The sequence below is a fragment of the Salvelinus fontinalis genome, chromosome 6 (assembly GCF_029448725.1).
Source record: "Salvelinus fontinalis isolate EN_2023a chromosome 6, ASM2944872v1, whole genome shotgun sequence".
Lineage (NCBI taxonomy): Eukaryota > Metazoa > Chordata > Actinopteri > Salmoniformes > Salmonidae > Salvelinus > Salvelinus fontinalis.
The window spans coordinates 28,700,477-28,822,626 of NC_074670.1; the positions used below are offsets into that span (position 1 = coordinate 28,700,477).

At 44.8% G+C, this 122,150-nt stretch overlaps 4 protein-coding genes across 8 annotated transcripts in view; 3 read left to right on the forward strand and 1 right to left on the reverse strand.

The window, feature by feature from the left end:
- Window positions 1-2,344, forward strand: part of LOC129857561 (guanine nucleotide-binding protein-like 1) — a 9,149-nt gene extending 6,805 nt beyond the window's left edge. Inside the window, exon 12 of the mRNA XM_055925956.1 lies at window positions 500-2,344. Within this exon, the coding sequence (XP_055781931.1) occupies window positions 500-765 (266 nt within the window). The 3' untranslated portion in view covers window positions 766-2,344. The remainder of the gene's footprint in view (window positions 1-499) is intronic.
- Window positions 2,345-15,686: 13,342 nt separating this feature from the next.
- Window positions 15,687-79,896, forward strand: LOC129857564 (epithelial discoidin domain-containing receptor 1-like). Of its 5 annotated transcripts, none has more exons than XM_055925964.1 (21): window positions 15,687-16,086; window positions 42,148-42,305; window positions 45,393-45,495; window positions 49,807-49,882; window positions 50,130-50,282; window positions 50,575-50,722; window positions 52,398-52,500; window positions 53,348-53,534; window positions 60,810-61,059; window positions 61,270-61,425; window positions 64,188-64,241; window positions 66,684-66,844; window positions 67,045-67,300; window positions 72,134-72,280; window positions 74,657-74,810; window positions 74,987-75,119; window positions 75,405-75,532; window positions 75,750-75,947; window positions 76,161-76,428; window positions 76,598-76,747; window positions 76,910-79,896. In XM_055925964.1, the coding sequence occupies exons 2-21, from the start codon at window positions 42,206-42,208 to the stop codon at window positions 77,048-77,050; spliced, it is 3,066 nt and encodes a 1,021-aa protein (XP_055781939.1). In that variant the 5' UTR covers window positions 15,687-16,086; window positions 42,148-42,205; the 3' UTR covers window positions 77,051-79,896. The 5 variants fall into 5 exon arrangements, with proteins under 5 accessions (XP_055781939.1, XP_055781937.1, XP_055781936.1 ...); XM_055925962.1 differs by lacking the exon at window positions 15,687-16,086 and adding an exon at window positions 18,970-19,233 and having other exon boundaries at window positions 72,176-72,280; XM_055925961.1 differs by lacking the exon at window positions 15,687-16,086 and adding an exon at window positions 18,971-19,233.
- Window positions 79,897-79,960: 64 nt separating this feature from the next.
- On the reverse strand, window positions 79,961-97,885 carry LOC129857565 (flotillin-1-like). Its single transcript, XM_055925967.1, has 12 exons — window positions 97,742-97,885; window positions 96,533-96,594; window positions 95,661-95,736; window positions 95,218-95,308; window positions 94,922-95,065; window positions 91,466-91,585; window positions 90,834-91,082; window positions 90,422-90,603; window positions 86,249-86,294; window positions 84,754-84,891; window positions 83,834-83,998; window positions 79,961-83,709 (listed from the first exon to the last, which is right to left on the reverse strand). The coding sequence occupies exons 2-12, from the start codon at window positions 96,573-96,575 to the stop codon at window positions 83,683-83,685; spliced, it is 1,281 nt and encodes a 426-aa protein (XP_055781942.1). The 5' UTR covers window positions 96,576-96,594; window positions 97,742-97,885; the 3' UTR covers window positions 79,961-83,682.
- Window positions 97,886-105,966: 8,081 nt separating this feature from the next.
- Window positions 105,967-121,474, forward strand: LOC129857567 (tubulin beta-4B chain-like). The gene is made up of 5 exons (XM_055925970.1): window positions 105,967-106,157; window positions 118,293-118,401; window positions 118,570-118,680; window positions 118,920-119,164; window positions 120,449-121,474. The coding sequence occupies exons 1-5, from the start codon at window positions 106,059-106,061 to the stop codon at window positions 121,262-121,264; spliced, it is 1,380 nt and encodes a 459-aa protein (XP_055781945.1). The 5' UTR covers window positions 105,967-106,058; the 3' UTR covers window positions 121,265-121,474.
- The last annotated feature ends 676 nt before the right edge of the window (window positions 121,475-122,150 follow it).

Below are 122,150 nucleotides of genomic sequence, written 5' to 3' on the forward strand. Positions count from 1 at the left end.
AGTACACAGGTCATACAACTATCAGAGAGGTCAGTCCACAGGTCATACAACTATCAGAGAGGTCAGTCCACAGGTCATACAACTATCAGAGAGGTCAGTCCACAGGTCATACAACTATCAGAGAGGTCAGTACACAGGTCATACAACTATCAGAGAGGTCAGTACACAGGTCATACAATTATCAGAGAGGTCATAGACCGGTCATGACAACCAGTGAGGCATCAGGCATATCACTTCATCACTACTGTACAGACAACAGAGACTCATATTTAAAAGGGAAGATAGACCGACACGAATGTCGGCCGTGAACAGTGGGCACGCAGGGGAAGGTCAAATCCCAGCAGGTGATCTACTGTGCACGGCTGATGTTCATGTTGATCTGGTTTCCGACCTTTAAACTGATGACTTGGTCTTTGTACAAAAAAACATGAAGAAAAATGTTTATTTGATTGCTTGATTTATTGATTAATTATTCAACCAATGGATTTGTGCTATACAGAGCAGTGGGAGTCCCACCCAGACCTGGCAGAGATCATCGCTCTACAGGGACGTAAGGAAGAGGGGGCAGGAGAGAGGGATGAGGAGGAAGAGGGGGAGTCCAGCTCTGAGCCGGAGGAGGAGAGGGATAGGGATGCGGATGATGATGATGAGGATGGTGATGATGAAGATGAAGGGTTTGGACACCCAGCAGTGAAAGAGAGGAAGGGGCCAACCAGCCTCACAGTCAATATGTTCGATGTCCTCCGGGAAAACGAGTGCGAGTGAGGGAGAAAGAATACATTTTAAAAAACAAAGTGCTTGATCTCACCCTACACTCACTGCACCTTCATTCCATTTTCCTTTCCTTGACTTGTATTCCTTTTACATTCTGACTCTTCTTTCCTCTATTCTCTCTCCCTGCCCCTTCCCCCTCCCAGAGGTTACTAAAAGCACTCTGATATTGTATAAAACATTTTCATTTTTCCATGCTGTGCCTCTGCTCTGCTTGTACACCCATGCAGCTGTACTTAGACAGGTAGCCCAATTCTGATCTTTTTTCCACTAATTGTTCTTTTGACTAATCACATCCTATCTTTTCACATTCAATCTTTATCACAGCTGATTGGTCAAAAGGCCAATTAGTGAAGGAAAGATCAGAATTGGGCTGCCTGTCTAAACTATTGTAGGATTACATTTTGTTTTGTTTTTATCATTTTCCTGCATGTAGGATTTTACTTTTATTATTTCCCTTAAAGCTGGTAGGGGCATTGTGGTGTATTAATCGTTGTTTGATTTGTGGCCTCACAGCTGAGATGCCAAAGGTCATTAGACCCTAGAAATGTAATGGCTTGAACTGACAGGGTTATGGATTCCACCTCATGTTGAAGGTCACACAGTCTAAATGGGGATTAGACATTGATGATGATGTTATCCACATGGGACTTCCATTTGGCTGCCAGTGCAGATTTATGACATCACTGTCTAATCCTGGTTGATTTCACTGTGTACAACAGTATGATCGTACTTCGGTAGAGTCGGGATGTGGTGGATGTGTGGAATTCGGCATTCCATGCTGCTTTCAGTGGTAATAATCATTGTCAAACCCATTTATATGATTCTACCCAATTCAGTGTTCTATTTTAGGGTCCACTAGGGGCAGTGTTTGTCAATCCTGGTGCAGCCACTCAGGTGCAGCACTGTATCATGCAAAGCTGACTGACTGACTTGAAAAAGAGAGTGTTTGGCAACTGCGGTTTCAACCAAAAAGCACTCTGATGTTCTGAGATGCTATCACATGGTTCCATAGCAGCCAATATTGACCAATACAATAACGGTCCTGTTATTGATCCTAAATTATACCAGCTACGCAAACCAGCTGAGTAGCTAGAATTTAGAACAAGAGTCTAAATACTGGAAGAATGTAACGACATTAATGTTGGTCAAACTTCCATCTCTATCTCTCTATGGCTCTGTTCTAATGTTACAATCTGTCAGGGCTGGATTATAGTGTGCTGTTGCCTACTGTTATACCTCATTGTTCCTGTTCAACTGTATTACATGTCACTCTGAGGGAACTACAGCACAGTGCTGCGTTACCATGTAACAACATGCACTGTTCTGGTACCAATGGCACACTTAGAAATATACACACTAGGGCCATAGGTTTTTCCTGTCTGTGTGACTGATCAGGAAAAACTCCGGGCCGTAGTGTGTCTAAGCAACAAGTAGGGACCCAGCAGAGTTTTTCCTACCCACGTGACCAGGAAAAACTCCTGTCCCTAATACACACCACTCTGGTTTCCGATATGGAGATAGATGTGTTAATGCTCTTTGTTTGAATGATTAAAACAGACTTGTGAGTGTTTGGATTGTGTATTTGCTGCATTCTTTATTTCATTCCTGGTATGCTCAAATGACAATGACCTGGACTGCTCTCTGCAATAAAGATAATCCATGGAACAAGGTCTGTCTTTTTATGACAGTCTCTTTCTTCACACAGGATTTACTTTAGCAATCATATAAGGGGCAATTTGGGATTGGTATATACATTTTTGAACTTTTAAATAAATTATTTATAGTCATTGATTCTTGATAAATATAATGTATAAATGCCTAATGAGCTTATTTGAACTGTTTTACCCCATCCCTCAGCTGTCAATCAAAAAAGTGGCGGGATGCTGTGTTGTTTGAATCTCAGATTGCCCATTTACACTGGCACACAAAATAAGTACACTAGGATACCACCTTTTCAACAATTCAGTTCGTATAATTTCTGCCCTGCTAGCACTGCCCCAGTCAACTGTAAGTGCTGTTGTTATGAAGTGGAAACCTCTAGAAGCAACAACGGCTCAGCTGCGAAGTGGTAGGCCACAAGCTCACAGAATGGGAATGCAGAGTGCTGAAGCGTGTAGCGAGTAAAAAGTCTTCTGTCCTCTGTAGCAACACTCACTACCGAGTTCTAAACTGCCTCTGGAAGCAACATTAGCACAATAACTGTTCGTCAGGAGCTTCATGAAATGGGTTTCCATGGCCGAGCAGCCGCACACAAGCCTAAGATTACCATGTGTAATGCCAAACGTCGGCTGGAGTGGTTTAAAGCTTAATCACATTGGTCTCCAGAGCAGTGGAAACGCGATCTCTGGAGTGATGAAACACACCTCACCATCTGGAAGTTCGATGGACGAATCTGGGTTTGGCAGATGCCAGGAGAACGCTACCTGCCCCAATGCATAGTACCAACTGTAAAGTTTGATGGAGGAGGAATAATGGTCTGGGGCTGATTTGAATTAGAAATCAATGCTACAGTATACAATGACATTCTAGACCATTCTGTGCTTCCAACTTTGTGGTAACAGTTTTGGGAAGGCCCTTTCCTGTTACAGCATAACAATGCCCCTGTGCACAAAGCGAGGTCCATACAGAAATGGATTGTCGAGATCGGTGTAGAAGAACTTGACTGGCCTGCACAGAGCCCTGACCTCAACTCCATCGAATACCTTTGGGATGAATTGGAATGCCGACTGCGAGCCAGGCCTAATCGCCCAACATCAGTGCCCAACCTCACTAATGATCTTGTGGCTGAATGGAAGCAAGTCCCCGCAGCAAGATTCCCACATCTAGTAGAAAGCCTTCCCAGAAGAGTGGAGGCTTTTATAGCAGCAAAGGGGAGACCAACTCCATATTAATGCCCATGATATTGGTATAAGATGTTTGACAAGCAGGTGTCCACATACTTTTGGCCATGTAGTGTAGTAGTGGCCATGATATTACACCATCAACGTCAACAGTGAAGAGGCGACTCCGGGATGCTGGCCTTCTAGGCAGAGTTGTAAAGAAAAAGCCATATCTTAGACTGGCCAATAAAAGAAAAGATACAGTTGGGCAAAAGAACACAGACACTGGACAGAGGAACTCTGCCTAGAAGGCCAGCATCACGGAGTCGCCTCTTCACTGTTGACGTTGAGACTAGTGTTTTGCAGGTACTATTTAATGTAGCTGCCAGTTGAGGACTTGTGAGGCGTATGTTTCTCAAATTAGACACTAATGTACTTGTCCTCTTGCTCAGTTGTGCACCCGGGCCTCCCACTCCTCTTTCTATTCTGGTTAGAGCCAATTTGCTCTCTTCTGTGAAGGGAGTAGTACACGGCGTTGTATGAGATCTTCAGTTTCTTGGCAATTTCTTGCATGGAATAGCCTTCATTTCTCCGAACAAGAATAGACTGACGAGTTTCAGAAGAAAGTTCTTTGTTTCTGGCCATTTTGAGCCTGTAATCGAACCCCCAAATGCTGATGCCTTAGATACTCAACTAGTCTAAAGAAGGTTAGTTTTCTTGCTTCTTTAATTGCAAAAGGGTTTTCTAATAATCAATTAGCCTTTTAAAAGGATTAACTTGGATTAGCTAACACAACATGCCATTGGAACACAGGAGTGATGGTTGCTGATAATGGGCCTCTGTACGCCTATGTAGATATTCCGTAAAAAATCTGTTATTTCCAGCTACAATAGTCATTTACAACATTAACAATGTCTACACTGTATTTCTGATCAATTTGATGTTATTTTAATGGACAAAAAAATTGCTTTTCTTTCAAAACAAGGACATTTCTAAGTTACCCCAAACTTTTGAACCGTAGTGTATATTTGACTAAAACATAATTTCAAACCTTGCTTACATTTATTTGTCCATGATCACATGTGTATCTCTATTATGCGTGGGAATACTGGGGAACAGACTCCCCAAAAAATGTAGCACTTGAATCTGATTTCCTGGTGTTTTTACAATCCTTTATGTTCAACGATAAAAATAATAATACTCAGAAAACTTGGGGGGCCAAATAAGCCACCCCCAGGCCAAGTTTGACTGCCGTTGGGGAACCCTATGTAGGCTATCATGTTGAAGCAGAAAGTCATCTTCTGAATCATCATCCACACTCTCATTATAGACGCAGTGGCGGTTCTAGACCATTTCAACTGGGGGGGCCAAGCTGGGGCCAGCTGTACTGTTAGAGGGGCCAGTTACATTAGACGTTATTGTTGTCATCGTTTTCTTCACTGCATTGCAGGCAAAAGACCATGTTCATAATCATCATCGTTGCCACTGTCTAATAACGGATGTAAAAAAAGAACGATAGCAAAAATTTGTTATGTAAAAATGATTTCATACTCCCCCCTGCCCCCCCCCCCAGGACCGCCACTGCATAGACGTCCATACCGTCTCTCTTGGCAGTGATTACATCCCAAATGGCACCCTATTCCCTATATAGCATACCACCCTGCATACCACTGCTGGCTTGCTTCTGAAGCTAAGCAGGGTTGGTCCTGGTCAGTCCCTGGATGGGAGACCAGATGCTGCTGGAAGTGGTGTTGGAGGGCCAGTAGGAGGCACTCTTTCCTCTGGTCTAAAAAATATCCCAATGCCCCAGGGCAGTGATTGGGGACACTGTCCTGTATAGGGTGCCGTCTTTCGGATGGGACGTTAAACGGGTGTCCTGACTCTCTGAGGTCATTAAAGATCCCATGGCACTTATCGTAAGAGTAGGGGTGTTAACCCCGGTGTCCTGGCTAAATTCCCAATCTGGCCTTCAAACCATCATGGTCACCTAATAATCCCCAGTTTACAATTGGCTCATTCATCCCCCTCCTCTCCCCTGTAACTATTCCCCAGGTCGTTGCTGCAAATGAGAACGTGTTCTCAGTCAACTTACCTGGTAAAATAACGGTAAAATAAAATAAATAAAATAAATAAATAGTAGTGCACTATACAGTGTGTGTATTTGAGTGCATTGGTTATCTATTTCATCCAGTGTGTTAATACCACAGATGATCTGGAATGGTTTCTGTCCATCTGATCGACACCCCAAACTATTCACTGCCTGATTTCCAGGGATCAACCTGTATGGTAGCAATTATACCGTCACATAGAAAGCAGCCTTGAGATTTACTAGTGCATGACACCATAAATATAAAAACTGTTAATTAAATTCTGGTGTGTCAAAAGAATTTACTGCCAGCAGTATGTGTTGGTCGCGCCAGAAATGCCCATGTGGTTTGAGTTAGAGTTCAGCTTTTCAGGGAGGCTCACTGTGGAACTCTTTTCTCATGATGTAATCAGTGCCTGAACCCCCTTCCCCTTCCTATCCTGACACAAACAATTACAGACATAGACACACACATGCACATTTCCTACCCTGGCACAAACTCCCTCTCCATGTGCCCCCTCAACTAGCCAATGCCTAATATGTGTGAGACCAGATGGTAATGAATAGGTTTCGAATGAGAGGCAGAAAATTAACAAACAACAGAAACATTGTTAAGCCTGGTAGACACTGTCCCCTGAGTGGACACACACACATGTGGGAAGCTGAGAGTACAGGTGTTATAATGGGCCCTTATTATGGCTACTTACTGGGGAAACAGAATAGAGAGGACCCCATAAGCCCAAACTCAACACCCAGGGTTAACCTCATTACTACAGCACTTACTTGTTCCCCAGGCTAGCATAGGGTGGAAGCATCTTGTGAACAAGATTTCCACAACACCAACTGTGGGACCAAAATACCCAGCTGGCATGTACACCTGTATGGTCACTAGAGGGCTTTCAAGCCTTGCAGCACCATTGATGTCTGGAGTTGTTACTGGTCAGGTTCTGCTGGCCTATTGTGCACAGGGTTCTCATTGGTGGTGTTAATAGTATGTACGTGCAGTATGTGCTACATGATATCACACACATGACTGGTTTTTACCTTTACATAGGTGTGTCATGGACTATTGAGTATCTCGCTCTCTCTCTCACACATACACACATACAGTTGTACACACACAGAGGCGCACACTCACCCTCTACTTTCTCACAGACACACACATACTGTATTTTCTCAGACTGTAATGCTGTATTTTCTCACACACACACACATACCTCCCTTATATGATTTAATACCAGGCGGTTGTCTCCAGCCTGCTTCCGTGTGGTGCGTCATTGTGGGGGACAGGGCAGCCTCAGCCGGCAGATTGGGTGTCCTGATCTCCCTGTCTCAGGCTTGTTTTAACTAGGGCAACACACGAGGCCATAACAGAGCACCCGGGGAGATGAGAGAAGACTAGGAAGCCACCTTACCACTGGGTCTACTGGGTTGGGCCCATCGTCACTGCTGTTCTGGTTGACCTGGTGCTCAGGTAGGTCTCTTGCTGTGCATCATGATATTATTTATCCTCATTGTCATCTTAATTAATGATGTTATTCCTGTCTTGTGTTTGTTTATCCCCTGAAACATTCTGCAAAAGCTCAATCTGTGAGTAAAAATAGCAATCGATCATACCCAACAGGCTGGTGCAAAACATTTCTTATGGTCTCTGGATATGGTTTGCTAAGGGACAGAGCACTCCCAGAAAATAACTAAGAGGACTTGAGATGAAGGAGAGGAGACGAGGAAAGAAAGCCACTTTAGACTAGACTGTGCTATAATGTAATGCTGAATCTTATAGATGGGTGTCCTCTACTCATCTTCTCTTCTTCACTTTTACTAATCTGAAAACACAAAGTAAGGGGAAGCAATATGGTGGAGGTCTACAGGGAGTGTCCAGTTCTTTCATGAAGGAGAGGCCATGGCAATGAAGCCTGTTACTATGCTCTACTATTGACTTACAGCCTCTTTGAGAGAGAAAGCATATTGTGTTACAAACTTGGCTGCTCAGTAAGTCAGTCTCTATTGTCCTGGAGGGACTCATAACCAGGTAAACACACCCAGCCCCAGTTCCTCTGCGAGGAAAAAACAAGAGTCATGATGAAGTACTACCACACCCTAATCTGTTTCACCTGTCCTTGTGATTGTCTCCACCCCCCTCCAGGTGTCGCCCATCTTCCCCTGTGTATTTATACCTGTGTTCTCTGTTTGTCCGTTGCCAGTTGGTCTTGTTTGTCGAGTCAACCTGCGTTTTTGTTCTCAGCTCCTGATTGTCCCAGTCTCTCTTTTTCTCGCCCTCCTGGTTTTGACCCTTGCCTGTCCTGACTCTGAGCCCGCCTGCCTGACCACTCTGGCTCACCCTGAGCCTGCCTGCGGATCTGTACCTTTGCCCGAACTCTGTGCTTATTGACCTCTGCCTACCCTGACCCAGAGCCTGCCTGCTGTCCGGTACCGTTGCCCCACCTTTGGTTTACTGACTCCTGCCTGCCTTGACCTGTCTATTGCCTGCCCCTGTTGGATTATTAAACCATTGTCAATTCGATCTTGATTCCTGATAAGTAGCAACTCTTTACTAGTCTGCTTGGACTACTTTACTGTACAACAGACTATCAACAGTTGGCGGACTGATCTAGTATCATTACGACAACATTAGGTAAACTAGTCCATACATGTCCCATCTGTCATGTTTTATGAAGTTACACAGAAATAACACTTTCCCTACATATTTCTTTCACAATACGTCAGCTGAGCTGTTTGCCTTAAGGACCTGCGCTTGCGTGTGAAAACTGTTGGCACTGCTTTTAGCTTGGGTGAGCAGCATCACTCTAGGAATACAAACTCATTGTCATTAAAGGGGCTGAGATGTAGATGATGCTGAACTAATCATACATAGTTATGTCTGTCTGGCCGCATGAAGCCTACTGTTATTTGTGTGTAATTCCTCTTGTTTTCAGCCTGAGGTTCTGTATACTGTATGTGTCTCTGAGTGAATGAGTCCCCTTCAGTCATCGACCGCAGGCGGTGTGTGTGTTTGTCTGTGCCCCTGTTTGTGAGTTGGAGCCCATGTGTCAATAGGTATTTTTAGTGCCGCCTCTCACTGCATTGCAATGGCACTCCTTCGCACCCCTTTGGACCTCCCCCACCCACCCTGTCTACCCTCCACCTCCACCACTCCAATCCCTCTGCCATAACATTCCCTCTCACTGGGAGAGACTATAGAGCTAGCCAGCAACAGTCAGTGTGTAACTTTAAAAAGGAGAGTGATAGTTTAGAAACGAGAGGAGCAGAGACAGACGATGGGGGATTGGACGACTCCAGTAACCATGGTGATAGTAGAACCCGCAGGCAAGAGTGCGCATGTTTAGGTTTTTGCCCTAGCACTACACAGCTGATTCACTTTGATTGTTTGTTCATTTATAAATATGTGCTTCTAGATTGTTGAGTCTAACCATGTTTGCACACAGAGAGACAAGACTGTAGGTGTCTGTGTTTGAGAGACTACAGTGCATTCAAAGTATTCAGACCCCTTGACTTTTTCCACATTTTGTTACGTTACAGCCTTATTCTAAAATGGATTAAATTGTTTTCTTCCCCTCAAACTCAAACTTTCTCCCCCCCATAATGACAAAGCAAAAAAAAATAATGTTTATGTTGCTAATTTGAAATATCACATTTACATAAGTATTCAGACCCTTTATTCAGTACTTTGTTGATGTACTTTTGGCAGTGATTACAGCCTGGAGTCTCCTTGGGTATGACGCTACAAGCTTGGCACACCTGTATTTGGGGAGTTTCTCCCATTCGTCTCTGCAGATCCTCTCAAGCTCTGTCATGTTGGATGGGGAGCGTCGCTGCACAGCTATTTTCAGGTCTCTCCAGAGATGTTCAATCGGGTTCAATTCCGGGCTCTGGCTGGGCCACTCAAGGACATTCAGAGACTTGTCCCGAAGCCACTCCTACGTTGTCTTAGCTGTGAGCTTAGGGTCGTTGTCCTGTTGGAAGGAGAAGTCTTGGTGGTTCCAAACTTCTTCCATTTAAGAATGATGGTTGTTCTTGGGGACCTTCAATGCTGTAGAGGTACCCTATCCCCAGATCTGTGCCTCAACACAATCGTGTCTTGAAGCTCTACGGACAATTCCTTCGACCTCATGGCTTGGTTTTTGCTCTGACATGCACTGTCAACTGGAGGACCTTATATAGACAGGTGTGTGCCTTTCCAAATCATGTTCAATCAATTGAAATACCCACAGGTGAACTCCAATCAAGTTGTAGAAACATCTGAAGGATGATCAATGGAAACAGGATGCACCTGAGCTTAATTTCGAGACTCATAGCGAAGGGTCTGAATACTTATATAAATAAGGTATTTCTGTTTTTTATGTTTAATACATTTGCAAAAATGTCTAAGAAACTGTTTTTGCTTTGCCATTATGAGGTATTGTGTGTAGATTGCTGTGGATTTTTTATTTATTTTTATCCATTTTATCCATTTAAGACTAACGTAACAAAATGTGGAAGAAGTCAAGGGGTCTGAATACTTTCCGAAGGCACTGTATGTGGTTGAGAGATTTCCCTGAGCTACTGTTAGTGTTGGAGAGAGGAGTGGTAGTAGGATGGTAATGCCTCGACTGACAGAGTGAATGAAAGAAGGTGTAATTGGACAAGACAATGGTTCCGTCACTAGACAAAGGGAATTAGGGCACATCCAATGGGGGCTATAAGAGGAAGTCCCTAAGCACTATAGTTAGACACTTTAGAGAGAGGAGAAGAAAGGGGGAACATTTTCATTCACAGGCTGAGCAGGACAGGAGTGGAGAGAGAAGGGAGGGAGGGAGAGATTAGGGGGGGGGACTAAGCGTAACCCTAGAGGGGTTGGAGTGATAGTTTGAACAGGGGGCGATAGTTGTGGGAGAGCCGCGCAAATGCCATAGCGACTGCAGCAGTCCCCCTCTGCTGCAGGGTGTGTATGTGTCGTGTTTGTGTGTACTACTAGTCGGTGTGTGTGCGTTGGTTTGTGTGTGAGTGCTACTAGTCGGTGTGTGTGTGGTGGATGAAGGATTGCGGGGGATTTCTCAGAGGAGTAAAGGAACCCAACACCCAAAAGAAGTCTTCCCCCCCAAACACCACTCCCCACCCAGCCCTCGAGGAGGAAGAGAGGACACAAGGGCAGGCCATGGAAGGGTACAGCTGAGAGGGTCCCCAGAGACCTCCTGACTGTGTGAGGGGTCATCTGGAACACCCGCCTCAAAGCCTACCCCCAACCCCCCCACCCCTTCTCCTCTGACCCCACCACCACTATGATCCCACCAACCAACATCACATCCACCTTCTAGCACACAACAGTGTAGCAACCCACCACACAACCCTCTGGCCTCCACAGCACAAACCTTCGAGTGGGATCACTTTCAACGACGACAAACACAGATGAAATAACTGAGACAGTTGTTAAATACACACTGATCAATCCATGTATCCGTTATTGAGTAGAGCATTTCACATAATGGCTGTCGCACCTCTTCGGAGACAGAAACTTTGATTTGCTCGCTGTTAGACAGTATGCTGCTAAAATGCTCTTTTATTACACTACACGAGCTATCAATCACCTCTATAACCACTAGGATTCAAAATGTCCATTTAACGCTATCCTCTAAAGCCACAGAGTTTTCTGGCTCTCTTGGCTCTCTTTTGTTTGCTTGTAAAACAAAGCTCCCCCCAACACACACTGAGACACTGACACACACACTGACTGAATGATTGACTGGGTGTAAAACTGAGTTGGGTAGGGGAATGTGCCAGGTCACAGAAAGAACTGTGAGGAGAGTGAGAGGAGCTGACCACCGCAGATTTTTTTACACTGAGCATTCAGAGGAGAACTCCTCAGGGGCTGTGCCGCACACCCTGACCCACACCCAGGAACCTTCCCCTGGGGTAGACAATGACCCAATGACCCCTGAAGCCTCCCGACTCCTAAGACACTCCAGGGACCAATTATAAACAACCCACCCCGAGGCCTAGGATATTGATAGTGACAAACACAGACAACTCACACTAAACAGACAAATGTGCATGCATAATGCATACCCACACACACATGTATGCACACACATACACACACACACACACACACACACACACACACACACTGACTGAATGATTGACTGGGTGTAAAACTGAGTTGGGTAGGGGAATGTGCCAGGTCACAGAAAGAACTGTGAGGAGAGTGAGAGGAGCTGACCACCGCAGATTTTTTTACACTGAGCATTCAGAGGAGAACTCCTCAGGGGCTGTGCCGCACACCCTGACCCACACCCAGGAACCTTCCCCTGGGGTAGACAATGACCCAATGACCCCTGAAGCCTCCCGACTCCTAAGACACTCCAGGGACCAATTATAAACAACCCACCCCGAGGCCTAGGATATTGATAGTGACAAACACAGACAACTCACACTAAACAGACAAATGTGCATGCATAATGCATACCCACACACACATGTATGCACACACATACACACACACACACACACACACACACACACACACACACACACACACACACACACACACACACACAAACGCACAGTCAATAAACACGCTGCATATTGAAATAAGTGCTGTGTTCTCCGTCCATTTCAGAGGTGACATTGAAGAACAGAGTGGAAAGCCCATGAAAGAGGGAGAGAGAGATGGGAAGAGGGAGAGAGAGAGGGGAAGAGGGAGAGAGAGGGGGAAGAGGGAGATAGAGAGAGGGGGGGTAGTGTCACTGTACAGTCTGTGCTTTCAACAGCAATTGAGATTTTGAGAAATTCTAGGGATTCTGAAAGGCATTGAGAAAGAGAGACACATAGATTAGAATGTTTTAGAGGGTAGAATGCTCAGCATTGTGGAACTGATCTGTGTTGTCAGAATCCTGCACTCCTCCACAGCTGTCATATCAGAACAGGGGCTGGGACAGAGGATGTGTGTGTGTGTCTTGCCTCTTGAATTCCTTTGAGAGAGCCACTTTCATTTTTTATTTACATTTTTCAGCTGAAGTCAAAGAGGTGATAAATTCATAGCATAAATTTGGAATGAGTCGAATAACAGGAGATGCATCACTGTCAACACAGAAGAACTAGACTGAATACTTAAAGAAACTTGGGATGGAAGGTTAAATTACAGAGACAGATTAATTTCTCATAATCAACTTCTTCTCTAAAATCTCAAGGCTATCTTTCAACTAACAAAGAGTTAGGCGCGTTAATGAAGAGTAAAGAAAATCTCCCCTTTAAAACCCTTTTTCTATGCTCTCTCTTGATAATGACTGACTTGATGTTTATGTTTTCTGGGCATCCTCCTCTCTCTCTCTCTGTCTGCACTTCTTTCTCTACTCAACCTTCTTACCTTTTTTCTCTCTCCTATCTGACTCTTCATCCATTCTACAACTTGATCTCTCTCTCTCTCTCTTTCTTTCTTTCTTTCTTTCTTTCTTTCTTTCTTTCTATCTCTCTTTCTATCTTTCTCTTGATCTCTCTCTCTCTCTCTCGCGCTCTCTCTTAGTGAATTCCTCACAGGATCAGACCTGCTTTTTATGCTTCACTAACTTTCACTCAAAGTAGCGAGAGAGGAGGGAGAAAGTGAGGAGAGAAGAAGAGGGGTGGAGAGTGACACCACACCAAAATGGCTGGGGCAGCATGTGTAAGTTTTAAACAACAGCAAATGGACAAAAAATACATTTTGTAAAATGGAGAGAATTAATGTCAGAAAGCCGGGGCAACCAACAAAGCCTTGCCAGTCAGGGGAAGAGCCCAGAAAAGAGTTGAAAGCGAGAGGGAGAGGCAATGGCCTGCACAAAGGATAGCAGCTGAAGTATTTCTCAGTAAGAATGAAAAAGAGCTTCTGATAGAAATGGGAGAATATTATTTTAATATTTTTTACTTTATTATCCCCATGGTGAACTATGAATATGCTTGAGGAACGGATAGCATGAGTGAAAGATGCTTTGTTGCGAAAAAGGAAGCCGATTCTAGATTTAATTTTGGATAGGAGATGCTTAATGTGAGTCTGGAAGGAGAGATTACAGTCTAACCAGACACCTAGGTATTTGTAATTGTCCACATATTCTAAGTCAGAACCGTTCATAGTAGTGATGCTGGATGGGCGGGCAGGTGCGGGCAGCGATCGGTTGAAGAGCATGCATTTGGTTTTGCTTGCATTTAAGAGCAGTTGGAGACCATGGAAGGAGAGTTGTATGGCATTGAAGCTCGTCTGGAGGTTAGTTAACACTGTGTCCAAAGAAGGGCCAGAAGTATACAGAATGGTGTCGTCTGCTTAGAGGTGGATCAGAGAATCAGAGAGGTTCGGCAGTTAGAAGTGGTTTATATGAGAGAGAGAGAGAGAGAGAGAGAGAGAGAGAGAGAGAGAGAGAGAGAGAGAGAGAGAGAGAGAGAGAGAGAGAGAGAGAGAGAGAGAGAGAGAGAGAGAGAGAGAGGAGAGAGAGAGAGAGAGAGAGAGAGAGAGAGAGAGAGAGAGAGAGAGAGAGAGAGAGAGAGAGAGAGAGAGAGAGAGAGAGAGAGAGAGGAGAGAGAGAGAGAGAGAGAGAGAGAGAGAGAGAGAGAGAGAGAGAGAGAGAGAGAGAGAGAGGAGAGAGAGAGGAGAGAGAGAGAGAGAGAGAGAGAGAGGAGAGAGAGAGAGAGAGAGAGAGAGAGAGAGAGAGAAAAAAAATATGAGGGCATGCATGTAAAACTATTTGTGTCCATACATTATATGGGTTTATGGGTGTTTGGAATATAGCGTTTATGTCTCTTTGTCCTCTGACATAAACCACACCATGCCTTCATGTTGACGTACTGAGATAAGGTAACATGCTGACCAATATACTGTACACACAAACAGTCTATCAGTGGTTCAGAGCCCCTGTTTATCCAAAGTGGGTCTGGATCATGCAGTGTTTGCTAATGACCTTTATTGTCCCACGCTGCTGATAGAGTGCCAGATAAAGTTAGCTTTTTCTCCTCGTGGCACCACACTGCGAGAGACGGGCAAGTACTGACACATAGCTGCCTAATACTCTTCCTCTCTATCTCGCTCTTCTTGCCTTCTACTCATTTTCCTTCTACTCATTTTCCTTCAGCATACCCAACTCCTAGGCTACTACACTGTCTGTCTATCATTGGATTGATTTTAAAATAACCAATTGTTTTCATTAGAGTTTGTGTAGTGTGTTACTGTTTGTGTTTGCTTGTTTCACTCACCTTACAAACTCTACTCTTTCACGTTTATACTGAACAACACTTTTATCTCACTTCTTAGGTTGAGTCTTTTTGTATGCGCTTTGGTCTCCTCTCCAAGCCCCATTTTCACAACTCTTATGATGCAAAGTACTGTGCTTTAGTGTAAAACCTTCAATCACACTAATTATAGCCCAGGGGTGTAATAGTATACAGTTAAAGTGGCAAACTCTGTAATAATGTTTACTTTTGGGGTAAATCCAGAGAAAGAACCCTAGATAGATGTAGGCTATTGGCAAAAGCTATGATGAGTGGATGAAAGAAGTGATAACAGATGAAGGTGTGCATCCCAAATGGCACCCTTTTCCCTACAGTGCACTACTTTTGACCAGGGCCCATAGTCAAAAGTAGTACACTGTATAGGGAATTTGGTGTCATTTGGGAGGCAACCTAAGTGTTGTTTTTGATATCTCACATAAAGTAAGGATGTTGATGCTGAAACCAGGATACAGTTACCCAGACAGAAAGGTCGATTTTGTTAGGTGTAGATGCAAGGGATTAAAAAGGTAAAATACCTCTGTTTTTTTCCTATGTATTATATTTCATATATCATAAATCTCTCAATTCCTTTAACAAATAAAAATCACTTTATACCCAGGGGTTTACTCATATTTACAGTGCTGTTGTCGGGCCATGGGTCCCACCCAGGGGGACTACTGATTGGCTGTTTGCTGGTAGAATATTCAACAAGCACCTGGCTAGCTGTTATGATTGGACACAGCCAGTGCCGTTATGTAAATGAGCACCTGGTGGCGTTTTCTGGCCTCTGGGTGAGTTGAGGTTTGAGCAGGGCTCTCGTGTGCGCAGCTGAAGCTAGGTTTCCGCGGTGAAGTAGACGAATAGAGAGCGACGAACAAACGGAACGGAGATATGAACGGTTTTCTCGTCCAGTTCTCACTTTAATCTTGGCAAATGTGAGCTAGACAACTTGACATTTTCATCTACGTTTTTGGACGTAACGTGTCGCCTATTTTGGAGTGCTTTGTTGTTTTCAGAGTTTAAGAAAGGTCGAACGCGCCGCGCAACAACTGCAGGTAGCGTTGGATTATTCCCGTGGCGGAATATTTTGGTGGACAGTCACAGTCCGACACATTGCGCACGGGATATTCAAAACATTTAGAAGTTGCGATTGGTGTCTCATATCTCCGTGACTTTTAGGTAAGTGGTAAAAACGACATCACGTGTATGCATTGATAAAGAGGTTACATATCTGTACGCACTGTCAATAAACGCAAAATGCTAAATCGCTTTACTCATGCCAGTTAAGGAGCTGCTGTGGGTGGGCTATCTTAGACGGTAACATGAGGTATTTATGTCCGTTTGTCTGTGCATGGGTGTTTGTGTGTTCATGTCAGTCTGTCTGCCTGCCTCGCTGTGTCGATTGGCGTCAAACAGTCTCGGTGTAAGGCGGGGAAGGCTGGTTTGGACTCCGGCCACGGCACTCTGGAAGCGCATAGTGAGGTGTAACGTTGCAGCCACATTGCTTGTTTGCCTGGCCTGGTGATTTGATAAATTCTATCTTCCAAGAGTCAACGAACTAACTACTTAGTTATTACATTGCATCATTCACGTCTTCATCGGTGATATACAAAGTAGCTAGTTAAGGTTATTGTACTTAGGCTACAGTGTATCCCTGCAGTATAAAAAGTAGCCAAATGTATAGATAGCATAGTTACAGTACATTGTATCTCTCTAAGGGACAACAGAACTGATAACCCAAAACATCGGCTTCTTATTAGACCACATAGGCCTAAGTGCTCTTCACGTCATTCTATTCTATTATTTGAAAGATGACCACTGTAATACCAGTGTATAAACAGTGTATTACCTAAACGCACTATGTTGTTCAATCGTTTTTTGTTCTTAGTAGGCCACCTATATGAATTAGCTGGCCTGCATTAGGCCAAGGTCTATGCCACATTTAGCTTTTTCATGCATATCCTTATTTAGGCTACATTTTCCATTAGATCTCTTAGGTGCTTATCTGATTTACTGCCCACAATTGACCCCCCTAAATTGCAAATGGGCTTGAGTTGTTTCAAGTCATTCCCCCTGCCGCATTCCATACTAAATAACCTTTCAGTGACATGGTTCGCTTTGAATTATCCAGAGTGTGTAAACTATAGAGGTAATGGGCCGATTCTATTGGTATGGGGGTCCTCATACCCAGTTGGTGTGAAACACAATTCTACGGATGCAGAATACTAAAACTGTAAAAAGGCAAAGGGTCAACGGTCCTGGATGTAAGAAAAACGGGGTCAATAAAACGTTGAATGTTTACCATGATGACCTCATAGCATCCAGGTGGCCATTGTCACACCAAGATGGAACATGGCGCGGTTACTGACCTTGCGACCTCGCGCGGCAAGCAGGTGACCCCAAACAAGGCAGAGCCGCTTGAATTTCGTCCCTGTGGGATACACCAGTGTAGCGAATGGGGAGTTCTCCTCTGGGAAGCAATCAGTCACTGGAACAAACCCCCCAAACTAGTCTAAAGTACTGCCAGAGAAAATAAACATGTTTTTAGAGAATCCAGTCTCAACCTATGGAACACAATCGGACACCACCAAAAACGGAAGGGTTTTTAGAAGGAACACGTGTGGAAGAAAGGGAAGGAAGAAGGAGAAACATGTCCATTATGTCTCAAGCATCATCACCCACAGTGTTAATGAATCCATCATGGAAAATGAGTGGATCAATTATCCTCTGACAGAGACATTGAGATGAATTACAGTGAGTGAGAATATGCTTTCTCGTAGAACCAAGTGTGTGTATGTGCGACGTGTGTGTGTTTTTGGGACACAGAGTAAACGATAGGGTTAGGGGGGGGGGGGGTAATTGTGCAGAGAGAGCAGGGGTCTGGTTTCTCTTCCCTGGGATGAAAAGGCTACCTTTAGGGGGTATATATGCCTTTTATTGTGGGTAGATAGTTGTCCTGGCCAGGGGGCTGGTCCTGCTGCTGTGTAGGGAGGATGGTGTTGTTGGGGTGGGGGGTAATTGCTGCCTGGCTGGGGGGGGGGGGGGGGGGGGGGGGTTAGCTGCCTGTGGTTTTGTTAATAGATAAGAAGACAATAAAACCCTTTTCTCCCCCTATTCTCTCTCTTTCTCCCTCTCAGTTCAATTCAAGGGGTTTTATTGACATGGGAAACGTGTTTACATTGCCAAAGCAAGTGAAATGGATAAACAGTAAATATTACTCACACAAGTTCCAAAATAATTAAATCATTTAAAATGTCATATTATGTCTATATACACTCTTGTAATGAGGGGAAATAGTTCAAGTAAAAAAAAAGTAAAATAAATAAACATAAATATGGGTTGTGTTTACAATGGTGTTTGTTCTTCACTGGCTGCCCTTTTCTTGTGGCAACAGGTCACACATCTTGCTGCTGTGATGCACACTGTGGTATTTCACCCAATAGATATGGGAGTTTATTAAAGTTTGATTTGTTTTTTTTCCGAGTTCTTTGTGGGTCTGTGTAATCTGAGGGAAATATGGCAACCTTTCTCAATAGCAAGGCTGTGCTCACTTAGTCTGTACATAGTCAAAGGCTTTCCTTAGTTTTGGTTCAGTCACAGTGGTCAGGTATTCTTCCACTGTGTACTCTGTTTTGGGCCAAATAGCGTTCTAGTTTGCTCATTTTTTCAGTTTATTACTTGATACATTGGAAATAATTATCTTTTTGTGTTCTCATGATTTAGTTGTGTCTTATTGTGTTGCTGTCCTGGGGCTCTGTGGGGTATTTGGTATTTTTGGTCATTTTATTAGGATCCCCATTAGCTGTTGCAAAAGCAGCAGCTACTCTTCCTGGGGTCCACACAAAACTTGAAACATGACATAATACAGAACATTAATAGACTGTGTTTGTGAACAGAGCCACAGGACCAGCTTGCTTAGGGGACTCTTCGCCAGGTTAAACTCTGTAGGGGATGGCTTTCTCTCGTGCTCTCTCCCTCTCTCTCTCTGTCTCGCTCTCTCTCTTTTTCTCTTTCTCTCTCCCCTATTTTCTCTCTCTCTCTCTATGCCTCCTCTCTGTCCCCTACACACTCACTCTCCCCTTCTCCCCTCTCCTGTTCTAGTAGTACCAGTGAAGAATGAGGACATAGAGGAGGAGCATTGTGTTGATAGATAGACCCCAAGGGATCTGTTCTATCCCTGTCTAATGGGCATTTGGATGCTAATTCTTCCATGTCGTCCAAAGAGGATGGTTGTCATTTCATAGTCTGGTTCTATCAGCTGTAGAGAAGAGACGAGAAGAGATTGACATATTATAGCCTACAGTATTTAGATCAAACTTCCAGAATGTGAGTATACCGCTGCATACAAATTGGGTTCTTGTGAATTCTTTGGAGTTTTGTACAGGAAAGATGAATTTACAGAGTCAGAATGATTTTCTTTGTAAGTGCTCTATGCAAGTTGTCTGTTCAGTCTATCAGTAAGAGGTATCTGTTGGAAGCATTTTATATCTGTTGGAGGCACAAATATTGTACAATCCAGGTGTGCAAGGCTCTTAGAGACTCACCCAGAAAGACTCACAGCTGTAATCACTGACTAAGGGGATGCTAACATGTATTGAGTCAGGGGGTTGAATACTTATAATCAAGCTATATTTAGTGTTTCATTTTTTTAATTATTTTTTATTATACAGTTGTTAGATTCTTTTTTTCACTTTGACATTGCAGAGTATTTTGTGTAGATCATTAACAACAAATGTATCAATTTTAATCACAATTTGTTAACATAGCAAAATGTGGAAAAAGTCAAGGGGTGTGAATACTTTCTGAATACACTGTAGATGCATGTAGTGACACAAAGGCATGCATACCACATACCATGTAACTACACATTATCAATAAAATGTAATAAACGTGACAAAATGGATGATGGGATATAAGTGGTATAACATACAGCAGTATGTTAAAGATGAATAATGTAACTGGGTTTAGGTGATTGTGAAGCATTCAGGTTTAGTCTCCGCCAGTATACAGTCACACAGGTTAATCATTGACCTCGTGGCTGATGACACTATTGTCCTCTTTTTCAGGTCATTGTGTTTATGAGATACATTTATTAGATGTAGTGTTAGCAGAGAGACTGTAACGTTACATGACATCAATCTTCAAAAGGAATGCGCTCACATGTAAAACAATATATATTTATATTACTGGTTCATTAAACGTGAATCAAAATAATAAATGAACCACACGCTGCCTGCTTGCAAAACCTCACCTCTTTATTGCAATCTACTCTATTTCAATAGTCAATGCTTCCATCTATCATTGAGGTCTGTTGAACTAAACATTGGCTATTGAAATAATAAAGAGCTGAAACTTTGCAAGCATACACAGTGTACAGGATTTTGTTATATAATCTGTAATCTGATAATAGCATCCTTTTATGGAGTGTATGGCTTGTATGGAAGCAGTTATCTAGTCGTCCATATCACTGGGGTTTGTTTTGGACTAATTGGCTCCCAACAGGCTGACCGACCTTACGTTCAGGAATAATTAAATTACCAAGGATGAGCAGGTTCCATCCACACGCTCAGACAAAGTAGGCTTTTACGGAAGACACACCCAAAAAGAAACCATTGGCTAAATTGTTTATCTCTTGTCCTAAACCAATTTCCCCTTGGTCTAGACAGCTAGCTAGACTTTTCAATCCAAATTCTTTCCCATACTTTTCTCTTGTGAGCATTTGAATGGCTGTCAAAGAGAGAGGAAGAAGAGAGAGAGAAACTCTAAATTGTATAATGGGCGGTGACACTTAAAAGTGGGATGTGAAGTCGTTTTTCGGTTTGTTTCAAATCTAAAAGGAAACAATTTCTGAGACCCATTTGATCTCCCCCTCTCCATCCGTCTCTCCCTCTGCCCCATCCAACATACCTTTGATGCGGTAAGTGATCATTCTGGCAATCTGTCTCTCTCCAAATCTCTCTGAACATCTCCTCTTTCAGTTCATCTTCCACCACACCCCTCTCTCTCTCTCTCTCTCTCTCCCCCTCCGGCTGAAGCAGCACTAGATCATTTATCCCTCTATTCCTTTCCCTCATCCTCCCATCTCTTTATCATTAACCCTGATAGTGTTGGTATGGGGCTGGGTAAACAGTTTGTGTCTATTGACTGTGGCTGGACTGTTTGAATGAGTGAATCTGTCAGTGTATCTTATCTGGGGATCTCACATACCCTCAGCATATCATGGCAGCATAAGAGTTGACTGGAATTCCTCTGTCTGCATGCAGTGTAATGAGGACTCATCTTCAGGGTTGTTCATTTCAGTGATACAGTCAGGGAGTATTTGAATAGTGAAGTGTGTGCCCCCAAACAACCTAAAAGGCATTTCAGATCATTATATTGTAAAGATTTTACTGAATAAATTAATTGTGTTTGTTTTTTTATGAGTCAGAGTCAGACTCACTGGGCTCTAACAAGTGTCTCTCCACATTCTATATGACAGCTATCATATTTCCCTACGATAAGTATGGAAACGAACAAACTTCAGTTGACTTAAATCCAAAGTAATGAGCTCTTTTTCTTTCATCTCTCTCTCTGTTGACTCACGTGGTACAGTATCCCACCCCCGCAGTCATTACTCAGGTCTTCCAGACGCCTCTAGAAAACTTTTAAAAAGCTTCAGGAAAAAAATGCCACGATGCCATGCTGAACATCAAAGAATTGCTTATTTTATCATGTTGACCAGGGCCTAGGAGAGCTTGACCAGGGCCTAGGAGAGCTCTGGTCAAAAGTAGTGCACTATATATAGGGAATAGGGTGCCATTTGGGACTGAGCCGATGTCTCTTTATCACCTCAGTGTTCTGAGTAACACCATCCCTGTTGAGGTTCTGACTATGACATCAGCCTTCCCCTTCCAGGCATTAGGACCAGGATACTGCCGTGTGAAGTGTCAGTGAGCTCTTTTTAGAAGCAGAGAGAAATTAGCTGGTAGAGGAATCAACCGATGCCTGAGGGGTGTAAAAATGATATTGGGTGTGTTCGTGTGTGTGTCAGTGTGAGTTACATCTAGTACCAGACTCCACGTTAATCAGGTTATCAGGAACTACTCCAGAGCCGACATTAAACAGCTCTGAGGGTGTCTTCAGCCTTCCCCTGTGTGACCATTTATTTGTCTTGATGAAGAAGTCGGTTAGTGAAGTAGAGTCTGTTTTTCTCACTGCAGTTCTAAATGCTGAGCCTCGCACAACACATTCTGGTTTGACCTGCTCTCTCTCTTTTCTCTCTGTCTCCAAACTATTCCTCCCTCCCCCCTTTTCCCTCCTGTCCTCCTTTCCATTTCAATGCTAACTCACTGGGTGAATCATTCTCACCCTCCTGCTGCCAAGGTCCCGTCTTTGTCTAACGCTGTCTAATGCTTACTCTATATTTCTGAGTCAGGCTTCTGAGTCAGGCTGAGCCTCGCACAACACATTCTGGTTTGACCTGCTCTCTCTCTTTTCTCTCTGTCTCCAAACTATTCCTCCCTCCCCCCTTTTCCCTCCTGTCCTCCTTTCCATTTCAATGCTAACTCACTGGGTGAATCATTCTCACCCTCCTGCTGCCAAGGTCCCGTCTTTGTCTAACGCTGTCTAATGCTTACTCTATATTTCTGAGTCAGGCTTCTAAATATGGAAGCCCCCCCCCCCCCCCCCCCTCTCTCTGCTCCTCTACTCCTCTCTACCACTTTCTCCTCCTGTACCCATTTCTCGTTTCTTCTCCTCTCCCCCTTTTCTCTCCTCTCTCTCCACCATGGTGGACCGGGCGGCAGTCCGTTTTCTCTCTCCCCATTGTGAGAGTAGCACGGTGCCGTCACGTACTTCTGCTTTCTCTCCTCCCCCTCATCCCCTCTTTCTCTCCTCCCCCTCACCCCTCTTTCTCTCCTCCCCCTCATCCCCCTTTCTTTTCCCTCTCCGCAGACAGGTGGTAGTGAGACAGTGTAAATTGAATTCAGGGAATTGGTCTGAGGCCTTGTCACACTAGAACTGTAACAAACCCTCAGAGGTCCAGTATAGCTAGAGTCACTGTAACAAACCCGCAGAGGTCCAGTATAGCTAGTCAGTCTAGCATCACAGATTGATATTCACTCTATCGCCAGTATGTCATTAGGATGCCAATGCTACTACAGATATATTACATACTTGTTATTGTATAGGTCTCATATGGAAAACTGTTATTCCTATGCCTAGGGCTCAATTCAGTTAAAACATAATTTTTTCAGTGCTAAAATTTGATCTCCAAGACCATGTTTATAGCTTGAGACTTAAAGAGTTTTGACGGGTTCTTAATTCAGATTCAGTGGCAGTACACCTCCCTGGATTTTCGTGACTGCACTTCTCTCCCATCTAGGGCGGCAGGTAGCCTAGCGGTTAGAGCATTGGGTCAGTAACCGAAAGGTTGCTGGTTCGAAAACCCGAGCTGGTCAGGTGAAAAATCTATTGACGTGCCATTGAGCAAGGCACTTAACCCTAATTTTCTCCAGGGGCGCCATACTACTGTGGCTGACCCTGTAAAGCACCTATCTGGTGTATGTGATATAAAACATATACTGAACCACAATATAAATGCAAGATGCAACCATTTCAAAGATTTTACTGAGTTCCAATTCATATGAGAAAATCAGTCAATTGAAATTAATTAATTCAGCCCTAATCTATGGATTTCACATGAGTTGGTCATAGATACCTTAAAATAAATGGGCCTCACATTTATGTATTTCTGTGTATTTCTGTGCATTCAAATTGCGAACGATAAAATGCAATTGTGTTCGTTTATAGCTTATGCCTGCCATACCACAACCCAACCACCAAAATGGGGCACTCTGTTCACAACGTTGACATCAGCAATCCGCTCGCCCACATGATGCCATACACGTGGTCTGCGGTTGTGAGGCCCGGTTGAACGTATTGACAAATTCTCTAAAACGATTTTGGAGGAGGCTTATGGTAGAGAAATTAACATTCAATTCTCTGGCAACAGCTCTGGTGGACATTCCTGCAGTCAGCATGCCAATTGCACGCTCCCTCAAAGCTTGAGACATCTGTGGCATTGTGTTGTGTGACAAAACTGCACATTTTAGAGTGGTGCACCTGTGTAATGATCATGCTGTTTAATCGGCTTTTTGATATGCCACACCTGTTAGGTGGATAGATTATCTTGGCAAAGGACAAATGCTCACTAACAGTGATGTAAACAAATTTGGCCACAACATTTTTGAGAAATAAGCTTTTTGTGCGTCTGGAACATTTCTGGGATCTTTTTTTTCAGCTCATGAAACATGGGACCAACACTTTACGTGTTGCGTTTACATTTTTTTGTTCAGTGTATATATACAGAACACCTTCCTTATATTGAGTTGCACACCCCTTTGTCTTAATTTGTTGGCCCATGTTTACCACAATGCAGTTGTATCAAGTTGGCTGGATGTCCTTTGGGTGATGAACCATTCTTGATACACATAGGAAACTGTTGAGCATGAAAAATCCAGCAGCATTGCAGTTTTTGACACACTCAAACCGGTGAACCTGGCACCTACTATCATTCCCTGTTCAAAAGCACTTAAATGTTTTGTCTTGCCCATTCACCCTCTGAATGGCACACATACAGAATCCATGTCGCAATTGTCTCAAGGCTTAAAAATCCTTTAACCCGTTTCCTCCCCTTCATCTACACTGATTGAAATGGATTTAACAAATTAAATCGATAAAGGATCATAGCTTTTACCTGGATTCACCTGGTTAGTCTATGTTATGGAAAGAGCTGGTGTTCCTAATGTTTTGTACACTCAGTGTATATATCCAGGATAGGGATTATGGAGAGAGGGAGTGTAGCTCCACTAGGCCAGGTGTAATCATCCGTTTGAGGCCCAGAGCAGTTCCCTGGACGTGCACCGACAAGTACGGAGATCTTAGTCCTGTCTGAGAACCAAAACAAAATCGTTGGAGTAGCAGACAGTGAGAGTGAAACAAAATTCTTGTCCCATGGGAACCTATTGGAGTCCAAAATGGCACCCTATTCCCTACGCAGTGCTTTACTTTTGAACAGAGCCTTTTTTTTCTCAATATTTAAAAAATATTAATATTGTAGATAGATTGTGGCTTATATCAATGTATTGTCTGCATCATTTCCATACATACATATATACATACATTTTTGTAAATATATATGTGATGAGTAACCTTGCCGGAGACTTGAAAGCGTTGTCAACCTCTAGATCTGATGCCTAGGCTTTAGCTCAGTGTGCTAACGTGGTCTAGATCTCATTCCTAGGCTTTAGCTCAGTGTGCTAACGTGGTCTAGATCTGATGCCTAGGCTTTAGCTCAGTGTGCTAACGTGGTCTAGATCTAATGCCTAGGCTTTAGCTCAGTGTGCTAACGTGGTCTAGATCTAATGCCTAGGCTTTAGCTCAGTGTGCTAACGTGGTCTAGATCTAATGCCTAGGCTTTAGCTCAGTGTGCTAACGTGGTCTAGATCTGACGCCTAGGCTTTAGCTCAGTGTGCTAACGTGGTCTAGATCTAATGCCTAGGCTTTAGCTCAGTGTGCTAACGTGGTCTAGATCTAATGCCTAGGCTTTAGCTCAGTGTGCTAACGTGGTCTAGATCTAATGCCTAGGCTTTAGCTCAGTGTGCTAACGTGGTCTAGATCTAATGCCTAGGCTTTAGCTCAGCAGTTTAAGTTGGTCACGTACACAGTTTAGCAGATGTTAAAGCTGGTGCAGCGAAATACTTATTTTACTAGCTCCTACCAATGCAGTAAAATGTCAAACAAGTAAAATAGCATGTCAAGAATCCAGTATATAAATACATATGTGGTGTGTGTATAAAGTGTAACTGAAATGTCATGTACAGTAGTAGAAATATTAGAATGAGCTACACTACGTGAACAAAAGTATGTGGACACCTGCTCGTTGAACATCTCAATCCAAAATCATGGACATTAATATGGAGTTGGTCCCCCCTTTGCTGCTATACGAGCCTCCACTCTTCTGGGAAGGCTTTCCACTAGATGTTGGAATATTGCTGAGGGGACTTGCTTACATTCAGCCAGAGCATTAGTGAGGTCGGGCACTGATGTTGGGCGATTAGCCCTGGCTCACAGTCGGTGTTCCAATTCATCCCAAAGGTGTTCGATGGAGTTGAGGTCAGGGCTCTGTGCAGGCCAGTCAAGTTCTTCCACACTGATCTCGACAAACCATTTCTGCATGGACCTCGCATTGTGCACAGGGTCATTGTCATGCTGAAACAGGAAAGGGCCTTCCCCAAACTGTTGCCACAAAGTTGGAAGCACAGAATGGTCTAGACTGTCTTTGTACGCTGTAGCGTTTAAGATTTCCCTTCACTGGAACTGAGGGGCCAACTTTACAATTGGCACTATACATTGGGGCAGGTAGCGTTCTCCTGGCATCCGCCAAACCCAGATTAGTCCGTCGGACTGCCAGATTCATCACTCCAGAGAACGCGTTTCCACTGCTCCAGAGGGAAAGGGGGAAGGAACATAATGGAGTAACTGGAAGTTTTACTCCCTTAATGATTGACTTCTACTTGGCCCAAGCTGCATATAATGAATCAGAGTTTATTACAATACTTTTTTACTCCTGTCTCACTTCCCTAAAGAGTTGATTCATTGGTTTTTGTTGCATAAATATTTTCTGTCTGTCAGTTCCTCGTCGCTTAGATTGGTTCAGAGCAATGTTATTGTGCATGGCGTAAGTTTATGGTGTTGGCAGTTAGGTGAAGGGAAAGTTTGTGTGTGTGTGAGTTGTGGAAACTGTGTTTCGGAAAGCAGCGAGCCGTCGTAATGAGTCAAGCCACACTTCCCAAGGCCAAACTATTCCTGGAAATGAGTTTCCTTTCTTTCTTTCACTCTCTCTCACTCTTTTTCTATCGCCGCCGCTTTTAAAAATGACTTTTATTACTATTCTCTTTCCGCCCACTTTTATAATCCCCCCCCCTCTCCTTCCTCACTCTCAAGCATGTTCTTAGTTTCTCTCTCCATCTATCTTTCACCTCTCTCATCACTTTTTGTTCTTTTTAAAGGACTCACTTTTCCTCTTCCTGCTCCATCCTCTCAAAATCAGTTCAGATTCCAAACTTCTGACTGGCTGTACTTCCTGCTGACTGGTACTTCCTGGTATTGATGAAGTGTCAGCTGACACATACTAGTGAATCACTGGATTACTGAATGACTGGACCGCTGACTGACTGACCAACCAATAGCGCTGTACATACAGCCTCATCACAGAGGATATCCACCACAGCCATTTTTTCCAGACAGATGGCTTCATTCCATCTGTGTGTTTATTGTTCTTGGAATCCAGTGAGAGGATCCATATGTGCCGTTGAAGGACAACGCACCACACTTCTCTCAGACACACTTCTCTCAGACCATCAATAAGAGACAATACTGTGCAGCTGTATTCATCGACCTGGCCAAGGCTTTCGACTCTGTCAATCACCACATTCTTATCGGCGGACTCAACAGCCTTGGTTTCTCAAATGACTGGCTCGCCTGGTTCACCAACTACTTCTCAGACAGAGTTCAGTGTGTCGAATCGGAGGGCCTGTTGTCCAGACCTCTGGCAGTCTCTATGGGGGTGACACAGGGTTAAATTCTCAGGCCGACTCTTTTCTCCGTATACATCAATGATGTCGCTCTTGCTGCTGGTGGTTCTCTGATCCACCTCTACGCAGACGACACCATTCTGTATACATCTGGCCCTTCTTTGGACACTGTTAACTAACCTCCAGACGAGCTTCAATGCCATACAACACTCCTTCCGTGGCCTCCAACTGCTCTTAAATGCAAGCAAAACTAAATGCATGCTCTTCAACCGACCGCTGCCCGCACCTGCCCGCCCATCCAGCATCACTACTCTGGACGGTTCTGACTTAGAATATGTGGACAACTACAAATACCTAGATGTCTGGTTAGATTGTAAACTCTCCTTCCAGACTCACATTAAGCATCTCCAAACCAAAATGAAAACTAGAATCGGCTTCCTATGTCGCAACAAAGCATCCTTCACTCATGCTGCCAAACATACCCTCGTAAAACTGACTATCCTACCGATCCTTGACTTCAGCAATGTCATTTACAAAATAGCTTCCAACACTCAGACTGCATCCAATTTGCTGAGTAATCACAGTGACATCCGTTTTGTCACCAAAGCCCCATTATACTACCCACCACTGTGACCTGTATGTTCTCGTTGGCTGGCCCTCGCTTCATATTCGTTGCCAAACCCACTGGCTCCAGGTCATCTATAAGTCTTTGCTAGGTAAAGCCCCACCTTATCTCAGCTCACTGGCCACCATAACACCATAACCCGTAGCACGTGCTCCAGCAGGTACAGTGGGGCAAAAAGGGTATTTAGTCAGCCACCAATTGTGCAAGTTCTCCCACTTAAAAATATGAGAGAGGCCTGTAATTTTCATCATAGGTACACTTCAACTATGACAGACAAAATGAGAAAAAAAAATCCAGAAAATCACATTGTAAGATTTTTTATTTATTTGCAAATTATGGTGGAAAATAAGTATTTGGTCACCTGTATATAGATTTTTCTATTGTGTTATTGACTGTATGTTTGTTTATTCCATGTGTAACTCTGTGTTGTTGTTTGTGTCGCACTACTTTGCTTTATCTTGGCCAGGTCGCAGTTGTAAATGAGAACTTGTTCTCAACTGGCCTACCTGGTTAAATAAAGGTGAAATTAAAAAATAAAATAAATAAAAATGTCAATATCCCGATCGATCGGAGAGAGGGTCAAAACTTTCTGTTGGGCTACTGTCTAAGAGGGCAGCCATCTTCCCTCAGCTTCAGTGACCAATGGTGTTCTGAGAACAATAACCAATGACATGGAGGAGAAATTCATTGAGTCAGATAGTTTAATAATTCTTCAAGGGAAGGCGACAGCTTCAGGGAAAGGGTATCAGAACTTCTTGCAGGTTTAGTAAAAATGCCTGCTGGATGGTAGCACAGCACTCTAGCTGCCACTATTGTTCTTCTGGCCAGGTCTTCAAAGATTCTCAGAGAATAGCCCCTCAGAACCAGTAGTGGTGTTACCAGGCTAACAACAACCATGACCTAGCCTGGTCTCTGATCTGTTTCTGCTGTATTGTCAACTACAGCATAAATAAACAAAGGGCTATTCTACAAAGCAGGATAAATGAGTTAGCCAGCTAACTTGCCTAACTATTCTGAAATAACGTTGTTGTTTTGAGAAAGATAAGCTTGAAATGGGCATGGTCTAATTGACTCAGCAACCAATAACACATATCTAAGTAGGTATGTGTACCGAAACCCGGTATTAAACTGGCCCCGGGGCTAAATTAAGAAAGACCTTAGTATCGATAAACTCAGACGTTATCGGTTCTGCTTTCAGTACTGGAGAAATTAAGAAAATACATTTCCTATTTATTATTGCTACATGAACGTTATCTTGCACATTTTATCTCACCAACCGTTTCCAATTTGCAATAAGATTAAGAGATTTGTCTATGATGCATTTTCGTTATTCCCAATCCAGAAGAGATCTCTGTCGCGCGGAGCCTGTCTCTCTCACACGGTACAGCACGCACGCACACACACACACAAGAAAGACTTAATTAGTTTCGATGGCAGAGAGAACTAAACGTTCAGAATTGTGGTTACACTTCACCAGAGTCGATGCTGATAATGCTCGTTGCCACAAGTGCAACAAGACTTTTGCTCGTGTTTGTAATTTGTAAGTCGCTCTGGATAAGAGCGTCTGCTAAATGACTTAAATGTAAATGTAAATGTGTTTCCGCCCTTACAAGCAATCTGTCCAAACATCTATGGAAAGTGCATCATGTACAGGCAGAGAAATGCACAGTTTTCGACTGCCTAGCTCGTAGTTCATCTCTCGTCGCCCGATCTCCGTTAGGTATGTATGCTAGCAGCCTAGAGCCCACACACGGAGTTAACTAGATTATGAGAACATGGGTTCCTGAGAACATGGGTTCCTGATCAAAAGGAACCATTAGCCAGGTGATTGTTTAGCTGTGGGTGCGTTCAAAAATTAAATCACCCATTTAAAGATTTTGCAACTTTTTTGTTAAATTTGCAGCTACAATGAACCAACCCGCTGCTCCCTTTAATACCGCTGGTCCAAGAGAAAGACAAGCCCAAAGCCCCTTCACGTTGGCAGCTAGTGGGAGGATGACTGATGAGAATGAGTGCCACCTAGCCGAGACCAAGTTCATAGTGAAAGGCCTACACCCCTTTGCAACAGTGGAGTCCAAGGGTTTTAGGTAACAGTCTGTCAGTATATATATTGAGTTGTATTCATGTTTAGGATATAGTAGTATAAAAGGGTTGTATGTTAGTCCCATCACTCCACAATACACAACACAATAATTCAATAATGATAATTAAACACATGAACATTCTATTTACTGTAGGGAGATGAGCAAGGCACTCAACCATAAATACATCCCTCCCTCCAGGAGTTACCTCAGTGACACATTCATTCCTACCTGGTATGGTGAAGAAAAGGCCAATGTGATCACTGAGCTGAAGGACGTGCCAAAGCTAGCCATCACATCAGACGAGTGGACCAGCCTCTGCCAGGACCACTATCTCACTGTTACAGTGCACTACACAAGCCAGGGCAGTGTAAAACAGAAGGTCCTCCACACCAGGGCAGTGTAAAACAGAAGGTCTTCCACATCAGGGCAGTGTAAAACAGAAGGTCCTCCACACCAGGGCAGTGTAAAACAGAAGGTCCTCCACACCAGGGCAGTGTAAAACAGAAGGTCCTCCACACCAGGGCAGTGTAAAACAGAAGGTCCTCCACACCAGGGCAGTGTAAAACAGAAGGTCCTCCACACCAGGGCAGTGTAAAACAGAAGGTCCTCCACACCAGGGCAGTGTAAAACAGAAGGTCCTCCACACCAGGGCAGTGTAAAACAGAAGGTCCTCCACACCAGGGCAGTGTAAAACAGAAGGTCCTCCACACCAGGGCAGTGTAAAACAGAAGGTCCTCCACACCAGGGCAGTGTAAAACAGAAGGTCCTCCACACCAGGGCAGTGTAAAACAGAAGGTCCTCCACACCAGGGCAGTGTAAAACAGAAGGTCCTCCACACCAGGGCAGTGTAAAACAGAAGGTCTTCCACACCAGGGCAGTGTAAAACAGAAGGTCTTCCACACCAGGGCAGTGTAAAACAGAAGGTCTTCCACACCAGGGCAGTGTAAAACAGAAGGTCTTCCACACCAGGGCAGTGTAAAACAGAAGGTCCTCCACACCAGGGCAGTGTAAAACAGAAGGTCCTCCACACCAGGGCAGTGTAAAACAGAAGGTCTTCCACACCAGGGCAGTGTAAAACAGAAGGTCTTCCACACCAGGGGCAGTGTAAAACAGAAGGTCCTCCACACCAGGGGCAGTGTAAAACAGAAGGTCCTCCACACCAGGGCAGTGTAAAACAGAAGGTCTTCCACACCAGGGCAGTGTAAAACAGAAGGTCTTCCACACCAGGGCAGTGTAAAACAGAAGGTCTTCCACACCAGGGCAGTGTAAAACAGAAGGTCTTCCACACCAGGGTAGTGTAAAACAGAAGGTCCTCCACACCAGGGCAGTGTAAAACAGAAGGTCTTCCACACCAGGGCAGTGTAAAACAGAAGGTCTTCCACACCAGGGCAGTGTAAAACAGAAGGTCTTCCACACCAGGGCAGTGTAAAACAGAAGGTCTTCCACACCAGGGCAGTGTAAAACAGAAGGTCTTCCACACCAGGGCAGTGTAAAACAGAAGGTCTTCCACACCAGGGCAGTGTAAAACAGAAGGTCTTCCACACCAGGGCAGTGTAAAACAGAAGGTCTTCCACACCAGGGCAGTGTAAAACAGAAGGTCCTCCACACCAGGGCAGTGTAAAACAGAAGGTCCTCCACACCAGGGCAGTGTACAAATGGCGAAGTAGTGTCAGAGGAGATCTCAGACATTCTGGAAGAGTTTGAGACAGAGCCGAGCAAGATTGTAGCTGTGGCTGTTGATAATGCTGGCAATATGGATGTTGCCATCAAGAGGCTACACATCCTAAAAATAGGATGATTTGCAAACACCTTGAATCTGGCAGCGCAGAAAATCTACAAAATGACTTCCATTGATAAATGTCCAGCCGAATCAGAGCAGTGGCCGTGTGGTTCAAGAGGTCCTCGATGTCCAAAAGCAGCAGCTCCTTGGTAAGAAGCCAGTTCAATTTATTAAAGTATTATTTTGAAATTCCCACATTTAACTATGTAATTCAATATTCAAGTGTGCGGTAATTAAATGTATGTTGTTTTTTGTTGTTTCAGGCCTTCCGCAACACTCACTCATCCCTGATGTCAAGACCAGATGGAACGCTATCTAATGAGAGAGAGATTCATGGAGCAGTTTCCAGCGATCCAAGCAGCAGCCTTGGACCCACGACTGTGAAAAGCAATGACCAAGGACAACCTGGACAGTCTGAAGGACGAGGAGTTTGTCCAGCTCATGAGAATATTTTATACATCCACACTGTGTGTATCGTGTGAATAGAATGCCACCTGTGGACAGATCATATCCATCCTCCACAAACTGGAAGAGCACTTCACTGTGAAGCATGAAGATACAACGTTGGTGGCAACCATCAAAGAGAAGGTGTGGGAGAACCTCTCTGAGCGCTATCAGGATGAGGACATCCCAGCCTTCCTGCATGAGGCCACAGCAATAGACCCCAGATTTAAAGGGAGCCCGGTGAGTGATGTCATCTGCGACAGGCGGAGGGAGGCAAGTGCTGAGGCCAATGTGACAGGAGCAACACCAGGGCTGTCAGAGGAGCCGGAGCAGACAGACACAGAGCCAGACAGGCAACAGGAGGAGGAGTCTGAAGGAGAAGGAGAGGAAATGGAGGAGACAGTCCCTCCATTGTACAAAACAAGGAGTGCCTTGGAGGAGCTGTTCTCAGAGGAGGACAGGGAGTTGAGGTTGACGATCCAACAGGACACTTCGTCCCTCACCCTCAGCGAGTGTGTTGACCTAGAGGTCGAGCTCTACAAAGGCCTGCCTCCCATCCCCATAGCTGAAGATCCTGTGATGTGGGAGAAGAGAGCTTCTCTGCCCCTCCTCACAAACATTGCAACAAGCTACCTCTGTGCTCAAGCCTCCTCCACCCCCGGCGAGAGGGTATTTTCTACTGCAGGGAACACAATAAGCCAGGAGAGGTCCCGACTTCTGCCAGAGAAGGCAAATATGTTGATCTGTCTCCAGAAGAACTGCTAAGAACTGTTAGTCCTTTTGTAGCCTACCTGCATGCCCCACCCGTGTTGCTCTATACCACTGTATTTTCTTTTGCAGGAAAATATTGTTTATTTCATTTGTTTTACATTTCCATCATCACAACATTAGTCTATAATAGCAATGTTTTGAACAAATCACTGTTTCTTTTGCTGTAAATAATTGTTTATTTTATTTATTTGACATTTCAGAAAATAAAGCAGTGTTAATTCTGTTCTTAATTTGTTTCGTTTTTTTTTCTCGTCACAAATAACAAAAATAACCGATAAGAATACCGTTAAAGTACCGGATCGATAAGCAGTATCGGTAAGAGTAGTAATACATTAAAATCTTAACGATACCCATCCCTATACCTAAGTTTGGCTTTTTAATGAAACAAAAAATCAACAGTTATTTCTGCTTGTTAAAGTTAGCCTGCTAACTCATTGATCCTACGTTGTAGTATACCCCTCTGATGTGTCAAGACCTCACAAACAGATCTGGGACCAGGCTATCACTGACTCACAGACAAAACAACAAAACCATCTGCTCTCGTTCAGGAAAGCCTTCGACTGCCGCCTTGTTTCCCCGGCTGACGCCACTGAACACTGTAAGTGCTTGGAAGGTTAAAAGGTGTTTCCATCTATCCAGGACTCACCGGATGGTTGTGCCTCAGTGACTCCCTCTACTTCCTCTACTGGGTCCGACGGAAACCCAGAACAAAGACCTCTCTACTCTCTAACCTCCCCAGTGGAAGGGTTACTATTACTCCTGTCTGACTGACTGGCTGACTGGGGAGAGAAACGGTCTGTCTGTCTTACTGACTGGCTGGGGAGAGAAAAAGTCAGTCTAACTGACTGGCTGACTGGGGAGAGAAACGCTCTGTCTGTCTTACTGACTGGCTGGGGAGAGAAACAGTCAGTCTAACTGACTGGCTGACTGCGGAGAGAAACGGTCTGTCGGTCTTACTAACTGACTGACTGGCTGGGGAGAGAAACGGTCTGTCTGTCTTACTGACTGGCTGGGGAGAGAAACAGTCAGTCTAACTGACTGGCTGACTGCGGAGAGAAACGGTCTGTCGGTCTTACTAACTGACTGACTGGCTGGGGAGAGAAACGGTCTGTCTGTCTTACTGACTGGCTGGGGAGAGAAACAGTCAGTCTAACTGACTGGCTGACTGCGGAGAGAAACGGTCTGTCGGTCTTACTAACTGACTGACTGGCTGGGGAGAGAAACAGTCTCTGTGGCTGTTGTGTTCATGGACTCCACACAGAGAAAACAGAACACAGAGAATATAATAGATTTAGAATCAGCTCCTTGTTCTACCCCAGGCCCAAACTCAACCCCTTAGAATTAGACTGAGTGGAACGAACATTCCAACTCAAAGTTGGGCTTGATACCATCAACTCATATAGTATGGCAAACTCTCATAGTATGGCCCAACTTGAATGGGTGTTTTACTGGGCACTATTGATCTTAGCAGTTACCAGACAATCACATTATACACTGAACAAAAATATAAATTCAACATGTAACAATTTCAAAGATTTTACTGAGTTACAGTTCATATAAGGAAATCAGTCAATTGAAATGTATAAATTAGGCCCTATCTATGGATTTCAAAAGGTAGGGGCGTGGATCAGAAAACCAGTACGTTTCTGGTGTGACCACCATTTGCCTCATGCAGTGCGACACATCTTCTTCGCATAGAGTTGATCAGGCTGTGGATTGTGGCCTGTGGAATGTTGTCCCACTCCTCTTCAATGGCTGTGCGAAGTTGCTGGATATTGGCAGAAACTTGAACACGCTGTTGTACAAGTCGATCCAGAGCATCACAAACATGCTCAATGGGTGAAATGTATGAGTATACAGGCCTTGGAAGAACTGGGACATTTTCAGCTTCCAGGAATTGTGTACAGATCCTTGCGACATGGGGGTTCATCCATGAAGAGCACACTTCTCCAGCGTGCCAGTGGCCATCAAAGGTGAGCATTTGCACACTGAAGTCGATTACGACGGAAAACTGCAGTCAGGTCAAGACCCTGGTGAAGATGACGAGTATGGAGGGGAGCTTCCCTGAGACGGTTTCTGACAGTTTGTGCTGAAATTCTTTGGTTTGCAAACTCAGTTTCATCAGTCCAGGTGGCTCGACACAGATTTTATTTAATACATTTTATTTAACTAGACAAGTCAGTTAAAAACAAATATTTATTTACAATGACGGCCTACACCGGCCAAACCGGGACAACTCTGGGCAAATTGTGTGCCGCCCTATGGGCCTCCCAATCACGGCCGATTGTGATACAGCCTGGATTCGAACCAGGGAATCTGTAGTGACGCCTCAAGCACTGAGATGCAGTGCCTTAGACCGCTGCGCCACTCGGGAGCCCTGGGTTGGATGATCCCGCAAGTGAAGGAGCCAGATGTGGAGGTACTTGGTATGCGTGGTTACACGTGGTCTGCGGTTGTGAGGCTGATTGGATGTACTGCCAAATTCTCTAAAACAACATTGGAAGTGGCTTATGGTAGAGAAATTAACATGAAATTCTCTTGCAACAGCTCTGATGGACATTCCTGCAGTCAGCATGCCAAATGCACGCTCCCTTAAAACGTGAGACATCTGTGGCATTGTGTTGTGTGACAAAACTGCACATTTTAGAGAGGCCTTATATTGTCCCCAGCACAAGGTGCCCTGTGTAATGATCATGCTGCTTAATCAGCTTCTTGATATGCCACACCTGTCAGGTGGATGGATTATTGTGGCAAAGGAGAAATGCTCACTAACAGGGATGTAAACAAATTTGTGCACAAAATCTAAGAGATACGCTTTTTGTGCGTATAGAAAAGGTCTGGGATCTTTTATTTAAGCTCGTTAAACATGGGATAAACACTTTACATGTTGCGTTTATATATTTTTTCAGTATAGTTTGGAATGCAAATTACAATGTGATTGTCATGAGACATTGCAGTGCCAAAAGGAATCCAAACTCTTTTGTCAAACTTTTTCTGAAGCATACTTTTTTCTAAGAGCCTTTCTTCTCCCTCACTCATTCCCTCCTTCCTTCACTCTCTCTGTCTGTTTTATTGTTGTGTGGTGGGACAGCTGTTCATAACCATTCATTAGCAGTGGATTAGTCTGCATAAATCCTGTGAGTGGAGGGAGATGGCAGTGGGATAGGGAGATGGATGGTTAGCTAAACACTATGTGCTCCGCCTCGCTTCCCTCGCTAGCTTCTCCTTAAACACTGCGGCTTGTTTTTCCACTTCCTCAAAAACACTTGACTGTCTATGCTAAACATAATCTTGGTTTTGGTTAGTGGGGATTTCATTTGGTTGTATTTTCTTCAGAACCTAAGGTTTGTGTTTCCATCCAGTTTTGTGGTCGCTGGTCAGTAAAAGTATTTTATCTGTTGTAACATTTGTCAAGTACATTGTTATTGATTGTGACAGGGATCATTTTCGTTTACGATGTGGAGTGGTTACCGTGGTGACTGTGTAGGATTGTTGACATAGTGGACAGGCCACTGGAGGAAGATTCTCAGCTCTGGTTCTGCATGCTTAGAGTTACTGGAATCCTGTAAGAGACATATTTCAACATGGTGTCATCTGGCAAAGCAGACACACACTGCTTCACTCGTTTGGAAGGCTTGGGTGTTTTCACAAAACAAGCTGTCTACTCTCTCGCCCTCTCTGAACACTTGCACCCTGTATCTGTTGCCTAGCGCCTGTCTCTTGTTCTGGACAGCTGCACTGGCTGGCTATCCCTGAAATCTCCTCTGTGCCACACACACACACACACACACACTCTCTTTCTACTATGTCATCCATGTCATCTGGACCGCTCCTTCGTTCCATCCTTCTTTTCCATTCTCTATGCCTACAATTCCACTTTTCACTTGTCTTCATACCTCCCTTCATTCCCTCCCTCTGTCCATCACACTGTCGCTCCCCTTCCTCTGTGTCCCTACAGCTGTGTGTCAGCTGTCGGTCTGTGCCAGTGAAGTCAGAGCTGAAGCCGAAACACAGAGGGCCCACAGGAACCCCAGGCCACCCCTCTACACCCCCTCCCCTACCAGCTGTCTCCCCCTCCCTGCCCCCGTCACCCCCAATCATTAACCATCCACCAGTAAAACTACTGGACAAGCCCTTTTGTGTTTCATAGATGGGTAACTACAGCACCCTATCCATCCTATCAGGCCCCAGTCTAACTACTACAGCACCCTATCAGGCCCCAGTCTAACTACTACAGCACCCTATAGCACCCTATTCACCCTATCTGGCCCCAGTCTAACTACCACAGAACCATATCTGGCCCCAGTCTAACTACTACAGCACCCTATCAGGCCCCAGTCTAACTACTACAACACCCTATCAGGCCCCAGTCTAACTACTACAGCACCCTATCAGGCCCCAGTCTAACTACTACAGCACCCTATCAGGCCCCAGTCTAACTACTACAGCACCCTATCAGGCCCCAGTCTAACTACTACCCTATCAGGCCCCAGTCTAACTACTACAACACCCTATCAGGCCCCAATCTAACTACTACAGCACCCTATCAGACCCCAGTCTAACTACTACAGCACCCTATCAGGCCCCAGTCTAACTACTACAGCACCCTATTAGGCCCCAGTCTAACTACTACAGCACCCTATTAGGCCCCAGTCTAACTACTACAACACCCTATCAGGCCCCAGTCTAACTACTACAGCACCCTATCAGGCCCCAGTCTAACTACTACAGCACCCTATCAGGCCCCAGTCTAACTACTACAACACCCTATCAGGCCCCAGTCTAACTATTACAGCCCCCTATCAGGCCCCAGTCTAACTACTACAGCACCCTATCAGGCCCCAGTCTAACTACTACAGCACCCTATCAGGCCCCAGTCTAAATACTACCGCATCCTATCAGGCCCCAGTCTTACTACTACAACACCCTATCAGGCCACAGTCTAACTACTACAGAACCCTATCAGGCCCCAGGCTAACTACTACAGCACCCTATCAGGCCCTAGTCTAACTACTACCGCATCCTATCAGGCCCCAGTCTTACTACTACAACACCCTATCAGGCCACAGTCTAACTACTACAGCACCCTATCAGGCCCCAGGCTAACTACTACAGCACCCTATCAGGCCCTAGTCTAACTACTACAACACCCTATCAGGCCCCAGTCTAACTACTACAACACCCTATCAGGCCCCAGTCTAACTACTACAACACCCTATCAGGCCCCAGTCTAACTACTACAGCACCCTATCAGGCCCCAGTCTAACTACTACAGCACCCTATCAGGCCCCAGTCTAACTACTACAACACCCTATCCATCCTATCAGGCCCCAGTCTAACTACTACCGCATCCTATCAGGCCCCAGTCTAACGACTACAACACCCTATCAGGCCCCAGTCTAACTACTACAGCACCCTATCAGGCCCCAGTCTAACTACTACAGCACCCTATCAGGTCCCAGTCTAACTACTACAACACCCTATCAGGCCCCAGTCTAACTACTATAACACCCTATCCATCCTATCAGGCCCCAGTCTAACTACTACAGCACCCTATCAGGCCCCAGTCTAACTACTACAGCACCCTATCAGGCCCCAGTCTAACTACCACAGAACCATATCTGGCCCCAGTCTAACTACTACAGCACCCTATCCAACATATCAGGCCCCAGTCTAACTACTACAGCACCCTATCAGGCCCAGTCTAACTACTACAGCACCCTACAGCACCCTATCCACCATGTCAGGCCCCAGTCTAACTACTACAGCACCCTATCAGGCCCAGTCTAACTACTACAGCACCCTATCAGGCCCAGTCTAACTACTACAGCATCCTATCAGGCCCAGTCTAACTACTACAGCACCCTACAGCACCCTATCCACCATATCAGGCCACAGTCTAACTACTACAGCACCCTATCCACCCTATCAGGTCCCAGTCTAACTACTACAACACCCTATCCATCCTATCAGGCCCCAGTCTAACTACTACAGCACCCTATCAGGCCCCAGTCTAACTGCTACAGCACCCTATCAGGCCACAGTCTAACTACTACAACACCCTATCAGGCCCCAGTCTAACTACTACAGCACCCTATCAGGCCCCAGTGTAACTACTACAACACCCTATCAGGCCCCAGTCTAACTACTACAACACCCTATCAGGCCCCAGTCTTACTACTACCGCATCCTATCAGGCCCCAGTCTTACTACTACAGCACCCTATCCACCCTATCATGCCCCAGTCTAACTACTACAGCACCCTATCCATCCTATCAGGCCCCAGTCTAAGTACTACAACACCCTATCAGGCCCCAGTCTAACTACTACAGCACCCTATCAGACCCCAGTCTTACTACTACCGCACCCTATCAGGCCCCAGTCTTACTACTACAGCACCCTATCAGGCCCCAGTCTTACTACTACAGCACCCTATCAGACCCCAGTCTTACTACAACCGCACCCTATCAGACCTATCAGGCCCCAGTGTAACTACTACAACACCCTATCCATCCTATCAGGCCCCAGTGTAACTACTACAGCACCCTATCAGGCCCAATCTAACTTCTACAGCACCCTATAGCACCCTATTCACCCTATCTGGCCCCAGTCTAACTACCACAGAACCATATCTGGCCCCAGTCTAACTACTACAGCACCCTATCCAACATATCAGGCCCCAGTCTAACTACTACAGCACCCTATCAGGCCCAGTCTAACTACTACAGCACCCTACAGCACCCTATCCACCATATCAGGCCCCAGTCTAACTACTACAGCACCCTATCAGGCCCAGTCTAACTACTACAGCACCCTATCAGGCCCAGTCTAACTACTACAGCATCCTATCAGGCCCAGTCTAACTACTACAGCACCCTACAGCACCCTATCCACCATATCAGGCCACAGTCTAACTACTACAGCACCCTATCCACCCTATCAGGTCCCAGTCTAACTACTACAGCACCCTATTCACCATATCAGGCCCCTGTCTTACAGCTACAGCACCCAGAGAAACAGTGTTTAGAAAGGAGCTCTGAAATCCACTTTTTCATGCTTGGGCTACTGCCTTCTGTGTCTGATACATGCCTAACTACAACCATAGAAGTAGAATGAATTAGAACTTGAATTCATTATATTTCTATGACTACACCACCCATAGAAATCGTGTTTAGAATGAGGCTCTGAAATCCACTTTTTAATGTTCCACCATTTGTAGGACCAAGGATTGATTGTCTGTCTGTCTGTCTGTCTGTCTGTCTGTCTGTCTGTCGCTTAGCCCATCTACTTGTAGTGTTGATACACAGACTGAACTGTCAATCATCTCAAATATATCTGTTACCTTCCTCTATTTCTCTCTCTATCTGTCCTTTTCTGGCTGTGTTCTGATGAATAATCTACATGTATTTACTACTGTCTTTCTCAATCTCGAAACATCCCTGCTGTTATGTTTAAGCCAATTAGGGCTTGAGGAGGAGTTTGCAATAAGGGAGTTGGAAATGACATTATTTACAGTTCGAACGCTGAAGGACTAAGTAATGCTGGCTAGGCTAATTATACCACCTTCGATTGGTTCATTGTGCAACAACAACAGATCTAAACCAAGCCAATGGTGTCTGTGTTGTGGTGCCACTAGTCAATCAATCAATCAAATGTATTTATAAAGCCCTTTTTACATCAGCCGATGTCACAAAGTGCTATACAGAAACCCAGCCTAAAACCCCAAACAGCAAGAAATGCAGATGTAGAAGCACGGTGGCTAGGAAAAACTCCCTAGAAAGGCAGGAACTTAGGAAGAAACCTAGAGAGGAACCCGGCTCTGAGGGGTGGAGATTATAACAGAACATGTCGAAGATCTTCAAACGTTCATAGATGACCAGCATGGTCAAATAATAATAATCACAGTGGTTGTAGAGGGTGCAACAGGTCAGCACCTCAGGAGTAAATGTCAGTTGGCTTTTCATAGCCGATCATTCAGAGTTAGACAGCAGGTGCAGTAGAGAGAGAGTCGAAAACAGCAGGTCCGGGACAAGCTAGCACATCCGGTGAACAGGTCAGGTTTCCATAGCCGCAAGTAGAACAGTTAAAACCGGAGCAGCAGCACGACCAGGTGGACTGGGGACAGCAAGGAGTCATCAGGCCAGGTAGTCTTGAGGCATGGTCCTAGGGCTCAGGTCCTCCGAGAGAAGAGAGAGAGAATTAGAGGGAGCATGCTTACATTCACACAGGACACTGGATAAGACAGGAGAAATACTCCAGATATAACAGACTGACCCTAGCACCACGACACAAACTATTGCAGCATAAATACTGGAGGCTGAGACAGGAGGGGTCGGGAGACACTGGCCCCGTCCGACGATACCCCCGGACAGGGCCAACCAGGCAGGATATAACCCCACCCACTGGTCTGTTGAGTTGAATTGAGTTATTTGTATCTACTAGACACACAGTGTGGATGTGTAGAGAATCTACTACTGTATCTACTAGACACACAGTGTGGATGTGTAGAGGATCTACTACTGTATCTACTAGACACACAGTGTGGATGTGTAGAGGATCTACTACTGTATCTACTAGACACACAGTGTGGATGTGTAGAGGATCTACTACTGTATCTACTAGACACACAGTGTGGATGTGTAGAGGATCTACTACTGTATCTACTAGACACACAGTGTGGATGTGTAGAGGATCTACTACTGGATCTACTAGACACACAGTGTGGATGTGTAGAGGATCTACTACTGGATCTACTAGACACACAGTGTGGATGTGTAGAGGATCTACTACTGGATCTACTAGACTGGACCTGACATTTAGACAGAAACCCATCCACACGGATTATCACCTCTCTCATTCTTCCTACTATCTCGTATTCTGTCTTTCATGATACAAAATAAATGATTCATGCATTCTGAAATCTTCTAATCCTTCCTCTCTCTCTCGCTCTCTCTCTCTCAGGTATGCCTGTGGTTGTCAGCGTGTCTCCGGACAGGTAACCGGGTGTGTTGCTGGTGCCATGGCAACTCCAGAGCTGCGTCTGTTGCCTGTCATCGTGGTTACCATCGTCCTGGTGGCGTTGTCGGCTGCGGATGACCATGAGTGGCACTTTAAACCAGGTAAGAGGTCAAAGGTCAGATGTTAGACAGGAAGTGGCTATTTAAGGGCAAGGTCAAATCAGATCCCTAGAATATGATTGGTCGTTATTGTTGAAGAGAATGGGTTCTCAATAACCTACCTAGTTAAAGCCAAGGTAGATAGTAGAGGGACTAGGGATTGATGATCGTTGACCAATCGGCCAGGTTTAATACAATTTGAGTCACAACAAGGGAAAAAACTATAATCAGAACAGTGTTTTACCTTCCATTCAAGATCTCACAGGCACCCCCTCAGAAATGTCAGACAATTCCATCTCGGCCTCACCTATTGCCCTATCCTCCTCCTCCTCCATCCCTCGCCCTCTCTGCCCCTCTCTTGTCTACATTCTCCTCACATTCTTGGATGTGTGCCTTAAGTCTGTCCATCAGCTATCAGCAGCCAATCCTGTTTCAGGTCCATGTCTCCTAGGCAGCCTTGTTTAACAGGAGAGAGATGGTAGCAGGGCGATAGAGCCTCGGGTATTCAACCTCACTAATGCACAGGCTGCTCATCAATCTGTCAATCATACAAAGAGAGAGAGAGGGGAGTGAGGGAAGAAAGGAGAGAGGGGAGGAGAGGGATAGAGAGAGAGTAGAGAAAATTAAACTCCACAAGGTGAAACCAGAGCTGCCGTTTTCTGTCACCTCCAGGGTATCAGCAGACAATGAATTATCTGTCTCACGCACATGCACACACACAGTTGTCATCTGATTTGATCCATATCGTTATTATTTCCACACCGTTGCTGTGGGGATACAACAACAAGTCTTTTATAGGAGGAAATACCCGGGATATTAGTAGCGGGATATGAACTGATATAAAGAGTGAATAAAGGCAGGGAAACACCCACCGTGTGTGAGAAAGAGAGGGAGAGAGTGGGAAGAAAGCCAATGGAGAAAGAGAGGGAGAGAGTGGGAAGAAAGCCAATGGAGACAGAGGGCAATAACAGAGAGGGGAGTAAAAAGAGAGATGGAGAGGCCTGGAGAGAGAGAGTTTTATTGGCAGCTTGGTAATGATGTAATGAAACAGGCCTGTCCGTGTGGGGGGGGGGGGTGTCTCAGAGGGTTTATCTTCCAACCCCACATTCCTATCCACTGACTCACCGACAGCAACTGAGTTAGAACTTCCCCCCTTATCACCCCCCCACACCCTCATATCACTGACAGCATCATTATCACCCTCATATCACTGACAGCATCATTATCACCCCCACACCCTCATATCACTGACAGCATCATTATCACCCCCACACCCTCATATCACTGACAGCATCATTATCACCCCCACACCCTCATATCACTGACAGCATCATTATCACCCCCCACGTCCTCATATCACTGACAGCATCATTATCAACCCCCCACGTCCTCATATCACTGACAGCATCATTATCAGCCCCCACGTCCTCATATCACTGACAGCATAATTATCCCCCCCCACGTCCTCATATCACTGACAGCATCATTATCATCCCCCACGCCCTCATATCACTGACAGCATCATTATCCATGCCTCCATATCACTGACAGCATCAGTTATCCACGCCCCAATATCACTGACAGCATCATTATCACCCTCATATCACTGACAGCATCATTATCACCCCCACACCCTCATATCACTGACAGCATCATTATCACCCCCACACCCTCATATCACTGACAGCATCATTATCACCCCCACACCCTCATATCACTGAGAGCATCATTATCACCCCCCACGTCCTCATATCACTGACAGCATCATTATCAGCCCCCCACGTCCTCATATCACTGACAGCATCATTATCAGCCCCCACGTCCTCATATCACTGACAGCATCATTATCACCCCCCACGTCCTCATATCACTGACAGCATCATTATCACCCCCCACGCCCTCATATCACTGACAGCATCATTATCCATGCCTCCATATCACTGACAGCATCAGTTATCCACGCCCCAATATTACTGACAGCATCAGTTATCCACCCAAAGCAAAGTCTCCGTATCAATAACAATAACTGAGTTCGATTTCCCTCCCCCCCACTAGCACAACCCCATTATCCCCTATCATTTTCCATCACCATCACCACCCCTCCCCCACTCCAGTTAGTAGCACCATCCTGTCTCCCCCACACCCCCTTCCTTTCATATCATCTGGCCCACCACCACCACTCACTGTGACTGGTTCTCTGCCCCCCATTTGGTCATGTCTCACCCTGCAGTGAAGTCATGGCAGATAGCTAAGTCGTTGGATAGTGCCTGGTTGATATATGCCTGTGGGACTGTTGTCTGGGCTGATATTTGAACCGGTTAGAGCAGAGCTGTCCATTTCATCTGTTAACTGTCTGTCCTATGTCCACCTCTTCCCCTCTTTCACTCCACTTCCACCTTGTCCTCTTCTTTCTCCTCCTTTCTCCTTCTTTCTCCTCCTCTAGTCCTGTGCTCACCTCATCTGCCTGTTAAAGTAAAAAGAAATGGAGAATGATACCTCTTCAGGGTTATAAGCTAATAGAAGAATATCTGTTTGTAATGAACTTGGCAGCTCCTATTCTTCAATATTCATCCTATTAGAAGATGAATTAACATTGACAGTACTTGTTTCTTCCTGAGTGACTAGAAGAGAAATAAGATGTGACAAGGACATTATTGGATGAGCTCCGCTACGCGGTCTGAGGATGTGTCCCAAATGGCACCCTATTCCCTATAGAAGGCATTGCTTTTGACCAGACCCTGGATTAGGGTGCCATGTGGGAAAGATAGAGAAGGAAAAATATGAATTATAATCCACATAATAATTCATATTTCCTGTTGCTGCAGGATTATTTTCCTTCTGTGAGAAACTGGTCAAATTAAGATCCTACATCTGTACATGTAGCTATCATGTTACTCCTGATGTATGATAGTAGAATGTATGATAGTAGAATGCTCTATTCTGTCCTCTAGTCTCTGTATGACAGGCATGATTAATTATATTATGTAGTCTCTATCTCATTCTTGCCCCCCCCCCCCCCCCCTCTGTCTATGTCTCCCTTTCTCACACAAACATGAACACACATACACACACACGGCCACATCCATGCAGCTCAGTGTCGTTATGCCCTGGGGATGGAGGATGGCACCATCCCTGACTCTGACATCACGGCTTCCAGTGCCTGGTCAGACTCTACTGAGGCCAAACACGGCAGGTACGTATGTCAGTGTGTGTGTGTGTGTGTTATTCCCTTTTCCAAAGGGGAAAAGCCCAGCAGCTGTCCTGTATAGCTCTGTGTCAGCTGTTATAGTAGCTGATAGCTGATCTCTGTGGAGGAGAAGTGTTTCTGGTTTCCATGATTCTAAGACTCTGCGACCTTTGACATATTTGGGTCCTTTGTATCTCAATGCTTGACTGTGGAGAGTGCAAATAGAGAATTCAAAATGTGTGTGAGTGAGTGCCTGTGTGTGTGAGTGAGTGCCTGTGTGTGTGAGTGAGTGCCTGTGTGTGTGAGTGAGTGCCTGTGTGTGTGAGTGAGTGCCTGTGTGTGTGTGAGTGAGTGCCTGTGTGTGTGTGAGTGAGTGCCTGTGTGTGTGTGTGTGTGAGTGCCTGTGTGTGTGTGTGTGTGAGTGCCTGTGTGTGTTTGTGTGAGTGCCTGTGTGTGTTTGTGTGAGTGCCTGTGTGTGTTTGTGTGAGTGCCTGTGTGTGTTTGTGTGAGTGCCTGTGTGTGTTTGTGTGAGTGCCTGTGTGTGTTTGTGTGAGTGCCTGTGTGTGAGTGAGTGCCTGTGTGTGTGAGTGAGTGCCTGTGTGTGTGAGTGAGTGCCTGTGTGTGTGAGTGAGTGCCTGTGTGTGTGAGTGAGTGCCTGTGTGTGTGAGTGAGTGCCTGTGTGTGTGAGTGAGTGCCTGTGTGTGTGAGTGAGTGCCTGTGTGTGTGAGTGAGTGCCTGTGTGTGTGAGTGAGTGCCTGTGTGTGTGAGTGAGTGCCTGTGTGTGTGAGTGAGTGCCTGTGTGTGTGAGTGAGTGCCTGTGTGTGTGAGTGAGTGCCTGTGTGTGTGTGAGTGCCTGTGTGTGTGTGTGTGTGTGTGTGAGTGCCTGTGTGTGTGAGTGCCTGTGTGTGTGAGTACCTGTGTGTGTGAGTACCTGTGTGTGTGTGAGTGCCTGTGAGTGTGTAGTGTGAGTGCCTGTGAGTGTGTAGTGTGAGTGTGTAGTGTGAGTGCCTGTGTGTGTGTGAGTGCCTGTGTGTGTGAGTACCTGTGTGTGTGTGTGTGTGAGTACCTGTGTGTGTGTGTGTGAGTACCTGTGTGTGTGTGTGTGTAGTGTGTGTGTGTGTGTGTGTGTGTGTGTGTGTGTGTGTGTGTGTGTGTGTGTGTGTGTGTGTGTGTGTGTGTGCAATTACATGATCTCTATTCATGTCTGGTTCTGGGTCTGTATCTCTCTACTGTTGACTATGTCTGTCATCTGTTGTCACCATGTTTAAATCACACAGGAGAAGACTATTAGATTACAATACAAGGCTGTGGCCAGCGTGTCTCTTTATAGCACATTAGGTCATGATATTACATTACCAGCCTATTTGTTGAACAAGGCAGATTGACATGGTCTATTACTAGACATCCACAGTGTGTGTGTGTGTGTGTGTATGTGAGTGTGCCTCAGTTTCCATGTCTCTCTTAGCCTGCCGTGTCTGGGCTGGGTCTGCTGGCTGACTCTCAGTTCATGTGGAGGTGATAAGCCCCAAGCCCTTAAAGAGACATCACAGACAGACGGACGGACGGACGGACGGACGGGGAAGAGAGAGAAGAGACGGACGGGGAAGAGAGAGAAGAGAGACGGACGGGGAAGAGAGAGAAGAGAGAGGGACGGGAAGAGAGAGAAGAGAGAGGGACGGGGAAGAGAGAGAGAGAGGGAGGGATCGGGGAGAGAGAGAGGAGGGAGAAGTAGGGAAAATGGGCGCCACTGTGATGGAGGGGGAGATTGAAAGAGGGATGGAACGAGGGAGGGAGGGAGGGAGGGAGGAAGCCTGGTGTGTGATCTTAGGGAGATGCTCATTGATATTGTCTGAAAGCAGCTGGATGACAGCATGTTAGATGGAGGGAAGAAGAGAGGGAGGAAGGGAATTTAGAGAGAAGGAGGAAGGGATAGAGTACTTGGCTGGTCTGAGAGTGAGAAAGAGAGAGCGGGAATAGAGAGTGATCAAATCAAATTTTATTTGTCACATACACAGTTAGCAGATGTTAATGCAAGTGTAGCGAAATGCTTGTGCTTGTAGTTCCGACAATGCAGTAATAACCAACGAGTAATCTAACCTAACAGTTCCACAACAACTACCTTATACACACAAGTGTAAAGGGATGAAGAATATGTACATAAAGATATATGAATGAGTGATGGTACAGAACGGCATAGACAAGATGCAGTAGATGGTATAGAGTACAGTATATACATATGAGATGAGTAATGTATATATATATAAATAATATATATATATAAACATATATAAATATATATATAAACATTATATGAAGTGGCATTGTTTAAAGTGGCTAGTGATACATTCCATACATTTTTACATTGTTAAAGTGGCTGGAGTTGAGTCAGTATGTTGGCAGCAGCCACTCAATGTTAGTGGTTGCTGTTTAACAGTCTGATGGCCTTGAGATAGAAGCTGTTTTTCAGTCTCTCGGCCCCTGCTTTGATGCAGGGGGGATAGAGGGGAATAGAGGACTTGGCTGGTCTGAGAGTGAGAAAGAGAGAGAGGGAATAGAGAGTGATGCAGGAGGGGGATAGAGGACTTGGCTGGTCTGAGAGTGAGAAAGAGAGAGAGGGAATAGAGAGTGATGGAGGGGGGATAGAGGGGGGAATAGAGGACTTGGCTGGTCTGAGAGTGAGAAAGAGAGAGAGAGAATAGAGAGTGATGGAGGGGAATAGAGGGGGAATAGAGGACTTGGCTGGTCTGAGAGTGAGAAAGAGAGAGAGGGAATAGAGTGATGGAGGGGGAATAGAGGACTTGGCTGGTCTGAGAGTTAGAAAGAGAGAGAGGGAATAGAGAGTGATGCAGGAGGGGGATAGAGGACTTGGCTGGTCTGAGAGTGAGAAAGAGAGAGAGGGAATAGAGTGATGGAGGGGGAATAGAGGACTTGGCTGGTCTGAGAGTTAGAAAGAGAGAGAGGGAATAGAGAGTGATGCAGGAGGGGGATAGAGGACTTGGCTGGTCTGAGAGTGAGAAAGAGAGAGAGGGAATAGAGAGTGATTGAGGGGGGAATAGAGAGGGGAATAGAGGACTTGGCTGGTCTGAGAGTTAGAAAGAGAGAGATGGAATAGAGAGTGATGGAGGGGGGAATAGAGAGGGGAATAGAGGACTTGGCTGGTCTGAGAGTGAGAAAGAGAGAGAGGGAATAGAGAGTGATTGAGGGGGGATAGAGGGGGGAATAGAGGACTTGGCTGGTCTGAAAGTGAGAAAGAGAGAGAGGGAATAGAGAGTGATGCAGGGGGGATGGAGGGGGATAGAGGACTTGGCTGGTCTGAGAGTGAGAAAGAGAGAGAGGGAATAGAGTGATAGAGGGAATAGAGGGTGAATAGAGGACTTGGCTGGTCTGAGAGTGAGAAAGAGAGAGAGGGAATAGAGAGTGATGGAGGGGGGAATAGAGAGGGGAATAGAGGACTTGGCTGGTCTGAGAGGGAATAGAGAGTGATGGAGGGGGGAATAGAGGGGGATATAGGACTTGGCTGGTCTGAGAGTGAGAAAGAGAGATAGGGAATAGAGAGTGATGGAGGGGAATATAGGGGGAATAGAGGACTTGGCTGGTCTGAGAGTGAGAAAGAGACAGAGGGAATAGAGTGATGGAGGGGGGATAGAGTGGGGAATAGAGGACTTGGCTGGTCTGAGAGGGAATAGAGTGATTGAGGGGGAATAGAGGACTTGGCTGGTCTGAGAGGGAATAGAGTGATTGAGGGGGGATAGAGGACTTGGCTGGTCTGAGAGGGAATAGAGTGATTGAGGGGGGATAGAGGACTTGGCTGGTCTGAGAGGGAATAGAGTGATTGAGGGGGAATAGAGGACATGGCTGGTCTGAGAGGGAATAGAGTGATTGAGGGGGAATAGAGGTGGGGATAGAGGACTTGGCTGGTCTGAGAGGGAATAGAGTGATTGAGGGGGAATAGAGGACTTGGCTGGTCTGAGAGGGAATAGAGTGATTGAGGGGGGATAGAGGACTTGGCTGGTCTGAGAGGGAATAGAGTGATTGAGGGGGGATAGAGGACTTGGCTGGTCTGAGAGGGAATAGAGTGATTGAGGGGGAATAGAGGACATGGCTGGTCTGAGAGGGAATAGAGTGATTGAGGGGGAATAGAGGGGGAGATAGATCCTAATGCCAGCGACTAAGTGGTTGTACTGTGGTCTGTTTGTTGTGATGGATATTGTGGTCTCTGTAAGAAGTATTTGTGGTTGGGAAAGTTATATTCTATCCAGAATGATCTCATTATGGAATCCATGAATGTATAATTCAATAATCCCCCCCCCCCCCCAGGTTGAGTACAGGAGAGGGAGACGGTGCGTGGTGTCCTGCAGGAGCAGTGTTCCCCAGTGCTTCAGAGTACCTCCAGGTCAGACATGGGCTACAGCCACATACTATATGTGAAGGATTCTCTGTTTCCATTGGCTAGAGGTGCATTCATTCCGCCAATATTCACATTTCATTGGGTTGTAGTTTGTGTTTAATTTAATCAAGGTAGAAGTTCCCTAGTTTCCCTGTGTTGGAGGTAGAGGGTCAGGATGGGCTGAGGTTCAGAGCACTACATTACAACTGACCTTAGATCAGTGACTAGAGACGTCTTGTTCTCTCTCTTCCAGGTGGACCTGCGCTCGCTGCACTTCCTGGCTCTGGTGGGTACCCAGGGTCGCCATGCCGACGGGCACGGCCAGGAGTTTGCCCGCAGCTACCGGCTCCGTTACTCCCGAGACGGACGCACCTGGATCACCTGGAAGGACCGCTGGGGGCAGGAGGTAAAGAGAAGTGTGTGTGTGTGTGTGTGTGTGTGTGTTTTATCTATTTAATGTATCTCTCTCCCCTTGGCTCTGCTACTCTGACTCATTCCATTATTTCTGTCTTAAACCTTTTATTCAGCCACCCACTCACAACAAGACCTTTTATGTATCATTCATTCACTATCATTTCTGTATTCCATTATGTCCATGTTGCTTTTTCACATCTAAATGCTTAATACTGCTATTCATGGTTATTCAATGGGTCTCCATGCTACTCTTGACTGTCTCCCTCCTCCCCCCTCATCCCCAGGTGGTGTCTGGGAATGAGAACACCTATGATGTGGTTCTGAAGGACCTGGGTCCACCCATTGTTGCCCGTTATGTTCGCTTCTACCCCCTGGCAGACCGGGTCATGAGCGTCTGTCTGCGAGTGGAGCTCTATGGCTGTCTGTGGAACGGTGAGTCACACTGTGTGTGTCCTGTGTGTGTCCTGTGTCTGTCTGTGTCTGTGTCTGTGTCTGTGTCTGTGTGTCTGTCTGTGTTAGTTGGGAAACATGTGTGGATGGGTTCTGTGTGGGTCTAGAGCAGATTAATTAAAACACTCTTAGAAGAAAAGGTTCTGGATAGAACCGAAAAGGGCTCTTTTGCTTGTTTCATATCCGGCACTATATACTGTAGAACCTTTTTGTAGGGTTCTTTGATCAGAACCCCAGGGGTTCTTCTTCATTGAACCAAAATTGGTTCCACATAGAACCCTTATAGAACCTTTAGGGGGGGCCATATATGAAGCAAGCATAGAACCCTTTTTGGTTCTATCCAGAACCTTTTTTTCTAAGAGTATAAGGTGGATACAGACAGACATTGAAAAGAAGGCCTTTGGTCTCATATCTCTGCTGTCTGCACTCCAGACACTTAGGGGGATGGCCAACGACTTCACCATCCTTAGATGTGTGTGTGTGTCGCCTTGAATTTACGGTCTGTTTTCTGGATTTGAGAAATAAGTCTGATTATGTGTCTTCAAGCACGTATTTCTGCAGATATGGTCAAAGGATTCACTCACCATGACTTTTAATTTACTGTCTGGTTTGGCCTGAGATAAAAGCATCCAGTTTTACCACAGATAAGTGACACTACAGCACTAAGGAAGATAGATGGTATGCTCACAGAGCACCAGTGAATTACACTGCGTTTATGGGTGGGTCACGTCTCCTTTCTCCTCTCTGTCCTCCTCCCTTCACACAATGGCTGGCTGACTGGCTGTAAATCAAGCCTAGTGCTGAGCCTTAGTGCCTGGGGTCGCTGCATCTGGACGCATCCCAAATGGCACTATTCCCTGAACAGGGCTCTGGTCAAAAGTAGTGCACTGTATAGGGAATAGGGTGTCATTTAAGACTCTGTGTGTCTCTCTGGGGATAGACTGACTATCTTCTTGGAATTATTGTCTGTTAGAGAGGGCTCGGTCTCTGTAACCACTAACACTATAAGATGCAGATTCACAGAAATGACGGACCCATTTCTCAGCACACATTCCTGTTCCATCATCATGTTTTACATTGTGGCGGGGAACCGGTATGCTATGTGGTTTGTTTATTGTGCAAGACCCCAATGGGACTGAGCCCACGTCCCCCACACACACGGACACACATGTACACACAAACACACACACTCCCTGCCTCTGTAAAAGCTGTGTTTATTCTGGATGTGAGCGCTGAAGGAGAAGGTGCTAGTTGCAGTGAGTGACGTCAGGCCTGTGCTAGGAGAACATACTGATTAGCCATACAGGCTGGCTGGGGGGAGAGAGAGTCTAGTGTTTCACTGACTAATGTTCTATAGAGCTGTTCTGGAGAGAGGTCTGCTCTGCCTGTGTGTTTCTCATCTCCTGAACACAGGCTTAACCAACGTATGTAGGTAATGTGTAGCTGACCAGGCGATGGTAAAGATGATGTATGTTGTATCTTATTAAAGTGTATATTATTAATGTAGTCTCTCTATATACTTCCTCTTCTCTCTCTCTCTCTCTCTCTCTCTCTCTGTGTGTCTCTGTCTCTCTGTCTCTCTCTGTCTCTGTCTCTCTCTGTGTGTCTCTGTCTCTCACTCTCTCTGACTCTCTCTCCCGGTCTCTCTCTCTCTCAGATGGCCTGTTGGTGTACACAGCTCCAGTGGGTCATGTGATGCACCTGTCTGGCTCACCTGTGTACCTCAACGATTCCACCTACGATGGCAGCGTAGAGTCAGGGTAAGCATCATCCTCCTCTCTCAGCTCTGTGGGTATTGGCTGGCTACTTGAGATTGGTCTTCATCCTCCGTTGGCTTTAGTTGGGTCCCACACAAAGGCAACTTTTCCCCAGGTTGTCGCTGTAAAAGAGAATGTGTTCTCAGCCAACCTACCTGGTAAAATATGGATGAATATATAAAGGAACCAGTAGCTAGCTGAAACATGGCCTCCATCGTCTGCAGGCCGGCTCCGGTGCTGCTCTGCTCCTGGACTCATCCCATCTGTTAGTAGTGAACAGGGCCTTAGTGAGCCGCAGTCAGCCAAATGCCTTTACTCTGTCACACACACACGAAACAACTCCTCTGCCCAATGTTTCTTTTCTCTGTCCACCTAATCGAGTAAGAATGAAATGATCTGGAGTCAGACTTTATTTGCTGAGGGAGTTGTACTCTGTTTCCAGACTGTATTGTCCAGGGATGGGGGAAAGTAGGGAGGTTATATTCACATATGCCTTTTTAATGGGGCACAACTGTTTTCATAGCGGGTGAGCTAGCGTTTTTGACGCAACCCAGACCTATATACTGTGTGTGTGTGTGTGTGTGTGTGTGTGTGTGTGTGTGTGTGTGTGTGTGTGTGTGTGTGTGTGTGTGTGTGTGTGTGTGTGTGTGTGTGTGTGTGTGTGTGTGTGTGTGTGTGTGTGAGAAAGCTGAGACACAGGGGTCTGAGGTGAGTGTGTACTTCTGTATATGTCTGGATGTGGGTGTGTGCATGTCTCTGTGTGTCACATGTACAATGTATGACTGTGTATGCCTTGGCATGTGTACAGTATATGTATAACGGTGTAATAATGTGTACTGTATGTGTTTAGGGTTCAGTTCGGAGGCCTGGGCCAGCTGTTTGACGGTGTGTTAGGAGGGGATGACTTCACAGAGACCAAGGAGCTGAGGGTGTGGCCGGGGTATGACTACCTGGGCTGGAGCAGAGAGGCTCTGGGGCAGGGCAGCGTTGACATCGAGTTCCACTTCGAAAAGACACGCAGCTTCCACACCATGCAGGTAAGAGGATGTGTGTGTGTGTGTGTCCCTTATATCTACATGTGTGTCTCTTTAAGTCCAAAAATCCCCCCCAAAATCCTTGGCTCACACAGTCCAATACATCTCTATAAAACCTTCAAATGATCTATGATACAATAATGTTGACCAACATTACACAACACATAATAACATAATAACTGTTGTCACATCACTTCATATCTCTTTATCATCGTGTGACTAGCCAGTAACACATTACATTAAATTACCCCTCCCAGTCCCATCATCATATTAGCTTTTCATTATCCTTTCGTTTACCATTGTTTGTCTGTTGTCTGTAATCTGGTCTCTGTGGGCCATTAGGTTGTATCACTGGCTGTATGTGTGGTTGTGGTTTGATGGTTTCTGTTGAAATGTTGCGTTGCTATGTTGGAAGATTTTGGAATGTGTGAACCCAGTTTAATGGGTGAACCAAGTTTAATGGGTGAACCAAGTTTAATGTGTGAACCCAGTTTAATGTGTGAACCCAGTTTAATGTGTGAACCCAGTTTAATGTGTGAACCCAGTTTAATGTGTGAACCCAGTTTAATGTCCTGTTGTTTTCTCTTCTGGAATGGAGGCAGTCTGGAATGTTGGTTAGGGCTGGAATTGGAGATTTGCCCACTATAAAAACACATATTATTAAATCCCCAAAAACTTGAAAGAAAGTGTATTTAAAACAATAAAATGAATGAGATAAAAGAAAACAAGCAGGAGAATGAATGAGATGATTAAAGAAACAATATTGAGGCCTCCCGGGTGGCGCAGTGGTCTAGGGCACTGCATCGCAGTGCTAACTGCGCCACCAGAGTCTCTGGGTTCGCGCCCAGGCTCTGTCGCAGCCGGCCGCGACCGGGAGGTCCGTGGGGGCGACGCACAATTGGCATAGCGTCGTCCGGGGTAGGGAGGGTTTGGCCGGTAGGGATATCCTTGTCTCATCGCGCTCCAGCGACTCCTGTGGCGGGCCGGGCGCAGTGCGCGCCAACCAAGGGGGCCAGGTACACGGTGTTTCCTCCGACACATTGGTGCGGCTGGCTTCCGGGTTGGAGGCGCGCTGTGTTAAGAAGCAGTACGGCTGGTTGGATTGTGCTTCGGAGGACGCATGGCTTTCGACCTTCGTCTCTCCCGTGCCCGTACGGGAGTTGTAGCGATGAGACAAGGTAGTAATTACTAGCGATTGGATACCACGAAAATTGGGGAGAAAATGGGATAAAGTTTTTTTTTTAAATAAGAAGAAAAAAAAGAAAAAATATTGACCAGTTTGACTTTCCAGTCTAGATACAAACGATGAGTAATCTGTTTTGAACTTTTCAGTCTTACTTTTCAGTTCCCCTATGCTATGCCGTTAACGATGGGAATTCTTGAACTATCCCAGTCCTCTCGGAATGCTGCACCTAAGCTATCTAAAGCTTTCTATCGCTTTCCTAAAGGTTTTTCCTGTGTTTTTGTTTATCTATATAGATCGTTTCAATAACTTCTCCTGTAGTCTTTCCTCAATCCTGTTCCTGATGTGTTCCTGATGTTTTTCCTGAGCTTAAGCAGTTTTTTTCCTGCCTTTTTCCAATGCGTTCCCTGGTCTTCTCTCAGCAAACATACACCTGAAGGGAATAGCACACAGTTCACATAAATAACTGCAGGAACATGAACCTGACAAGTCTGCCTTCCCTAAAGGGAGATATGTTCTCTAACCTGGTTCTAGGACACTCCCAGGAGAGGAACGTGTTCCGTTACATAGCTCGCTCTCTCTCTTTTCTCTCTCTCTCTCTCTTGTTCTCACTCTCTCTCTCTCTCTCTCTCTCTCTCTTGTTCTCTCTCTCTCTTCTCTCTCTCTTCTCTCTCTCGTTCTCTTCTCTCTCTCTTCTCTCTCTCGTTCTCTCTCTCTTGTTCTCACTCTCTCGTTCTCACTCTCTTCTTCTCACTCTCTCTCTTCTCTCTCTCTCTCTTGTTCTCACTCTCTCTCTTCTCTCTCTTTTCTCTCTCTCTTGTTTTCTCTCTCGTTCTCTCTCGTTCTCACTCTCTTCTCTCTTTCTCGGTCTCTCTCTCGGTCTCTCTCTCGGTCTCTCTCTCGGTCTCTCTCTCGGTCTCTCTCTTGGTCTCTCTCTTGGTCTCTCTCTCTCTTGGTCTCTCTCTCTCTTGGTCTCTCTCTCTCTTGTTCTCTCTCGCTCTTGTTCTCTCGTTCTCTCTCTCTCTTTCTAATTTTCTCTACTTTTACATATTTTTGATACTGAATGTTATCAGATCTTCAACCAAAACCTAATATTAGATAAATGGAACCTGAGTGAACAAATAATACAAGAATTACATCCTTACATAACTTAGTTTATAAAATAAATTAAATAACACCCAATACCCCTTACACTCAATAACTGGTTTTGCCACCTTTAGCTGCAATGACTCCAAGCTAACGCTTCCTGTAGTAGTTGATCAGTCTCTCACGTCACTGTGGAGGAGTTTTGTCACACTCTTCCATGCAGAACGGCTTTAACTCAGTGACATTTGTGGGTTTTCAAGCATGAACTGCTCATTTTAAAGTCCTGCCACAACATCTCAATTGGGGTTAGGTCTTAGCCATTTTCATGTAGAATTGATTGTGTATTTTGGATCATGTTCTTGCTGTATGACCCAGATGCACTTCAGCTTCAACTCAGACGGATGGCCTGACATTCTCCTGTAGAATTCTCTGATACAGAGCACAATTCATGGTTCCTCTGTTAAGGCAAGTCGTCCAGGTCCTGAGGCAGCAAAGCATCCCCAAACCATCACCATGCTTGACCGTTGGTAGGAGGTTCTCACTGTGGAATGCGGAGTTTGGTTTTCTCCTGCCTAATGGGAACCATGTCGTCCAAGAAGTTATACTGTTGACTCATTGTTTATATAACATTCTTACCTAGAGTCATGATGATCAGCCAGGTGCTAGTTGGCAAATTTGAGTCAACTTTTTGGATGAGATCGGTCACATCCTCCACAGCGATATGAGAGAATGGACGCATTTGGTTGCAGTCATTGCAGCTAACGATGGCACAACCAGTTATTGAGTGTAAGGCGGCAATTACTTTTTCACACAGGGGAATTGGGTGTTGCATCACTTTGTTCATTAAATAAATAAAATAACTATATATTTTTTTGTTATTTGTAAACTTAGGTTTTGGTTGAAGATCTGATAACATTCAGTATCAAAAATATGCAGAAGTATAGAAAATCAAAATGAGGCAAATACTTTTGTACCTTTTTATTTATCCAGGTGAATCAATTTGAGCATAATTATTATTTACAATGTCTGATCTCCTCTAACCTACTAATACGTGGCTGATCTCCTCTAACCTACTAATAAGGGTCTGTTCTCCTCTAACCTACTAATAAGGGTCTGTTCTCCTCTAACCTACTAATAAGTGTCTGATCTCCTCTAACCTACTAATAAGTGTCTGTTCTCCTCTAACCTACTAATAAGTGTCTGATCTCCTCTAACCTACTAATAAGTGTCTGTTCTCCTCTAACCTACTAATAAGTGTCTGATCTCCTCTAACCTACTAATACGTGTCTGTTCTCCTCTAACCTACTAATAAGGGTCTGTTCTCCTAACCTACTAATAAGTGTCTGATCTCCTCTAACCTACTAATAAGTGTCTGTTCTCCTCTAACCTACTAATAAGTGTCTGATCTCCTCTAACCTACTAATAAGTGTCTGTTCTCCTCTAACCTACTAATAAGTGTCTGATCTCCTCTAACCTACTAATAAGTGTCTGTTCTCCTCTAACCTACTAATAAGTGTCTGATCTCCTCTAACCTACTAATAAGGGTCTGTTCTCCTCTAACCTACTAATAAGTGTCTGATCTCCTCTAACCTACTAATAAGTGTCTGTTCTCCTCTAACCTACTAATAAGTGTCTGATCTCCTCTAACCTACTAATAAGTGTCTGTTCTCCTCTAACCTACTAATAAGTGTCTGATCTCCTCTAACCTACTAATAAGGGTCTGTTCTCCTCTAACCTACTAATAAGGGTCTGTTCTCCTCTAACCTACTAATAAGTGTCTGATCTCCTCTAACCTACTAATAAGTGTCTGTTCTCCTCTAACCTACTAATAAGTGTCTGATCTCCTCTAACCTACTAATAAGTGTCTGATCTCCTCTAACCTACTAATAAGTGTCTGATCTCCTCTAACCTACTAATAAGGGTCTGTTCTCCTCTAACCTACTAATAAGGGTCTGTTCTCCTCTAACCTACTAATAAGTGTCTGATCTCCTCTAACCTACTAATAAGGGTCTGTTCTCCTAACCTACTAATAAGTGTCTGATCTCCTCTAACCTACTAATAAGTGTCTGTTCTCCTCTAACCTACTAATAAGTGTCTGATCTCCTCTAACCTACTAATAAGTGTCTGTTCTCCTCTAACCTACTAATAAGTGTCTGATCTCCTCTAACCTACTAATAAGTGTCTGTTCTCCTCTAACCTACTAATAAGTGTCTGATCTCCTCTAACCTACTAATAAGGGTCTGTTCTCCTCTAACCTACTAATAAGTGTCTGATCTCCTCTAACCTACTAATAAGTGTCTGTTCTCCTCTAACCTACTAATAAGTGTCTGATCTCCTCTAACCTACTAATAAGGGTCTGTTCTCCTCTAACCTACTAATAAGGGTCTGTTCTCCTCTAACCTACTAATAAGTGTCTGATCTCCTCTAACCTACTAATAAGTGTCTGTTCTCCTCTAACCTACTAATAAGTGTCTGATCTCCTCTAACCTACTAATAAGTGTCTGATCTCCTCTAACCTACTAATAAGTGTCTGATCTCCTCTAACCTACTAATAAGGGTCTGTTCTCCTCTAACCTACTAATAAGTGTCTGATCTCCTCTAACCTACTAATACGTGTCTGTTCTCCTCTAACCTACTAATAAGTGTCTGATCTCCTCTAACCTACTAATAAGGGTCTGTTCTCCTCTAACCTACTAATAAGTGTCTGATCTCCTCTAACCTACTAATAAGTGTCTGTTCTCCTCTAACCTACTAATAAGTGCCTGATCTCCTCTAACCTACTAATAAGTGTCTGTTCTCCTCTAACCTACTAATAAGTGTCTGATCTCCTCTAACCTACTAATAAGTGTCTGTTCTCCTCTAACCTACTAATAAGTGTCTGATCTCCTCTAACCTACTAATAAGGGTCTGTTCTCCTCTAACCTACTAATAAGTGTCTGATCTCCTCTAACCTACTAATAAGTGTCTGTTCTCCTCTAACCTACTAATAAGTGTCTGTTCTCCTCTAACCTACTAATAAGGGTCTGATCTCCTCTAACCTACTTGTCATATGTTCCTTGTTCCGTGTTCTTCCATTTACATTTCAGTCAGTTAGTAGGATATTTTCATCCAACTCAGAAATAAGTGCATTCAAGTAAGGGATCAGAAACATGTTCTAGAAGAATGCAACGGGAAGACTTAAGCACCAAATAACAAGAACATAATGTATGTTTTCTAGCCAGGCCTGTGCAGATCAGATTACCCAGCAGGCTTTGCTTTGTTGAATTATTAGGCCCCCTCCAGATTACAATCAGTTACATGTTAACCTCAGTGTTGTGTTCCAGGAGTGTGCATGAGAGCATATATGGGTGTGTGTGTGTGTGTGTGTGTGTTTGTATTACACAGATCCACATGTGGTTTTAGTTAGAGAGGTTATCCCTGCAGTAAGTGTCAGGTTAATGACTAACCTGTCAGTAGAGTCCTAATACCAGCCCTTCCTTCCCCATTAGAGGGAGCATTTCTCCCTCCCCTTTTCTTTCCCTCCCTCTAGATGCCCTATCCCCCTTTCCCTTTCTTTTCCTCTGTATTCTCCCTCTCTTCCTGGCTATTCTATTCCCCACCTTTTCCCCTTGAACCTCTGTCTACCTCACCATCTATCTACCTCACCATCTATCATTTCTCTTTCTCTATTCCCTCTCTTCCTGCCCCCCCCCCTTTCTTTATTTCTCTCTCTCCTCACTAGGTAGCAGTGATAGTCTATAGACATAGATGGAACCTTTCTCTCCTGCCGTGTCCCTCTGGTTGGCTGTAAAGTGTATTTTCTCCAACCAATCACCTCTCCTTCTCCCCCTCTCTTATTCTCACTTCACCCCTCTTCTCTTTCCTTTCTCTTCCCTCTCCTACTTTGTCACTAATCCACTTTCACTCATTTGCATTTATAGCCAGCTCACAACAATGTTGTCAAACCAATCAAGAGTCAACAGGATTTAAATCCTGTTTTTAATTTCATGTTTTAATTGAAAGCCCCCCTCTCCCCCTCCAACTTAAAAAGATAGTTTGCACATTGACTGTTTCTTTATGCAGAGTTTTGTTATTTTCCACCTAGTACCTCAGTGTAATGTGATGTTCCTATTATAAGGAGGTAGTACATGGTCATAACAAGGCTAACGATGCATTATAACTGCAGGGTTTTAGTGTTACTATTTTTTAAATCCAGATCAGGTGGGCCTTCACACTTCAGAAAACAAAGGAAAGGAGGGGTGCTCTACAACAATGACAAAATCATGAGAATGCCTTACCAAGAAAAACTTCCAAAAGGACTAATTTGAGGTAACAAGAAGTTGGAGCATAGTTAAAACGCGGACTATATTTATTGCACGCCACTGCATCGAAGCCGACCATGGCTCACCTTCCTCCCTGTGCTTTGTAGCCACAGAACAGGTTCACATTTCACCAAGACGAGGTGACATCATACATCAACTCAAATAAAGAGAGGCATTCTGTTGCTACTGCATAGACACTGTGGATCCTAAGTGGCTAGAGGATCTTTCACTGTCCTCGTTTCTAGAATGTCGTTGCCTTGATTTTGGGGGTCTCTGTGTCTCCGAATTCAAAGACACTCAAATATCACTTATGTACAGTTGAAGTCGGAAGTTTACATACACCTTAACCAAAAACATTTAAACTCAGTTTTTCACAATTCCTGACATTTAATACTTGTAAAAATTCCCTGTCTTAGGTCAGTTAGGATCACCACTTTATTTTAAGAATGTGAAATGTCAGAATAATAGTAGAGAGAGTGATTTATTTCAGTTTTTATTTCTTTCATCACATTCCCAGTGGGTCAGAAGTTTACATACACTCAATTAGTATTTGGTAGCATTGCCTTTAAATGATTTAACTTGGGTCAAACGTGTCGGGTAGCCTTACACAATAAGTTGGGTGAATTTTGGCCCATTCCTCCTGACAGAGCTGGTGTAACTGAGTCCCCCCCCCCCCCCCCCCTCCTTCCCTCCCTCTCCCCCATCCAGGTCCACAGTAACAACCGTCACACCCAGGGTGTGAGGGTGTTCAGTAAGGTAGAGTGTCAGTTTAAACCTGGCCTCTTACTCCCCTGGTCCTCGCCCCCCCTCTCCCTGGCTGTACCCCTGGATGACCTGAAGGACCCCTCCTCACGCCCCATCTCCCTGCCCCTGGGGGGTCGCCCCGCCCAGATCTTACGCTGCCAGTTTTCCTTCGCAGACCGATGGATGCTCATCTCTGAGATCTCCTTCTACTCCGGTACGTTCAGGGTATTGCTCTCTTTCACTGCCTTTCATTCTCACTCCTCTTCTCTCCTTTTCTCATTATCTCTGTCATTTTAACGTTATCTCTCCTTTTCTCTCTGGTTCTCAGTGTCTCTCTCCCCTTCTACTCTGTGGGATTCATGGTTATCTCTGATTGTCTTAAGAAGTTGATCATCCTATTCTTGTTTATCCCCATCTCTCTCAGAGCCGTATGGGGAGGGTGTCGACCCCATGGACACGGGCTCTGCTCTTCCTGCTCCTCCGGTCTCCTTCGCTACTCCTCCTCCTCCTCCTGTCTTCCCCTCCTCCGTCAGCCCCGCCCTCAACCACAACTCCTCCAACTTCACTAGCGTTCCCTCAGGTGAGTCGCCTCTTTCTTTCTTTTTCCTTTAATATTTTATTTTTTTACCCCCTTTTTCTCCCCAATTTTGTGGTATCCAATTGTTAGTAGTTACTGTCTTGTCTCATCGCTACAACTCCAGGCTCGGGTGAGACGAAGGTCGAGAGCCATGCGTCCTCCGAACCACAACCCAACCAAGCCGCACTGCTGCTTAACACAGCGCGCCTCCAACCCGGAAGCCAGCCGCACCAATGTGTCGGAGGAAACACTGTACACCTGGCCCCCTTGGTTAGCGCGCACTGCACCCGGCCCGCCACAGGAGTTACTAGTACGCGATGAGACAATGATATCCCTACCGGCCAAACCCTCCCTAACCCGGACGACGCTGGGCCAATTGTGCGTCGCCCCATGGACCTCCTGGTCGAGGCCGGCTGCAACAGAGCCTGGGCTCAAACCCAGAGTCTCTGGGGGCACAGCTAGCACTGCAATGCAGTGCCTTAGACCACTGCGCCACCCGGGAGGCCCGAGTCGCCTCTCCTTCACCACTTGTACCTCTCTCATCCCTGTTTGTCTCATCCCTCTCTATTCCATTCATCCCCCTTTTGTCCCACTCTCCTCTCATCCCTCATCCTTTCCCCTTCCTTCCCACCTTCCCCACTTTCTCCTCTCCTTCTCCCTCTCCCTCTCCCTCGTGCCCTTCGACCCACCAGTTGTGATGAGTGTGGGCATGCAGTGTTCTAAGTCGTGTGTTTTAAAGCAGTTCCAAAAACATGCAATGACAAAAAAGACAGGATATAAGAAGTAACCACACCATTCAATGCAGGGTATCAATGTAGAAATGAGCCATGTGTGAGCCGCCTCCTCCTCTGTCCATCATGCTGTGTTAAAGCCCCTGGCCTCAGTCCAACCTCACACAACAGCCTTCTACACTGCAGCTTTGTCTGGCAACATGGTCGTCTACACTGCAGCTTTGTCTGGCAACATGGTCGTCTACACTGCAGCTTTGTCTGGCAACATGGTCTTCTACACTGCAGCTTTGTCTGGCAACATGGTCTTCTACACTGCAGCTTTGTCTGGCAACATGGTCGTCTACACTGCAGCTTTGTCTGGCAACATGGTCTTCTACACTGCAGCTTTGTCTGGCAACATGGTCATCTACACTGCAGCTTTGTCTGGCAACATGGTCATCTACACTGCAGCTTTGTCTGGCAACATGGTCATCTACACTGCAACTTTGTCTGGCAACATGGTCGTCTACACTGCAACTTTGTCTGGCAACATGGTGTCTACACTGCAGCTTTGTCTGGCAACATGGTCGTCTACACTGCAGCTTTGTCTGGCAACATGGTCTTCTACACTGCAGCTTTGTCTGGCAACATGGTCGTCTACACTGCAGCTTTGTCTGGCAACATGGTCTTCTACACTGCAGCTTTGTCTGGCAACATGGTCGTCTACACTGCAGCTTTGTCTGGCAACATGGTCTTCTACACTGCAGCTTTGTCTGGCAACATGGTCGTCTACACTGCAGCTTTGTCTGGCAACATGGTCTTCTACACTGCAGCTTTGTCTGGCAACATGGTCGTCTACACTGCAGCTTTGTCTGGCAACATGGTCGTCTACACTGCAACTTTGTCTGGCAACATGGTCTTCTACACTGCAGCTTTGTCTGGCAACATGGTCGTCTACACTGCAGCTTTGTCTGGCAACATGGTCGTCTACACTGCAACTTTGTCAGGCAACATGGTCGTCTACACTGCAGCTTTGTCTGGCAACATGGTCGTCTACACTGCAGCTTTGTCTGGCAACATGGTCTTCTACACTGCAGCTTTGTCTGGCAACATGGTCGTCTACACTGCAGCTTTGTCTGGCAACATGGTCTTCTACACTGCAGCTTTGTCTGGCAACATGGTCGTCTACACTGCAGCTTTGTCTGGCAACATGGTCTTCTACACTGCAGCTTTGTCTGGCAACATGGTCGTCTACACTGCAGCTTTGTCTGGCAACATGGTCGTCTACACTGCAGCTTTGTCTGGCAACATGGTCGTCTACACTGCAGCTTTGTCTGGCAACATGGTCGTCTACACTGCAGCTTTGTCTGGCAACATGGTCTTCTACACTGCAGCTTTGTCTGGCAACATGGTCATCTACACTGCAGCTTTGTCTGGCAACATGGTCATCTACACTGCAGCTTTGTCTGGCAACATGGTCATCTACACTGCAACTTTGTCTGGCAACATGGTCGTCTACACTGCAACTTTGTCTGGCAACATGGTCTTCTACACTGCAGCTTTGTCTGGCAACATGGTCATCTACACTGCAACTTTGTCTGGCAACATGGTCGTCTACACTGCAACTTTGTCTGGCAACATGGTCGTCTACACTGCAGCTTTGTCTGGCAACATGGTCGTCTACACTGCAGCTTTGTCTGGCAACATGGTCTTCTACACTGCAGCTTTGTCTGGCAACATGGTCATCTACACTGCAGCTTTGTCTGGCAACATGGTCATCTACACTGCAACTTTGTCTGGCAACATGGTCGTCTACACTGCAGCTCTGTCTGGCAACATGGTCGTCTACACTGCAACTTTGTCTGGCAACATGGTCGTCTACACTGCAGCTCTGTCTGGCAACATGGTCGTCTACAGAATAATACATCTTTATTGTCCACATGGAGTTGGACATCTCGTATGATACATATCATCACTCTCATGCTTTTCAGTACCTTGAGAGGAACTCTCTCTTCTCCTCTGTCTTCTCACTCCTTCCATTCCTCATTCCTCCAGAACCCACCACCACCAACCCCATGATGGACAGCACGGGCAACAGCACACTGTCAGGTGAGAGAGAGGGCGAGAGAGAGAGGACATTTCCCCTGATAACTGGTCTGTTTATCACAGCTTAGAGCTGTCCTGAGACCATGAGGGGTTCAGAAGGAGAGAAAAGAGGGATAGATGGAGGGATGAAGGGCAGGAGGGGAAGAGTTAATGTTTTGACTCTGGGCCAAAGAGTGTAACACACTAACACAGCATGTTGCTTTGTGGTACTTCATCATATTCACATACAACAACACCACTGCTTCCTTCCTGTGATCTCCCTAACTGCATGTTGACGGAACCAACGGAACCACTGTGGAACTAAGGAACATCAGATCATGGAACACCAGACAATTACAGGCCTTTTTAGAGGGCGGCAGTGGGTTCCACTGTGGTGGGTGTGTAGTGCTATGTCTGTCTTAACGGCTATGGTTGTGTGGCTTTGGATGTGTTTGTTTGAGTATGTGCGCATGCCGAGAGAGAGATCTCACTTTACAACACTGTTTTGCATGTTTGAGCTGAACTCATAAACTGTGTGCATTCTATTTCCTATATAATCAGAGCTGCTGCTCTCATGCAAGGTCATCTGGAACATAAAACACAGCTAAAACATTCTGTCCCCAAGACCAGCCCTGAGGCTTTCACAGACGTCCCCGGCATGAACACACACAGTCAGTCAGTCAGTCAGTCAGTCAGTCAGTCAGTCAGTCAGTCAGTCAGTCAGTCAGTCAGTCAGTCAGTCAGTCAGTCAGTCAGTCAGTCAGTCAGTCAGTCAGTCAGTCAGTCAGTCAGTCAGTCAGTCAGTCAGTCAGTCAGTCAGTCAGTCAGTCAGTCAGTCAGTCAGTCAGTCAGTCAGTCAGTCAGTCAGTCAGTCAGTCAGTCAGTCAGTCAGTCAGTCAGTCAGTCAGTCAGTCAGTCAGTCAGTCAGTCAGTCAGTCAGTCAGTCAGTCAGTCAGTCAGTCAGTCAGTCAGTCAGTCAGTCAGTCAGTCAGTCAGTCAGTCAGTCAGTCAGTCAGTCAGTCAGTCAGTCAGTCAGTCAGTCAGTCAGTCAGTCAGTCAGTCAGTCAGTCAGTCAGTCAGTCAGTCAGTCAGTCAGTCAGTCAGTCAGTCAGTCAGTCAGTCAGTCAGTCAGTCAGTCAGTCAGTCAGTCAGTCAGTCAGTCAGTCAGTCAGTCAGTCAGTCAGTCAGTCAGTCAGTCAGTCAGTCAGTCAGTCAGTCAGTCAGTCAGTCAGTCAGTCAGTCAGTCAGTCAGTCAGTCAGTCAGTCAGTCAGTCAGTCAGTCAGTCAGTCAGTCAGTCAGTCAGTCAGTCAGTCAGTCAGTCAGTCAGTCAGTCAGTCAGTCAGTCAGTCAGTCAGTCAGTCAGTCAGTCAGTCAGTCAGTCAGTCAGTCAGTCAGTCAGTCAGTCAGTCAGTCAGTCAGTCAGTCAGTCAGTCAGTCAGTCAGTCAGTCAGTCAGTCAGTCAGTCAGTCAGTCAGTCAGTCAAGCTCATTAACACTTACACATTTACTGAATAAATACTGATTCTCTCACGTACCACATACAGCTCTGGAAAAAATTAAGAGAGCACTGCAAAATAATCAGTTTCTCTGGTTTTTACTATTTATAGGTATGTGTTTTGGTAAAATTAACATTTGTGTTTAATTCTATAAACTACTGACAACATTTCTCCCAAATTCCAAATAAAACTATTGTAATTTAGAGCATTTATTTGCAGAAAATGACAACTGGTCAAAAATAACAAAAAAGATGCAGTGTTGTCATACAGTGCAGTGTTGTCATACAGTGCAGTGTTGTCATACAGTGCAGTGTTGTCATACAGTGCAGTGTTGTCATACAGTGCAGTGTTGTCATACAGTGCAGTGTTGTCAGATCCTCCACCAAGTTTTACAGTGGGTGAGAGACCTGGAGAGGCCTACAAGCCACAGTGTCTCATACCCACTGTGAAGGATCGGTGATGATCTGGGGATGCTTCAGCAAGGCTGGAATCAGACAGATTTGTCTTTGTGAAGGACGCATGAATCAAGCCACGTACAAGGTTGTCCTGGAAGAAAACCTGCTTCCACCTGCTCTGACAATGTTCCCCAACTCTGAGGATTGGTTTCTCCAGCAGGACAATGCTCCATGCCACACAGCCAGGTCAATCAAGGTGTGGATGGAGGACCACCAGATCAAGACCCTGTCATGGCCAGCCCAACCTCCAGACCTGAACCCCGTTGACAAACAGTTATTTTGACCAGTTATCATTTTCTGCAAATAAATGCTCTAAATTACAATATTTTTATTTGGGAGAAATGTTGTCAGTAGTTTATAGAATAAAACTAAAATGTTCATTTTACCCAAACACATACCTATAAATAGTAAAACCAGAGAAACCGATAATTTTGCAGTGCTCTCTTAAATTTTTACAGAGTTGTATACCGTCGCAAACACACACATGCACTTCATTACGTTTATGTTCTTCTCAGACTTCGATGCTGTGACCCCAGGGGCGGGCCTTCCTGTCGCCAAGGACGACAGCAGCAACACAGCCATCCTGATTGGCTGCCTGGTGGGCATCATCCTGCTGCTATTGACTGTGATCGCTGTCATTCTGTGGAGGCAATACTGGAAGAAGATGCTGGGCAAGGTGAAGGAGGAAAGGCTTTCAGCATGACTTTCAAAATGGCTCCCACTATCTGTCTCACGTATCTTTACATTCTTACTTAATGTGCGTGTTGGCCTTTCAGGTTCAAATTAGTCTGTCCAGTAACGTGTGAGAATGTGTGTGTGTGTGTGTGAGTGTCGCGTGTGTGTGTGTTTTGCTAACCCTCTCCTTGTCCTCTCCAGGCCCAGGGCAGTCTGTCCGGTGACGAGTTGCGTGTCCATCTGTCCGTCCCCTCGGACAACGTGGTGATCAACAACACACACAGCTACTCCAGCCGCTACCAGCGTATACACACATTCCCTGACGACAGGGAGCGCTGCGACGGAGAGGGAGAGTACCAAGAGCCCAGCGCACTGATCAGACCACTAGACCACACCGGACGAGACAGCACCGGACGAGACAGCACCGGACGAGACAGCACCGGACGAGACAGCACCGGTAAGACATGGTTGCAGTAAGACCGCAAACACACCGAGAGAGTGTCAGTTTGACACATAGTTAGAAAGAAAGACACAGACAGATATACAGACAGGCAGACAGATATACAGACAGGCAGACAGATATACAGACAGGCAGACAGATATACAGACAGGCAGACAGATATACAGACAGACAGACAGATTGATATACAGACAGACAGATAGATTTATATACAGAGACAGACAGACAGACAGACAGACAGACAGACAGACAGACAGACAGATATCCAGACAGACAGACACATAGACAGATATCCAGACAGACAGACACATAGACAGATATCCAGACAGACAGACACATAGACAGATATCCAGACAGACAGACACATAGACAGATATCCAGACAGACAGACACACAGACAGACACATAGCCAGACAGACAGACACATAGCCAGACAGACAGACACATAGACAGATTTATAGACAGACAGACACATAGACAGATTTATAGACAGACAGACACATGGACAGACAGACACATAGACAGATATCCAGACAGACAGACACATAGACAGATATCCAGACAGACAGACACATAGCCAGACAGACAGACACATAGCCAGACAGACAGACACATAGCCAGACAGACAGACACATAGCCAGACAGACAGACACATAGCCAGACAGACAGACAGACACATAGCCAGACAGACAGACAGACACATAGCCACATAGACAGACAGACACATAGCCACATAGACAGACAGACACATAGCCACATAGACAGACAGACACATAGCCACATAGACACATAGCCACATAGACAGACAGACACATAGACAGACAGACACACAGACACACAGACACACAGACACACAGACACACAGACACACAGACACACACACAGACAGACACATAGACAGACAGACACATAGACAGACAGACAGACAGACAGACACATAGACAGACAGACAGACACATAGACAGACAGACAGACACATAGACAGACAGACAGACACATAGATACATAGAATCGGTACTGGAGAATGTGCTGTATTATTGAAAGAAAGAAAATAAATAAAATCTAGCAACTGCTATATCAATTAGCCAGTTGATTTGGCTAGAAAAAGAGGAGGAGGTGTGGTACAGTACAGTAAACACACAAAGGACATGTGGTACAGTACAGTAAACACACAAAGCAGAATGAGATGTGGTACAGTACAGTAAACACACAAAGGAGATGTGGTACAGTACAGTAAACACACAAAGGAGATGTAGTACAGTAAACACACAAAGGAGATGTGGTACAGTACAGTAAACACACAAAGGAGATGTGGTACATTACAGTAAACACACAAAAGAGATGTGGTACAGTACAGTAAACACACACAGGACATGTGGTACAGTACAGTAAACACACAAAGGAGATGTGGTACAGTACAGTAAACACAAAGCAGAAGGAGATGTGGTACAGTACAGTAAACACACAAAGGAGATGTGGCACAGTACAGTAAACACACAAAGGAGATGTGGACAGTACAGTAAACACACAAAGGATATGTGGTACAGTACAGTAAACACACAAAGGAGATGTGGTACAGTACAGTAAACACACAAAGGAGATGTGGTACAGTACAGTAAACACACAAAGGAGATGTGGTACAGTACAGTAAACACACAAAGGAGAAGGAGATGTGGTACAGTACAGTAAACACACAAAAGAGATGTGGTACAGTACAGTAAACACACAAAGGAGATGTGGTACAGTACAGTAAACACACAAATGAGAAGGAGATGTGGTACAGTACAGTAAACACACAAAGGAGAAGGAGATGTGGTACAGTACAGTAAACACACAAAGGAGAAGGAGATGTGGTACAGTACAGTAAACACACAAAGGAGAAGGAGATGTGGTACAGTACAGTAAACACACAAAGGAGATGTGGTACAGTACAGTAAACACACAAAGGAGAAGTGGTACAGTACAGTAAACACACAAATGAGAAGGAGATGTGGTACAGTACAGTAAACACACAAAAGAGATGTGGTACAGTACAGTAAACACACAAAGCAGAAGGAGATGTGGTACAGTACAGTAAACACACAAATGAGAAGGAGATGTGGTACAGTACAGTAAACACACAAAAGAGATGTGGTACAGTACAGTAAACACACAAAGGAGAAGGAGATGTGGTACAGTGCAGTAAACACACAAAGGAGAAGGAGATGTGGTACAGTACAGTAAACACACAAAGGAGAAGGAGATGTGGTACAGTACAGTAAACACACAAAGGAGAAGTGGTACAGTACAGTAAACACACAAAGGAGAAGTGGTACAGTACAGTAAACACACAAAGGAGAAGTGGTACAGTACAGTAAACACACAAAGGAGAAGTGGTACAGTACAGTAAACACACAAAGGAGAAGTGGTACAGTACAGTAAACACACAAAGGAGAAGTGGTACAGTACAGTAAACACACAAAGGAGAAGGAGATGTGGTACAGTACAGTAAACACACAAAGGAGAAGTGGTACAGTACAGTAAACACACAAAGGAGGAGATGTGGTACAGTACAATAAACACACAAAGGAGATGTGGTACAGTACAGTAAACACACAAAAGAGATGTGGTACAGTACAGTAAACACACAAAAGAGATGTGGTACAGTACAGTAAACACACAAAGGAGAAGGAGATGTGGTACAGTACAGTAAACACACAAAGGAGATGTGGTACAGTACAGTAAACACACAAAGGAGATGTGGTACAGTACAGTAAACACACAAAGCAGAAGGAGATGTGGTACAGTACAGTAAACACACAAAGGAGAAGGAGATGTGGTACAGTACAGTAAACACACAAATGAGAAGGAGATGTGGTACAGTACAGTAAACACACAAAGGAGAAGGAGATGTGGTACAGTACAGTAAACACACAAATGAGAAGGAGATGTGGTACAGTACAGTAAACACACAAAAGAGATGTGGTACAGTACAGTAAACACACAAATGAGAAGGAGATGTGGTACAGTACAGTAAACACACAAAAGAGATGTGGTACAGTACAGTAAACACACAAAGGAGAAGGAGATGTGGTACAGTGCAGTAAACACACAAAGGAGATGTGGTACAGTACAGTAAACACACAAATGAGAAGGAGATGTGGTACAGTACAGTAAACACACAAAGGAGAAGTGGTACAGTACAGTAAACACACAAAGGAGAAGTGGTACAGTACAGTAAACACACAAAGGAGAAGTGGTACAGTACAGTAAACACACAAAGGAGAAGTGGTACAGTACAGTAAACACACAAAGGAGAAGTGGTACAGTACAGTAAACACACAAAGGAGAAGTGGTACAGTACAGTAAACACACAAAGGAGAAGTGGTACAGTACAGTAAACACACAAAGGAGAAGTGGTACAGTACAGTAAACACACAAAGGAGAAGTGGTACAGTACAGTAAACACACAAAGGAGAAGTGGTACAGTACAGTAAACACACAAAGGAGAAGGAGATGTGGTACAGTACAGTAAACACACAAAGGAGAAGTGGTACAGTACAGTAAACACACAAAGGAGATGTGGTACAGTACAGTAAACACACAAAGCAGAAGGAGATGTGGTACAGTACAGTAAACACACAAAAGAGATGTGGTACAGTACAGTAAACACACAAAGGAGAAGGAGATGTGGTACAGTACAGTAAACACACAAAGGAGAAGTGGTACAGTACAGTAAACACACAAAGGAGATGTGGTACAGTACAGTAAACACACAAAGGAGAAGTGGTACAGTACAGTAAACACACAAAGGAGAAGGAGATGTGGTACAGTACAGTAAACACACAAAGGAGAAGTGGTACAGTACAGTAAACACACAAAGGAGAAGTGGTACAGTACAGTAAACACACAAAGCAGAAGGAGATGTGGTACAGTACAGTAAACACACAAAGGAGATGTGGTACAGTACAGTAAACACACAAAGGAGAAGGAGATGTGGTACAGTACAGTAAACACACAAAGGAGAAGGAGATGTGGTACAGTACAGTAAACACACAACAGGATACAACAGATCAAACACTAAAACTTAACATGACACCATCAGATCCTGCTGATAGACACAGACAGGCAAATTGGGGACACACACTCACACACACACACACACACCCACACACACACATACCCACACACCCACATACCCTCACACACAACCCCCCCCCCCCCCCCCACATACCCACACACACACACCCACACACACACACACATACCCACACACCCACATACACACACACGCACACGCGCACACACACGCACACACACACAGGGAATAAGAGACCTACTGTTGACTGACGGGAAGGAAAGAGGAAGAGAGAGAGCATTCCTAGTTGCTCCGCGCAGCAGGCGGCCGCTATGCTGCCTTTACTATCCACTGTGTCAGATCTGAACAGTGTCACATATTATACAGAAGAATAACTATCACAGAAACATTCTTATGCTGAATAACAGAAATATTATCCTCCCACATGTACATTATACCCCTGTGGGTGTTACATTTGTTCATTGTCTGAGTTGTGTTAACCTTGCCTGGTCTCTGCTGACCTGTTCTGTTCTCCCCAACTTAATGCATCCCTCCCCTTGTATTGTCACTGGTATGCTGTGTTTCGCTAACTTGTGTTGTGTTTTTGTTGTGCTGTGTTTTGTTGTGCTGTGTTGTGTTGTTTGCCTTGTCGTGTATATCGCATGTTTGCCTTATTTTGTGTTTTGCGTGTTGTGTGCCTTGATTTGTGTGTGTGTGTGTGTGTGTGTGTGTGTGTGTGTGTGTGTGTGTGCTCCATGTGTCGTCGTCCCCAGCCTTGCTGTTAAACAACCCAGCCTATGACCTCCTCCTGTCAGATCAGAGGCAGCATGGCTCAGGCTCCTCGTGGCCCCTAACCGTCCCTATGGCCAGGGCCAGCTCCTCCCACCCTCAGGAGAAGAGCCTCAATAATGGGGCCCAGGGTAAGAGCCTCTGACTGGGGGGAAGTACCAGGATTCACCCCCCTCCCTGGAGCTCTATGGAGCTGGAATCATACTGTCTAGAATAACAGAGTGACATCAGGGCTCTGAGCATGTGTTTGATTATGAACCGTTTGTCTGTCACTCGCTCACTGCATCAATTCACTCCATTTTGTGTCGTGCTTTAAGCATAATAAAGTCATTTGTCTCTAAATGCTTGTGACAAAGGCCTGTGCACGCCTCTCTCAACTCTTCCATCCCTCTCTCCACTCCTCCATCCCTCTCTCCACTCCTCCATCCCTCTCTCCACTCCTCCATCCCTCTCTCCACTCCTCCATCCCTCTCTCCACTCCTCTATCCCTCTCTCCACTCTTCCATCCCTCTCTCCACTCTTCCATCCCTCTCTCCACTCTTCCATCCTTCTCTCCACTCCTCTATCCCTCTCTCCACTCCTCCATCCCTCTCTCCACTCCTCCATCCCTCTCTCCACTATTCCATCCCTCTCTCCACTCCTCCATCCCTCTCTCCACTCCTCTATCCCTCTCTCCACTCCTCTATCCCTCTCTCCACTCCTCTATCCCTCTCTCCACTCCTCCATCCCTCTCTCCACTCCTCTATCCCTCTCTCCACTCCTCCATCCCTCTCTCCACTCCTCTATCCCTCTCTCCACTCTTCCATCCCTCTCTCCACTCTTCCATCCCTCTCTCCACTCTTCCATCCCTCTCTCCACTCTTCCATCCCTCTCTCCACTCCTCCATCCCTCTCTCCACTCCTCTATCCCTCTCTCCACTCCTCTATCCCTCTCTCCACTCCTCCATCCCTCTCTCCACTCTTCCATCCCTCTCTCCACTCTTCCATCCCTCTCTCCACTCTTCCATCCCTCTCTCCACTCTTCCATCCCTCTCTCCACTCCTCCATCCCTCTCTCCACTCCTCCATCCCTCTCTCCACTCCTCTATCCCTCTCTCCACTCCTCCATCCCTCTCTCCACTCTTCCATCCCTCTCTCCACTCTTCCATCCCTCTCTCCACTCTTCCATCCCTCTCTCCACTCTTCCATCCCTCTCTCCACTCTTCCATCCCTCTCTCCACTCCTCCATCCCTCTCTCCACTCCTCTATCCCTCTCTCCACTCCTCCATCCCTCTCTCCACTCTTCCATCCCTCTCTCCACTCTTCCATCCCTCTCTCCACTCTTCCATCCCTCTCTCCACTCTTCCATCCCTCTCTCCACTCTTCCATCCCTCTCTCCACTCTTCCATCCCTCTCTCCACTCTTCCATCCCTCTCTCCACTCCTCCATCCCTCTCTCCACTCCTCTATCCCTCTCTCCACTCCTCCATCCCTCTCTCCACTCTTCCATCCCTCTCTCCACTCTTCCATCCCTCTCTCCACTCTTCCATCCCTCTCTCCACTCTTCCATCCCTCTCTCCACTCCTCCATCCCTCTCTCCACTCCTCCATCCCTCTCTCCACTCCTCTATCCCTCTCTCCACTCCTCCATCCCTCTCTCCACTCCTCCATCCCTCTCTCCACTCTTCCATCCCTCTCTCCACTCTTCCATCCCTCTCTCCACTCTTCCATCCCTCTCTCCACTCTTCCATCCCTCTCTCCACTCTTCCATCCCTCTCTCCACTCCTCCATCCCTCTCTCCACTCCTCCATCCCTCTCTCCACTCCTCCATCCCTCTCTCCACTCTTCCATCCCTCTCTCCACTCTTCCATCCCTCTCTCCACTCTTCCATCCCTCTCTCCACTCTTCCATCCCTCTCTCCACTCTTCCATCCCTCTCTCCACTCTTCCATCCCTCTCTCCACTCTTCCATCCCTCTCTCCACTCTTCCATCCCTCTCTCCACTCCTCCATCCCTCTCTCCACTCCTCTATCCCTCTCTCCACTCCTCCATCCCTCTCTCCACTCTTCCATCCCTCTCTCCACTCTTCCATCCCTCTCTCCACTCTTCCATCCCTCTCTCCACTCCTCCATCCCTCTCTCCACTCCTCCATCCCTCTCTCCACTCCTCTATCCCTCTCTCCACTCCTCCATCCCTCTCTCCACTCTTCCATCCCTCTCTCCACTCTTCCATCCCTCTCTCCACTCTTCCATCCCTCTCTCCACTCTTCCATCCCTCTCTCCACTCTTCCATCCCTCTCTCCACTCCTCCATCCCTCTCTCCACTCCTCTATCCCTCTCTCCACTCCTCCATCCCTCTCTCCACTCTTCCATCCCTCTCTCCACTCTTCCATCCCTCTCTCCACTCTTCCATCCCTCTCTCCACTCTTCCATCCCTCTCTCCACTCTTCCATCCCTCTCTCCACTCTTCCATCCCTCTCTCCACTCCTCTATCCCTCCTTTCGCAACCTCTTCCCTCCTCTCCCTCCCTCCAGCCTGTGGTATGGACTTGGAGAAGGGCTTGCCCCCCACCCAGGAGGAGCCTCCCCCGTACCCCGATGCCCCTCCCTACCCGGCCCTGTCTCCCCCCTTCCCTGCCAGCGTGCCCCACTATGCAGAGGCGGACATTGTTAGCCTGCAGGGCGTCAGGTAGGAGGGTTAAATCACCATTAAAAACCCACCTTTTTAACTTGAATCAGTGATCTTTCTATATTTTTATGTTATTTTATTAGTCTCTTTTATTGCCTTTTTCATGTTTCTACCCTAAAGTGTGTTGTGATTTTAAATGCACTTTCAATACACTTGGCTGTGATTTGTCTTGTCAGTGGTAACAACACGTATGCAGTGCCAGCCCTGACCTCGCCCAGCCCCACTGCAGCAGACTGCACCCCCCTGCCAGAACTGCCCCGACACTGTCTGGTCTTCAAGGAGAAACTGGGAGAAGGACAGTTTGGAGAGGTGTGTATGCTTGTGTGTGTGTGTGTGTGTGTGTGTGTAGACGTGTTTAACTATACTGTGTGTGTGCATGTGTGCGTGTGTATGTGCAAGTGTGTGTTAGCTTGACAACTCTCACTAAATTCTTCCGCTGCTCTGTCGTTCACTACATTCTTTAGTCTGAGACGGTGATCATTTGTGGCAATGCAGGGTGGTTTTTTGATCATGTGAGACAGTGGCTATACTTGGACTTTTAGTTGTGGTTGTTGGTTGTCTGAAGGTAACTTTTCCTGTTGGTTCCTTCCTCAGGTGCACCTGTGTGAGATAGAGAGCCCTCAGGACCTGCCTAACCTGGAGTTCCCTTTCAACGTGAGGAAAGGCCGCCCTCTGCTGGTGGCTGTTAAGATACTGCGCCCTGACGCCTCCAAGAACGCCAGGTCTGTCTCAGGATAGTTAATCTAAATCATTTAGCGAACAATTACCATTTCTAGACCTATTAAGAACATCTAATTTTGGTCCTAAAGTTTCGTTTTTCTTTCTCAGTCTATGTCTCTCTCTCGCTCCATCTCTTCTCTTTTAGCTTTTTCTCATTTCAATGGTTGATCTCTCTCTCCACCCCTCGCTCCTCTCTCTCTCTCTCTCCCTCCCTCCTAGGAATGACTTCCTAAAGGAGGGGAAGATTCTGTCTCGTCTGAAGGACCCCAACATCATCCGTCTGTTGGGAGTGTGTGTGAGCAGTGACCCTCTCTGTATGGTCACAGAGTACATGGAGAGTGGAGACCTCAACCAGTACCTCTCACACAGAGTCCTGCTGGACAAGACCGGACCCACACACAACACCCCCACCATCAGGTAATACGCACACATAGTACACACACACATAGTACACACACACACACACGCATATAGTACACACACGCACATAGTACACACACAGTCACACTCACATTTTCACGAAAAGACAGATGCATATACACACACAAACACCTTTCCACCTGCATCTGAAATATTGTAGTTCTGCCTCTTCTCTTCTTCTTCCACCACACATCCCTCCATCCCTCTCAGTTACCCTGCTCTGATCGCCATGGCCAGTCAGATAGCTTCAGGGATGAAGTTTCTGTCGTCTCTGAACTTCGTGCACCGTGACCTAGCCACAAGAAACTGCCTGGTGGGTGGTGAGAAGGGCGAGAGCGGGGGCGACCGGGGCGGGGAGCGACCCATCAAAATCGCCGACTTTGGGATGAGCAGAAACCTGTACGCTGGAGACTACTACCGCATCCAGGGGCGGGCCGTGCTGCCTATACGATGGATGGCCTGGGAGTGTATACTGATGGTGAGAGGACACAGGGAGAGAGAGCGGGGAGGAAGGAGAGAGAGGCATAAAGAAAACAAGAGGATATAATATTACAAAAGAAACAAACAAAATGGTGGGACAAGTAGTAAGTTAGTTGTGGTAAATAAGTAACTAACCAGGAACTAACAGATAGTGTGTGTCTCTGCAGGGGAAGTTCACCACAGCCAGTGACGTGTGGGCGTTTGGTGTGACTCTGTGGGAGATGCTGAGTGTGTGTCAGGAGCAACCCTACTCCAACCTGACTGATGAACAGGTCATAGACAACGCCGGAGAGTTCTTCAGGGACCACGGAAGACAGGTGCACTCATACACAGGCTCATAGAGTACAGTAGCAGTACATTTAAGTAGATGGAATGTTTAACCCTCATCTCTACCTCATCCCTTCCGTCTCCCCCCTCCATCTCCTCCTTTCTATCTTTCTCCCCCATCCCTCCTCTGTCTTTGTCTCCCCCACCCCCAGGTGTATCTGAGCAGACCAGATGTGTGTCCTCAGGGTCTCTATGACCTCATGCTGAGCTGCTGGAACCGGGACTGCAAGCTCCGCCCCTCATTTTCCCACATTCACTCCTTCCTCACAGAGGATGCCATGAACATGGTGTAGAGAGAGAGGGATGAGAGACGGCTCCTCCAACCTTCATTCCGCCATTCATCATAGAGATGAGTGCTTTGAGCGAGGGATGTGTGTAGAAGTGGTGGAGGTGTAGAGGGAGAGGTGTGCAGTAGAGGGACGGGTGCCTGCTTGTATATTTTGTATTTCTCTATGATGGGCGGATGGGGCTGAGACACCGCTGGTTCGGTTTTCACTCCCACGAGACAGACCCCAACCCAAACCCCTTTACCCCCCCTGAGTAGTCTCTAGAGTGTCTTGATAAGAATGTAACACAACACGTGGGTGGGTGTCTGATTCTGCATAGTACTTCCAGGACCACCAATGGTCTGTCAATGGTCTGCTAGCTAACACAGGGAAGCTGTAAGACATGTATGGGGAGGTGATGTGACAATGCTTGGTAATGTAGATGAAGCTAAAATGAATTTGTAACACTGATTTAACGTTTCTCAAAGAATATCAACAATGCCAATCTGATTATGTATCAATGTCAGACTTTAATACTCTGAAATGTGATCATAGTTTAATAGCATATTAACATTTTGGGATAAACTTAATAACACATCATCCTATATAGATATTTTATTACTTGACCTGCTAATGTTTTTGGTATTGTATAAATCATGTGCTAGGGTTACTGGTGAAGGTCTATATATATTCTCATACTGCCAACATTTCTCCATCTCAAAACGGTACACACACATTTTTCACAGAGGTGAAATTGCACACAAGGTTTTCTGTCTTAGTACCATATATAAAACGAGTATGTCCCGGTATGTTTCACTAGTTTTCAGTATATAACCCAGTTCTTCCCAGACCCTTATTCCCAGCCCAAACCCTCCATCCCAGACCCCAGTCTAAGGTTGTCTCTAGTCTCATAGAGCCAGACGAGTGTGGCTGAATATTGCATTATATTCCTCTGGCCTACCCGTTACGCCTGAGCTTTAAAGTCTGGCAAGCAGAATGATGGTATCTCATACACAGGCCAGTAGCAGACACAGCAACAGGTGTTCCACCAGCAGTCTGTAACACCAGGCATTAGACAGACACACACACAATGCTGTCAGTCAGCTGCTCAGCCCAGTCTAGGCTGGCGTTGTGACTATATTCTGCCTCTCTCTCCACCCAACTCAGTATCTCACCACTCCGTAAGCCTTTCATTCTGCAGTCTCACTCATATCTCTCAACTGATCCACTCTGAGCTGTAACGATGGAGTTATACTGGACTGATGTGAACTGATCTGGACTCGAGGACTCTTTCCAGGACAGGAAGTGTGTGGTTGTTACTCTACCAGACCTCCAAACTGAAACCCTTTGGACCTCCGGAGCCAGAGAGAACTGACTGGTGTCACGTGACGTGAGCCTCGCTGACTGAGAGAACAGGTACAGTAGGGGAGGTGCACTGTGAATGGCTACAACCAATGAGATTTGAACTTAACAGAAGAGAGACATCCTTCCTTATGGGAGCTGGAATAGTACAGCCCACAGCAACACACACTGAAAGACAGACAACACTGCCTGTGCTGTGACATCACATGTGAAACTGACAGTTGTGATTGGTGACTAGCTGATGGAACAGCATAACATGGATGGACAGATGGATTGATGACTAGAGGGGAGTGGGGACTGATATATGTAAATGACCATTTTCATGTGTAAGTGAGGTGAGCGATGTGATGATTTTCTACCAGCGATGGATAGCGGAGCTGGGTCTGACTCAGTGACCCAGATGCAGAAAGGAGGTTCATGTATATGTCCAATACACTACCAGCTGCACTTTAAAGGCTGTTTCTGGCCGCACGCCCCAATACCTGCACTAGAATAGTAGAGTCTTGGCCAGTCTTGGGGCGTAGTTACAGTACTTGTAGTTTAACAACTAATTAACGACACTTTCAGAGTAGCTCCCCCAACACTGGTATGTATCATGTTAGTATGCTAGTGTGGATGTTGGAGCGTACAGACGGTCTGTATCCCCTCGGCGTTAGAACCGATAGCAGTCTAACATGGCATTGCTGGTCAAAACAGATGTAGTTCTAAACAGAAAAACAGGTCAGTGTCTTGTGATTTATCTACTTAAAGTTGATCATTTATTCATGATTCATTTCAGTGGATTGTTGTTCAAATAGAACTGCCTCATAAAAGGTGTTCTCAAGGAGGAAAATAAAGGTTTGGAAAACGTCGATCTGCATTCTGAGGAAAGGTAGAGTACACCAAATGCTCATCCCCAAACTTTCTGCCAGTGTTACATAGATACCCAGCAATAGGGAAACGATCAGACCTAATGGTTAAAACGTCAAAATCACAACAAAATTAAATCTCATGAGAAGAGGAGCACTAACAACTGTATCCAAAGCCTTTTAGTTTGTCAGTAACCTTTCATCTACATTATCCCAACATAAGCTGCCATGGTGGACTCTGCCTTACTGATTGTAGTTCTGTATAATGTGTCAGGCTTAATCAAGATGATCAAATAATCCTTGTGTACTGATTGAATGAGTGTGAATGGTGGTGCCATACGAATGCAGTATGTGTCTCGATTGACCTTTTTTGATACACTGTAGCCCAACTAAACCCATATTTGTATATATTTCCTGTATATGTACTTAGAATCTCCTTGTTGTCAGTGATGTCATCCTTTGTCTTAGAATATGTACACATCATCAGGTTCATCTTCAAAGTACAGAATTTTTATTTTGTTGACTAATATATGGAATTTTTGTTAGTTGGGGTCTCTTCTTTTTGTTCCTTTGTAGAAAGCTTGCTACCTTACCTTGATGCCATTGTAATTCATTGTGTTGTCTATTTTTGTAGTTTTAATAAAGTTAACCTTTCCAAATAAAGCAAGGAAGAACGTTTGTCATTAAAACACACACTGAAGAAACAACACACGTGGAGGACAAAGGGTTTGAGTTAGGAAATCAGAGCGATTGTGTTTATATAATGTTACAATAATTTCATAATATTCATAACTTAGTGCACTTGAATTCAAAGTTTACACTACAGTGCCTTGCAAAAGTATTCATCCCCCTTGGTGTTTTTCCTATTTTGTTGCATTACAACCTGTAATTTAAATAGATTTTTATTTGGATTTCATGTAATGGACATACACAAAACAGTCCGTTCAAAAAAACAGAAAAGTGGTGTGTGAGTATGTATTCACCCCCTAAATAAGATCTGGTGCAACCAATTACCTTCAGAAGTCACATAATTAGTTAAGTAAAGTCCACCTGTGTGCAATCTAAGTGTCACATGATCTCAGTCTATATACACCTGTTCTGAAAGGCCCCAGAGTCTGCAACACCAAGGGGCACCATGAAGGCCAAGGAGCTTTCCAAACAGGTCCAGGACAAAGTTGTGGAGAAGTACAGATCAGGGTTGAATTATAAAAAAATATCCATTAAATCCATTATTCAAAAAATTGAAAGAATATGGCACAACAACAAACCTACCAAGAGAGGGCATTAATCAGAGAGGTAACAAACAGACCAAAGATAACCCTGAAGGAGCTGCAAAGCTCCAAGTATCTGTCCATAGGACCACTTTAAGACGTACAGAACTGGGCTTTATGGAAGAGTGGCCAGAAAAAAGCCATTGCTTAATTAAAGAAAAAAATAAGCAAACATGTTTGGTGTTTGCCAAAAGGCATTTGTGGGAGACTCCCCAAACATATGGAATAAGGTACTCTGGTCATATGAGACTAAAATTGAGCTTTTTGGCCATCAAGGAAAACACTATGTCTGGTGCAAACCCAACACCTATCATCACCCCGAGAACCTCATGTTTTTTTAATCAGCAGGGACTGGGGAAACTGGTCAGAATTGAAGGAATGATGGATGGTGCTAAACACGAAAATTCTTGAGGGGAAACCTGTTTCAGTCTTCCAGAGATTTGAGACTGGGATGGAGGTTCACCTTCCAGCAGGACAATGACCCTAAGCATACTGCTAAAGCAACACTCGAGTGGTTTAAGGGGAAACATTTAAATGTCTTGGAATGGCCTAGTCAAAGCCCAGACCTCAATCCAATTGAGAATCTGTGGTATGACTTACAGATTGCTGTACACCAGCGGAACCCATCCAACTTGAAGGAGCTGGAGCAGTTTTGCCTTGAAGAATGGGCAAAAATCCCAGTGGCTAGATGTGCCAAGCTTATGGAGAAACACCCCAAGAGACTTGCAGCTGTAATTGTTATGCACGCTCAAATTCTGTTTTTTGTCTTATTTTTTGTTTGTTTCACAATAAAAAATATTTTGCATCTTCAAAGTGGTAGGCATGTGTAAATCAAATGATATAAACCACCCCTCCAAAAAAATCTATTTTAATTCCAGATTGTAAGGCAACAAAATAGGAAAAATGTCAAGGGGGTGAATACTTTCACAAGCCACTGTACATGGAAGGCCAGGCATTATCTTGGCATGTCAACAACGCATAGACGGAAATACAATCACAGAAATCATATTTAACTAAGAGCAGCTACAGTACAGAAAAATGTTAAGTCACAAATCATTGACATTATGACGTAATATACAGGTGTGTGCATAAGTGAAAGCAGTAGTATTGGTTTGGCGAAATTGGCTTTCATTAATATCTTTAGGACATAGCATGCCTCTATAGGTTGTTACAATGTTTAACGTGGGGTGATAGTTTAGCCTTTAGGTTGAGAGAAAAATGGGAATCTTTCAACTTAGTCAGGCACTTGGCGGTAACAAAATGCATAGACAGCCAGAGAGCATATAAGCTTTGGGGAATACAATCAGCTAGAGAGAAGTAGCTTCTAGAATCCTGAGCGGTGGTATAGAACATAGAAGGATTCTATTTCTATGGTATAGAACCAGTCCCTAACAACAAACCCTATACTACAAAAAGGATCAAACAGGGATGTGATCAGCACCACATAGAACATCTGGAAAAATAGATCAGTCTAATGATAAGATTACGATACAAAAGGATAGCTCCTGATTAATCAACACGTCTGATTAAAATGTATATCGTCTACTCCAGTCTACAGAAGGTGCATGTCTACCCTACTGGACCATACATGGGACTCCACTATAGTAGTGTCTGTAGCCTGGTCCCAGGTCTGGTTATGCTTTTGCCCATTCCATTGACATTGTTAAGGAGAGCAGAAACACTGTTTAAGAGAACAGAAACAGACTGAAACCCAGGCTAGTTTCTCCATTCCCCTCTCCTACACACATAACTTCACCTCAAACAGCACATCCACCAGGCACCACGTGACTGACAGTACACCTGACCTGGATAAATCCTACCTCTGAGGTTAGTCTTCAGCAGGAAAACCCCAGTCTGCTCCCTCTCTCTTCCTTCCAATCACTTCACAGAAAATCTCCACCTTTATGCAGTTCTAGCACAGCAGAAGCTCTGATCTAAGGCCTGTCTTTCTAATAAGTCTAGGGTTTAGAAACACACTGGAACTAAGCCAGAATGGTGTACATGACAATCTGTTGGATAAACACTATAGTAACAGAGAATCTGTAGTTCCTTGATTTTTTTTGCTTTGGAAAATGAGATGATTAGGTACCATCAAATTCAGTACTCCATTGTACCAACAGAGAGAAGAGGTTTAGTGCCAACCCATCATATAGTTTGTGATTTCATCCCACACACGAGTCATGGCAAAAAGCCCACAAATCAGCCTCATCTGCATGCAACTTGGTTTCTACTGTAATATGGCTTGTATTGATATGATGAATTAGACTTTAAAACACAAGGCACTGGCCATTCTAGAGGGTCATCAGTAGCTTGATCTAGGATCTACTGTCAGGGGAGCACATAGTGGATAACCACTTTGTCCATAAGGTGGTAGACAGAGGTACTGGAATCCACAAGCAGGTAGAACATGTTTAATAACATGACTACCAGGACTACAATTAGCTAGGAAAAAGAAAGATACGTCCACAGTGAAAGTAAAGAGCATTTCTTCTTCATTTGCAAAGCAATGGATAGCAACTAGCTAGCCAACCATGCTCCGAACAAGACAGACTACCTTACAGAACAACTGCAAATGTTGACAAAACAATCAGCTGACAAACCCAACAATGAAATGGATGACCTCCTACTGACACGATTATTTCCTGTGAACAACAAAAAGGCACTGAGAATGAAAACATCATTTCTCAACCACATCCCAATTAAATAACATTCTATGAATTACAACTAAAACACAACTATGTGACAGTGGAACTGTTTATATGGACCCAAACCTGTAACAGAGGGAGACAGAAAGGCAGGCTTGAAGCAGGGATTAAAACACACTGAATAACGGACGGGGAAAAGAGGCTAGTTACGACCAGAACTACTAAGGATGTGTCATGCTAGTCCAAAGTGCTTTCCTTTCCTTCATCCAAGCTGAACTAACAGAGATATGAATGACCAGGAGAAACAAACTCCCACAGAAGACCTATAACATACAGCTTTGACCCATCCTCTGTTTCCAGATCAGTGCCAATAAGAGTGCTGAGACATGCTCTAAGAAAGACTACGTGCTAACACAGGCATGCAGACAGGCATGCAGACAACTACACTAGGTAATAGTAATTATAGGCACAAGGAGGCAGTATGGAGTTCCTGGTCTGACGGTGCAGACTGTCTCAGTCATTGGGCTCCATTCTCAGCCCATTCGGGTGGACAGGCCAACCTGTGGAAAGAAGGGGAGAGAATGGCAGTGTTTGTCAACAAACATGTTCACATACACATACTGTTTTTGCACACACACACACACACAAATACTATTTTTCTCTTCCACACACACACACACACACCTGTGAGATGTTGATTCCAGTGAGTTTCTCCACAGCAGCTGGTAGTCTGGTCATGATGTCCAGAACCTCTCCGGTCAGCTTGGCCGCGCCCACCTCACCCCCACCGCTGGAAACCATGGTAACCTTCTGGGCCATGGAGAGGGGCCTGCTGATCTCCTCTGCTATCTAGAGGACAGGAGGAGTGATGGCAGCTTCAGGAAGAGAACAGCAGCAGACAGGACTGCACTAACAGTACACTACGTATCCGTCTGTCATCTAATCAATCTGTAATCCATATATCCTTATATGCACTGAATCTGACCATTTATCCATCCAATCTCTTCATCTCTCCATCCATCTGCTTAAACTCTCCATCTACTGAATTGCTTTCCCATCAATCCTTCTCCCTATCCATGCACCCTCCCAGTCTCTAGTAGAACCAGTCCTCCTCCCAGTCTCTAGTAGAACCAGTCCTCCTCCCAGTCTCTAGTAGAACCAGTCCTCCTCCCAGTCTCTAGTAGAACCAGTCCTCCTCCCAGTCTCTAGTAGAACCAGTCCTCCTCCCAGTCTCTAGTAGAACCAGTCCTCCTCCCTGTCTCTAGTAGAACCAGTCCTCCTCCCTGTCTCTAGTAGAACCAGTCCTCCTCCCTGTCTCTAGTAGAACCAGTCCTCCTCCCTGTCTCTAGTAGAACCAGTCCTCCTCCCTGTCTCTAGTAGAACCAGTCCTCCTCCCTGTCTCTAGTAGAACCAGTCCTCCTCCCTGTCTCTAGTAGAACCAGTCCTCCTCCCTGTCTCTAGTAGAACCAGTCCTCCTCCCAGTCTCTAGTAGAACCAGTCCTCCTCCCAGTCTCTAGTAGAACCAGTCCTCCTCCCAGTCTCTAGTAGAACCAGTCCTACTCCCAGTCTCTAGTAGAACCAGTCCTACTCCCAGTGTGACTGACCAGTGGTAGTTTCTCCAGCAGCATGTCCACCATGGCTCCCTCCCCGTACTGTTTAAAGGCCTCAGCCTTCTTAGCCATCTGCTCTGCCTCGGCACGACCCTTAGCTTCCAGAGCAAATGCCTCAGCATCGCCCCTCATCTACACAGACAGCACAGAGACAAGGAGAGAGAACACATTATAGTTCAAATAACCAAAGGGTGTAAATACAGAAGAAAAAATAAGAACACTCAGTTGCCAGTTTATTAGGTACATCTGGTACCAGGGTGGGTCCAGAACAGCCTGAATTATCCAGGGCATGGAAACGTTGCTCAATAACTGGTATCAAGGGACTTAACTTGTGCCAATAAAACATTCCCTACACCATTACACCACCCCCTCCAGCCTGTACCATTGACACCAGGCAGGAAGGGGCCATGGACTCATGCTACTTATGCCAAATCCTGACTCTGCGATCAGCATGACGCAATAGGAACCGGGATTCGTTGGGCCAGGCAATGTTTTTCCACTCCTCGATTGTCCAGTGTTGGTGAACGCGTGCCCACTGGAGACGCTTCTTCTTGTTTTTAGCTGATAGGAGTGGAACCCGGTGTGGTCGTCTGCTGCAATAGCCAATCCGTGACAAGGACCGACGAGTTGTGCGTAATGAGTTGCCGTTCTGCACACCACTGTTGTACTGTGCCGTTACTTGCCTGTTTGTGGCCCGCCTCTTAGCACGATTATTGCCATTCTCCGTCAACTTCTCATCAACAAGCTGTTTTCACCCACAGGACAGCCGGTGACTGGATGCTTTTTGTTTGTCGTACCATTCTCAGTAAACCCTAGACACTGTCATGCGTGAAAAGCCCAGGAGGCCAGACGTTTCTGAGATACTGGAACCAGTGCACTTGGCTCCGACGATCATACTACGCTCAAAGTCGCTTAGGTCACTCATTTTGCCCATTCAGATGACTGTCTGCATGCTTTATATAGCAAGCCACGGCCACGTGACTCACTGTCTGTAGGAGCGAATCATTTTCATGAACGGGGTGGTGTACCTAATAAACTGGCCACTGAGTATATACCAATGTATCTGAACCGCAAGACACAGGTGGGTGGTTGTTCTATGAAAAATACATCCAAATGTGAAATGGACTGTTAATAAGACTGTTTAATAAGGATGTGTATAATATATGAAACAGGAAGAAAGAGAGAACTTATCCTAAAGTAAGGTTAAATTAAGGCAAGTAAGCAATGTCTACAAAGAAGGAGACAAGGAAGTTAGAATAGAGACAGGAAGAGGAACAGAGAACACCAACCTCAATATGGAGAGAGGGGAGGGAGAGAAAGAGAGCGAGAGGAAGTGGATGAATGAGGGGGTGGAAAGGACAGGCTGTCAGGGGAGAAGCTAGGACAGTAGGCATATCAGACAGCTATTGTACTGGGGGTGAAGAGACTGATAACAGGAGTGACAGGAGAGTGGAGGGGAGTGATAGAGGAGAGGTGCTGCTGAACTCACTCTGATGGACTCTGCCTCTGCCTCAGCCTCCATGATGAGCTGTGCACTGTGAAAGAGAGAAGGACAGAGACCGTTTGAGTTGAACAGAGAAAATGTTGGAGCACTAGAAAAGTCTCTTCCTCAGTTTAACAGGACTCACTGTCCAGGACTACTGTAACTACTACGGAACAGAACATACCCATAGTTCTGACACGCCCCCATCATTCCCCTTTTATGGCGACAATAGGGCCATTATTTGCTGTATACTTTAGATGTATTGGAATTAGGCCAAAGCAGTATGTAAAGGAAATAGTGGTGAACTTGATCAAATGTCCTAGAGGGGGTGTGTCTGACCATTTCTGAAAGAAAGAAACAATTGCAAATTGTTGTGGCCCTGTAAAAAGATCATTTGAACGCAATAATTTTTTGCAATCACTTTTTCCCCTGAACATAAATATGCTGCACTGCCCGCGAATTCTGAAACATGGTGTACAACTACAGTAGGGCTACTTACAGCTGTAGGCTACACACTTCAATGCAAAACATCAACCACAGACACTCAAATCAACTGTCTGTTACAAACTGTGCTCCCTGTGGATGCATAGGCTAGCTAGAGCACATTTTTAAAATGATAATAGCCTATCTAATAGGTCCAATTAAAAATGAGAGATGTACATGGTATTTTGTTGTATGGCTACTTCAGGAATATGAACTCATGACCAGAACATGAGGAATTTATTCTGCAATGATCATTATTTTAGAATGAAAAAATAACTGAACAAATGATTGCATCTTGTTATTATATTTAGCTACTTGTTTTTTAGTTATGAATAAGAGTATCATCATACAGTTGAAGTCAGAAGTTTACATACACCTTAGCCAAATACATTTAAACTCAGTTTTTCACAATTCCTGACATTTAATCCTAGTAAAAACTCTGTTTTAAGTCAGTTAGGATCACCACTTTATTTTAAGAATGTGAAATGTCAGAATAATAGTAGAGATAATGATTTATTTCAGCTTTTACTTCTTTCATCACATTCCCAGTGGGTCAGAAGTTTACATACACTCAATTAGTATTTGGTAGCGTTGCCTTTAAATTGTTTAACTTGGGTCAAACGTTCCGAGTAGCCTTCCACAAGTTTCCCACAATGAGTTGGGTGAATTTTGGCCCCTTCCTCCTGGCAGAGCTGGTGTAACTGAGTCAGGTTTGTAGGTCTCCTGGCTCGCACACATGCTTTTTCAGTTCTGCCCACAAATTTTCTATAGGATTGAGATCAGGGCTTTGTGATGGCCACTCCAATACCTTGACTTTGTTGTCCTTAAGCCATTTTGCCACAACTTTGGAAGTATGCTTGGGGTCATTGACCGTTTGGAAGACCCATTTGCGACCAAGCTTTAACTTCCTGACTGATGTCTTGAGATGTTGCTTCAATATATCCACATAATTGTCCTCCTCATGATGCCATATATTTTGTGAAGTGCACCAGTCCCTCCTGCAGCATTTTATGGCGGTTTTGGAGCTGTGGCTTCTTCCTTGCTGAGCGGTCTTTCAGGTTATGTCGATATAGGACTCGTCGATATAGGAGTCACTGTGTGTATAGATACTTTTGTACCCGTTTCCTCCAGCATCTTCACAAGGTCATTTGCTGTTGTTCTGGGATTGATTTGCACTTTTCAAATCAAATGTTATTTGTCACATGCGCCGAATACAACAGGTGTAGACCTTACAGTGAAATGCTTACTTACAGACTCTAACCAATAGTGCAAAAAAAGGGTTAGGTGAACAATAGGTAAGTAAAGAAATAAAACAACAGTAAAAAGACAGGCTATTTACAGTAGCGAGGCTATAAAAGTAGCGAGGCTACATACAGACACCGGTTAGTCAGGCTGATTGAGGTAGTATAGTTGTAGATATGGTTAAAGTGACTATGTATATCTGAGGAACAGAGAGTAGCGTAAAAGAGGGGTTGGCGGGTGGTGGGTGGCGGGACACAATGCAGATAGCCCGGTTAGCAAATGTGCGGGAGCACTGGTTGGTCGGCCCAATTGAGGTAGTATGTACATGAATGTATAGCTAAAGTGACTATGCATATTTGATAAACAGAGAGGAGCAGCAGCGTAAAAGAGGGGTTGGGGGGGGGGGGGGGGGCACACAATGCAAATAGTCCGGGCAGCCATTTGATTGCCTGTTCAGGAGTCTTATGGCTTGGGGGTAAAAACTGTTGAGAAGCCTTTTTGTCCTAGACTTGGCACTCCGGTACCGCTTGCCATGCGGTAGTAGAGAGAGACCATTTTTAGGGCCTTCCTCTGACATCGCCTGGTGTAGAGGTCCAGGAATGGCAGGCAGCTTAGCCCCAGTGATGTACACACTACCCTCTGTAGTGCCTTGCGGTCAGAGGCCGAGCAATTGCCGTACCAGGCAGTGATGCAACCAGTCAGGATGCTCTCGATTTTGCAGCTGTAGAACCTTTTGAGGATCTCAGGACCCATGCCAAATCTTTTTAGTTTCCTGAGGGGGAATAGGCTTTGTCGTGCCCTCTTCACAACTGTCTTGGTGTGTTTGGACCATTCTAGTTTGTTGTTGATGTGGACACCGAGGAACTTGAAGCTCTTAACCTGCTCCATTACAGCCCCTTCGATGAGAATGGGGGCATGCTCGGTCCTCCTTTTCCTGTAGTCCACAATCATCTCCTTAGTCTTGGCTACGTTGGGGGATCGGTTGTTATTCTGGCACCACACGGCCAGGTCTCTGACCTCCTCCCTATAGGCTGTCTCGTCGGTCTGTGATCAGGCCTACCACTGTTGTGTCGTCTGCAAACTTAATGATGGTTTTGGAATCGTGCCTGGCCATGCAGTCGTGGGTGAACAGGGAGTACAGGAGGGGACTGAGCATGCACCCCTGTGGAGCTCCAGTGTTGAGGATCAGCGTGGCAGATGTGTTGCTACCTACCCTCACCACCTGGGGGCGGCCCGTCAGGAAGTCCAGAATCCAGTTGCAGAGGGAGTTGTTAAGTCCCAGGATCCTTAGCTTAGTGATGAGCTTTGAGGGCACTATGGTGTTGAATGCTGAGCTGTAGTCAATGAATAGCATTCTCACATAGGTGTTCCTTTTGTCCAGGTGTGAAAGGGCAGTGTGGAGTGCAATAGAGATTGCATCATCTGTGGATCTGTTTGGGCGTTATGCAAATTGGAGTGGGTCTAGGGTTTCTGGGATAATGGTGTTGATGGTGTTAATGTGAGCCATTACCAACCTTTCAAAGCACTTCATGGCTACGGACGTGAGTGCTATGGGTCTGTAGTCATTTAGGCAGGTTGCCTTTGTGTTCTTGGGTACAGGGACAATGGTGGTCTGCTTTTCACACCAAAGTACGTTCATCCCTAGGAGACAGAACGCATCTCCTTCCTGAGCGGTATGACGACTGCGTGGTCTCATGGTGTTTATACTTGCGTACTATTGTTTGTACAGATGAACGTGGTACCTTCAGGCGTTTAGAGATTGCTCCCAAGGGTGAACCAGACTTGTGGAGATCTACAATATATTTCTTTCTGAGGTCTTGGCTGATTTCTTTTGATTTCCCCATGATGTCAAGCAAAGAGGCACTGAGTTTGACGGTAGGCCTTGAAATATATCCACAGGTACACCTTCAATTGACTCAAATGATGTCAATTAGCCTATCAGAAGCTTCTAAAGCCATGACAATTTTCTGGAATTTCCAAAGCTGTTTAAAGACACAGTCAACTTAGTGTATGTAAACTTCTGACCCACTGGAATTGTGATACAGTGAATTATAAGTGAAATAATCTGTCTGTAAACAATTGTTGGAAAAATTACTTAATAACCGACTTGCCAAAACTATAGTATGTTAACAAGAACTTTGTGGAGTGGTTGAAAAACGAGTTTTAATGACTCCAACCTAAGTGCATGTAAACTTCCGACTTCAACTGTATATTCTCCATTTGCACAAGGTTACCGTTACCTTTTAGCAATGCAATACTTCAACCACTAGAAACGTTGTGTACACGTTGTGTAAACGTTGTGTCTAGAGTCTGCAGGAGAAGAAGTACATTCTCACCACAAGTTTCCTTTTTACAACTGACAACTTTTGCGTAAAAACTGGCGCATGCAGGTTTTGGGGCATATTTTGTGTGTACGAAACGTTTCTAAATGAGGCCCTTGGTATTGTAACATACCGTTCCGCCTCAGCCAGTCTCTCCAGACGGTATCTCTCTGCCTCAGCAGGCTTCTTCACCTTGGCCTCCAGCTCCATCTCCTTGCGGATGATCTCCTGCTCCTGGAGCATGATCTGCTGAGACCTCTCCACCACCTTCACCTGCATCGTCTCCTCCTCAATCCGCTGCTTCGTCTTCGCCACCTACATAACCCCAATTACACAACCGATTTAGATAAAACACTCAGACACTTTACATCAAAAGTGATGGCAGTGGGGGGAATTTGAGGATCATGCTCGTATCTCAAGTTAGGATTCTGCCCTGTGTAAATAAACGTGAATTTTTTCCATATTAGAACACGACACTGCCTCGGCTGTGTTGGGCATCTGAATGAGAGGATCATTGCACGGCCCAGAGTTTGGTGGCAGGATACCTGTAGCTGATAGGCCATCTCAGACTCTGCCTTCTTGGTGTTGACCTCGTAGTCGTAGGAGGCCTTCTTCAGCTCGTAGTCCCTCTGGGCTTTGGCCATCTCGATCTCATTCAGATACTGGGCCGACACCTTCTCCTGCATGGCCTGGGCCTCACGGATCACCGCGTCTCGTTTGTACTGAGCCTCTCCGATCCTGGCATCCTTCTGCACCTGAGCTGTCCTAGCTTTACCCAGAGAATTGAGGTAGTCCTGACAGAGAGTGTCATTATTATTATTAGAAACATGGTAGTTTGGGTCCAGCATGTGATTGGCTGATATGGCCAATATACCACAGCTAAGGGCTGTATCCAGGGACTCCCCTTCGCATCGCTTCTAAGAACAACCCTTAGTCGTGGAATATTGGCAATATACCACACCACCTTGGGACTTATTGCTACTATAAACTGTTTACGAACATAAACAGAAGAGTAAGCAAGTATTTCTGCAGGAATTTGTCTTGCATTCTCGAACACTGACTTTTAAAAGACATTTGACCAAATCTGTGCCAATATCTCAATTTCAGACTGTATTCTGTAACAACAATCCTTGTGTGACCTACTATAACGTCACTGTTTATTTGTCAGAGAACAAACCTGGTCGTCGTGAACGTCTTTCAGCGTGTAGCTGACCACGCCGATGCCCATGTTGACCAGGTCAGAGGAGGCCACCTTGAACACCTGCTCAGAGAACTTCTTACGGTCCTGGTAGATCTCCTACATGGGAAGGACATTAATAATAATAAATAATATACATGCCATTTAGCAGTCACTTTTATACATTTTCGTATTGGTGGCCCCAACGGGGATTGAACCTATGAACCCTGGTGTTGCACGTACCATACTCTACTAACTGAGCCACACAGGACAAGTGGTCATTCTCTCTTTCTCCCCTTACCCATCTGTCTATCGCCTCCTTTGAATTCCATGCTGTCACAGTTACCAGCCCTTTCAAGCTTAACATCCTTATCATTTATCGCCCTCCAGGTTCCCTTGGAGAGTTCATCAATGAGCTTGATGCCTTGATAAGCTCCTTTCCTGAGGACGGCTCACCTCTCACAGTTCTGGGTGACTTTAACCTCCCCATGTCTACCTTTGACTCATTCCTCTCTGCCTCCTTCTTTCCACTCCTCTCCTCTTTTGACCTCACCCTCTCACCTTCCCCCCCTACTCACAAGGCAGGCAATACGCTTGACCTCATCTTTACTAGATGCTGTTCTTCCACTAACCTCATTGCAACTCCCCTCCAAGTCTCCGACCACTACCTTGTATCCTTTTCCCTCTCGCTCTCATCCAACACTTCCCACACTGCCCCTACTCGGATGGTATCGCGCCGTCCCAACCTCCGCTCTCTCTCCCCCGCTACTCTCTCCTCTTCCATCCTATCATCTCTTCCCTCTGCCCAAACCTTCTCCAACCTATCTCCTGATTCTGCCTCCTCAACCCTCCTCTCCTCCCTTTCTGCATCCTTTGACTCTCTATGTCCCCTATCCTCCAGGCCGGCTCGGTCCTCCCCTCCCGCTCCGTGGCTCGACGACTCATTGCGAGCTCACAGAACAGGGCTCCGGGCAGCCGAGCGGAAATGGAGGAAAACTCGCCTCCCTGCGGACCTGGCATCCTTTCACTCCCTCCTCTCTACATTTTCCTCTTCTGTCTCTGCTGCTAAAGCCACTTTCTACCACTCTAAATTCCAAGCATCTGCCTCTAACCCTAGGAAGCTCTTTGCCACCTTCTCCTCCCTCCTGAATCCTCCTCCCCCTCCCCCCCCCCTCCTCCCTCTCTGCAGACGACTTCGTCAACCATTTTGAAAAGAAGGTCGACGACATCCGATCCTCGTTTGCTAAGTCAAACGACACCGCTGGTTCTGCTCACACTGCCCAACCCTGTGCTTTGACCTCTTTCTCCCCTCTCTCTCCAGATGAAATCTCGCGTCTTGTGACGGCCGGCCGCCCAACAACCTGCCCGCTTGACCCTATCCCCTCCTCTCTTCTCCAGACCATTTCCGGAGACCTTCTACCTTACCTCACCTCGCTCATCAACTCATCCCTGACCGCTGGCTACGTCCCTTCCGTCTTCAAGAGAGCGAGAGTTGCACCCCTTCTGAAAAAACCTACACTCGATCCCTCCGATCTCAACAACTACAGACCAGTATCCCTTCTTTCTTTTCTCTCCAAAACTCTTGAACGTGCCGTCCTTGGCCAGCTCTCCTGCTATCTCTCTCAGAATGACCTTCTTGATCCAAATCAGTCAGGTTTCAAGACTAGTCACTCAACTGAGACTGCTCTTCTCTGTATCACGGAGGCGCTCCGCACTGCTAAAGCTAACTCTCTCTCCTCTGCTCTCATCCTTCTAGACCTATCGGCTGCCTTCGATACTGTGAACCATCAGATCCTCCTCTCCACCCTCTCCGAGTTGGGCATCTCCGGCGCGGCCCACGCTTGGATTGCGTCCTACCTGACAGGTCGCTCCTACCAGGTGGCGTGGCGAGAATCTGTCTCCTCACCACGCGCTCTCACCACTGGTGTCCCCCAGGGCTCTGTTCTAGGCCCTCTCCTATTCTCGCTATACACCAAGTCACTTGGCTCTGTCATAACCTCACATGGTCTCTCCTATCATTGCTATGCAGACGACACACAATTAATCTTCTCCTTTCCCCCTTCTGATGACCAGGTGGCGAATCGCATCTCTGCATGTTTGGCAGACATATCAGTGTGGATGACGGATCACCACCTCAAGCTGAACCTCGGCAAGACGGAGCTGCTCTTCCTCCCGGGGAAGGACTGTCCGTTCCATGATCTCGCCATCACGGTTGACAACTCCATTGTGTCCTCCTCCCAGAGCGCTAAGAACCTTGGCGTGATCCTGGACAACACCCTGTCGTTCTCCACCAACATCAAGGCGGTGGCCCGTTCCTGTAGGTTCATGCTCTACAACATCCGCAGAGTACGACCCTGCCTCACACAGGAAGCGGCGCAGGTCCTAATCCAGGCACTTGTCATCTCCCGTCTGGATTACTGCAACTCGCTGTTGGCTGGGCTCCCTGCCTGTGCCATTAAACCCCTACAACTCATCCAGAACGCCGCAGCCCGTCTGGTGTTCAACCTTCCCAAGTTCTCTCACGTCACCCCGCTCCTCCGCTCTCTCCACTGGCTTCCAGTTGAAGCTCGCATCCGCTACAAGACCATGGTGCTTGCCTACGGAGCTGTGAGGGGAACGGCACCTCAGTACCTTCAGGCTCTGATCAGGCCCTACACCCAAACAAGGGCACTGCGTTCATCCACCTCTGGCCTGCTCGCCTCCCTACCACTGAGGAAGTACAGTTCCCGCTCAGCCCAGTCAAAACTGTTCGCTGCTCTGGCACCCCAATGGTGGAACAAACTCCCTCACGACGCCAGGACAGCGGAGTCAATCACCACCTTCCGGAGACACCTGAAACCCCACCTCTTCAAGGAATACCTAGGATAAAGCAATCCTTCTGCCCCCCCCCCCCCCTTAAAATGATCTAGATGCACTATTGTAAAGTGGCTGTTCCACTGGATGTCATAAGGTGAATGCACCAATTTGTAAGTCGCTCTGGATAAGAGCGTCTGCTAAATGACTTAAATGTAAAATGTAATGTAAATGGATAAGGGTGGACCAACCATAACGAGTGTACCCATGAGTGTTGCTGTCAAATTGGCCTAGTCTGAGGGGCTTTGTCCCTTCTAGTATTTCTGTATTTACATGGGGCAGACACCAGTAGCATACAGAGGAGATCAGCCAGAGCTACACAGGGAGTAAAACAACAAACCTTGGGAATGAAAGGAGACTTGTTATTACATACGTTATAATAACTATAATCCATTATTGCGCTGAGTTTCCAGGCAGGTTTGCCAGCATTTTAGGTAAGTCATGAGAAAGGTCAACAATGAGGAAAAACAAGCTATGGCTTGTAGCTGGAAGTCAGTGAGACATTCAGCAAGTCAATTTAAAAGACCAAGTCACTCCTTTAGGAAGAGAAAAGGGCACCAGAGGCAACACATGCCCTTTATCAGGACATGGTGTGTAGCCTACCTCAACAGTCAGATGGGCGATGATGGCCCTCTGGTGCCCCTCCAGTGTTTCCAGGGCGATGTTGGAGACCTCAGCCTCAGACTTCCCCATGAACATCTGACAGGCCGTAGCCAGCATCTCCTTGTTCTGACCCTGGATCTTCACCTGTCAGAGGTCAGGGGTTATAGGTCAAAGGTTACATATGGAATCCCTATTTGACCTGTGAGGTCAATTATACCTATCCAATCAGAATACATGGCTACTTTCACATGTACACGAAGTGTGTAGGGGCTAGGGGATGATTTCTAAGTCCATACCTGGGCGATGCCAGTGACAGAGATGGGCACTCCATGACGGGTGTACACCTTATCACTCTTTACATTCAGAGTCAGGGTGTTCAGAGTGATCCTAACAGACACCGAGAGAGAGAGAGAAGGGGGTATGTGGTTCAAAGAGGGAAAGTACAATGACAATAGAAAGGGGGATAGCGAGAGGGAGGAGAAAGTGAGTCAGAGAGAGTAACCACGGCTACAGGTGGAGGCTACAAATGACAGACTGTGTTGCATTATAAGCTTAAAATACTAGCCTGGCATTTATATAGGCTTACTCATTTAACCACTAACGTTACAGTAACAGTAGAGAATACACAGGGACTATGGGGCCTTTTTCTCCATATATTAATAGAATCCCTGAATGAAACCTGGATAGATGAACGGATGGATAGATAACTGAAAGAAGAAGGGGAGGGAGAGATAGCCACCTCTGGATCTGTTGAATACAGGGGAGGACAAACACTCTTCCTCCAGCGATCATTAGAGGAGGGGAACGACCAAAGCCTGGAGGAGAAGCGAAGGAGAAAGAGAGCAATCAGTCTTTGACAAAGAAAAGTAAAAAATGTAGCCTTAGAATATACTAAAAGAGTGGGTTATTTGAAAATATGAGAGAGATGAGATTACATTAGGCTATACTCTCTGTCCACACAGTACTGCACACAATTAAGATGTAATGTACACAGTGAGTCTATAACATTAATTTGCCTACATATAGGACTACATAGCAGCACCACATTCTATACAATACAATGTAAGTGAGGAGCTAGCCTATCGACAGCTGGTATTGTAAAATGTAAACAAAATACTGTACGGTTTGAGCTGAACCTGATTACAGATTCCTGTCCTGGTTTACTGTGACATCTGGGCGCGTTCAGCAGGACACGACGTTTTGGAACATTCAGATAGAAATATGTAACATAGAACAAACTTGCCTCTCCGACATGTCGATCAAGGAATCATGTTGGCTCTATTAATGACTTTTCTATCAGCAAAGTTTGACAACTGAAAGTGGCCCAGAGTTACTAAATGGTATCACATGACACTTCATGATAGGCCAAAGTGAGTCACATGTCACATGGCCCTGCATTACGTTTACTGTTACTTGTACTGTAAACAATCACATACAGTAAACAAAATAGGCCTATTACAGTTTCAAGAAGAGTCATAACAATATCGGGCCATGTAGGGCGATGGGGGTACGGTTGTGTAGATTACCCAACCTGTTTTTTTTGGAGGGTTCTGTATTGTGTCATGTAAGATTATGTTAATAAATATTAACACATGCAACTAAACATCTTACCAGACACCACCATGGCTTCATTGGGTCCACATGTGTGGAACATCTTGATTTGGACCTAAAAGCTGTTAGAGAAGATTGCCAACGTCATTAGACAGTCTCCACTTGGTTGGCCTAATCTTTCAAGACTCCCTGGGTTAGTACTAGTGTTTTGCTGCTAGTCCCAATTCCAAATAGCTTAGGCCTAGTAGGTCAATAACACAGCTGAACATGTAATCATAAATGTAAACACAGCCTTGAGAGATACAATTAAAATAACGTTTAAAATTTAAATATAAGTGATGAAGTAGGCCTAGTGCCTCAAGTTGTGTGTCTGACAGTCACTTGTTCATCCGATCTGGTACAGTAGTGTGGAGCCTCAATAAACATTGTTTATGTCAATCACCTAAGCCAAAGACCCAATTGGCAGACCCTACACAACTTCCTACACACACTATTTGCCTTTGATACTTTACTTCCTGTTTATAGCGAAATGTACAAGACAGTGGAATAACTGGTTGTGGTAACTATGTTGTGGTAACTAGATGGCAGTTACTTTTGTGGTTAGTACTTGTGCTGAGAAAAAGCAGTGCAATCAACTTGGGAAAAAGTGACAGACAGTCTGGGTGTAGAACAGACTACAGTTTAGAGAGAACGTTATTTGGCAGAATGGGACAGAGGCGTTCCATCTCATCTGGGATCTAAGCAGATTGATGGGAGGTTAAATTAGCCATGTGGATACTCCAACAGTGTCGTTCGTGAATCCGTGGCTTATGCTGGAAGTTACATTATAATAGTTACCGTCTGCCAATATGTTACAGCTAGCTACATAGTTACCACAGAGATAGTTTCTCTACTGTCTGGTTACTATAACTAGCTAGTTACGTCAACAATGTGAATGTTAAATACAGCAGATAGCTAACGTTAGTTAGTGCATTTACTATAGCCGTGTGCTGTCACCCATACTGGCCCACCCTATTCTGTCTCATGGCTTCACATCACTCCCCATGAACCACAGCAAAGATTATATTTCTCTCAGATCACAGAAACGTCTACCACAGTCAAGTACGTAGCTAGCTAACTTGCTACTATGCACCCGCCTCAACCAAATTAGCTAGTATGCTAGTTTAAGCTTGCTGGGTGAAAATCACATTTTTACGTTACGCTAGCTAGGTCCATAACAACCACAAAAAAAGAAATAATTTTTTTTTTATCTTGCCTACTGTAACTTACCAATCGATTCTCCCTAAAGATATGTTTTCATAAATCGTCGTGTACACACAAGAGGGTTTCAATGTACTCCGATTTACGTGACTTGACGACTGGCTCAAATACTGGAATTGCAACAAAATGTTACTTAACGTGACTTAATGGAGAGCAAATGCTGACCACGCCCCCTTAGGAGTATAGTGGAAATAACGCCATCTGGTGGTCAAACTGCAGACATTCGTTACCCAGAGAAATGTTAAGGGCGGGAGGGGTTGTCCAACTTCTTGCTTTGGGGAGTGTTTTTTATTTATTTATTGGGCACAGGGGAGGGTAGTGCATTTTTTCCCTGGTTTACATTCGCTCTTTTGCATTATTTATTCTATCCTAGCCACATTTCCTCATCTGCTTGCATGCACCTCCCCTACATGAGGTGTTTTGGTACTTCCCTTATACACTACGTTTTTCGGGATGCTAACTTTTACTACCACAGGTCAATATAGTCTACCAGTCTGTCTACCCTGTCTTCTATCCACCATTCATAGTAATAGTAATGGAAGGTGTATCATTTGTCAAGATCTGCAATAAGCTAACTAGCAATCATACCACACATAAAAGCATTCAAAGCTGAATCAATTTTCAATATGAACCCACAAGAAAAACTATGAATAGCTGATAGGCAAAGGTGAGACAAGGTGCATCATTGTACATGAAACTATTTGCATTGACTCCCTTGTTTTATTCTTATTGTTTTGCACAGGCTCGATGTACACTCACTGGACTCTAACCACACATACTACACTGACACTCCAACACACACCTGCATATTGATGACGCCACACACACACACACACACACACACACACATTCCCTCACACACGCTGCTGCTACCCTCTATTTATTATCTATGCATTATCACTTTACCCCTACCTACATGTACATATTACCTCGACTAACCCATACCCTTCCACATTGACTCGGTACTGATACCTTTGTATATAGCCTCGTTATTAGTTTGTGTTACTATTTTTCCTTTAGTCTATTTATCAAACTTTTGTTTTGTTTTACTCTCTATTTATTATAACAAAGTGAGTAGGCAAAGGTAGGTCGGGGACAGGCGAGAGTTCATAAACCAAGTCAGAGTCCAAACACTACCAGACGATATGCAGTCTCGAGGTCAGGCCAGGCAGGGGTCAGAAACCAGATCCGAGTCCAAACAGTACCAGGCGATAGGCAGTCTCGAGGTCAGGCCAGGCAGGGGTTAGAAACCAGATCCGAGTCCAAAAACAGTACAAGGGGATAGGCAGGCTGGTAGTCAGAACAGGCAGAGTGGTCAGGCAAGCGGGTTCGGAGTCAGCACAGGCAAGGGTCAAAACCAGGAGGACTAGAAACAAACAGACGGGAAAAATAGGAGCAAGGAAAACACTGGTTTACTTGGCAAACAAGACAGGGATATATACACCGGCGATGATAAGTGACCCCTGGAGGGGGTGGAGACAATCACAAGGACAGGTGAACCAGATCAGGGTGTGACATTGCAACCACCTCTGAAAAAATAAATGGATAATTTGACATTATATTATTTATACCAGCATCTTTTAAAAGTGTACATAAATACTGGCATGTTAAAAGCTATTGTGTAAGCTATATTTAAACACTTACTCACAATTTATGTTATTGGAATTACTCAGTCTGGAAAACTTAAATGGGTCTCTTTTGCTGGGCAACAGGTTTAATACAGAGTACCTGTGACTCTGTACTCCACCCACTTCTTTCTCTTCAACGTAATACATGGTATTACCTTAGAGAAGGTCCAAGAACTCCTGGCGCAAGCAGTGTTCGATCTGGTATCATAAGAAAAGTGAAAAAGTAGTACATTTTCTTCAAAAAGACAGAAATAATCTGTGCTCTGACAAATGCACAAAGAATGACTCATCTAGGTCTAAACTTCCTATTCCAAAGGCAACTGTAACTCTTCTCACTAAAAGTGGCAGTAATAAAGCCTCTCTTGAAAAAGCCAAACCTTGACCCAGAAAATATAAAAAAACTATCGGCCTATATCGAATCTTCCATTCCTCTCAAAAATTGTAGAAAAAGCTGTTGCGTAGCAACTCACTGCCTTCCTGAAGACAAAAAATGTATACGAAATGCTTCAGTCTGGTTTTAGACCCCATCATAGCACTGAGACTGCACTTGTGAAGGTGGTAAATTACCTTTTAATGGCGTCAGACCGAGGCAATGCATCCGTCCTCGTGCTCCTAGACCTTAGTGCTGCCTTTGATGCCATCATCACCACATTCTTTTGGAGAGATTGGAAACCCAAATTAGTCTACACGGACAAGTTCTGGCCTGGTTTAGATCTTATCTGTCAGAAAGATATCAGTTTGTCTCTGTGAATGGTTTGTCCTCTGACAAATCAACTGTACATTTCGGTGTTCCTCAAGGTTCCGTTTTAGGACCACTATTGTTTTCACTATATATTTTACCTCTTGGGGATGTCATTCGACAACATAATGTTAACTTTCACTGCTAATGCGGATGACACACAGCTGTACATTTCAATGAAACATGGTGAAGCCCCAAAATTGCCCTCGCTAGAAGCCTGTGTTTCAGACATAAGGAAGTGGATGGCTGAACACGTTCTACTTTTAAACTCGGACAAAACAGAGATGCTTGTACTAGGTCCCAAGAAACAAAGAGATCTTCTGTTGAATCTGACAATTAATATAACTTTTTTCCATCTACGTAACATTGCAAAAATCAGAAACTTTCTGTCCAAAAATTATGCAGAAAAATGAATCCATGCTTTTGTTACTTCTAGTTTAGACTACTGCAATGCTCTACTTTCCAGCTACCCGGATAAAGCACTAAATAAACTTTAGTTAGTGCAAAATACGACTGCTAGAATCCTGACTAGAACCCAAAAATGTGATCATATTACTCCAGTGCTAGCCTCCCGACACTGTTAAGGCAAAGGCTGATTTCAAGGTTTTACTGCTAACCTACAAAGCATTACATGGGCTTGCTCCTACCTATCTTTCCGATTTGGTCCTGCCGTACATACCTACACGTACGCTACGGTCACAAGACGCAGGCTTCCTAATTGTCCCTAGAATTTCTAAGCAAACAGCTGGAGGCAGGGCTTTCTCCTATAGATCTCCATTTTTATGGAATGGTCTGCCTACCCATGTGAGAGACGCAGACTCGGTCTCAACTTTTAAGTCTTTACTGAAGACTCATTTCTTCAGTGGGTCATATGATTGAGTGTAGTCTGGCCCAGGAGTGTGAAGGTGAACGGAAAGGCTCTGGAGCAACGAACCGCCCTTGCTGTCTCTGCCTGGCCGGTTCCCCTCTCTCCACTGGGATTCTCTGCCCCTAACCCTATTACAGGGGCTGAGTCACTGGCTTACTTGTGCTCTTTCATGCCGTCCCTAGGAGGGGTTCATCAATTGAGTGGGTTGAGTCACTGACGTGATCTTCCTGTCTGGGTTGGCGCCCCCCCCCCCCCTTGGGTTGTGCCGTGGCGGAGATCTTTGTGGGCTATACTCGGCCTTGTCTCAGGATGGTAAGTTGGTGGTTGAAGATATCCCTCTAGTGGTGTGGGGGCTGTGCTTTGGCAAAGTGGGTGGGGTTATATCCTTCCTGTTTGGCCCTGTCCGAGGGTATCATCGGATAGGGCCACAGTGTCTCCTGACCCCTCCTGTCTCAGCCTCCAGTATTTATGCTGCAGTAGTTTATGTGTCGGGGGGCTAGGGTCAGTTTGTTATGTCTGGAGTACTTCTCATATTTTATCCGGTGTCCTGTGTGAATTTAAGCATGCTCTCTCTAATTCTCTCTTTCTCTCTTTCTTTCTTTCTCTCTCTCGGAGGACCTGAGCCCTAGGACCATGCCTCAGGACTACCTGGTATGATGACTCCTTGCTGTCCCCAGTCCACCTGGCCGTGCTGCTGCTCCAGTTTCAACTGTTTTGCCTGCGGCTATGAAACCCTGACCTGTTCACTGGACGTGCTACCTGTCCCAGACCTGCTGTTTTCAACTCTCTAGAGACCGCAGGAGCGGTAGAGATACTCGTAATGATCGGCTATGAAAAGCCAACTGACATTTACTCCTGAGGTGCTGACTTGCTGCACCCTCGACAACTACTGTGATTATTATTATTTGACCATGCTGGTCATTTATGAACATTTGAACATCTTGGCCATGTTCTGTTATAATCTCCACCCAGCACAGCCAGAAGAGGACTGGCCACCCCTCAGAGCCTGGTTCCTCTCTAGGTTTCTTCCTAGGTTTTGGCCTTTCTAGGGAGTTTTTCCTAGCCACCGTGCTTCTACACCTGCATTGCTTTCTGTTTGGGGGTTTAGGCTGGGTTTCTGTACAGCACTTTGAGATATCAGCTGATGTAAGAAGGGCTATATAAATACATTTGATTTGATTTGATTCCACCGCCACCTACTAAAGCAGATTATTAAGCAATGACAAGTGGTTTAAGGATACAGTAATTGACATGTAACGATCTATTGAAGTCACATTTGAAGGATCAATGTGTTAAAGACCCTTGCGTCTTTAGCAAGTCAGGAATTAGAGAGTCTGTTTTGTGACAGCAAAAAAGATTATGCCAAATGTGCCTGAAATGGTGCACAATTGGTGGCTTTTGAGCATGGGTAGATAGATATGCAACATATAGTTAACCTGTTTGGGCTGCAGGGGCAGTATTGAGTAGCCGGATAAAAGGTGCCCATTTCAAACGGCCTCGTACTCAATTCTTGCTCGTACAATATGCATATTATTATTACTATTGGATAGAAAACACTCTCTAGTTTCTAAAACCGTTTGAATTATATCTGTGAGTAAAACAGAACTCATTTTGCAGCAAACTTCCTGACAGGAAGTGGAAAATCTGAAATCGATGCTCTGTTCTAGGGCCTGCCTATAAATGTCCTTGATATATATCAGTATACATGCACTTCATACGTCTTCCACTAGATGTCGACAGGCAGTGAGAGAAGAAATTGAGTATGTAACTTGATCTGGGGTCGAACAAAAGCTGACGTGTCACCAGTTTCCTGTTTTCTGGAGAGCGCGTGAAGGGACCTGGTTTTGCCTTCTGTACAGCTTTCGTTATAGACGACTAATATCTCCGGCTTTGATTTTATTTGATACATGTGACAATATCATCGTAAAGTATGTTTTTTCAATATAGTTTTATTAGATTATTGAAATTTTTTCGGGACGTTAGGCGTGTTGCGTTGTGTGCCTTTGTTCAGGAAGGAGAGCTTCGCGCCACTTTGCTAGCTTTCCGTGCTAATTGACTGGAGAAGAGGACATTCTAAATCCAAACAACGATTGTTTCCGACAAAGGACCCCTTGTACAACATTCTGATGAAAGATCGTCAAAAGTAGGACCCATTTTATGATGCTATTTCATATATCTGTCGAACATGTGAAATAGTCGTTTGCGCCCAGATTTTGGGTACTCTCTCGCTATACCTAAGCTGGATGTCGTAATGAAGTTATTTTTAGAATTCTAACACGGCGATTGCATTAAGAACTAGTCTATCTATCGTTTCCTATACAACATGTATTTTTTAGTAACGTTTATGTATAGTTATTTGGTCAGAATAGTTGAGTGCTATAAAAATATCCGCACATTCTGGGAAAAATATGCTACGTTAGCACAATGTATAACCACTGATTTCAGCTCTAAATATGCACATTTTCGAACAAAACATAAGTGTATGTATAACCTGATGTTATAGGACTGTCATCTGATGAAGCTTATCAAGGTTAGTCAAAAATTATATATCTTTTGCTGGTTTATTCGCTATCGCTAACGTGCCTATTGCTATCGCTAACGTGCCTTGATGAATGAATGCGGTAGTGTGGTAGACTATTGTAGTAAGCTAATATAATGCTATATTGTGTTTTCGCTGTAAAACACTTAAAAAATCGGAAATATTGGCTGGATTCACAAGATGTTTGTCTTTAATTTGCTATACACCATCGATTTTTCAGAAATGTTTTATGATGAGTATTTAGGTATTTGACGTTGGTGTCTGTAATTACTCTGGCTGCTTCGGTCCTATTTGTGACGGTAGCTGTGATGGTAGCTGCAATGTAAAACTGATTTATACCTCAAATATGCACATTTTTCGAACAAAACATAGATTTATTGTATAACATGTTATAAGACTGTCATTTGATGAAGTTGTTTCTTGGTTAGTTTGGTTGGTTCTTGGTTAGTTAGGTTGGCTTTGTGCATGCTACCTGTGCTGTGAAAAATGTCTGTCCTTTTTTGTATTTGGTGGTGAGCTAACATAAATATATGTGGTGTTTTCGCTGTAAAACATTTTAAAAATCGGACGTGTTGGCTGGATTCACAAGATGTTTATCTTTCATATGCTGTATTGGACTTGTTAATGTGTGAAAGTTAAATATTTCAAAAAAATATATTTTGAATTTCGCGCCCTGCACTTGAAGTGGCTGTTGTCATATTGTGCCCGGCTTCGGGCTTGCAGCCCAAAGTTAACAGAAGTAATTGCATTACAATGGTATATTCCTTAAGCCAAATTGAAAGGATAAACTACTTCCACTTCAGAAATACCTGGCTGTCACTGTATAATGATAGGAGACAGGCGCAGGAATACGAAATGGGGGGTTTTATTTCTCCACCCAAAATAAAGTACAACATGAAAACGACGAAGCCCAACACACACATAACACAGGGATGTAACCCCAATAAAAGAGCGAGGTGTAAACCTCTAAATAATACACGGGATGAGACCCGTAATAACAAGCACACAATAACACGAAAGCCGATAATACAGAGCACAGATAATCACAAGATCAATAGACATGGGACAATAATCAACAAGGACAATGGGGAACAGAGGGCACATATATAACATACTAATCATGGGGAATGGGAACCAGGTGTGTGTAATGAGACAAGAAAGTCCGGGGTTGGTGGTAATGATCCAGTTCAGTGACACCTAGAAGGACGGTGAGGTAGACCTACGGAGCTGGTGAACGGAATGAGCAGCAGTACCGGGGGGATCCGTGACACTGGCATTACAGTATCTGACAATGCATGAATTTGTGGTGGATGTGACACTAAACTATGAATTTCCTCATCAGTGTCGCTATTTTAGAAAACAGTCAGATGGTAGTGGTGTTTATGTGTACTGATTCTCTAAAGTAGTCTCATTAGAGGGCAATGTGAATACGCTTTGTCACAATGGCACTGGCGAGTATGTTTTATATGAGTTATCGGAGAGAAAATTACTACTTAATACACTTAAAAACTCTACAGATAATGACTACTGACCTTGATAGATAATAAACACCTCTCTGTATTATGTATTATCTTTCAATCTTGTCTCTGTTATTGGTTTAGAAAACGTGGTTAATGGGCCTTTAATGTATACTGCTAACCTTGATAGAAAAAGCAAAACATAGAGGTGTATAACTTGTAAAGAATGTTCTCCATTGTTGTTCTGAAAGCTTGATTATACTGTGTGCTGTTAGCCATGTAGCCTTGTTGTCTCCTGTAGTACATTTTAACTCTTCAAAAAGATCCTTTGCTGACCTTGATCCATAATCATGACAATATAGCTTGTAAATAATCTTGTCTTTGTTATACTTAAAAACAACAACTAGGTAATAGTCCTATGCCTTTGCTGTATACTGCAAACCTTAATAGATAAGAATCACATGTCGGCCTACAACTTGTAAATACATTTCTCCATTGCTGTTCAGAATGTGTGATTGATTATACTGTGTCTCAATAGCCTGGTTAATATTCATTACATTTAACTTGTAAAAATATGTTTTTGTTCATTTTTTGTGCAATGATTTCAGAACCATGGATAGTATCAGACTATTTAAAGGTGTGTTGCTGGGTATGTACGACACAATCCCATCCAAAACTACACATTTGGTTAGTAGAGACACTACTGAGTATTTTCCACCCCACTTTAGCTGAGACAGGTAGAGAAGTTCTCTCTCTACATCCCAATATTCTCAACATACCAATGTCAACATTGTATTTTTTTCATTATTGGTATATATATACTGTATTTATTTAAAAAAATTATTAAATCATATTTTGTATTTGTTTTCATAAATTACTCATTTCATTTTCTTGATATCACAATAGAAGTGTCCAGTGAATAAAATGCATTATCTTTTGAATTAGTTATCCACATTGCAATGTTTTGAAAACCGCCTTTTATTTTGAAAGTTTCCTCATTACCGTACGAAAATTACATCATTGTTTGTGCTGATGGCAGAATTCTCCTGTCCAGATGACCAAAACCATTGTCCATATTAGTTCGGTTGGGTCTTCATGGTGCACTGTCTCTGTGTCTCAAAATATCTACCAGTCAAGATGAGGGAAATCGTGCATATCCAAGCCGGCCAGTGCGGTAACCAGATTGGCGCCAAGGTAAGAACCTATACATTCATCATCCAAATTATGAACTTCTATTGTAGTCTAACTGTTGCAGTTTAATATAAAAAATGTTTTGTCAGGTTGGATTTGATACATTAGATTAGGATATAGCGCGAGATGAGACCACTATGCTTTGAGCTTTTGTTTCATCACAAAAAATGGCTTCCTTTTTAAACCTAATAATAAAACCTTACATCCTCAGTAATACAACTACAATGGTTTGGATAAATGTATTGAATGACTGTCTATAGAATAGTAAAGACTTGTTTCAAATTAATCAACACAACTAAAACCTACTACAAAGAATGGATAATCACCCAGTCACATTCACCCTATATATTACTATGTAGGACTATTGCAATATTATTTCATACAATATGCAGAGTTAATTGGGTGTGTGATTGCTACCATTTGTTAAAGTATTGTAACTCCACAATTAAAAACTATTTGATAAATGTATGTGTGTGTGGGTCTGTGTGAGCCGGTGTGTGTAATTGCGGTGTGCAATTGTCTAGGAATATCGGTTTAACAGGGTTCTCTGACTGTCGGGACAGGATTTCTTTCTCGCCACCCGGCGTGTCTGCGTCTGCAGGTCGCGTTAAAGCTGCTCTCGCATGATTGTCTGAACTCAACCTATTATTCCATTGTCAAAGTCTGTCAAACTGCAATGGTGACTTGCCCCTTTTGCCTCGCATATGTGAGAAACTTGCGTTCAATATAATGGTGACTTGCCCCTTTTGCCTCGCATATGTGAGAAACTTGCGTTCAATATAATGGTGACTTGTCCCTTTTGCCTCGCATATAGGAAACTTGCGTTCAAGACAATCACATCTATTCATGTAGCCTGCTATGCGCAAGAGCCATATGACATGTTTTCCTTCATATATTGGATCGATATATCGATTCGATTTATTCCAGCGGGGTGTGTAGATGCGGACAGAGTTTTCCATTGGTGTGTGAGAGGTGGTGCAAAGGAGTATTGAGAAGAGTGGGGCGTGCATAATTTACTATGATGGAAAGGGGATAAAATACAATTTGAGAGGGCTGTCAGTTGTTTGGGCTTTTCCAAATTGGAGAGACAAAATGTTAATAAAATGTTTGTTCACTTTGAGATAATATTCTTTATTTTGTAGGGCATGACTGGTTTGTGTTAGTGGTCCATTTCCCATGTACAATAATTTGACATCATCAGATAGAAGTACCCCAACCCCACCCAGTCTCTCATAGGCCTATGGGTGAAACTGTTTGACAGTCTTTCTGGTTGAGAGCTCATATAGGCCTACAATGGAGGACATAATGGTCCAGTCAGACCAATCAAATCCATATTCTCTGTATCAGGGTGTCTACGGTTGTCATGACTACCCCAGGTCCATGGTTATTATAGAGCCACAGAACCATACCAAGGTCATTCCTTCCTCAGACATACAGTACAGCTCATCGTTATCATGATGGCAGAGCCTTTTCCGGCTGCTAGCGTTGATTTTAATCATGTCCAATTATAAAAGCAGGACCGTACAGTAGCACTGCCCGCCTTATCCTAATCAATGTCTGTCCTCCCCTAACCAAATTAGGGGCGGATGGGGTGGGGGAGGGACATACAGACAGAGGAAACAGCTGACGTAACAGACGGTGAAATCACTGGGTTCAACACCGATTTAATCTGATACTACTGGAGGAAGAGAGACAGACAGAGATGAGAAGAAAGAGCGAGAGAGAGAGCGATGGACAAGAAGGGGAGTGTGTAAGAGAGAGAGAGAGGTGCCCAATGAATAAAACATTTTCCTTTGGATTACGCCATGGCACAGTCTATTCTTTTCATTCAACTTTTCTTTAGACTGAGAAGTCCTATTGAGACAATGAATCTCTTTTTGTAGGGAGACTTGGCCAAGAAGGCAGCTCCAGTATACAGGTTGATGATACAATCAGGACATACTGTACATATACAGTCGTGGCCAAAAGTTTTGAGAATGACACAAATATTAATTTCCACGAAGTTTGCTGCTTCAGTGTCTTTAGATATTTTTGTCAGATGTTACTATGGAATATTGAAGTATAATTACAAGCATTTCATACATGTCAAAGGCTTTTATTGACAATTACATGAAGTTGATGCAAAGTGTCAATATTTGCAATGTTGACCCTTCTTTTTCAAGACCTCTGCAATCCGCCCTGGCATGCTGTCAATTAACTTCTGGACCACATCCTGACTGATGGCAGCCCATTCTTGCATAATCAATGCTTGGAGTTTGTCAGAATTTGTGGGGTTTTGTTTGTCCACCCGCCTCTTGAGGATTGACCACAAGTTCTCAATGGGATTAAGGTCTGGGGAGTTTCCTGACCATGGACCCAAAATATCGATGTTTTGTTCACTGAGCCACTTAGTTATCACTTTTTCCTTATGGCAAGGTGCTCCATCATGCTGGAAAGGGCATTGTTTGTCACCAAACTGTTCCTGGATGGTTGGGAGAAGTTGCTCTCGGAGGATGTGTTGGTACCATTCTTTATTTATAAAATTGTGAGTGAGCCCACTCCCTTGGCTGAGAAGCAACCCCACACATGAATGGTCTCAGGATGCTTTACTGTTGGGACGACACAGGACTGATGGTAGCGCTCACCTTGTCTTCTCCGGACAAGCTTTTTTCCAGATGCCCCAAACAATCGGAAAGGGGATTCATCAGAGAAAATTACTTTACCCCAGTCCTCAGCAGTCCAATCGCTGTACCTTTTGCAGAATATCAGTCTGTCCCTGAGGTTTTTCCTGGAGAGAAGTGGCTTCTTTGCTGCCCTTCTTGACACAAGGCCATCCTCCAAAAGTCTTCGCCTCACTGTGCGTGCAGATGCACTCACACCTGCCTACTGCCATTCCTGAGCAAGTTCTGTACAGGTGGTGCCCCGATCCCGCAGCTGAATCAACTTTAGGAGACGGTCCTGGCACTTCCTGGACTTTCTTGGGCGCCCTGAAGCCTTCTTCACAACAATTGAACCCCTCTCCTTGAAGTTCTTGATGATCCGATAAATGGTGGATTTAGGTGCAATCTTACTAGCAGCAATATCCTTGCCTGTGAAGCCCTTTTTGTGCAAAGCAATGATGACGGCACATGTTTCCTTGCAGGTAACAATGGTTGACAGAGGAAGAACAATGATTCCCAGAACCATCCTCCTTTTAAAGCTTCCAGTCTGTTATTCAAACTCAATCAGCATGACAGAGTGATCTCCAGCCTTGTCCTTGTCAACACTCACACCTGTGTTAATGAGAGAATCACTGACATGATGTCAGCTGGTCCTTTTGTGGCAGGGCTGAAATGCAGTGGACATGTTGTGTGTATTTGGGGATTCAGTTAATTTGCATGGCAAAGAGGAACTTTGCAATTAATTGCAATTCATCTGATCCCTCTTCATAACATTCTGGAGTATATGCAAATTGCATTCATACAAACTGAGGCAGCAAACTTTGTGAAAATTAATATTTGTGTCATTCTCAAAACTTTTGGCCACGACTGTACATCATATGTCTCTGAGATTAATACAATTTCACATTAAATTGAAATCCACATTGATTGTAAGCTACTTCAATGGACAGTGAACCTCGCTGGTGTCCATGTAACTGTTTGTCTAGTAAAGCGTTAGTTAAAATAACATTACTGTTGGTCTGACAGTGAGGACGCTACTCCCTCTAGGGCAGGGGTGTCAAAGTCAAATGGACGGAGGGCCAAATAAAAAATTTAGCTACAAGCCGAGGGCCGGACTGTTCGAATGTTCATTGAAAAATTTTTAAATGACGCATATAGTCTAGTGAACCTAATTGAACCTACTGAAAACCTAACAAATATATTCCAATATGATCAGATAAATAAAGCAATATTTTCTTATGGCTCTGTCAGTAATCTTTAATTTTCAACAGACACAAAAGACAAATTTCCTTTATATAAAAATCCCCATAACATGAACATTAAATGAAAGAAACCGGTATTCAAGGCACCATCAGTAGCCTATATTTTCTATTTTAGCAAAAGTGGGCTAAATTTACTTCAAAGAAAAAAACAATAATAGCAATTTTCTATCATCCACTCAACTGAAATATTTTTAAAATATAATTGGATTGAAATACAATAAAATAAAGTGCAAAAATCTATTAATCAAAAACAACACTTTGTTTAAGGAGAAGTAACATGCAGTGAAAACAAATATTAAACTTTAACTTTTAAACTTGAACTGAGTAAAAACTCTAAATATGTGATTGCACAGTAATGTTCACTTGTTTGAGGTTGAGGGTGATACTTGGTGGTGTCCCATCTTTTCCACAAGTTCATCAATGTTCGGGGTAAGGCTCTGAGCTGAGGAAATCCTCAGAATTGAGTGGAGGTGTTCAGCAGTAAGTCGACTTCTGTGTGATGTTTTGTTCAGGTTCATCAAAGAAAACAGTTGTTCACACAGGTATGTGCTGCCAAACATAGACAACGTTTGAGCAGCCTGGATGCGCAGCTGGGGCATTGTGTCGGGGAGGAAACGGGCGAACTCCGCAGCACCCACTGCCGCATATTTTGCCCTCAGTGCATCATTGCATTGGAGGTCAATCAACTCCATTTGGAGGTTTGGTGGTGAGCTTTCCACGTCAACAGCAAATGGGTTACCGAGCAGTTCCAACCTGCTTTTTTGTGCTTCAAAGTCAGCAAATCGGCGTCGAAAGTCAGCGGCAAGCATACCTATTTTATCAGCCAACTGTGCGCTCGGGAACGCACTGGTAGAGAGCTTCTCTTTCATGGTCTGGCAGCTGGGAAAGTGGCTCAAATTTTCTTTCCGCATCTGCGTCTCCCACAGAGTCAGTTTGGTTTTAAATGCCTTCACTGTACTGTACATATCAGAGATGACATGATCCCGACCCTGCAGCTGCAAGTTCATTGCATTCAGATGACTCGTAATGTCACACAGAAAAGCCATTTCACACAGAAACATTTCGTCTCGGAGTTGTGTTGTGTCTTTCCCTTTGCTGTCCAAGAACAGACAAATCTCCTCACGAAGCTCGAAACATCTTTGAAGCACCTTTCCCTGGCTTAGCCATCGCACCTCTGTGTGATAAGGCAAATCACCATGCTCCGTTTCTAACTCCGTCAGAAATGCCTTGAACTGGCGGTGATTCAAACCTTTGGCTCTGATAAAGTTAACTGTGCGCGTGATGATGCTCATTACATGCTCCATTTTCAAGGCTTTACCGCACAACGCTTCCTGGTGTATGATACAATGATAAGCTGTCAGCTCACCTGTCGCGTTTTCCTCTTGCATCTTTTCCCGTATCTTCGCCACCAGTCCGCTCCTGTGTCCACACATCGCAGGTGCTCCGTCGGTTGTCAAACCCACGAGTTTTTCCCAAGGCAGCTCCATCTCATTTACACATCTTGACACCTCTTCATACAAATCATGCCCCGTAGTTGTGCCATGCATAGGACGTAAAGCCAAAAACTCCTCTGTCACGCTTAGGCTGGAGTCCACTCCGCGGATGAAAATTGACAACTGGGCAATGTCAGAAATGTCGGTGCTCTCATCCACAGCCAAGGAATATGCAATGAAATCTTTTCCCTTTTTCACAAGCTGCTCTTTTAGATTGATGGACAACTGGTCTACTCTCTCGGCAATGGTGTTTCTGCTCAGACTCACATTTAAAAAGAGTTGCCTTTTTTCTGGGCAAACTTCGTCACAAACTTTAATCATGCAGTTTTTGATGAAATCCCCCTCCGTAAATGGCCGGGCTGATTTAGCGATCTCTTCTGCCAAAATAAAACTGGCCTTGACAGCAGCCTGGCCTTGTGATTTGGCTTTTTTGAACAGAGCCTGTCGAGATTTGAGGCCTCGTTTTAATTCCTCTGCCTTTTGTAGCCTTTGTTCCATGTCCATATTCTTGTTTTTGTCCGCGTGTTTCGTTTCATAATGTCGTCTCAGATTATACTCTTTCAGTACCGCCACACTTTCTCCACACAGAAGACACACAGGTTTTCCAGCTACCTCCGTGAACATATACTCCGACTCCCACCTTGTTTGAAACCCCCGGTTCTCAGTGTCCACCTTCCGTTTTGCCATTTTTGATGGGTATCTGAAAGTTAATTTTACTGTGATGCTGACGACTGCTGTGCCAATAAATATTGAAATGAAGCAGCCTACTGCTCGGTGCGTCACCGTTGCATTGTGGGAAATGTAGTATTGGTGCGTGTAAAAGATCTGCGGGCTGCCGGCTTGCTGCGGTCTGCGGGCCGGTTCTAATAATAAATCAAGATCATCCCAGGGGCCGTAAAAAACCTTCTCGCGGGCCGGATGTGGCCCGCGGGCCTTGACTCTGACATATGTGCTCTAGGGTGTCATTGGGTTGGATGGCCACCGGCTGGATCTGACTGACAGCCCAGTTGAAGGCATAGGAGAGTGTGTGTGGCACCGTCCGCTTTCCTGGCCATTGTCCCCATTCTTTCAAAGCAATTATTCTCAGTTCTCCCTGATAACCATCTATCCTATCTATGGCTGTCCCTCACTCATCCTCTTTCTCTGACTCTCTCCCTCTCTCTCTCTCAGATTAAGGTCACTTGGTCATATTGCCTGAGCCTACATGGTTTATCAAAACACTGATTGCTACTGTATATTGAGTCCACACAGTTGAGTACCCTCAAATCTCTCTTAACTACTGATCTGCTATACAGACTGTTTATCCAGATTATCCATAATCCTCCCTTAATGCTGCTGTTTACAGAAAATCAGCAGAGACAGCGACATAAACAAATGTCTGAAACAAAAGGTCACACAGACACACACACAAACACGCAATGCATACTCCTCAAGGGCTGAACTAGACATGATTACAGATCTAGAGATGATCAGCTTTCTCAATTAACTCTGACTGCCTGCAAATGGATTTAATTTTCACATTTGTCTAAGAAAAGATCTGTGGGTCCTTTGTGTTTTATCCCTCTCCTCACATGGCCTTTTAAACGCCTCCTCTGTTCAAATAAAACTATTATAACCATCTATCTCAGTCTATGAATATTTAAATTGATCCAGGGCCGACTTAGTGATTTGGAGGCCCCAGGAAGAGGCCAGTCTTTTTATGAATTTATGGTAAAGACGTAATTTAACTGTAAAAATGTATTACCTTTTAATGTGCCATGAACACAACCAGTCATGATGTTTTCATCTGATTGTCAAACAAATCACTTAAAAAAGTAGGTTACCTTCGCACGTTCATTCTAAAATAATTCCAGCATCTGAACAGTACACTGTACACCTGCCAACTTCTCTTCAATTCGCAAGTGACTGAAACTATCTGGAGAAAGCATCCAAGTGAGCAAAACAGCGCCCCTCTGTCTTACTATCTGTAGCCCATGTATCTGATGCTGTCTAGCCAAAAAGAGTATGAAATGCCATCATCTTTATTGCTACATAGCATCAGATACATGGGCTACACATACATGTCCTCTGCCTCGAAGACGATGGCAGTATTATCAGCAGCACCTGTCTTCTACTAAATAGTCTATGGGCCCAGGGTTGGGTTTCTATTAAGCTAACATGGAATTGTTAGCTTAATAGTCATAGCAAGGATCATTTAGCTATTTGATTTATAATTTTAGGACCCCTGTAGGTATAAAAAAAATACAAAAATATAAACGCAACATCTAAAGTGTTGGTCCCATGTTTCATGAGCTGAAATAAAAGATCCCAGAAATGTTCCATATGAACAAAAAGTTTATTTCTCTCAAATGTTGTGCTCATATTTGTTTACATCCCTCTTCGTGAGCATTTCTCCTCTGCCAAGATAATCAATGCACCTGACAGTTGTGGCATATCAATAAGCTGACTAAACAGCATGATCACTACACAGGTGCACCTTGTGCTGAAGACAATAAAAGGCCACTCTAAAATGTGTAGTTTGTTACACAACACAATGCCACAGATGTCTCAAGTTTTGAGGGAGAGTGCTATTGGCATTCTGACTGCAGAAATGTCCACCAGAGTTGTTGCCAGATAATTTTCATTTCTCTACCTTAATAAGTCACCTCCAACATCGTTTTAGATTATTTGGCAGTGCATCCAACCGGCCTCACAACCGCAGACCATGTGTATGGCGTCAAGTGGGTGAGCGGTTTGGACGTGTCAATGATGGCAGTGGGGTTATGGTATTGGCAGGCATAAACTACAGACAACGAACACAATTACATTTTATCGATGGCAATTTGAATGCACAAAAATACTGTCAAGAGATCCTGAAGCCCATTGCGAGGCCCATTTTTTTTTTAAAGGTATCTGTGACCAACAGATGCATATCTGTATTCCAAGTCATGTGAAATCCATAGATTAGGGCCTAATGAATTCATTTCAATTGACTCATTTACTCCCATGAGCTGTAACTCAGTAAAATCAATGAAATTGTTGCATGTTGCTTTTATAATTTTGTTCAGTACATGAAACATTAAATTTGGCCTTACTGCTATTAGCCCATAGACACGCACTGAATAACAGATGCATACATGTAAAAACAGATAGTCAAACATTTAGTAAAAAGGAAGTATGTTTTGAAGTGTCTGTCCTATATCTGAGCGATATAAAAAATGTTATGCCCTGCTCATGAGGGCCCTTGATGATGTGAGGCCTGAGGCAATTTCCTCTTCTGTCCGGCAGTGGATTGACCACTCTATGGTGTTACATTCAGTGCTTGATTTGGTCCGGAGCTGTCCGTACCGGCATTTCTAATTTTCTAATTGCGTTCCAGCTCCTCTCAAAACAAAGTAGCTTATCGCTGATCCTGTCACACGGGACTAGGTGTGTGAGGAAGAATCAGGCGCAGAGAGCAGCGAGTTCCACAGGGAAAAGTGCACTTTAATACGGCACAAACGCAAGCCCACAACACAGGGCACGGAAATAAATGGACCACCCAAAACACAGGGTACCAGGTCTAGACCACGAACACACCTAAATAACGCACACACGTAACACGAGAATAATCCCGCACAAAACAAGGGCGGGTAAACGTACTTTATATAAGGAAGCCCATCAAGCACACAAATAGACACAGGTGCAACTAATAAGACAAAACAAACATACAACGAAAAAGGGATCGGTGGCGGCTAGTAGGCCGGTGACGACGACCGCCGAGCACCGCCCTAACAGGCAGGGGAGCCAACTTCGGCGGAAGTCGTGACAGATCCAGATTCACACACCGAGGCCAAAAAAAGTTGATCAAAGCAGAATATAGACGGTATCTGCATTGAATAGCATTGAATAGCAATGCAGAGTGGCCATTCATTTCCCGATTCCGCTTTGTTCAAGTTTATTTGCCGCCAGTCTGTGAGTCTTTGCGTGACCGTAGGCTATTTGAGATTGTGCAGATTTAAAATGCGCCAATTTGAATGCACACGATGCGCTGTTCCTAGTTGTTAAATTAGGGTTTGTAAAGTCATGGAAATTAGTTTAATAATTTTTGTTAATGTATTTCATGAAGGCTCACTTTTAAATATTATCAATCACTTAAAAACCCACATATCAGCCATTATCGGAATGACCATTCAGTGCGTGTCTGTGTGTGCTGCGTGTGTACCAGTGCGAGTGGGCCGTTGCTTGAGAGAGAGCGAGACATTTCAGCAGCAGGTATAAACAAAATGACAAACAGATTAACTAGATGGCCAATTCAAAACATTACTTGTAGCTATAGTTACCTAGCAGGATAACTGCTAACTAAGCATTCATGTCGTTGTCACCTTTCCACCGACACTGTAGATAGCCTAAATACATCTCCACCGTTGGAAAGCTGGGAATCCCCTCTATTAAACAGTAGCCATGTAATTGCAACAACGTTTAAAAATATTCTAAGAATGGCCTAATTGAAAAATAACTTGCTGTGCATAGATCTCCCCTGAAACATGAATATTTGAGCATTATATACACTGCTCAAAAAAATAAAGGGAACACTTTATTTTTATGGCCTCCATGTGCTCGCCAGAGGTAGCCTGACTGCCATTAGGTACCGAGATGAGATCCTCAGACCCCTTGTGAGACCATATGCTGACACATGCACATTTTGTGGCCTGCTGGAGGTCATTTTGCAGGGCTCTGGCAGTGCTCCTCCTTGCACAAAGGCGGAGGTAGCGGTCCTGCTACTGGGTTGTTGCTCTCCTACGGCCTCCTCCACATCTCCTGATGTACTGTCCTGTCTCCTGGTAGCGCCTCCATGCTCTGGACACTACGCTGACAGACACAGCAAACCTTCTTGCCACAGCTCGCATTGATGTGCCATCCTGGATGAGCTGCACTACCTGAGCCACTTGTGTGGGTTGTAGACTCAGTCTCATGCTACCACTAGAGTGAAAGTACCGCCAGCATTCAAAAGTGACCAAAACATCAGCCAGGGAGCATAGGAACTGAGAAGTGGTCTGTGGTCACCACCTGCAGAACCACTCCTTTATTGGGGGTGTCTTGCTAATTGCCTATAATTTCCACCTTTTGTCTTAACCATTTGCACAACAGCATGTGAAATGTATTGTCAATCAGTGTTGCTTCCTAAATGGACAGTTTGATTTCACAGAAGTGTGATTGACTTGGAGTTACATTGTGTTGTTTAAGTGTTCCCTTTATTTTTTTGAGCAGTGTATTAACATGTCTAGTTAGATACCTTGATTTCAAGTAGCCTACCTTATCCATTTGATCCCTGATTTATTGAATGAGGGAATTGATGGGGTCATGATAGGGGCTGCACCAAATGTTTGATGTATTATAATAATAGATTTTGCTTATGTTGTATTAATAGAAGGGAAGGGCTGTAAGACCCCTCCCCCACTACATTTATAGTGTCCTAGACTACAGATTAACAATATATATATCTGCATTATAAGGTTTATTATTGTTCCACAGTTATTTTCTAGTCTCTGCCTCATAAAGAAACGGTCTGAGAGATGTGTGAGTTATTGCAGTCAAAACAGGGTGTCTGTGAGAAAGCGACTCAAGGCTTAAAGAGATTCATAAACACAGAACCCTGCAGGGGAGTGAAAGAGATAAGAGACTAGTCAGACATACCACCATAAAGCAACTTGGGGAGTGGAAAATTACTGCTGAGCCCTTAAAAAACACTGGAACTAGTGTCTCTCCTGCAAGTTTGTAAAACTGTATATGCATGGGCTTGGTCTCATGAGTAGAAGGTATTGACGTAGGCAGTTACATCACTAGGGGTTGACTGCAAGCATATTAAAAGCAACTTGGACTTTTCCTATTTTGCAGAACTCAGGAGAGACATCTGTTGTATGTTTAATGTTTGATCTTTGACTTCTGTCTACAGCTGTATTTTGATTCAAATTGTTAGGATTTATAAGTGCACATTTTGAGTATTCCTTATTTGTTAAGTAAATAACAGAGCCCAGAAAAGTGGAACCAACATAATAATTTAATAAAGACAAAAGTATATGGTTGTAATGCTGAAATATTTTATATCAAGCTTGCCATCCATCATTCAGTTACTGCAGGCTTTTATTCAAGCCCTGGTCTAACCACAGTGTAGCCGAAACATCAGCTGCTCATCAGGACCTTGATAGGCAGACTTGGGTGTTTCAGGGCTGGATCAAAAGCCAAGCCTTCACACCCAGGAGGTCCCCAGATGGAGGGTTGAACACATGTTGACATGTAACAAACAGTGCAGTTCTACTTTGTGGGGGGTTAAGAGCCTTGATCAAGGGCACAACAGCAGGAGATGGTAGCCCTACATGGGATCAGACAGCCTTCCAGTGTCAATAATGCTTACTTTTTCATGTAGGCTATAATAATAGTCATGAACATTTGGTTAAAAGTCCTAAAAAATAAGTATGAATAACAATGAATAATCAGAGGTCTCTATAGCATTATGTAATTTGTGAATTTAGGTGAACATAATCTAATGGACCGTCTTGGAAAAAGATACCTCTTGCACTTATTTTATCCCAAGCACGTGTTACATTTGGTTTAGTGAGCCAAGAATTTGCTGTTGTTTTCATCATATTCCACAACAAGAGAGACAGTGATTTCAGACATTTCGGCTCATGCTTCAGTCTTTGTTTGCCATGTATTCCTCTCTATAAAACGTGTGGCATATGAACCTAGGAAACTGATGTGCCGTCATCAATTTTGTGTCTATAGTTCTGGGAGGTGATCAGCGATGAGCACGGGATCGACCCCACAGGCACCTACCATGGAGATGGCGACCTGCAGTTGGACAGAATCAGTGTGTACTACAACGAGGCAACAGGTACCACACCCCTAAATCTATTGCCATGATCCTGCCACATTTTAATATGTAGCATATTTAACCCAGTCTATGTGGCTATGCTGGTAGAGAGTTGTTTTAGTAATGGTTTCCTACAGTATTCACCTGATGTCTTTTCCCTCCTCCCCTCTGTCTCTGTCTCTCATGGAGGTGGTAAATATGTACCCAGGGCCGTCCTCGTGGACCTTGAGCCTGGCACCATGGACTCTGTGAGGTCTGGACCCTTTGGACAGATCTTCAGGCCAGACAACTTTGTGTTTGGTAGATGGACATACAACCTGTTTGTAGGCAATGGATTGGGATGGATATAACAGAAAATGTGAAATATATGTTAGAACTAGGCACCCAAGAGAACCCAGTAGAATGTAATAATTCATTGATGGGGGGGGGGGGGGGGGGGGGGGGGGGGGGCTATTGATTATCATTACTAGATTTGTTTCATATACAATATAAGTTAAATGTCTTCTCCTTCTTATTACTCCATTCTCCCCTTCCTTCAGGCCAGAGCGGTGCTGGTAACAACTGGGCAAAGGGCCACTACACAGAGGGAGCAGAGCTGGTGGACTCTGTCCTGGATGTAGTGAGGAAGGAGGCAGAAAACTGTGACTGCCTGCAGGGATTCCAGCTCACCCACTCCCTGGGTGGAGGCACGGGGTCGGGTATGGGCACCCTGCTCATCAGCAAGATCAGAGAGGAGTACCCTGACCGCATCATGAACACCTTCAGCGTGGTGCCCTCACCAAAGGTACTGTTACGTGCCTCCTAAAGGAGGGAGGTGCAGGAATCAGGAAGTCCCAGTGGCAAAATAGTTTATTGAGCAGTCCCAACTCAACAACAACATGGGACTGAAACAACGAGGTTGTCACACACACAGGGAAATAAACGCTACACGCGGAGGAGAAACCTCTACTCCTAAACTCATAGCAAAGGGCACAACTGCCGTGAGAAAAGAAAACCCCATGGTGCAGACACGCACCCCAAACAACGTAACCACAGAAAACAATCCCGCACAAAGACTAGCAGGCAGCGGAGGTAAATATACCCACCGAAATCAACTAATAAGACACAGGTGTAAACAATACAGACAGAAACAAACGAAAAGGAAAAATGGATCGGTGGCAGCTAGTAGGCCGGCGTCGACGACCGCCGAGCACCGCCCGAACAGGGAGAGGAGCCACCTTTGGTGGAAGTCGTGACAGGTACTGTCATGTCAGCCGAGACTGCTGTTTTGCGGGTACTATTTAATGAAACTGCCAGTTGAGGACTTGTGAGGTGTCTGTTTCTCAAACTAGACACTCTAATGTACTTGTTCTCTTGCTCAGTTGTGCATCGGGGCCTCCCACTCCTCTTTCTATTCTGGTTAGGGCCAGTTTGCGCTGTTCTGTGAAGGGAGTAGTACACAGCGTTGCACCAGATCTTCAGGTTCTTGAAAATTTCTCGCATGGAATAGCCTTAATTTTTCAGAACAGGAATGGATTGACGAGTTTCAGAAGAAAGTGCTTTGTTTCTGGCCATTTTGAGCCTGTAATCGAACCCACAAATGCTGACGCTCCAGATACATAACTAGTCTAAAGAAGGCCAGTTTTATTGTTTCTGTAATCAGCACAACAGTTTTCAGCTGTGCTAACATAATTGCAAAAGGGTTTTCTAATGATCAATGTGCCTTTTAAAATGATAAACTTGGATTAGCTAAAACAACGTACCATTGGAACACAGATGTGATGGTTGCTGATAATGGGCCTCTGTACACCTATGTAGATATTCCATAAAAAATCAGCTGTTTCCAGCTACAACAGTCATTTACAACATTAACAATGTCTACACTGTATTTCTGATCAATTTGATATTATTTCAATGGACAAAAAATGTGCTTTTCTTTCAAAAACAAGGAAATGTCTAAATGGCCCCAAACGTTTGAACCGTAGTGTATATTGAGTTTTTTTTTGTTGAAATGCTTCAATACAAATGTACTTGATGAGGCGGATAATATAAAGTACTTTAATCTCTCTCTCTCTTTGTTTCTTTCCAGGTATCAGACACAGTGGTGGAGCCATACAACGCCACCCTCTCAGTTCACCAGCTTGTGGAGAACACAGACGAGACGTTCTGCATTGACAACGAGGCCCTTTATGACATCTGCTTCCGCACGCTCAAACTGACTACGCCAACCTACGGTGACCTCAACCACCTGGTGTCAGCTACCATGAGCGGCGTCACCACCTGCCTGCGCTTCCCTGGCCAGCTCAACGCTGACCTCCGCAAATTGGCCGTCAACATGGTGCCCTTCCCCCGTCTGCACTTCTTCATGCCCGGCTTCGCCCCCCTCACCAGCAGGGGCAGCCAGCAGTACCGTGCCCTCACCGTGCCAGAGCTTACCCAACAGGTGTTTGACGCAAAAAACATGATGGCCGCCTGCGACCCTCGTCACGGCCGCTACCTTACTGTGGCCGCAGTGTTCCGGGGCCAAATGTCCATGAAGGAGGTGGACGAGCAGATGCTTAATATCCAGAACAAGAACAGCAGCTACTTCGTGGAATGGATCCCCAACAACGTGAAGACCGCTGTCTGCGACATCCCACCCCGCGGCCTCAAGATGTCTGTCACCTTCATCGGCAACAGCACAGCCATCCAGGAGTTGTTCAAGCGTATCTCTGAGCAGTTCACCGCCATGTTCCGCCGCAAGGCCTTCTTGCACTGGTATACTGGAGAGGGCATGGACGAGATGGAGTTCACTGAGGCAGAGAGCAACATGAACGACCTGGTGTCTGAGTACCAGCAGTACCAGGACGCCACCGCTGAGGAAGAGGGAGAGTTCGAGGAGGAGGCTGAAGACGATGACGCTTAAAGACAGAGCTTTGAAAATGAAGATTGTATTCGAAGGGCCAAATGAAGCTGTGAAACCACATAGGAAAAAAACAACCTCAAAGTAACTTAGAAGCAAGAAAAAGTTAAAGGGGTCCTAAAACCAATGTTGAGCTTTTTTTTTATCTAATGGAAAATATTATAGTAATCTAGATACACCCCTTGTGACTGCAAATAAATGAACGAATGTTCATCTCTTGTCTTGTCCTCATTTGTCCTGTAACAATAGGCATACTGTTTGACTGACAGATGTTACAAGTTATCATTCCATCCACAATGTGAAATCTGAGATAGAAAGATATGTGTTTTTTGTTGAGTACTGTGAGTGCTTTGAGTCACAAAGTTTGATACACTAGGGAGGCTGTTGATGCATACCATCATCATGGGCCTGGGAGGAGGAAAGTTAGTTATATCATTGGAATAACATTAAACTCACAGCATGTGAATGAACACATTCTTACATTATGAAAACATATTACAGGGCCAAAGCAGCGCTATTCCCGCTATGACAACAGAGTAGCATCTGGATAAGATTAAGTGCAGCAATAAGGCTTGAACTGCCTCAAAATGGAACAAAACTATGAATATTCATGAACACAATAGAATAGGCCTATATTAGTATTGGTGCAATAGCCAGAAAATGTATATTTAAGAATGGTATGCTCTTACTCTTCCCATTCAATTGTTATAATATAAAAGGAAACAACACAAGGGAACATTAATGAGTTGGGAAATGCGTACACAGTTTAATGCATTCAAATACTACACGTTCATAAAATAGACAGAGAACAGACACTAGAGGGGAAATGGCTGTGTAAACACGGATGCAAATGATACCGGATCCCAAAATATCCAAATAATAATGGGAA

Bases quoted from the DNA above. Each gene is read 5' to 3' on its own strand.
- LOC129857564 (XM_055925961.1), top strand. The intron at 45,496-49,806 runs GTACGTATGTCA...CCCCCCCCCCAG, and splicing joins ACTGAGGCCAAACACGGCAG to GTTGAGTACAGGAGAGGGAG. The intron at 50,283-50,574 runs GTAAAGAGAAGT...CCTCATCCCCAG, and splicing joins AGGACCGCTGGGGGCAGGAG to GTGGTGTCTGGGAATGAGAA.
- LOC129857567 (XM_055925970.1), top strand. From the start codon at position 106,059: ATGGTGCACTGTCTCTGTGTCTCAAAATATCTACCAGTCAAGATGAGG. The intron at 118,402-118,569 runs GTACCACACCCC...TCTCTCATGGAG, and splicing joins GTACTACAACGAGGCAACAG to GTGGTAAATATGTACCCAGG. The intron at 119,165-120,448 runs GTACTGTTACGT...GTTTCTTTCCAG, and splicing joins GCGTGGTGCCCTCACCAAAG to GTATCAGACACAGTGGTGGA.
- LOC129857565 (XM_055925967.1), bottom strand. From the start codon at position 96,575: ATGTTCCACACATGTGGACCCAATGAAGCCATGGTGGTGTCTG. The intron at 95,737-96,532 runs GTAAGATGTTTA...CTTCTCCTCCAG, and splicing joins TGAAGCCATGGTGGTGTCTG to GCTTTGGTCGTTCCCCTCCT. The intron at 90,604-90,833 runs GTATCCTGCCAC...GGGGTTATGTAG, and splicing joins AGATGGCCTATCAGCTACAG to GTGGCGAAGACGAAGCAGCG.